Source organism: Gopherus flavomarginatus, chromosome 1, assembly GCF_025201925.1.
Source record: "Gopherus flavomarginatus isolate rGopFla2 chromosome 1, rGopFla2.mat.asm, whole genome shotgun sequence".
NCBI classification, from domain to species: domain Eukaryota; kingdom Metazoa; phylum Chordata; order Testudines; family Testudinidae; genus Gopherus; species Gopherus flavomarginatus.
The window spans coordinates 150,691,392-150,832,677 of record NC_066617.1 but is presented as its reverse complement, the minus strand read 5'-3'; the positions used below and the strand labels follow the sequence as shown (position 1 = coordinate 150,832,677).

Below are 141,286 nucleotides of genomic sequence, written 5' to 3'. Positions count from 1 at the left end.
ATACACTGGTTCTCTAGAACACTTGCCCCATATTCTAGGCAGGATTGACTCTATTTTTAGAAACCATAAAGGAGGAATTGACTCAGGGAGTCATTCCCAGTTTTGCCTTTGCACCCCTGGCCGATCTCAGTCAGGGGCACCCATGATAGCAGCAAACAGTACAGAAGAACAGATAATCATCATCTCATTGCCAATTTACACCAGCAGTAGACAGTACAGAATGACTGGTAATCATCTCTGCTATCATGCAAAAGCAAATGAATGCTGCTGTGTAGCGCTGGAGTATCGCCACTGGCCGCGGCATCCAGTACACATACAGTGACTGTAAAAAAAAAAAAGCTGGACGGGCTCCATGGTTGCCGTGCTATGGCGTCTGCCAGGGCAACCCAGGGAAAAAGGGCGCAAAATGATTGTCTGCCTTTGCTTTCCCGGAGGAAGGAAGGAATGACGACTTTTACCCAGAACCACCCGCAACAATGATTTTTGCCCCATCGGCCACTGGGCTCTCAACCCAGAATTCTAAGTGGCGGGGGAGACTGCAAGAACTGTGGGATAGCTACGGAGTAGCTACCCACAGTGCAACGCTCCGGATAGCGATGCTAGCCTCGGACCATAGACGCACACCGCCGAATTAATGTGCTTAGTGTGGCCATGTGCACTCGACTTTATACAATCTGTTTTATAAGACCGGTTTATGTAAAATCGGAATAATCCCGTAGTGTAGACGTACCCTGACAGAACAATCTTTCCTTTCATTTAGCACTATCTAATCATGGCTTAAGTCAGCTTATTTATACTGGTTCTGGGGTTTTCACACCCTGAAAGACGTACTTGTTAGAGGGTTTATCCCATCACCCTCTCATTCCCTGGTCCTTCTTGTGTGACCAGAGAGCAGCAATACACGAAGCTCCAAGGTGCGAACAATTCAATGTTTATTGGGGTAAACTTCCAGCAAGCAATGATTCCAATTTCCTTCCTCAGTATCCCCCTTCCCAGCTCTGATACCACAGAGCCTCGCCTGTGTCCCTGTTCCCCTTCCCTGTTCCTATCCTCCCCCTTAGAAAAACATAATTCCAATTCCCCTAACCCCATTCCCATTCTCCCCCTTACTTCCTGATTGATTGCACACTATATAGTAAAACTTGAGTTCTGATCAGCTATACCTTAACCAATCATGTTACTGAAATTTAACTAACCAATCCTAACATACTGTAATATGATTATCTAACCAGTTACACCCCACCACCTTCATTGGTTTAAATTCAACAAGTTAATTATACAGCAGACTGAAACAATCACAGAACCAGACAGAGATTATACAGACAAGCAATAGGACAGTGGGGACTACAGTGATAGAACAACAAAGAAACGAGGATTTCACACCCCAGCTGTTGATAATTGAGTTCTTGCCAGACAGGATGCTATCATGATAGAGGTTGTGGGTGCTGGTTGCTTAACTGTCTGGCCCTCAGGGCAGGATTTAGGGGTTCACCACTACTATCTCAGAATGCCAGCACCCATCTTTTGTTCATTTAAAACATGAGCAGGGAGATTACAACACCACAGACTCATGGAGTTCCAGGAAACGTGTAACTTTAGGTCCGGGTGAGTGTGTCTAAAAATCAGCTGTACTGTAGAAGGTCTCTAGAAGTTGAAAGAGATGTGCCATCTCGACCTCCCTAAAGAGTGTCATCAAATATTGCTGAAAACTAGGGTTGATAAGTCAGGTTCTTTGTAGTATCAGGATAGTGGACTGGTCTAAAGTGCTAGTTATAAGACTCTTTTTTCCAATCCCTTGGGTGTTCTGGTATCTGCATAGAGATGTAGTTTCACATCCCACTCCTGACATGACCATTTAATTCTATCCGGAGAAAATGTCCTCACTTCAATCTCCTTTGCAACAATAGAACACCATTCGCTTAGCTTTTCTATTCCAGGAGTTCTGAGAGAAGCTCCAAACCAGGGGGAAACAGTGCCTGTTCTCTCGACTGATCAATTTTTGTCTTTCTTCATTCCAAGCCATTTTCTCAAATACATCTGTATTTCCCACACTTTTATGAAACTTTAGGGTCATCATTTAATTGCCACACAACTGTACTTATGAAGTAAAGTGAAACACAACATCTTTTGGATATTCTTGCAGAAGAGTTTTGCTTTCTGACCTGGAATTGAACAGGGGCTACCTGAGGGGGACAATGCTGCTCCCTTTTCTTGGCTCATCCAAAAAACATAAGTTCGTGGTGACCTTTGTTTCTCTGTTCTTCAAACACCTGTCTGGAATGGCCTAGGGAGACTTGGTCCTAGCTCTCGGGGTACCTCCCTGCTATACCTTTCTATATGATTCTATTGTGTGGGTTTGTGATGTGTCACTGTTCCACGCTGAGCTGTTTTGCACAGTGTCACTTTGCACTCTGATGCATTGTTTCATGTTTTATGGTTTTTGACTGCCTTGTGTTGCGTTGGTTTGAGCTGAGCTCTTTTGCAGTGTGTCATTTAGCCTATGGGGTGTTCATTTGCATGGTGCTGAACTGTCAGGCTTTGCACTCCTACGTGTTGTCACTTTGTGCTGTGGAATGTCTGTTCACGCTGAATTGTTAGATGCTAGATTGGGGTGTTTCCACTTCTGTTGTTTTTTATATTATATTGCGATGGCATCGAATTATAGAGCTGCACGGCTGCAAGGGCCCTGGAGAGGTCATGAAATCCAGTCCTCCCTGCTGAGGCAGGGCCGAGCAGAGACGATGTGTCAGGGGCATGTGGGATCAAGTGCTCACAGCAGCTGGCCCAGGCAGGGAGCAGAAGGAGGGAACCAGAGCCAGAGCAGGTTGTTTATGGGACCAAGTAGAGTACCCTTGACAGAGGTTTGTTCAACCTGTTCTTAAAAACCTCTGAGGACAGAGACTCCACAGACACCCTTGGGAGCCTATTCCAGAGCTTAACTACGCTCAGAGTTAGAAAGCTGTTCCCAACATCTAACATGAATTTCTCTGGCTGCAGATTAAGCCCATTACTTCTTGTCTTACCGTCAGTGGACATGGAGACTAATTGATCATTGTCCTATTTATAAAGATCAAGCTTTTCTCTCTGCAGTCATCCGTTAAATGGTCATTATCCACTCTTCTTGCCTGGAGTAGAATGGAAGAGGAGAAATTCCTCTCTTAACAGAGGGTGAAAATGTCAGTTTGGTCTCTCTTCATGTTTTACTGAAGCTCAGAGAGAGAAGAAACATTACCCGCCGAAGATCATAGAAAGGTTGTTTCATTCTGGTCTGTGACTATTAGCAGAAGAGTGACACCTAAGGGCTGTCGCTACCACCCACCATGGGGCTTGAGTTTGTGATGGCAGGATTAAGAGGATCATGCTCTACCAACTGACCTAGCTAGATTTACAGTCAGTCAACTGCCCAGTTGAAGTGTAGAAGGAGACCTGAGCGTGTTTATTTGTGAGCTGAGGTTTGCTGTCTGACATTTGCCTTCTTTCCTTGTTCAGTATGTCTCCAGCGAGCAAACCGGAGCTGTTCCAAGGCTAGTTAAATGCTGCTTTCTAGACCAGAGAGCTGGGGTTGATTTAGCATGCTGTCACCATCAGCTGGTCAGAGTAACCAGGGAGGGAGGGTGCAATTTAGGATTTTCCCACCAAGGGGAGGTGCTGTTGGACTCATCTAGTGGAGGAGAGTCTGAAAAAGTTTCTCAGCTCCCAGAGAAGGGGCAGACAAGCTGGTTCCCCGCATCCCACTCACACATTTTCACAGGGAATCAGGCCCTCTTTGGGAAAAACTCAAAAGAAGCCTGGGCCCAGGAGTTTCAGAGAAGGGAATCACTGTCTGCTCTAAGAGATGGGTGACAGAAATGTGCAGGTCCTTAGATCCCTCCAGTGCCTGATAGAACCATTTGTGGCGAAGGTCTGGGGAAGCGGAGGAGGACAAGGAGAGGGAAAAAGGGCTTGTAGCTGTTATGCAATCACCATGCTCCCAGCAGAAGGGTCCCGGGGGTTCAGCACTGTGGTTGCTTGTTCAGGACACAGAACTCACAAGATGGCAAAGCTCAGAGCCCCATTACATGGAGTCAGAATGTGATCAGCTCACACCCAGGGGGAGCAACACCCCTCCCTTGGTCTCTATGCCAGAGCTCCTATCATCTCAGTGTCCTTCCCGCAAGAGTCGGCTGCTGAGAGAGTTGTGATGGGTTAAATTAAGGCAGAGGAGGATTGTTCCTCATGGGTTTTCTTTGTTTGGCTCTGTGATCCTACTGGAGGAAGCTAAAGCATCATTTGAGTTTGTTTTAGTGGCTTGGGTTGGGCTCAGGTTGTGACCCTGAGTACAGGGGTTCCTGCACTCTCTGTTCTTTGCCCCTCAGGGAGTGGACAATGGAGTAGTTTCAGAAATTAGATAGAAAGTAGCCTAAGAAAGTATAGCGTAAGTGAGAAGAAAAACTTTATCACCTTCCTAGTGGGTAGGATTTAGCACTTTTACTGTCATGGCCTGGGTTCGATTCCCTGTCAGGGAAACGTGACTTTTAAACCAAAAAAGCTTCAGTTATTCTTCACTTGCAAAGTAAACAAATCCTTGGTTTTTTCCTGATTCCCCCATCTTCCCAGTGTCTCCATGGCAGGGCAGGCACCAGCGCAGGAAGCAAGCGCCGGGGGCAGCCAACAGAAAGGGGAGGCATGTCTCACTCTTTGGCGGCAATATCAGTTCTCAGCCTGGGTCCTTAGGTCTTAATCCTCAGGATATTGTCCCATCATGGGGCCATTTCCCACCTCTCTTTTGTACAGAAGAACAATTTTCCTTGCACAGACTCAGGAACAGCAAGATCTTTCTCTGTCCCTTGTGAAAAGCAGGGGGCCAAATTCCATGGAAACAATGGACAAGCAGGGGGGCCTGGGCACATCCAGCCCTGGCAGTGAGATGTTCCCTCCTCTCTTTCTTTATGCTGCTGTTATTATTTCATGAAATGTCTGGGATGGGGGAAAAGCTGAGTTCACTCCACGTGAGGGGAACAGAACCGTGAAAATCTCAAGCCCCAACCCCTGCTACCAAGATTACTGAGGTGCTAGGAATCTGCATGGGAAAGGGACAGTATGAATTGTCAAGGTGGGGAATGAATAACAATCTACAACTAGATCCACATCATTAATCAGTGACACAGGCTAATCCTGCTACTGATAGAAGGGAAACTGGGAGTGATTCTTTGCTGTTCAGCCATGGAAAAGTGACCCAATTGCACCACATTGAATGTGCTGGGGAAAGCTGGACTTTACAGGTAGGTGGAAATAGTAGATCTTAGAAACAGCTGGAGCCCCCTTCTCATCTCTTCTGCCACCAGGGTCAGGGATTGAGCTGTTCACAAAGCCCCACCATCATCATGGCTTTCCAGTAGGAGGTGGCAGCACCACCCACCCAATGCAGAGGAGTGGGCTGAGTGTATCTCTGCACCCTGAGTCCAAGGCACAAACTCTCTCTTCCCCACACATAGAATCTGGCCCTGCTGAAAAGTGACCCCTATGAACAAGTAACCTCCAGGAGAGCAGGATTGGCCCTCAGAGAGGGGAATGTTCCCATTAAGTTTATAGGTCACTGGATGCATTGGGAACAGGAGGGCTCTGAGTGTAACTCATAGCACACACACCCCAGCTGGGGATGTAGCTCAGTGGTGGAGCACATGCTTTGCATGTATGAGGCCCTGGGTTGCATCTCCAGATTCAGTTTTTCATCCTGCTCTTTGCTTATGCCAGGAGGGGATGTGGCCCACCAGTCTCCCTGCAGGAGTTTCAATCCTGCTCAGTGAGGGGCAAGTGCCAATTGCATGGAAGGTCAAGGGGGTTCTGTTCTGAAGTCACCTCTCAGTACATGTAAGATTCCCACCCCCTGTGCTGCTTGGGTCAATGGAAGATGAGAAGGGCGAATCCTCCAGCACTGGAGGGAAAGGTCCCATCTGCACAGACTCAGAGGCAAGGACACAGAAGGGCAGTCAGTGCTCAGCAAGGAGAGAAGTCAGTGATTTACACCCACCAGGGGACACTGTCTTTTTGAGGCGAGTGCAGCTTGCTTGGAATGGTGCTGATGTTAGATAGAAAAAAGGCTGGAGTCAATGACAGATGAGACCACAGAAGGGGAAGGGGAATGGCAGCCCCACACAAGGTCCTGGGTGGTCAGATGCCCCAGTTATTGTACCCTGGCCTGACACAGAGAGAAAAAAGACACAGAAAGACCCAGCCCCCCTACAGTGATCCTATGGACAAGAACCTGGTTGGGAGTGGGGTGAAAGTTCCCTCTGGGCAAAGGGGAGCTGAAATCCCTCAGTGTCCTGGAATTTAAGCAATGGAAGCTTCAAACCCTGCATGGGTGTGGGCTGAGGTGCATCAGTAGAAGGTTGGGCTGGACAGGGGCGGCAGGATTGTATAAATTTTGGTCGTTCCCAGAATGGGACCAAGTCCTGCCCCACCCCACAGCTGTGTAAGGTTCTGGGAGTGAGTTTGGGTGTGAGAGGGAGAGGAATTGGGCTCTGGGAGAGAGTTTGGTGCAGGGTCTGAGCTTAGTCAGGGGGTTGTGCTGCAGGAGGGTGTGTGAGGGGCAGGGTCTTGGAGAGAGTTTGGGTGTGGCTGTGGGGTCTGGGTTGGGGCATTGGGTTGGGGGGTGCAGGAGAGGGTGAGGGGTGCAGCATTTACCTCAGGCATCTCCTGAAAGCAACCTGCACCCCCCCTCTGGCAGCAGCCCCTAAGCGGTAGGGCAGGGGGCATCTCTGAGCACGGCTGCCCGCAGACTCCACCCCTGCAGCTCCCATTGCCACAGTTGTCAGAGTTGGCTCTCGAGGTGGGGGCAGCACGTGGAGACCCCATTATTCCCACCCCAGGGGCTGCAGGGACATGCTAGCCACTTCCAGGAGTGGCGTGCCACATGGAGCGAGGGTGGGCAGGAAACCGCCTTAGCCCCCTTGTGCTGGTGGTTGTGGTGGCAGGGATCCTTGGGCCCTTTTAACTTGACCGGAGCAGCAGGCAAGACAAGGGGAGACACTCCCAAGGGCCTAACTTTGCTTTGCACAACGATAAATCTTGGAACAGGACAGAAATGAAATGGTGGCAGAACCTAAGGAATTAAAAGCCTCCGGATTCTTGTGTGTGCACTGACTCCAAACGGAAACTGTAATTTGACTTGCTTTGTGTGTGCAGCTGGTAAAATATCAAGGCAAAATCATTCCAGTGATTGTGACCCTGGGTTTGAGGAGGCTTTGGTCTTATTAAAATATAACTAGCATGTTACACTTGTGTTTTTAAAGGTGGCTTCCTCAAGCAATCCCAAGTTGTTCTTCCCACAGCTGGCTGATGGTGGGCAGCAGGGGATCCCCCCAATCTGGGGGAATCTCTCTGGGTCCCACTGTTAGTTCTCCATCCTTTCTCCCCCTAACCACACACACCCCTCCCCTCCCCATTATAGTGTTTTAGAGCAACCCCTCCCTCCCTTTATGGGATACAGACTCTGTGACAGAGACTAACTGGGGCTCCTCTCTGCACAGCCCCAATGGGGAAGGAAAGAGACGGGGCGGGGTGGGGCAGGGAGAGAAGATGTGCAGGAGTCAAATGGGGCTAAACCAGAATAGAGGAAATTTTCTTCCTGTTAAAATGAAGAGTTCTTTGAATCATAGAGACTGATAAGTGCCGGCTTTCCATCTTACTCTGAAAAGTACCTGCAGTGGTGCAACTGGTTGGTATAAAGGGGGATACTGCTGGGGTTATGAGTTCAAGCCTTGTGTGAAGCGTTGGTTTTTGTTACCCATGTAGCTTCCCCAATTTGCTTTGCCCAATGCACAGGAAAAGTGCCCTGCTAGGAAAAGGAGATTGAGTTCTAAAATGTGGCAGAGAGTGCACAGCTTGGAAACATCCACCCTGTGCTGCCGTTAGCTCCGATACATTATTCACTGGCAGGGAGAATTGATTTATTTGCTCCTGTGAAAGCCGCCAGGACAGGTCTGTGGGCACCAGATCTCCCTGGCTCCTTCCCTGCCCAGTCACTGCTGTAGGAGGATCCTATATGTATTGAGCCTAAACATTTCACTGGGCTTTCTTAGCACAGTAGATAACGTGTCAGTCTCATAATTTGAAGGTCTCTGAGCTCAAGCCTCAGAGAAGGCAATGGTTCTGTTTCCTGCTTTGGACTTTCTAAAGGAATTCAGAGAAAAGAAAGTAGAGGAGAGTGGTTTTTAGACACCCTCCCACCCTCTAACACACAGAGACTTTTCCAAGGCATTAACTTTTCCTTCTCTATGGACTTTGTATTCTCCATAGAGCAAAATAAAACAAAAACATGCAAGTCTAAGCCTAATACAGTATCAAACTCAATACAGATAAAATCTCACCCTCAGAGATCTTCTAATAAGCTTCTCTCGCAGACCAGACTTATTTCTTATCTGGGCCCAACCTTTTAACCAGGTATAGTCCTTGTTCCAGCTCAGGTGGTAGCTAGGGAATTTCTCATGACTGCAGCCACCTTTCTTCTGTTCCACCCCCTTATATAACTTTGGTACAAGGCAGGAATTTTTTGTTTCTCTCTTGGGGAAAAGCCCCAGGTTTAAGATAGATTCCTGTACCAGGTGACATGGTCCCATGTCTTGTGAGACCCCAAGCCTTCATTCTTCCTGGCCTGACTCACAGATGATGCAGGACAGAGCCATCTACAGTCAATTGTCCTGGTTAATGGGAGCCATCAAGAGTTCAAACCACTATTAATGGCCCACACTGTGCCTCATTACAACAGGACTTCAGAGTTATAGTTCATATTTTTAGTTTAAGATACAAGAATGATCAATTCATACAAATAGGATGAACACACACAATAGATAATAAACTTTGTAATGATACTGTATAACAGACCTTTTGCATGAAGCGTGTTCCAGTTACATTATATTCACACTCATTTGCATATTTTCATAAAATCATCAACATCACAGCAGAGAAAGGGTTTTACTGCAGCACCTGGAAGCAGCTGAGTTTCATGTACAGGCTGTGGTATGAGTTCCTCCAGGTTTCTCATAAGCACAGAGGGACGTTAGTGGGTGCTCTCGATACTGGAATGGCCCAGATACGATCAAGTGATGGGGATTGCATTTCTCTTTTTATTTCTGTATTTCCAATGACATTTCTGTTTGTGATTTCGTTTTGCTTCGTATAACTGTTTTCTCAGGGATTTGATATTTAACAGGCTAACTCTAACAGCTAATAACGCGAGACTTCCAAGCAGGGCCTGGGTGAGTGGAAAAGAACTGTAAGAGATGCTGTTTTTCGACCTTGTGTTAGAAAAAAATAGAATGCAGACTGTAGCAGAAATTGCTGAGAGAAGTAAGCTATCAGAAGGGAATATGTACAAACAAAATGCAGTTGTTGATCATTACTGTATGTCACAAAAGGTATAAATGCTTGCCTTAATTGTTTATCTAAGCAAGACGTACTTCGGGAGGGGAAACTCTGCCCGTGTGTACTCTCCTGACTAACTGCAGTTGCTCAAAATAAACTGCATAATATAACATTTAACATCCCTGTGGCAGGAAGAACATCTCAACAGCCCAACACTGTATCATTTAATTTCAAAAAGGGGAACTACGCAAAAATTAGGGGGTTAATTAAACAGAAATTAAAAGGTACAGTGACTAAAGTGAAATCCCTGCAAGCTGCATGGGCGCTTTTTAAAGACACCCATAATAGACGCCCAACTTAAATGTATACCGCAATTTAAGAAACACAGTAAAAGAACTAAAAAAGAGCCACCGTGGCTTAACAACTATGTAAAAGAAGCAGTGGGAGATAAAAAGACTTCCTTTAAAAAGTAGAAGTCAAATCCTAGTGAGGTAAATAGAAAGGAGCACAAACACTGCCAAATTAAGTGTAAAAATTTAATAAGAAAAGCCAAAGAGAAGTTTGAAGAACGGCTAGCCAAAAATTCAAGAGGTAATAATAAAATGTTTTTTAAGTACATCAGAAGCAGGAAGCCTGCTAAACAACCAGTGGGGCCCCTTGATGATTGAGATACAAAAGAAGCGCTTAAAGACGATAAAGTCATTGAGGAGAAACTAAATGGATTCTTTGCGTCAGTCTTCACGGCTGAGGATCTTAGGGAGATTCCCAAACCTGAGCTGGCTTTTGTAGGTGACAAATCTGAGGAACTGTCACAGATTGAAGTGTCACTAGAGGAGGTTTTGGAATTAATTGATAAACTTAACATTAACAAGTCACCGAGACCAAATGGCATTCACCCAAGAGTTCTGAAAGAACTGAAATGAGAAGTTGCGGAACTATTAACTATGGTTTGTAACCTGTCCTTTAAATCGGCTTCTGTATCCAATGACTGGAAGTTAGCTAATGTAATGCCAATATTTAAAAAGGGCTCTAGAGGTGATCCCAGCAATTATAGACCAGTAAGTCTAACGTCGGTACCGGGCAAATTAGTTGAAACAATAGTAAAGAATAAAATTGTCAGACACATAGAAAAACATAAACTGTTGAACAATAGTCAACATGTTTTCTGTAAAGGGAAATTGTGTCTTACTAATCTATTAGAGTTCTTTGAAGGGGTCAACAAACATGTGGACAAGGGGGGTCCAGTGGACATAGTATACTTAGATTTCCAGAAAGCCTTTGACAAGGTCCCTCACCAAAGGCTCTTATGTAAATTAAGTTGTCATGGGATAAAAGGGAAGGTCCTTTCATGGATTGAGAATTGGTTAAAAGACAAGGAAAAAGGGGTAGGAATTAATGGTAAATTCTCAGAATGGAGAGGGGTAACTAGTGGTGTTCCCCAAGGGTCAGTCCTACGACCAATCCTATTCACCTTATTCATAAATGATCTGGAGAAAGGGGTAAACAGTGAGGTTGCAAAGTTTGCAGATGATACTAAACTGCTCAAGATAGTTAAGACCAAAGGAGACTATGAAGAACTTCAAAAAGAGCTCAGAAAACGAAGTGATTGAGCAACAAAATGGCAAATGAAATTGAATGTGGATAAATGTCAAGTAATGCACATTGGAAAAAATAACCCCAGCTATACGCACAATATGATGGGGGCTAATTTAGCTACAATGAGTCAGGAAAAAGATCTTGGAGTCATCGTGGATAGTTCTCTGAAGATGTTCACACAGTATGCAGAGGCGGTCAAAAAAGCAAACAGGATGTTAGGAATCATTAAAAAGGGGATAGAGAATAAAGACTGAGAATATATTATTGCCCTTATATAAATCCATGGTACGCCCACATCTCGAATACTGTGTACAGATGTGGTCTCCTCACCTCAAAAAAGATATTCTAGCACTAGAAAAGGTTCAGAAAAGGGCAACTAAGATGATTAGGGGTTTGGAGAGGGTCCCATACGAGCAAAGATTAAAGAGGCTAGGACTCTTCAGCGTAGAAAAGAGGAGACTAAGGAGGGATATGATAGAGGTATATAAAATCATGAGTGATGTTGAGAAAGTGGATAAGGAAAAGTTATTTACTTATTCTCATAATACAAGAACTAGGGGTCACCAAATGAAATTAATAGGCAGCAGGTTTAAAACAAATAAAAGGAAGTTCTTCTTCATGCAGCGCACAGTCAACTTGTGGAACTCCTTACCTGACAAGGTTGTGAAGGCTAGGACTATAACAATGCTTAAAAGGGAACTGGATAAATTCATGGTGGCTAAGTCCATAAATTGCTATTAGCCAGGATGGGTAAAGAATGGTGTCCTTAGCCTCTGTCAGAGGGTGGAGATGGATGGCAGGAGAGAGATCACTTGATCATTGCCTGTTAGGTTCACTCCCTCTGGGGCACCTGGCATTGGCCACTGTCGGTAGACAGATACTGGGCTAGATGGACCTTTGGTCTGATATGGTACGGCCGTTCTTATGTTCTTATATTAAGCTTGTCGTGCACATCTTTCCCATATCAAGGGGAAGGCGAATTATATTAATGAGCTTACATTATAGAGATCCCTGTGCACTATAAGATGATACAATTCTGAATTTATACTTCAGCAGGTGTACAAGGTTGGGGAGCTGGGAAATTGGCTGTTGTCCTCTATCTGCCCTTGAGTGGCTTAGGTAAAGCACTCAGCTAGCTTAGTTGGGTGTATGGCGCCTCCTGCTGTCCTGTTGGGTGATAACAGGGTCTGGAGAGATTGACAATCACAGCAAAGCAGTGTGAGAAGGATCTGCCTGCCTTGAGGGTTAGTGGGCACAGCGGTTTCCAGAACCCCCCAGACTGCCCCCTAGGGGTGACAACCCATCACACCCTAGATTACACAAGTCTCAGCACGTTTCTCACATCTTGTTATTTCCTGCTTCCCACCATCTGTAGCAGCTACCATCTTCCTATGCCTTTACTGCTCCTCTCCATCCAAGCAGACCCCCCACCAGCTCCGTGATAATCTCTTACCTAAGCCAGCTCCACTGCAGCCATTTATTTCCCCCTGGGAGGATGGAATGATCTGGAGTAAACGTGGACTTTATTCTGTAGCCTGTCAGGGCGAGAAGGGCAATATGAGAGAATTCAGACAAGGTTTTCGTCCATTCCACAAGCCAACTCCCCCCAGGATTTTTCTCTGCTAATGGATATTCTAGGTTCTGCCACTCTGTGAAGCACAGAGTGACCTTATTCCAGTACAGCCCTAGCCCCCTGCCACCAGGGTGTAACCCTCTGACACATGGTGAAACCCTCCCAGTAGCAGAGTCTCTCTGTTACACTTATCAAGTTTGCTGACAATACCAAGCTGAGAGGGGTTGCAAGTGCTTTGGAGGATAGGATTAAAATTCAAAATGATCTGGACAAACTGGAGAAATGGTTTGAAGTAAATAGGATGAAATTCAATAAGGACAAATGCAAAGTATACCACTTAGGAAGGAACAATCAGTTGCACACATACAAACTGGGAAATGAGTGCCTAGGAAGGAGTGCTGCGGAAAGGGTTCTGGGGGTCATAGCGGATCACAAGCTAAGTATGAGTCAACAGCTGTTGCAAAAAAAGAAAACATCATTCTGGGATATATTAGCAGGAGTACAGTAAGCAAGACACAAGAAGTCATTCTTCTGCTCTACTTCACACTAATTAGGCCACAACTGGAGTACTGTGTCCAGTTGCAGGTGCCACATTTCGGGAAAGACGTAGACAAGTTGGAGAAAGTCCAGAGAAGAGCAAAAAAAGAAAAAAAAAAGATTAAAGATCTAGAGAACATGACCTATGAGGGAAGATTGAAAAAACTGTGTTTGTTTAGTCTGGAGAAGAGAAGCTTGAGAGGGGACATGATCACAGTTTTCAAGTACATAAAAGCTTGTTACAAAGATGTGGGAGAAAAATTGTTCTTCTTAACCTCTGAGGATAGGATGAGAAGCAATGGGCTTAAATTGCAGCAAGGGTGGTTTAGGACGGAGATTAGGAAAAAAAAAAACTTCCTAACTGTCAGAGTTGTTAAGTACTGGAATAAATTGCCTAGGGAAGCAACAAAGAGTCCTGTGGCACCTTATAGACTAACAGACATTTTGAAGCATGAGCTTTCGTGGGTGAATACCCACTTCGTCGGATGCCCACTTTGCCTACGGAGTCTCCATCACTGGGGATTTTTAAGAGCAGGCTGGACAAACACCAGTCAGGGATTGTCTAAGATAATACTAAGTCCTCCCTTGAGTGCAGGCGACTGAACTAGGTGACCTTTCAAGGTCCCTTCCAGTTCTATGATTCTATCAGTCAAAGGCCAGAGAAGAGCGGAATCAAAGGAGTCACTCCGGGGATTCTTCCTGTCATTGTCCCCAAGGCAGCTCTCTCAGGTTTACAAAGTTGTTGGAAGCTCCAGCCTTTATACAGTCTCTCCTAGGAGTGCCCCTTTCATGGGCTGGGCCTAGTTTTAGCTTTTGACAAGCATGACCCTGGGGGCTCTGAGACTGGGCCTTCTTGCCTCAGCACATCTTGTTTCTTTCTGTGTCTCCCCAGCGAGTCCAAATGAGTAGAGCCGCCCACTGCCTCAGACCAATGGCCCATCTAGCTCAGTGGCCAATGCCAGGTGCTTCAGAGGGAAAGAACACAACAGGTGACCATCAAGTGATCCATCCCCTGTTACCCATTCCCAGCTTCTGGCAAACAGAGGCTAGAGACACCATCCCTGCCTGTGACACTGGCAGATGAAGTGTTAGCTCTTGCAAAAGCCCCCATGTCTTAACTGAACATGGACAAATGCATAGCTGGAATCAGTCTGGCTCACCTGTGTTAGTATTGTTAAAAACAGGTATTAGGATTATAAGAATGTGTTTAGACTTCATTGAACACTTGTGAGTTGCTGCCTGGGATAATATCTGACTAGTTGTATCTTGAGCCTCTGTGACTCCGTAAATCACCAGAGGAGAGAGACTTTACCTATGTGAAGTGCTGATTGGCAACAGAATCCATTACATCCTGTCTGGCAGGAAAGGTCCATCAACACCAGATGGACTATTACGGGATGTTAAAGAAGACAAAAGATTGTTGTTGTGCTCTTGACTTCCCATAGCTGAGTTTACAGTTCAGAGCACATGGCAGGAAGGAGATAAAAAAAACCCATACAGAAATGTAGTGAGGCGATGTAGCTCCCTGCCTCCCCAGAGAGGGAAGAGCCCATCTGTAGGCCGAGTGAGCGAAGCTAGGGAGCGCTGAGTCTGCCCCTCAGTGGGTCAGGTGGCAACCCAGAACTATAAAGTCTGGCCCTCAGAGCTCAGTAGGAGCCCAGCCACCAGAGAGAACAGACGTCTCTAGTGGCGCCCATGACTGGGAAATCCCCACGGCCTAAGGTGGCCGCCCAGACTGGCCGGACTGGCCCTGCACCTGCTATCCAGAGGAGTTGCCGGACCAGCCCTGCGCCTGCTATCTGGAGGAGTTGCCAGAATGGCCCTGCACCCACTATCCGGAGGTGTTGCCAGGCCTGCCAATCAACCCCTGCCCTGAAGAACCCAGGCTCCTGGATCCCCCAGAGGCCAACACCAAAATCCAGGTAGGGCCCGAGGGGGAGTGTGGAAGTAGCCCAGGGACAGCCGATCCCAGTCCGGCTGCAGCATTACCAGAGCCTATGTCAGTGTGTTGTGGCCAGGATCCCCAGTGACTATGCAGCGGGCCTTCTGCTGCTGCTAGGGCCCTGGGCTGGGGCGCAGTGGAGTGGGAGGGCCTGCGTCCCCCCTGCCACCCAACTCTTGGGTGGCAGACTCCCCCTCTCCCTGGCCTGAGGAGGCTGGGACCTATTGTTACTGCTCAGACCCGCCTGAGGGTCTGAGCCCCTGACTCAGTGTTTGTTGCCCCTCCCTGAGCCAGGGCCTGGCTGACCAGGTTTCTGCCGGTTACAGCAAGGGCTACCGAGGGAGACCCCAAGGCTGGACTAATTCCCCGGGATCAACTGTGGGTAGTGAGCCAATGTGGCTCCCCGCCACCCCAGAGAGGGTAGAGCCCTGGCGAACCCTTGTACAAGAAGGAACTGATTATCTGTATGCTGCTTGGACTCTGGGGGGCAGAGTTTCTAAGCATAAGGAAGAGATCCCCAGCTGCTTAGCCTGGGTTAGTCGTAAGGAAGATATAGGGCAACTCCAGCAGAGCATGGTGGCTGTGGGCACGGGTAGCAGTTCTGGAGCTGGACCTCTGTCCCCTCCAGGTCCCATGGAAAATGGCTCTGGAAGCATCAAGTGGGTCCATCACTGCAGGGGAAGGTTGGGGTAGTGTCTGAGATCAGGGTGAGAATTGGAGGGGGGTCCATACTCAAGAATGGGGAATGGAATTCACCTCCCCACCCCTCTGCAGAGCCCAGCAACTAGGGATTTATCCAGTGAAGTGAATTTCACTCTGGATGACTTTGAGCCAGCCACTGAAAGATCCTTGTTCCACACTGGCCACAGGAGTTTACTAGTACTCCCTCCCCAGACTCCTGGGGACAGCCAGGGATAATTAGTGGGTTATGGGAATTAGAGGATGAAAATTTACTAAGAACAATGATATTTGTGTGTTTATTATTAAATCCCCAGACACCCACCAATCCCCATCCTCCTTCCAATGAGCTATAAATATCTAAGGGACTTAGCTATTGATCCTGCAGTCAGTTCCTGCCCTTTCCCACTTTCTAAAGCAGCACTTTTAAGAACAGGTCAGGGAAATATGCAAATACTTTGAATCAAATTCCAGAAGCTGCTGAGCACGGAGAAGTTAAAATGAAACTAAGGTTTCGTTTCTCCAAGGACCTAGCCCCTAGTGCATAATAACAGACACTCCCCAGAAATCTGAAATGGCCACTTCATAACTGATAAAATGTTATTAATCTGTTCACTTCTGGGAATTACCAATAAGAGAAACAACCCAGTGAAGGTGATATCCTGAGGAAAAGATCTCATGTGTCTTTAGATCATACCGATTTGTAATCTGGAACTTTATACACTAAAATGCCTAATTCATAGACCTACGGCAATTGCCTGGTGTCACTACAGGGCAGAATTAAGGTTAGGTGCCTTAGTTGTGAATTCCCATCCCCTAGCACATTGCAGTTGCTGTTAAGTGGGTTTGACAAAATTCATTTTGTCTATTTCTTTCTTTTAATTTCAATAGATAGCGATATTTGTTTTTAAATCCTTTTTTCAATGTTTACAATTTCAATGTTCAGAGCTGTGGGAAGTTATGGGGGTCATCAGACAATTATTTAATAACAGTAACTGTTGAGATTCCACAAGCCAAATCATATAACTCTTCAAAGAGAAATTGTCAATGTCACACGCAAAATATACAGCGTAAATATCCTTAAACCAAACTCGACTTTGATGGTGAGACCTCATCTGGAATACTGTGTGCAGTTCTAGTCTCCCATGTTTAAGAAGGATGAATTCAAACTGAAACAGGTTCAGAGACGGGCTACTAGGATGATCCGAGGAATGGAAAACCTGTCTTATGAAAGGAGACTCAAAGAGCTTGGCTTGTTTAGCCTAACCAAAAGAAGGTTGAGGGAGGATGATTGCTCTTTATAAATATATCAGAGGGATTAATATTAGGGAGGGAGAGGAATTATTTAAGCTTAGTACCAATGTGGACACAAGAACAAATGGGTATAAACTGGACACTAGGAAGTTTAGACTTGAAATTAGATGAAGGTTTCTAACCATTAGAAGAGTGAAGTTCTGGAACAGCCTTCCAAGGGAAGTAGTGGGGGCAAAAGACATATCTGGCTTTAAGACTAAGCTTGATAAGCTTATGGAAGGGATGGTATGATGGGATAGCCTAATTTTGGCAATTGATCTTTGACTATCAGCAGGTAAGTATGCTCAGTGGTCTGTGATGGGATGTTAGATGTGATGGGATCTGAGTTACTGCAGAGAGTTCTTTGCTGGGTGCTGGTAGGTGAGTCTTGCCCACATGCTCAGGGTTTAACTGATCGCCATATTTGGGGTCAGGAAGAAATTTTCCTCCAGGGCAGATTGGCAGAGGCCCTGGAGGTTTTTCGCCTTCCTCTGCAGCGCAGGGCACGGGTCACTTGCTGGAGGATTCTCTGTAGCTTGAGGTCTTCAAACCACTATCTGAAGACTTCAATAACTCAGACATAGGTTAGGGGTTGTTATAGAAGTGGATGGGTAAGATTCTGTGGCCTGGATTGTGCAGGAGGTCAGACTAGATGATCATAATGGTCCCTTCTGACCTTAAAGTCTATGAGATTTTCTCCAGAAGCATTTCTGTATATTACCTATATAAATATTTTTTCATCTGTGTGTGTGTACAGTGAAATCAACATTTACTGCAATTTATTCATAAAAATCCAATCCTTTCAAGCATAATTTTAAGTAATGAAGTACTTGAATTCTTTCACTTCCTAGACTAGAATGTGTCATTTCAGGATAATTACACTCTCCTTGTGATGTATTTTACTCTCAGTACTGTAACCCCCTCGTGATGTAGCTCCTGTCTGGGAGCTCTGCTGAAGCCAGTGGTATTATGATCAGGTGACACACTGACATGAGCAGGCACATATGGGGGAGAGTGGAGGATGAGGTAACATGGAGGCTACCAGAGTTGAACATGGCCCTAAGAGCAAATGCCCTCTCAGCCTCTCCTCTTTCCCACCTCCCAGAGTCAGTAATTCTGATAAATCTTTCCCTGAAATCTAAATAGCTCTAGTATGAGACAGTGATTAACGCAGGTACCTTAGGGGCTGCAGTGCCAACCCCCTGCCTGGATGAGGAGGGTGAAGAATTGCAGTAGAAATGGGTTAGGCTGGGAGAGGGCACAGCTGATGTGGGACTGGGAGTTGAGTTGACCAAGAGGCCGGAACTCATAGGGGGTTTGGGAGAAGAAGTCAACAGGACTGGGTAGAGGCATTGCAGTGTATTTTCTCCATTAACCATTCTGCCATGTATTTAATTTAGAAACTTTTCATTCACATCTAAACACCTTGGAGCTAAGCTGGGTTGATGCAGTTTCACTTACAGTGGTGCAGTTTTAATTGGGTGCTTAATCAGATGCTTATGCAACACAAAGCAGTCAATAATTGGTGTGCTTTCATTAATTAACTTGACTGTGCTGTGCATCGCTTTTAAAAAAAGATGGTGTGAGGGAGTGTCAAAATTTTAGGCATTAAGAAATGGTAAGTAGGTGTCAGTTCATTTCTCATGCGTTTATCTCCTAATTTTAATTTCAGTTTTGAATCAGTATTAATACCATGTTGTTTTAATAGCAGTAGGGTCCATTTGTATAATTGTTTGCAAGATTTCATTGGATATTGTGAACCAGCTGTCTTCTCCTTTTATTTTGAGATTCCTAAATACAATCCAGTAAACCACTCCTGAACAACTGCAAGCCCTGAAGGTGACATGTTCCTTAGAGAGCAAACACCTGACGAGCCCTTTTGCCCTAAAAAGTGCATTTGGCTCTTTGTCATTGCTTTATCCACCCCACCAGAAAATGCTATAGGTAACCAGGTCATTACAGCAGACCTTCACTAGGTATTGTTCTACCAGCTATGTGCCAACATTCAAATGGTTCTGTTTGTTTTAGCTTTCATTCAGCTTTGCAATTATTAGATCCCATTTAAAAACTGGAACTGAAATAACCGAAGCAAGTTAAGATGAGAGTGACATCGGGCATAGGCAGAGGTAAAACAATAAATGGAAAGAACTGACTATGCAAAAAGGAACATCGCAAACTATCGGAGTCCCAGACCCCCATCCAGCTGAACCCACCCCAACCAGGCATATCAAGCTGGGTCCCTGAAAAATCGCCCATCCTGTCTGGCAGCGAATGCTGCGTGTTCCAGGCAGAGCTATGGTGTGTGCGTCTGCTCTGCTGACATGCTGCTTTGGTACGGAATGAACCACGGCCACAGGGAGCAGAGACATGGACTCCTACGAAACACAATCCCAGATACACCTCCAAAGCCACATCCTCCTGCCTCCCCACTGTCTGCCATCCCTTCCCCCACCTCCACATGGCCATTCTCAGGCTATTGCTAAGTTTCTTCCAGCCTTCAGCACTATAAATAAATAAAACATGGTGTTACAAAAGGTAGCTTGTGCCAGAGAAACCTGATCTGGACGTCAGTAAAGTTTTTGATACAGTTCCACATGGGAAACTATTCGTTAAATTGGAGAAGACGGAGATTAATATGAGAACCAAAAGGTCAATAAAGAATTGGTTAAAGGGGAGTCTACAAAGGGGTCATACTGAACAGTGAGTTGTCAGGCTGGAGGGAGGTTACTGGTGGAGTTCTTCAGATCAGTCTTGGGACCAATCTTACTCAACACCTTCATTAGTGATCTTGGCACAAGAAGTGGGAGTGTGACACAAAGCCGGGAGGGATTGCCAATATGGAGGAGGACAGGAAAATCATACAAGAAAATCTGCACGTCCTTGAAAGCTGGAGTAATAGAAATGGGATGAAAATTAACAGTGCACAAATTCTAGTTGTTAGTCCCCAAGTGCATAATTTTGCAATAAGATGGGGATTTGTCAATTGGAAGTGACAGAGGAGGAGACTGGTTGATCACAGGATAATTACGAGCTGCCAATGTGATGCGGCCGTGAAATAGTTTAATGCGGTCCTAGGATACATCAGGCGAGGTATTTCCAGCAGACACATGAAAGGGTTAGTACTGTTATACAAGGCACTGATGAGACCTCATCTGAAATACACCTCTACCATCTGGTCTTAAAGTCTGAGAGTCTATAAACTGTGCCTTGTGCTGCACAGACACTGATGGAGATCAGGGCCCCATTGTGCAGCACATGGCAGAGAACCTGACTGAAATCAGCACCCCCATTCTGCTGGACACTGCACAGACAGAGAGGGACAGTCCTTGCCCCAAAGAGATCACAATCCAAGTAGACAATGGGTAGGAAGAAAACACAGAGGGGCTGTGACTTCCCCAAGGTCACCAAGCAGGTAAGGGACAGAGCCAGGAACAGACCCCGTTAATGCCAGAGCCACATCACCTGCAGCTTGGAAAGGTCCCCAGACCCCATTGTATTAGGCTGCAGGAAGAGGTGGTTTGTCCATGGATGCACAGGCTGTCTTGGCAGGGCAGCTCAGCTGCAGTCCCGGCACACAGCTGGGGTGTGTGTCCTGGGTCAGGAGAAGTCAGTGTCCAGTCCTGTGGGGCTGTGCTCCTGGCTCATACCTCCAGCACTCACTGCTGCCCCTCCCTTACCAGTTGCACTGTTCAGCCAGCCCCAGGCCTCTGTGAGGTCACTGCCCCCTCTCCTCTATCCCTTGCAAGCCTTCAAACAGGGACATAGTGCACTAGTGTAAATTCTGTCTGTACTAAGGGTTTGCACCAGTGCCTAAAACACCAGTGTGGCAGAGACCTTCAGTGCCCAAAACAGCAGTATGGTGGCACTAGAACTGGGATCTATTTCTAGCTCTGTCACAGACAGCCTGGGTGACCTGGGACACGTCAGTGTTTCTCCTCCTAACTTTAGTCTCTTTACCCAGCTGCCCACTCACTGGGGTCTCCTCTCTCTCCAGAGCTGCTCACCACTAAAACCAGTGTGGGTGTCACCAGAGCTAAGGCAGTTCAGCTCTGGAATAGTCTTACAAGGGGGGCTGTGGAGTCTCTTTCCCTGGAAGTTTTTAAGGACAGGTAGGACAAAGCTCTGTCAGGGATAATTGACATATACTTGGTCCAGCCTCAGCAGAGAAAGCTGGACTTGATGACATCTTGAAGTCCTATCTAGCCCTACAATTCTAGGATGCGATGCAATATATACATATAAAAACACAACATACAGAATAAAACCCACCACAACATAATGTCAGGCAATTCGGGGGTGGGGGGGGAAGCAACCTAAACTCTACGGCATAAAATGACAATACAAAGGAAAAGAAAACACCACAATGCAAACTAATACACCCTAGGATGAAATTACACAATGAAAAGGAGCTCAGCTCATACCAACACAACACAGGCACCAAACATGCTGAGGCAAAACAATGTACCATAAAACTGCAACACAACATGGTGCGATCACAGTTCCAAAAGGCACCATGCAAAACAGCTCAGTGTAGAACAGGACACAGCACAAAACAGAATTATTTTAGTGTAGGCCTGGAAGGGATCTTGAGAGGTCGTCTACTCCAGCTCTCTGTGCTGAGGCAGGACTAAGTATCCCTAGACATTCCCAGACTGGTGTATCTCTAACCTGGTCTTAAAAACCTCCAATGAAGGAAATTCCATAACCTCCCTTGGAAGCCAATGCAAGGCAAACACAGACCAAAACAATGCTGTACACACACATGCTGGGCTTGGGGTTAAGGGGAGAGGCAAGAATTCAAACAATCTGGGTTCAGTTCCCAGTTTTTCCCCAAATTCTCTGTCACTGTGGGCATGTCTACACTGCAGTCAGACACTGGCGGCTGGCCCGCACCTGCTGACTTAGGCTCACACGGCTCAGGCTGTGGGGCTGTTTAATTGTGGTGTCCATGTTCTGCCTGGGGCTGCAGCCCAAGGTCTGGCACCCTCCTACCTCGCAGGGTCCTACAGCCTGGCTCCAGTCCGAGCCCAGACATCTACACGGCAATTAACCAGCCCCTTTGCCTGAGCCCTGTGAGCCTGAGTCAGCTGGCATGGGCCAGCTGGGGGGGTTTAATGGCAGGGCAGAGATACCCTTGGTGTCTGTTCAGCACCTGTCACAATGGGGACCCTGATCTTGGTCAGTGTCTGTGCAGAACCCTGGCCAACAGGGGGTCTGAGCTTAGTTGGGGCTCTGCAACTGCCGGCATTACAGGATCCCTGATTTTGTTTAGAGCCCCTGCAGCAACTGGCAAAATGTGGAGCCAGGATCTCTGTCAGAGTCTGTGCAGTGCCCAGTACAGTGGCGGGGCGTGATCTGGGTCAGGATAAGTGCAATGCCAGACCCAACGGGGACACAGATTTTAGTCGAGGTCTCTGAAGTGCCCAGCACAATGGATGCAGCAGTTTGGGTCGCAGTCGTGCACTGCCTGGCACAAGGAGGGGCCCTGATCTCAGTTCAGGTCTCAGTTTTACCTGGCACAACAGTGGGGTCTGATCTCACCTGTGGTCTCTGCACCACGTGGCAGAACAGGGCCCAGATCTCAGTTGGGGTCTCTGCAGCGCCTGGCAGAACAGGGCCACACTCAGTATGATAAGAGCCCTGATCTTAGGCAGACACCTGGAGAGAGAAGTGGGAAGATTTTCGAGAATTTGATATCAGTATTTCAGAACTGAGGAGAAAATGAGGCACAAACTAAGTATTTGCCAATATAAGGGACAAGCATCAACATGTGGGGAGATTTTATGTCACCATTCAAGAGAAAAGATGGGAAATTTGAGGGGATTATACAGTGATATTGAATCAACAACTGAATGGGATGGATTCCTCTGCCTCACACTCACAGGGCCAGCAGGGAGCCCTGGGTGATGTGATTTCCACAGGGGAAAGGAATGGGGCTGGAGTCAGAAGGCCGCTGGTAGTGGGGTCTGCGAATGTGACTAGCAGGCGCGGGGGGAGGAGGGTGTCATGGCGTAAATCCCCAATCTGAACCTTAGAGTCCAAAAAATGGGGTACCAGCATTAACTCCTCTAAGCTTAATTACCAGCTTAGATCTAATAGGCTGCCACCAACCAGGACTTACAGTGCCTGGTACACTCTGGTCCCCCCAAAACCTTCCCTGGAGACCCCAAGACCCAGATCCCCTGGATCTTGACACAAGGAAGGTAAACCCTTTCCCCCACCGTTGCCTCTCCCAGGCTTCCCCTCCCTGGGTTACCCTGGAAGATCACTGTGATTCAAACTCCTTGAATTTTAAAGCACAGAGGAATTCCACCTCCACCCCTCCTCTTTCCCACCAATTCCCTGGTGAGTACCGACTCAATTTCCTTTGAGCCTTAACAAGGGGAAAATCAATCAGGTCTTTTAAAAAGAAAACTTTTAATAAAAGAAAGAAAGAGTAAAGATCATCTCTGTAAATTCAAGATGGTATATTACGGGGTCTTTCAGTTTATAGACACTAGAGAGAAGCCTCCCCCCAGCAAAAATACAATTTAAAATACTTCCAGCAAAATACACCTTTGCAAATACAGAAAACAATCAAAAGACTAAACTCGCCTTTTTCCTGGTACTTACTAAAATTAGAACAGAAGAGATTTTTTCAGAAAGATTGGAGGAATCTGCTTACATGTCTGGTCCCTCTCAGAACCCAGAGAGAACACGGACAAAGAACACACAAACAAAGACTTCCCTCCACCAAGATTTGAAAGTATCTTGTCTCCTGATTGGTCCTCTGGTCAGGTGTTCCAGGTTCACTGTTTGTTAACCCTTTACAGGTGAAAGAGACATTAACCCTTAACTATCTGTTTATGACAGGGGGGAAGGGGGGGGGCTGCTGGGTTGCGCAGGGTGCGGGGTAGCTGGACTGGGAAACCTGGGGCTGGGCCATCTCCCAAGGGGGACGTTTGCTCCTCCCTCCCCTTCCTGGGCCTTCCCGTGCCCTGTTGTCAGCAGAGAATGGCCTCCCCCAAGCCCAGCCCAGAGGTGTCCCTGTCTCAGGGCTCCCCCAGCCTCTGCCTATTAACCCTCTGTCCAGTTCAGAAATCAGTCAGGGGAACCATTTCCCACCTACACAAGTGTTGCAGGGGGGCAACAGTTGGGGTTCGTTTGCCCGGTGTGCGTATCCCTAATGACCACACCGGAGTGGAGAAGCAAGTCTCTTTATTTGAAATCAAATAAGGTGCAGGGAGATACAAAATCTCAAATCATGCACAGATTACTATCCTTTTTCCCTACCTTATATACTCTACTTGTTTACAGAGATGTTCACAGGTTCTACGATTGATCATTTACAATTTATTAACTACTGGATCCTTTAATTAACTACATCCTCTTCCCACAATACAGAACCCGCTTTGATTAATCACATCTTATACCATGAACAAAGGAACAAAAGAAAAAATAATAAATGAACACATGTACTCATGCTAGCTTCAAAGGAACATATTGATTAGCCCGGGGGGGGGGGGCAATCCGAGGGCAATCGTAGGCCTGAGAATGTAAACTTTTGACCCCACGCCATATTGCCAGTTACTTGGAGCCTTGCCCCCCCCCAACAATCCCCCCTTTGAGAATACTCAAAGGCCTTTCATTGAGTTTTCTCATATTCATTACTTAGAATAAGGTTAAAGGGCAAGCCACCCGATGCTGGCAGCGAGACCGCCCTAAGGGGGTACATTTCTGTTGGCTGACGAAGAGCAGAAAGACAACTTTTACAGCATGGCAATCCTATCTGAAGGCGATGCTGGTTTGTATAGGGCTTAGGATTTGAGATAGAGCCAAACTGAGACAGCTGTCCATCTGTCAACTAAACATTGAAAGTAGCAAGTTTAGTATAGTTGTGAATTTCTTGCAAGGGCATAGCCACCCCCACAAAACAAGTAGTAAATACAGACCCTAAAATGTAACCGCTCCCTACACAAAAGTGGGAGGAATTAGAGGCTGTGACAGCTAAAAGGGCCCACCAGTTATTTTCCGGGACACGAAAGGGTGAAGAGGCCAGCTGTCCAGAAACAATAAACACCCATACGAGTATTCAAAATATGGCCAAATTAGAATTATTTGCGTTTAAATAATAACTTGAGTCCCAAATTTTCCAATGTTCCGGTTTCGGTAGGCTGAACAGTCCACTGCTCAGGGTCCGGATTCTGCGGTGGAGGTACAGCTTTCAGTCGGGAGTAGTAAATCCAGCTCTTGTTTCCTCTACTTTAGCTGCCGTGTGGGAAACCAGTAAGACGAGATAGGGTCGTTTCCACTTTTCCAGGAGGTGTTCGTCCTTCCAGGTACGGAGGAGGATGAAGTCACCAGGCTGTAGGGAATGGACAGGTGCATCTAAAGGGAGTGGCTGAGAGTCCCTCATGTACCTGTGAAGGGAACATAAAACAGCAGACAGAGAACACGTATACTGAGACAAATATTCACACCCAACCTCCCATTCCCCTAGCAGGATCAGGGTACCATTCATAGGCCATGCCCTTCCAAACATAATCTCGAAGGGGCTAAGACCAATTCTACCCTTAGGAAGAGCCCAAATGCAGAGTAAAACCAAAGGTAGGGCATCAGGCCACTTTTATGATGCTTCCCGACATATTTTGGCTAGGTGCCTTTTGACTGTTTGATTAGTGCGTTCCACCACTACACTGGCCTGTGGCCTCCAAGGGGTGTGAAGTTTCCAGTTGAGCTGGAGGATATCCGAGACATTCTGGACAATCTTTGAGGTGAAGTGTGTTCCCTGGTCAGACTCCATCCATCGAGGCAGGCCAAATCTAGGAAAAATCTCTTTAACAAGTTTAAGAACCACAGTCTTAGCAGTGTTATTTCTGCAGGGAAAAGCTTCTGGCCACCCACTGAAACGATCCACCAGGACAAGGAGGTATCTATACCCCTGGGCTCGAGGAAGTTCGGTGAAGTCAATTTGCCACACTAGCCCGGGGCCCAGAGTGGGTTCTAGGGCAGCTGGTATAACTGTATTGCCTGGTTGAGGATTATTTTTCTGGCAAGTAAGGCACTCGGCAGATATCTGGGACGCTACGGGCCGAAGTCCTGAGGTGATGAAATACTTTTGTGTGAGCTGAGTCAAAGCTTCCCTGCCCGCATGAGAGGTCTGGTGTAGTTTTTGTAATACTGGTCGCATCATACACCTTGGTAACAGGACCTTTCCCTCTGTGGAACGGGGAACCATCCTTTTTCCTCCTGAAGCCCAAGAGATTCAGCCCACTCTAACTCTTCACTCATATACTGCGGTGTAGGGAGGTCCCCTAGCGATGGAATCAAGGCATGGAGATGGACACCCTCGGCTAGTCCCGGTTCTAAAGTGGCGGCCCGCCTGGCTTTTCTATCCGCCCTAGCGTTGCCTCGGTTAATATTGTGATCCTCCTTTTGATAAGCCTTGCAATGCATTACTGCTACCTCTAAGGGGAGCTGTACGGCTTCCAAAAGCGGAAGAATTTGTAACTCGTGCTTGACCGGGGAACCCTGAGCCCTCAGTAATCCCCTTTGTTTCCACAGATCTGCGTGGGCATGCAGCACACCAAAAGCATATTTAGAGTTCGTGAAGATATTAACTCTTTTCCCTTTTGACAAATCAAGCGCACGAGTTAAAGCCACTATTTCAGCTAGCTGGGCTGAGGTCCCGAGGGGGCAGGCTTTTTGCCTCCACAGTTTCATGGAGAGACACAACAGCATAGCCTGCCCTTCTTAGTCCATTTACAACAGTGCTACTGCCGTCCGTGTACCACTCAAAGTCTGCGTTAGGGAGAGGTTGATCCTTTAAATCCTGACGGCTGGAATACTGGGCATCTATAACCTCCAAGCAGTCATGTTCTTGGCCCTCTGTTTCTGGCAGCAGGGTGGCTGGGTTAAGGGAGGGGCAAGCCTGCAGGGTAACTTCGGGGTTCTCTAAGAGCTTAGCCTGATACCTGGCTACCCGAGCTTGGGTGAGCCAGAGACCCCCCCTTTGTGTCCAGTAAGGCTTGAATCATATGAGGAGTATGCACTTGCACAGCCCCCCCCACACCCCCAAGTCAGTTTTTCTGCTTTCTCTAACACCAGAGCTGTAGCTGCAACTGCCCGTAAGCATGCCGGCCACCTTATAGCAACCTGATCCAATTGTTTGGAGAAATAAGCCACTGGACATTTCCAAGAGCCCAATAACTGTGTAAGTAGTCCCAGGGCCACCCCTTTTCTTTCATGTACATACAATTGAAAGGGCTTAGAAAGATCGGGCAGACCCAGGGCTGGGGCTTCCATCGGTTTTCTTTTTATTAAGGTAAAGGCATTATTTGCCTCTGTTATCCAGTAAAATGGTTCCTGATCGGTCCCCTTAACACATTCGTACAGGGGCTTAGCTAGAGGTCCAAAATCTGGAATCCACATTCAGCAAAATCCTGCCATTCCCAGGAATGCTCTAAGCTGCTTGCGATTTCGGGGAGTAGAGACCTGACAGATGGCCTCAAGACTCTCCCTTGAGAGCTGGCATTCCCCTTATCTGATCTGGAAGCCTAGGTAACGTACTTCAGCGAGGGCAATTTGGGCTTTATTTCTTGACACACGGTACCCCCGCAGCCCGAGAAAGTTTAAAAGACTTACGGTTGCCTTGAGACATACTTCTAGTCCCACTGCTGCTATTAATAGATCATCAACGTACAGAAGGACTTTGTTCTCATTTTCCCATTCTTCCAAGTCCCGAGATAAAGCTTGGCCGAAGAGAGTGGGGGAGTTCTTAAATCCTTGTGCCAGCACCATCCAACACAGCTGCCTTTTATTCCTGTTTGCGTTTTCCCATTCGAAGGAGAAAATTTCCTGGGACTGGGAGTCCACCAGAATCGTGAAGAAGGCGTCCTTTAAATCAAGAACTGAGAAACATGAATACTGTCCCCCCACAGAGGCTAGCAGCGTAACCCATGCTTTAGCTAAAACCTGGTCCCGCTCCACCTCAGAGAGGAGAGTTTGTAAAAGTACTTGGCAGTCATCCCAGTCAGGTTTATGACTAACCAAACAGCCTTCAAAAACTGAGATAAATCGGGAGGGGTTGGTTGAGAATTCCCCTGCCTGCGCTTTAAAAGCTGCCAGATCCACAGGATTAAAAGGAATATGGGTGTACACCTGCATAGTGGTTGCTTCCTGAGTACCCGTAGCATTGCGAGTAATTTGGGTTTCAGTAATCAAAGGGTACAAACCTGTGGAGGGCTCAATTGGCTGGGCTGAGGGGACTTTGTCACCATACGGTGGGCGTGCTGTGGCCAAATATGACCCCGCTTCTGCTATTACAGTGGATAATGAGTTTGGAACATGTTCACAACTCTTTCCTGAGCCTGCTGGAACCAAATTACACTGCTTCAAAATATCTGTTCTGTTCCATAACGACGTAAATATCTGACCATACATATGCTCATTCCATTTACCAGTTCGCTGACAAAATAAGAAGTTGGAGGATCGTATTATAATTAATCGAACCCTCCGGTGGCCACCGTTCCTGGTCCTCCAGCTGGTATTGAGGCCAGTCTATTGCACAATATCTTTTTAGTTTACCTTTAGTTAGTGGATCCATTCCAAAGATTTTCCAGTTAACCAGAATGCATTCTAAAGGCGTGCATGCTACCTTATCCTTTGACTGTCCCTGTCCCATTCCTTACAGGGAGACCCTGGGCGTCCCCAGGTCCTAACAGGTGAAAGATTAAACCCTTTAAATTAAATCCTACCTTATCCCCAAGACCGGTTCCTCACCGTCGCTCAGGACCAAAGCTTCTCCACCTTCTGGGCCACCGTTGTGCCTCCCAGGGTTGACCGTACCAGACTTCGCCAAGGTCCCTGGTGAAAGCACAGGTGCGCGCTGGGCATCAGCGACTGTCTCAATCCATCGGCCACCAGAGAGGGTCCAGGCAAGGCTAATTTTCAGCCTCAGACCTCCTGGCTGGCTCGCCAAAGCTGTTGCGGGGGGGCAACAGTTGGGGTTCATTTGCCCAGTGTGCGTATCCCCAATGACCACACCAGAGTGGAGAAGCAAGTCTCTTTATTTGAAATCAGATAAGGTGTAGGGAGATACAAAATCTCAAATCATGCACAGATTACTATCCTTTTTCCCTACCTTATATACCCTACCTGTTTACAGAGATGTTCACAGGTGCTACAATCGATCATTTACAATTTATTAACTACCGGATCCTTTAATTAACTACATCCTCTTCCCACAATACAGAACCCCCTTTGATTAATCACATCTTATACCATAAACAAAGGAACAAAAGAAAAATAATGAATGAACACATGTACTCATGCTAGCTTCAAAGGAACATATTGATTAGCCCGGGGGGAGGGGTGGCAATCGTAGGCCTGAGAATGTAAACTTTTGACCCCACACCATATTGCCAGTTACTTGGAGCCTTGCCCCCCTCAACACAAGGACAAATCACTGCAGGTAAAAATGGGGGGGAAACACCCCAAACCTGAGATTTTGTTGGTGTCACTAAGCATAACCCTACGTTACTCGGGAGGGTGGAAGGCCACAAGAGTATGGAGCCTTCCTGGTTTTAGGCCTCAGCAGACAAGAGTCCCTCCATGTTTGAACTTTAATCGACCTAAAAGGCCAGGTGTAATAGCCGTTATCAGTTGCAACAGTTCTAACTGGTCTAAAGCAAGTAATTGCTACAAGGGGAGGAAGGAGAAGGAGGGAGGGGGAAGACAAAGAAGTGTGTGTGAGAAAAGAAAAGAATGTTGCAGCCGGACAGAAGAGGGAGGGGAAACGGGGGATTGCTAGTCAGTGAGAAAAGGTCTCATGGATATAAAGGAACAGACTGCTTGTTTTAGGTGTGCTTGATCAGAGTCAATCTCCCTGCACCGCTTTGAATCTCAAATAAACTTGGTTTGCTTCTCCACCCTGGTGTGTTTATTGGCGCGGCACACCAGGCGACGGACCCCCCCACTGTTGCTTGGCCTCAGGCAGTTATCTGCCGGCAACAGTTCTTGGCGCCCAACGTGGGGCATTGAGGCTAAAATTAGCCTTGCCTGGATCCCTTCTGGTGGTCGACGGATTGCGGCGACGACCGACGCCCAGCGCGCACCGGTGACTTCACGGGGGCCTCGGCGGAGACGCAGTTCGACTGACCCCAGAGGGCACAACGGTGCAACGCGCTCGAGTAGTGGAGAAGCAGTTTAGGGCGACGGTGAGGAACCGGTCCCTTGGATAAGGTAGGAACAGTCCAGTGGTCTGGATTTTTGCCTGTTATGACCTGGGGATGCCCAGTGTCACCCTAGGATATGGGGCAGGGACAGAGTACAGGCAGGGCACGGTGTACACCCTTAGAATGCATTCTAGCGAATTGGGAAGTGCTTGGATCAGGTCCACTAACTGAAAGCAAACTAAAAAGTTCTGTATAGTAGACTGGCCTCAATATCAATTAGAGGACCAGAAAGGTGGCCACCGGAAGGATCACTTAATTATAACATGATCCTCCAATTACTCCTGTTTTGTCAGTAAATGGGTAGCTTCTGAAGCTGTTTGTATGGAGAGCTCTTGTAAAAATACCCCACTGTAGCTCCAGTTCTTCCCTCTGTCTGGCAGAGTGCAAGGATCCAAAAAGCAGGTTAGGGATAGTGCAGGGACAAAGGAGGGACCTGTCTAGAAAGGGGAGACCCTATGTCCTAGTGCACTCTCTCCCCGTTGTAGCTAAAAAGCAAGATCAGATGCAGAATGGTACTGGGGGCCAGTGTGAGTGACTGTTACCGGAAGACGCCCAGAGTACCCTGTGAAGCAAAAGCTCGTGACCAGGACTACTCTAACGCAAGCCCGGTAACTAGTGGATCTTTAGGAGGTCCGACCCATGGTGGGCTGACTTGGCCTGGCATCGTCCGGTGAGGAAGCTGCCTGGGTCTAGGAGTGTGTGTACCCATCTTCCCTTCCCCTTTCCTTTCCATGTGGGCTACTGACAGTCTGATCATCTCACTGGATGCAATCACAGTAAGAGGCGCTGTCTCCCAGAGACTAGCCAACGCTCTTTGCTGAAGGGAGGTGTAGGAGGGTCGTGGCCATCCTCGTTAGCCTCTCCTATGTGAGTACCCTGTAGGGAAAAATCCTTAGTTTATGAGCCGCTAGCGCAGACAGGGCACCCTCCCTGTGTGTGTAAGTGGACAATGGGTGGGGGGGGGCAGTCTAAACATTCCACCTCACCCCCTAGGGTACCCCAGCATATTACATGTACGTACATTATGGTTCAACAACCTGCAGGTATTTAGAGAAATGAAATATTTACATGCATGAAAATCCATCTAAACAATGCCCACTAGAAGGTACTTCAATCTAGATAAGATCATACATCTAAGAGGAGCGTTTAATCACCAAAAAGCCCTGACATAGGGTGAGCAAATTTGTCTATTGAGGAAAGGAACGGGTTAATTTAAAAATCATCTTGGCCCAGGGATGGAAGGGGGGATTGCTCTGCGTTCAAGGTCCAGAATCAAAGCAGACTATGCTAAGTACAAAGAAAAACTGCTTTCGGCCCCAGCTGGCTGTGAAGGAAAAAAAATATAGACAGAGGCGAACCAAAGGCAATACAAGTTACAGAACTAAGATTACATTTGCAAAGCTTAACTGTCCAGTAAGATCCAACAGTGTGCCTTTGTGACCCCGGAGCCGGTGTGGCTTGGTGACACTGAAGAAGCCGCAGGCAGCTGACCTGGACTGGAATCTCTGAAAGAGATGCTGCAGAAGATTCCAGGGTGCAAGAGAACAGCCCTCCAAAGAGCGGAAGCATGTTAGAAATTCTGGACAAGCTGTATACAGGATAATCTCCAGTCCACCTCTCCCCCCTTCTCTGAACATTATACACAGAAGTGGCCAGTCTGGACGTACGTGTGTGGGTATGAAAGAGGCTTGGGGCATTAATGTTTTCCTGAGTGATGAGGGAGTGTTCCCAACACTCTCCGCTGTTGTTTTATTATTTTATTAATGGAGCTTTAAAATACAGTTATATGATGTGTTTTCTTTATCTTCCCCCAACGATCCTGTAGTGTCAGCCTGATCACATGACACGAGGGATAGATTGGTAACAGAAATTTGTCACAGTTTGGTGAGCAATTAAGAAGGGGGGAGCCCTGCAGAATTTACACCATCTATTTGTTTTACCCTTGTTATTTTGTGTTTGCTTTGCTTGGTACTGTTGGTGTTATATGTTGAGAACTGCATGAGTAAAAGTGAGTCCTAATAGGATAAGAAAACGCTATCTGGTTCTGGTTCTGTTCTGTTTAACCGGTTACTGTTGTTTTCCTGCTCTGTTCATTTGGGCGTTAGGAGTGTGGGCGGAACTGAATCTCTCGTTCGTAATTCCTCGGAGTGGAAGCCATGCGTGCGAGGAAGCTCTGAGGTCGAATTGAGATCCTTCTGTCCCGTCCCCTGTAGCGGTCAGTGTATAGAAGTGGGAAAGTCTGGCTTAGACTGTAATTCCCTCTGCTCTCTGTGTAATTCTCTTTTCTGTTTAAGTGTCAAACAGATGAATGAGTCTCTGAGTAAACCCTCTTAGAATAGTCCTTTAAATTATATGTTAAGTAAATGGCCTTTGCCCAATGGGCCATGTGTTTTTGTCCAGGTGACAAGCCTCAAGAGGGAGGACTCGGGCAGTCTTGTGAGTAAGAATGTTTAAGGGAAGAGACCAGGAGGGGTGGGGGCTAGATGAGAAGCCCATCCTCCTAGCTAAACTGGTAGTAGAACAAGTTGGTGCCCATGGAAGGGACGGTTCAGCAAGAAAAGCAGGATCGGGCCCAGGCAGGCAGGCAACAGAGAGAGAGAGAGAGAGATTGGAAAGCAGGTTGGAAAACTTTAAGGGTGTAGTGGAAGGAAGGAGTCAGTAAGTGTAAGCATGGAGATTTCAAATACCCAGGACTTACTTGGAATGGTGATTTAAGTTAATAAAAGTGGCTGTTGGGAGGCAAGCAAGTGATTTAAGGGAGAGTGAGAAGTTAACTCTGTAGTTGCTGAACGAAATAGCAGTTGAACTTTGTAAAAATGCTAAAGAAAAATAAGTTTTTGGTGTCTGTGAAATGTTTGTAAATAAATTCAGGCAAAGAAGTTATTGGATTGCAATCATTTGGTTTGGCTATGAACAATGTAGTTGAATTAGCTGAAGAATGTATACAGTGTTATGTAATTCAAAACCTGGGCTGCCTGTGAAACAAATACAAGAAACTATGGGGTAATTCCTCTGTTTTGCCTGAAGCCAACAAGAGTATTTGTATATTTCAAGCGATGATTGTCTGCCCAGAAGGGGTGGGTAGACCTCTCTTTTTTTTGTCTTTCAGATAATCAGAGAAAACTGATGCCAGCTAAACAGCATTCAACATACCATGCATTTACTGGCACAATAGGAATCATGTTTTGTGTTCTATGTTCTGTCCTGTGGTGTTTGTCTTGTGGCCGGAATTTTTGTGTTTAATATTTTTATAAAATAGTCTAGTTTAAAATCAAACAAAAAGGTTAAATTAAAATGCAGATATTTGTTTTGTTCAACTTGGAATACAAAGTGTTTAGATAAATCAGGAAAATGTGATATACTAAAGTCTAATGCATTTCCTCAAGAAAAAGAAATTTCATTGGCCAAACTGTTAATTGCAAAAATTGTTGTTAAAATTTGCATAGCAACAGTCTTTGAAAGCAAAGACATGAAAAGTTAACCCACTCCCCATATTGTACATGGGATCTTTCTGGCTACCTCAGATTTCTAGCCAGAGGGCTGGGGATGGTGCAAGGCTATTGGACTAGAGGTTGTATTAAGTTAACTCCTCAAAGTGGGTGTGCTTGTCCTGGCTTGTTGCTCCAAAGCTCTGTAATAAGGTTATTTTAGTAAAAGGGTGTGTGTGGCATATATTAAATAATAAGACTTATGTACTGTATTATGACAATGTTTATGTCTTCAATGTTGGGAAGAAGGTGTATAAGTAAAAAGTGGAAGTTTCCTTTGCAGGTTAAAAGAAGTCAAGAAGGGAAGAAGGACAAAGAACAGAATGAATTAACTGAAAAAAATAAAATAAAATAGCAAGCTCAGGCTATAGATAAGACACTGACTCCATTCAAGAACACTGCTCACAGTTAAGACTTGGCTAACAACCAGAAAAAGGAGGGCTTGAATTTGCCCACGCAGCTATAAGATTTGCAAAACATTGCCAGGCCTAATGAAATGTGTTAAGTTTCTTTTCTCACAGGTAAAGAAGCGCTACCCAAAGACCCTAGCAGCCCTGCCACTCTTTGGAACCAGGAGACGGGATTGATGTAAAGGTCCACCGATGAAAGTCTGCTCTGGCTCCACCCTGGAAAGGCCCTTAAGTCCCGGTGACTACCAACATCGCTGTAAAATGTCAAAGACTGACTGCATGGACCCAAGATTCTCACTGCAAAAAGTCCCCTCCACATTGGGAGAATTCTCCTACTGATGATTAGCCTATTTCACCTTCTAGCTCCACTGTGCCTTCTGGACAGTAGGGAAAAAGTACAAGGATGCTGCACCATGACTGTTTTGGGAAAGAAAAAGGAACACTCGCTCCAATGAAATTGCCAAAGTCCAGGAATTCCTGACTAGAAAGGACATTAAGAACTGACCCTGGTGAAGAAACAAAAAATTATACACTGGTGGGAGGACATTTTTGGGACCCATGTTTGGGAATGTGGTATTGATTGGGTTTTGGGGTTTATTCTACAGGCTGCGCCCTGTGTTTTGGATAAATCCTTCAGCATATATATCTCTCTCTAATTGGATTTTAAATAACAAGTACCCAAAGAGTTTGTTCTGCTACTAGAAATTTTACCCATATTGAAACCATTCCAGTGACTAATAATGTATGCTATTAATGGAAATTTTTTTTGACAGTACCTGAGAATAGTTAAATAACAGGTATATTATAGTACATAGCTCAGGATAACAGAACAGACTGCCAGTACTACACCAAGGAAAGATGGTATTGAATATCACTGAGGCTGGGAAGGCATTGCAGTGGGATCTAGTATGTTTAGGAATTCGCGATTTCCTAAATGACCAGCTGATGGCCATTCGGAGTGATCTTGAGTACCAGACTTGGCCAACTGCCCTTACAGACGCATCAGGAATACCATCTGATCTGTGATCATGGAGACATACTTGGACACTTCCTGGGTGGAAGTGTGGCTTCCCAGGGCTGGGTGTGCGCCCTTATAAGGGATGAATGCTGTACTTATGTCCCAGAAAGCGCACAGGATATTAACAAGCACATCCTGTCAGCCAAATAGGCTTTTGAACAGTGGAAGGCCCAGGAAAGGAAACCTACTCTTTCTGATTCCCTCTGGGGCTGGTTACTCAACCTGGGAGAACTGGGGGAAGGTATTGTTCACCTCCTGCTCACTGGTGTGGTGTTGTGTATCGTTACTCTTCTCTTGCTTGCTTGCTGTAAAGCACTCCAGCTCCTTAGAGCTTAATCACATGTTATCCTTTAAATGTGAGAACACTCAGCCAAAAGTTTGTTGAGTATTCTCAAAGTAGGGAGTTGTTGGTGTCACTAAGCATAACCCTACGTAACTCGGGAGGGGGAAGGCCACAAGAGTATGGAGCCTTCCTGGTTTTAGGCCTCAGCAGACAAGAGTCCCTCCATGTTTGAACTTTAATAGACCTAAAAGGCCAAGTGTAACAGCAGTTATCAGTTGCAACAGTTCTAACTGGTCTAAAGCAGAAATAATGAGGCCTGTGCACCTTTAGCAGAAGGACAAGATAACTTGCAGAAGGAAAACTTACTAATAAGCTGCCGCGGCCAAGGTTATTTAATGCACCTGCGCTTACGTAATTGCTACAGGGGGAGGAAGGAGAAGGATGGAGGGGGAAGACAAAGAAGTGTTTGTGAGAAAAGAAAAGAATGCTGCAGCCGGACAGAAGAGGGAGGGGAAACGGGGGATTGCTAGTCAGTGAGAAAAGGTCTCATGGATATAAAGGAACAGACTGCTTGTTTTAGGTGTGCTTGATCTGAGTCAATCTCCCTGCACCGCTTTGAGATCTCAAATAAACTTGGTTTGCTTCTCCACCCTGGTGTGTTTATTGGCGCGGCACACCAGGCGACGGACTCCCCCGCTGTTGCTTGGCCTCAGGCAGTTATCTGCCGGTGTAACGACAGAAACAGTGACCGCTCCAGATTCCAGACTTTGGCTGCACTGAGCATGCGCAGATGAATTGAGCATGCGCAGTAACCTTTGCTGTTGCCGCTGCCCTCTCTCTGCCCTCACTTCTGCTTACGATTTGCTGCCTCCTCTTTGGGGGGGTTTAAAAGCACCAAGGGGGGCAAATCGCAGCGGGGGGGCTGCCAGGATCTGAGCAGGGGGCAAAAATTTACTGGCCAGGGGGGATCAAACTGCTGTAGGTAGCGGCAGGAGAGGGGCTGAAGGGGGAAAATCGGGGGTGGGGGGTGGTAGCCGGGGTTAAGCCCGGGGAGGGAGATGCTGCCAGACCCTGTGCGGGGACAAACCCCCCGTTTAGGGAGGGGGAGAGGGGGGAACAGCGACCCCTGGGGATGAGCCATCCGCTGTGCTCGCAAATCTGGGGGTGTCAGGGGTTGTGAGGGGGGGCAGAGGCTGTTTTCGTTCTGCTCCCAGGACGCTGCATGTCAGCCCCGGAGCAGGGGGCGGGTTCCTGGGGCTGGGTCTAAAGGCACAGACCTCCCAATTCCTATATTGTCAAAGCTTAGCCACCGCAGCTCCTCTCTGTCTCACACAAGTGTTGCAGGAGGCTGAATGCAGTGAAATATTGTACAGACGCCCCCTCCCTCCCTCAAACTCTGCCTCTCACATTTTGACTTTGTAAAAGTGTCTTCTGTCAGTTTCTATGTCTTTATGAAATCACTGCAGCTTCTTTCTCTTACACAACGTGCTGAGTTGCTAACTCCCTCCCAGAGCCCACATGTCTCCACCCCCTGCTATACCCCAGGTCAGAGCCTGCACCCCTCACTCAAACACCCAGCCCAGTACAAGGGCACTGTTTACAACCCGGGAGCTGCCAGACAGGCACTGTCCAGCCCAGCCCTGTGCTGCCATCCTGCTTCTTCCCCTTCGGTGTGGGCCCATGCTGCACCATGCTACCCCCCTGCCCAGCACCCCTCTGGCTCCCTACACCCAGTGCCACACCACCCAGAGACCCCTCCACACCCCTGCCCAGCACCCCTCTGACTACCTACACCCAGTGCCACACCACCCAGAGACCCCTCCACACACTCCTGCCCAGCACCCCTCTGACTCCCTACGCCCAGTGCCACACCACCCAGAGACCCCTCCACACACTCCTGCCCAGCACCCCTCTGACTACCTACGCCCAGTGCCACATTACCCAGAGACCCCCACACACACACCCCTGCCCAGCACCCCTCTGACTACCTACGCCCAGTGCCACACCACCCAGAGACCCCCCTACACACACCCCTGACCAGCACCCCTCTGACTACCTACACCCAGTGCCATACCACCCAGAGACCCCCCCACACCCCTGCCCAGCACCCCTCTGACTCCCTACACCCAGTGCCACACCATCCAGAGACCCACACACACACTCCTGCCCAGCACCCCTCTGACTCCCTACGCCCAGTGCCACACCACCCAGAGACCCCTCCACACACTCCTGCCCAGCACCCCTCTGACTCCCTACGCTCAGTGCCACACCACCCAGAGACCCCCCCATACCCCTGCCCAGCACCGCTCTGACTACCTACACCCAGTGCCACACCACCCAGAGACCCCCACACACATACCCCTGCCCAGCACTCCTCTGACTCCCTACGCCCAGTGCCACACCACCCAGAGACCCCTCCACACACTCCTGCCCAGCACCCCTCTGACTCCCTACGCCCAGTGCCACACCATCCAGAGACCCACACACACACACCCCTGCCCAGCACCTCTCTGACTCCCTATACCCAGTGCCACACCACCCAGAGACCCCCCCCACACACCCCTGCCCAGCATCCCTCTGACTACCTACGCCCAGTGCCACACCACCCAGAGACCCCCCCACACACACCCCTGCCCAGCACCCCTCTGGCTCCCTACGCCCAGTGCCACACCATCCAGAGACCCCCACACACACACCCCTGCCCAGCACCCCTCTGGCTCCCTACGCCCAGTGCCACACCACCCAGAGACCCCCCCACACACTCCTGCCCAGCACCCCTCTGACTACCTATGCCCAGTGCCACACCACCCAGAGACCCCCACACACACACCCCTGCCCAGCATCCCTCTGACTCCCTACACCCAGTGCCACACCACCCAGAGACCCCCCCACACACACCCCTGCCCAGCATCCCTCTGACTCCCTACGCCCAGTGCCACACCACCTAGAGACCCCCCCACACACACCCCTGCCCAGCATCCCTCTGACTACCTATGCCCAGTGCCACACCATCCAGAGACCCCCACACACACACCCCTGCCCAGCACCCCTCTGGCTCCCTACGCCCAGTGCCACACCACCCAGAGACCCCCCCACACTCCTGCCCAGCACCTCTCAGACTACCTACGCCCAGTGCCACACCACCCAGAGACCCCCACACACACACCCCTGCCCAGCACCCCTCTGACTCCCTACGCCCAGTGCCACACCACCCAGAGACCCCCACACACACACCCCTGCCCAGCACCCCTCTGACTACCTACGCCCAGTGCCAAACCACCCAGAGACCCCCCCACACACACCCCTGCCCAGCACCCCTCTGACTACCTACGCCCAGTGCCACACCACCCAGAGACCCCCACAAACCCCTGTGCCCAGTGCGCTCCCAGACCACTTCCCCACCCACTCCGAACCCCCCAACAGATCCTCTTACTGCCCAGTCACCCCCTAGCTGAAGACCCCCCACAGCTCTTCCACAACTGAGCACCCCCACAGATCCCCTCACTGCCCCACTACCACAACTGCACAGTGCCCCGCACAGACACCCCTCACTTTCCAGTGCCCCAACACACACAGATCTCCCCACACCCCCACTGCCCAGCATCCCCCCAGACCCACTAGAGACCTACCCTCCCACATCCAGTGGTGAGTTGAAGCCGGTTCCCACAGCTCCAAGAACCGGTTGCTAAAATTAGACCTCCATGGAGAACCGGTTGTTAAAGGGCCAGGAGGTGGACAAAGAACTCCAGTCCGCAGGCTGGACCCAGGACCAGCGCTAGTGTTTTTAGCGCTCTAGGCGCACGGCCATTTGGCCTCCCCGCACGCTGATCCGTGGCTCCATTGGAGTTGCCGCAGGCGTGCCTGCGGGAGGTCCACTGGAGCCTCGGGAGCAGCGGACTGTCCGCAGGAAGGTCTGCTGCAGGTCCACCGGAGCCGCCTGCCACCCCACCCCCGGCAAAATGCCGCCCCCCAATAATCCTGGCACCCTAGACGATTACCTAGGCCACCTAAATGGAAGCGCCAGCCCTGGCTGGACCATCCTGTTGCTCCCAGGATTCCCAGCTGGGGAGGCTGAGGCTCCCCTGGCCCTTGCCCCGTTTCCCCCCACTGCAGCGTGTTCAGCCACCGACATCAGCTTGGCAGCTCAGCTGAGCTTGAGAGTGTTGTCCTGCTGCCACTTTTTGAGAGGCCTGGCAAGGTGGCGGTGGTGTGTGTGTCCTGCTGCAAGCTCCAGGGCTGGCCAGAGGAGAGGGGAGAGGGCAAGCGGGGCAACTGGCCCGAGCCCTGGAGGGGCCCCCAGCCCCACCAGTGTGTCTCCCCCAGCCCCAGCTCCCCACCCTTAAATCAGAACTTTTTATAGTGAACTGGTTGTTAAGATTTTGGCAGCTCATCACTGGCCACACCCTAACCCCCAGCCACAATAGCCAGCCCTGATGGGAGGTGACTGTGTCTGCCAGGCTGAGCTGGCAGTGCAGCCAGAGCTGGTCCTGGGGCAGGAAAACTCCGGCCCTTTGGGAGTGGTGCAATCAGCCTGGCTGGAGCACAGCCTACCCAGGCCAAGCTCCCTCAGGACCCAGTTCAGCCTCTCCCCACCCCCTACTGTCCCCTGTGACTGGCCGAGACTGGCCCAGCCTCTGCACCAGTCTCAGGTGGCTCTTCCCCCAGGGAGGCAGGTGGGGCCCCACAGGTCCCAGGCAGTGGAGACAACTCAGAGCTGGAGCATTGCTGGGGAGCAGGGCAGAACCCTGAGACATGACTCCCGAGATCCCACCCAGCCCACCCACACCCATTGGCCCCATGGCCACCAGCCTTGCCAAGCGCGTGCATGCGCGCGCACACACACACACACACACACACACACACTTCTCTCTCCCTGCTTTCCTATCACCAGTTATGTTACTACAGGATGAAATGTAGACATCCCATAAAATAGCTAGTTCCACACTGTTCTTCAGACCTCAGATCACTGAAATGCAGCTTGGCATTTGAGATACTGTATGACTGTGGTACAGTTTGTGACATCACAGAAACCTTCCTCTCTCCAAGTTTACACCCCACCACACCCTTTAGCAATAACGTAACCATTAAACAGGTTCTGAATCAGTCATCTTTCTTCCCAATTTAGTTTTAACAAAAATGCGGCAACGTAAGTAGCTATGGGAGATGACAGTGCAACTACTAGGTATCAATGGGGGAAAAGTGTGCGAGTAATGTCCTGGATATACTGGCATGGCTGGCTTTAGGCCAATTCAACCAATTCCCTTCTATCAGGCCCTGCCCCGGTTCGGTGTACCGGCAAGAGCGAGTGTGCTGTACTGGGGTGGCCCGGCTTCCCCAGGGGGCAATTTAAAGGGCTTGGGGCTCCCAGCAGGGGTTGGAGCCAGCCCTGCATCCCCTGCCCTATCTCCAGCCAACCACCCCCTGCCCTGTCTCCAGCCAATCCCTGCCACACACCCTTGCCTGAAGCCAGCCAGTCCTGCACTCCTCTGTCTCCAGCCCTGCCAACCCATGCCTCAGCCCCCTATGGCCCTGCCTGAAGCCAGCCAGCCCACCCCACCCCACCCCACACATACCTATCTCCAGCCATCCCCACACCCCTTGCCCTGTCTGCAGCCAGACCCTTCCTCCAGTCAGACCCTGCCCTGCCTCCAGCCAGCCCCATGTCCACTGCTGCCCTGCAGTTCCCAGGGTAGTAACCTTGCACACCTGCTTCAATGAGGGGGGCAGGGAGCAGCTGGGACCCACACCTGTGTACACCCTAGGGTAACCAGATAGCAAGTATGAGAAATCGGGATGGGGTGGAGGGTAATAGGATCCTATATAAGAACAAGATCGGAAAATTGGGACTGTCCCTATAAAATCAGGACATCTGGTCACCCTAGCACACCCCCAGGGAGTGGCGGGGACCCACACATGTGAAACAGAGCTCATTTCTAGTTCAGACCCATCTGTTTAAAAAAGAACTTTAGGTAGGGTTAACATAAATCTGTATTTTCCCAGATATGTCAGGCTTTTTGGGTCTTAAATCGCCATCCAGGAAAATACGGACGTATGGTAACCTTATTGGTACAAAAAATACATACTGTGGCACATCCCTTAAATCAGAACTTGTTATAGGGAACTGGTTGCTAAGAAATGAATGGCTTTTTTTTACACTTTTTTTTTTTTAGTCATCCCTGCCGGAGCCCCACCAAAAATGTTCAAATTGGGCCCTGCACTTCCTAAAGCCAGCACTGAACACCGCCCTAGTGTGGAGGTGAGAGCGCCTCCGGGATCCTGACATCCCAGCACTTTACACACCTTCCTGGAGCCTCACAACCTCTCTTTTACACAGTTCATTATTATACCTTGTCTTACAAACACCAAACACCATTACATGTGCACAAAGATAAATAATTCCCCTCCCCCCCGATATATACAGAGTTGTGCTTCTGCATATAGTATCTATCTGGGATGAATATTGAGCTCCCAGCTCTTCAGGAATCAGTAAAGAGTCAGCTTCCAAGCCGAATGTTGAATCCTATTGTAAACAATATGGGTGACGCATGAGGCATTCTGAAGCAAGAGATAACTGGGAAAGTTTAAATAAGATGCAGAAAAAAAGCTTTTCTTATGTTTTGTTTCTGTTGGATTTATTGTATTATGTACAGTAAGTGTTTAATATAAAAATTTGGTAGTAGGGTTTACAATGTTATAAGAAGAGATTATGCTATTACCATTATCCAGTCAATTTGAACAGTACTATTTTGAATTAGTGATAATTCACAGAGAGAGAAATAAGAAAGCTGAATTTAGAGAACAATTATTAACCAGATTCTTGGTTATTCACCAGCCACTTTGCTCCTGTCCACGGCACAAAGCACCATAAACCCAGTATAGTCTGGACAAGAGAATATTCACCTCAAATTGGCATCTACTACACTCCCTGCATGTGTACCCCATTCCCAGTCACCACTAATCAGGATATAGCTGAGTGAAAAGGTAGCATGGATGAAACATTTATCAGGCAATTGAAAACTAGTATAGAGTACAATAGTCGTGAGAACATCGCTTAATTCTGAGCACTGTGTCTGCAACGTGATGCAGGATGGGCCTGTTGCCATGGCACCATTGGCACCATTGTAAACTCAGTACTGACCTCAAGCCCCCTCCCATAGCAAAACGCCCTTGGACCTTTTCTGGATCCCATCAAAAAATATTAAAATCTGCTGCCCCAGTGCTACTTTCTTTCTACAGGAGACATGATGCAGTGAAATAATTTCACTACATTCCATCAAACTCTGCATCACACATTTTCAGTATTTAAAAGACTCTCTCATAACTATTTGTCTATGTGAAGTCTCACAACAGTTCACAAATTTTAGAATTGCCTTTTGCTGCATTTATCTTGCCTGTGAACTCAGCTCTTACAGTCCTATTTTCACACGTCATTGCTTGTGTGTAGAAACTGATTCACAAATATTCAGTAAGTTTATTATATGGTGTCATCTTAGAACCTTCCCAAGTGCAAAAATCTTCTGCAACAATGAAGGCTTGGGCTGATGACCAGTGGCTGCAGAACTTTTGGATGGTCCACATTTCTGCATCTTTGTGCAAAACTCACCAAAATAAAAGCTGCACTGACAGTGGAGAAGAAAAAAATAATTGTACTATGGGGATCTGCAACACCAGATTATTATTGGTCAATCACTGCTCTCTCTCCTAAACTAAGATGGAATGGATTTCTTTAATGTAAGTAGTCACAACATATGGTTAAATATTTTATGATCAATATCCTGTTAAGAACTCAGCAGTCACAGATAATACCTGTCTTCTTTGGTAACTAAGGCACAGTATCCTGTCTGTTCCCCCAAACCAAAAGTGATCAGACAAAAAACTTGCATGGAGCAGTCAATGGAGGTGGAAGACATACCTACAACCCTGGTGACAAGCTTGAGGCAACTCCCCTACCCTCATTCACACCCACTTTAGCAGTTAGACAAATTCTAGTGGTGAAACTCTGATTGATATCTGATTGATATCCAAAATACTGAAGCAGACAAATTTCATTGTCAGCCCCCTGAAGGAACATCACCCATAGTAAGAAGTGATCAGCTCCTATTATCTAGCCTAAAGAAATTCCTGCAGTCATCGGTTTGCCCATAAACAAATCTACTGTTCTCCCTTCAACCAATTCAACCTATTGCATATTTTCTCTACAAAACCATTTGCTCACTCTTAAGTAAGAATTCTTATGCATGCATAGACCCAAATTCTGCCTGAGTTAGAATCAGAGAATAGAATTATAGAATACCAGGGGTGGAAGGGACCTCAGGAGGTATCTAGTCCAACCCCCTGCTCACAGCAGGACCAATCCTCAACTAAATCATCCCAGCCAGGGCTTTGTCAAGCCTGATCTTAAAAACCTCTAAGGAAGGAGATTCCACCACTTCCTTAGGTAACCACATCTATTCCTGACAGATTCAAGACTGTGAGCTAAGATCATCAGTGAAGACTCAGGAGTTCAAGCTTCCTGGAGTGGGTGAGTTTCCTCATTTTCTCTCTCTGTTTCCTTTTCTAACTCAGGTATTAAACTGTAAAAATGTAACTTACTTTGTTTAGGCTCTCCTTGTGATGTAAAGATGGGGATAGGGACATGCTACATCTGGGACAAATAAAGGTGTCAGCTTGAAAGTGCTGTTTGACTCATTCCATTGGGCACACAATGAGTACATTGATCGAGTTACACAACCACCCCCCTCCAGAACAGTAGAATTATCAGGGGGAAAACCCAGACAAGTAACCCCAATAAATGAGCATACCCCAAGTAAAGGGCAAATCTGGTAAAAGTACAGAAATACTAAAGGTATTCCTGGCTAACTGCCTGAATAATAAAGAATCTTTACAATAACTGTATAATCATTTCTTAAATAGTTTGCATGCCTGTAATCATGGTGATTTCTTTATTGCTCCTAATTTCTATATTGTTTATCTGTGTGGTGTCTGTTTTTTTTTTATTTTCTTAGGCTGATATATAAGTAATTTTGCTGTGTGTAAAACAATTTAGATGATGTGATCTAATTTCTTAGATAATCAAGTAACATTATGTTAGGATTGATTAGTTTAATTACATTAAAACGATTGATTAAAGACATTGCTGAGAATGAGGTGATACTGATATGTGTATGTTATAGGGGTTTCTCTATTTCAGATTCTTCAGATTTCCAGACAACTATTTTCTCCAAAAAAGTTGCACGAAGCAAAAAATTACCTCAATACACATAATGGCAAGTAAGTAGAATTTTTCCATGTGTTCTCATGGAGGGGAGGGCTAGCTCAGTGTTTTGAGCATTGGCCTGCTAAAGCCAGGGTTGTGAGCCTAATCCTTAAGGGGACAATTTATGGATCATGGCAAAAAAAAAAAAGCAAGGCCAAAAAAAACTGTCAGGGACAGTACTTGGTCCTGATAGTGAAGGCAGGGGACTGGACTCAATGACCTAGTTCTGTGACATAAGTATATCCCCATATATTATTAAATATTACATATTTTTTCAAAACCCATTATCTTCAAGCAACTCTGCTTGTTTTTTTTATTGACATTTTTTTGCTGTTACATTTACTGTCCTGAGTCACTATGTCTATACATTGTTACAATCTTGTAGTGATCTCCTTATCTCTGATAACATTCACTCTTCATTGAGCAAATACAGCCAAAATTTGCAAGCCACAGATATTTCAGAATTATGCACATGCCTGCAATGTATTTATGTCTGTCATGTCACTGGCCTATGAATGATGTATTGTTGATTTAGGTTTACCCTGCTTATGGGTTTGCAATATACATCGCTTACCTTCTAACTCAACCTTGAGTCTTATATGCATTGATATGCCATGTTTGCACTTAAGTAACTGTTTTCTCTTGTAAACAATTCTCAGGGAAATCTTTTGAAGAAAAAATTGCAAATGTTTTGGCATACATAAGAAGTAGCACATATCCTGAAGGAATGAATAAAGCAGGCAGACTGAACCTGCGTTGATATGCTGTCAACTTTTCATTGGAAGGTAAGGAATATTTGTTTTAAGATAGTACTGACACATAACACAGGAAACTTCAGCCTGTAAATGATGGTCATGATGTCCCAACACTGGGATTATTTGGAGTGTTAACCTTACCTTCAATGGGACTGGAATTTGGATCTCTATTTTTATTAAAATTTTCCAGAAAATCTGTCTATGCCAGTGGTGCAACAAAAGGAGTGTGCTGTGCAGTTGTGTGAGAAATGAGTCTAAATTTTATTTAAAAAAAAACCTGATGACTTTGTTTCATTTCGTAATTATGTTATCCGGTCTGCTGCAAGCACCACCAACAATCACTAGATGTTCAATGAGCAAAACCTTCTAACTATACACCAGGGCCGCCCAGAGGATTCTGGGGCCTGTGGTCTCTGGTGGCAGGGGGGCCCTGCTTCAGTAGTAATTCAGCTGTGGGGCATCCCTCTGCCCTGGAGGAAGGACCCCCCCACTGGCGAAGACCAAGAGTGGAAGAAGCTCTGGGGGCCCGGGCCCCTCGAGAGTTTTCCAGGGCACAAGGAGCAAGTGAAGGACCCCGCTTCAGGGGCCCTGAAAAACTCTCGTAGGGGCCCGTGTGGGGCCCAGGGAAAATTGCCCCACTTGCCCCCCCCCCCTCTGGGCAGCCCTGCTATACACTGAAATTTCCCCCTTGTACTCAAGGCATTATGAACCAGACTGTATATAGATGTCATTGATAGCCATATGCCTTTTAATTAATTAATGGTTTTGCCAATAACCACTTATAGCGTAAATTAAACACTTTTCCCACACCCCAGCCCTGGCAGAAGCCACAAGGCAGCAGGGGAAGCCCCTATGCCTGACCCCATCTCCAGGAGACGTGCCTGGTGGGGCAGGAAACTCCACAGCACCCTGCTTTTAGTCCCCTAAAGAACCGCAGGATCCAAAACTCCACCACGGCCCTGGGACTGGAGGAGCTCTCACACCCTGGTACAGCCGTGACACAGGGACAGAGCTTCTCCAGTCCTGGTGCTGTGTGGGACAGCAGGGTGGGTGGGAAATGAGCCAAGGAGTTGTGGGCCCGGCAAAATGGTGGGGAGCCCAGGTGTAACATGGCTGCAATCCTGGGGAAGAGGACGAAAGGGATAAGGCCATAGGTGGTGTAGCCAGTGGACAGGGTGGGTAGGGGCCCAACAATTGCTCTGTCCCAAGGCCCAGATAAACTTCAATCATTCTCTGTGCTCCATCTTCTATGATCAACAGAGGGGAGATTGTTCCATTCAGCAAAAGGAAGAAAGGTTGTCGTTGTGCATACCATGAAAGAAGCCCTGCAACGCTTTAAAAGGTATCATGACAGTCCAGAGGGTGGACATCTAGGAATATTCAAAACCAGGAATGCGCTGACATCAAAATACTATTGGCCAGGGATGACAAAAGACATTGCCAATTGGGTATGTAAAGTAATGAAACAAAATGCTGATGAATGGTATTTACAATTGAACTAGAAGTTCAAAATGAATGAAAGAAATATAAAAGTATATTTGGTGTGCAAATGTGAACTCTGTTCCCTTGTGATACTATTTCCATAACGAAATGTTCATGTCATCATATTGTTCCATCAAAAACAGGTTGCACAGTGTCTGACTTGCCAGAAAGAGGGAAAGCAATCAAATCTGGATACCACCTTGAAAAGCATAAAGGTGAATTTTTGAATCAGACACGTTATTGTTTATCATTATCCATGGTTATTTCTGCAATACAATGAGGGTTTGATTTTGAAACAAGTCCAATGCATGTAAGTGGCACAGCATAGTGCAGCAATTACCTCTAATACGCCTTTGCACTGGCTGGGGATATTTCTTCTGCTTTACTCTGTTATTGTTTTCAAACAGTCATTCCTGTACTTCTTTTTGTTTGTTTATTCTTTCTTTCTTTCTCTTCTGCATTTAAAAGTGGGCTTTCATTTGGATTCTATGGCTGTTTTAACCATATTACATTGTGTACTCTGCTTCTGACATATGGGTTCATTGAGAACATTTAGTAATAAACATGTGAAGTATGACTGTAACTGGTACCCTTGTATGTAGGTCACTTGGATCTGGGAATTGGTGGGAATGGATTTAATAGGACCGTTACCAGTAACAAAGGATGGATACCAGTATATACTTACAGCCATAGATTATCTTTCAAGATGGGTGGAAGCCTTTCCACTTAGAAATAAGTCGTCATTTGAGGTGGTACAGATCATGTTCAGCATGATTCTTCGACGTGGATGCCCACAGCAGATAATAACAGATCGTGGTGCAGAATTCAATAATAAGGTAATGATTTCTTTTTTTCTGATTATTTGTACTATGTACTCAGACTCACTGTCAGGTCACCCATAGATCTCAAACAACCACCATCTTTTCTTTTTATATATATAAACTGCTGTTGGTCACCATCAGTGTTGCTATAAAATTATTTTTCTTCATATCTAACAAAGAAACGAACTACTTGTTTCCAAAACAAATATGAGAAGACAGTTATGCCTGTTGCTAATTACACGTAAAAGTAGTGGCCCATACCCAAAGGAACATTCCTCTACACAAGTCTATATGTACGTTTATGGTGTAACCTTTTTTCTTTCAGCTTAACTTGTATGTTTGTAATAAATTGGGAATAGAACGTAGCTTCACCAGTCTGTATCACCCACAAACCAATGGCTTGGCTGAAAACGCTAATAAATCCATAAAAAGGTAAGTGAATGGTGGGAATCGTACAGTAATAATGGCAAGTAGAATGTGCTATACTAGAAGATGCAACTCCCAAAAAAATCTTCAAAAGCAATGTGTTACATGGAAATCTTTTTCATTACGTATTACACCTTTTTGATTGTGTCTGATCTGTTTCAAACAAGACTGTACATGTGACTTTCTTTTCTTAAACAATCAAATCAATGTGCCTTTGTTACAGAGCACTGCGGAAGATGGTTGATAACAATGGGAGTAATTGGGATAAATTACTTGAACCCATTTTGTTTTCTTTGCAAACTAAAATACATGCAACAACAAAAATTTCACCGTTCCGACTAATGTTTTGTGATGACGCAGTGTTTCCAGAAGATGTCTTAGATAATTACACGGTAAGTGTATGTTATTCCCAGCACCTTTCATGTACATATGGCATTCTGTGTGCCTTCATTTTACAAATACAACCACTTCTCCATTTGTTTACAAAGATCCCAGATCTGAATATGTTGGGGGAAGATTTCTGCAAAGAGTACAGCATGAATATGAAATCGAGACATGACGCTGACATTGCGCTGGCCCTAAGTAACATTGCTAAAGCACAAGAAAAACAACAAAGACATTATGCTAAAAGAAAGACTTCTAAATATGGGGAAATATCATTTGAAGTTGGGGACTCTGTTCTGTTACTGAATGCTAGACAGAGAACAAGAAAAGGAGGAGTATTGGAATCTAAATATCGGGGACCATACAAAATTATGAGTGTTGAAGGTAAGAGAGTGAAATTACAAAACATCTCAGGGAAACAGTTAGGAACCATGTACAGTATTGCACACTTAAAACAAGTAAAAAAGCCAACAACATTAGCTGCTGAAAGCACATCAGAGGGAAAAACTGGAACTGAAATTGGAGTTGGTGACACTGAACCAGAAACACACACGGAAGAGATTAGAGAAGTGGATGGCACTGTATCTCTTGACAGCAAAGTGGAAAACATAGAGGTCACAGCAATAGAAAGAGAGGAATATATAGGGCAAGATGTGTCAAACAATGATACAAGTGATGCTGATGACAGTTTTGATGACATGCTTACAGAGGAAGTGGAAGACAAGCAATGGCTTCTGAAAGGTAATTGGATACCGCACCTTTCTTAAACACATTAACATACTTTATAACTTGAACTATATTAAAGGTTTTCATGTACAAAGTGGCGGCATTGACAGTATTAAAGCAGAGAAAAAGGAAACTGTATTACCATGCATGTAATACGTGTTAATATTTTTTTCCTAGTAAAATTGTTAATGACCAGCAAACACACAGAGAGACTGGAGGCCAAAGTGAGAAACATAAAATTGTATGGCTCTTCATTTCATTGCCTGAAACCGAGAAGCAGGATAAGTGATGAGGTACATTTAAGTACCAGTAAACATGTATTTGTTAATGTGATTGATTACTCAAATACCATCGTAATTGTGCTTTTCTTCCATCATATGTTGTAGGTTATTGATGCATTTTTGAGCTGTGTAGTTGAGAAAGCAGATGGAAAGGTAGGTTAGTTACTGTGATACATGACACAATACACTGATGCACTAAGTAAACAATCACAGGAATATGTGGCACAACATATTTAAGTCCAAATGCCCTTGAAATATCAACAGACACCTGAAATTTCAACATTTCTGTGTATATACTGCTGCCAAACATTTACTAAAATGTATTTGGAGGTGCATATCGGACATACAGTAGAGGGCCACATTAGTTCTGCTGTACAGTTCAGTGGGTCCATTAATTGTACACAAGTATGCGAACAGCTTAGTCACTTTTTAAAGGAAGTAAGACAGAGCACATTGATTACAAATCATTTTGTTTTTATAGGACTCTCTTACAGATATGTATCTGATTTCTAAGACTAAGGATCTGTTTCATGTCTGTCTATATTAAATTCATTATGTTCTTGACTTGCCACAATTATTAATGCAGTAATAGCTTTCTTGACTGTCAACAGGTACAAGCCATCTCATCAGTAGTTTCCACTGCCATTCTCTCAGGCAGAGCTACACAAATGAAAGTGAAGGTAAATGTTAACACACTTTCCCACATAAAATGAAAAAAGAACAATTTCAGTCACTGAGTTAAACACAGTGTGACAGCAAATACAATGATATGTTTGATGTGGGGGAATAGTCTAATAGTAATACATGTAATGAATTTGGGAAATACAATATAATGTATATCTCATGGTTTGCCTCACTGGAAACTATAATTACATTTCTAATTTCTTTTAAATAAAAACAGAGTGAATTACTTCAAAATGATATATTACTGCTTCCTTACCACACACCAGGTCATTGGGTTCTTGCGGTAAGATGTTTTGTATTGTGCTTCTGGATTATGGGCAATAAATGTGGCAATAAATAAGAGATTTGTAACACAACTATGGTAGTGGTGATATAATTTCCCATGCTGCGGGTTTTCTGGGAGTTCAGTGCATGCAAAGGAAAGTGGAATGTGATTGTTAAAAATAAATTGATACTGTCAATTTACATTGTTCATGTAACATGGAAGAATACATTCTGCAAAGAGTTGATTGATTTCACAATATGCTTATATGTTGTGTGTTACTGTTACATTACAAACAATAATATGTTAATTGCATACTGATTGTTGATGAATTAGTATAAATTTTTTGAAATAATCACATTACTAATACATTTTATGAATATATTTAAACTTACAGATAGCCTTGATGAAAAAAAATGAATTGTTAATAATTGACCCCTTGTGTGATGAGATCAGATATGAAAGAACATGCCTGAGGAATTGGAGGTGCTTTATTAGATACTTACTTTCACAGTGGACACTAACTGTTCCATTGAAATGTTTTTAAAGGGAATGTTACAATAATGGGAATAATGTCTTCCTATTAGCTACAAATGAACATTGAAACAGCATGTACTTGTACTGAATGTGCTTAATAATGGACTTTGAAAGAACTTGTGTGATGTGACTCTGGGAACCGACTTCACAGAATGGGGACACACACAAAACAGTAGCATGTTGCATGATTGAGAATGTGTTATTATCAACATGGGGCACAGCAACTCAGGTGACACACTGTGTAAGTGTGAGACAATAATATGAAAACAAGTGTGTCTATATGTGAGCAATAAGTCATTTCAATGACTAAGTAAAAAGCGAGAGAATGGATTTTTATCTATGTCCAGAAACCAGAGTGGGAAAAAAAGGAAAGCAAAGCTCATTTATGCAGTCTGCTAATGTACTCTCTAACAATTTCAGAAACTTCATCAAACGATTAACTAGTAAATCCTCATCTGATTGGAACAGTAAAATTGTGCAGCATCCCAGACAAAGTGATGGCCACAACTGTGGACCACTCATCTTAAAGGTATTGAATACCAAATTGGCATTATTATTGGTTATGTATATTTAATTATCCATGTTGAAAGTAAATGCCAGAGATTACCAGTGGGCACTGCACTGGTGTCCTTGCCAAGGTAGATGGGGGTGGACTTGTGACCACAAGAAGGGATGGATTCTCCAGTGGCAGGTGCGGTGCTGGGGGACCATATTCTACCATCCAGCCCTTCCTGACAGCTGCTGTTGCAGTGGCCAGGAGCACCAGACCCTTGTAAATCACTGTAACCCAGAGCCCTTTTTGGTCCCCCACAGTAGGCAGCCCTGCCAGGAGCATTTAACAGCATTGCCAGACCCTATTTTATGGCCGCAGATGTGGGGGTGATGGGATAAAGGGGGCAGTGCTGTTAAAGCATAAAGCACTGCCACATCGGACGTGTAACGTCAGCCATGTATGGTCTGGAACCAGTGGCCAATTCTTACCGGTACACTGGACCAGCCCACTGTCACCTATGGTAAGTATGAGGTTTATTCTAAATATCACAGTTTTTAGTTTGCAGAAATATATTTGCAGCACAAAGACATCAGTACGGTGGAAACAACACAGAAGGCTAATACTGCGTTTAGAAGACATATAGCAATTCTCCTAATGAAGGAGTCGGGTAATTACTTTCTACCATGTATTGTGGACTCATTAGGCACATGTGAGGATAACATGAAGAGTGGAATTTTGTCACATAACAGACAGTTATCTTAATACCCCTAAAGTGGGATATCTCGCAGGTTTGGTTCTGTACTGGTGACTATGAATCAATAATATATTTAAGTACACCAAAATTTTAATGGAGTGAATGATTGTTATTGATCGACCAGTTAAATGAAATTTGAATTTTTAGATACAGGTGTAGTAAAGTTAAAATCTGAAAAAAATATTCCAAAAAAAGGAAAACATATGTGTTCAAACCATTGACTGGATTACAATATTGACAATTAATAAATCAAGATTAGCATTTTCAGTGTTGGTCATAACGTATTCATCATTTCGTAATGCTATATTTATTTTTAAGAAAGCGTGGAGAACTACTGCATATACTGCAACCTTATCGACTGTGAAAAAGAAAGTGAGGATTGCACGATGGTAAAAAACATAGAATTACATGAGAAATATATGCCATAAACTGCGTAAGGATCATGATCCTTGTAAAAATTCCACAACATTAAACATTTTCTTCATGCCGATAGTTATATATTAGGTAATGTTCACATGTGGAAGGAATAGGATGAGTGAATGCAAAGTATGTATAACATAACTTCTGTGATTTCATTTCTTAATTGCTACTTATCAAAGGTCCAGTGTGATTCTTGCAAGAGGTGGGCACATATACCATGCGTTACAGAAGGAACCAATCAAGAAAACCTGACATATGAGAAGAAAGAGTACAACTGCAAGACATGTGCATAGTTCACTTAATTACCAAAAAAAAAAAAAAAAAAAGGCAAGAAAGAAAACCCATTGTTTAACTGCCTCTTGTTCAAAACAAAATGCAACCCAAAGAAATATATTTCTACGTATACATCAGATTAAAATACATGTTTTTGATGTTAAATATATTTTTCTCTGTATTTCTGTCCATATATATAATGCAAACTATAACATTGTAAAAGTAATTTTAAAAAATGAAAGTGGTGTCATCATAGGTGTGCTCCATACCCCCAAACCTTACCTCCCTTTTCACGTATTCAGACACAAAAAAGCAAAAGAGCGTGCCTCGATCACCCAATAGGTCAATTTGGCACATTAGCCAGGAAGAAGCAGATCCTGAGTGTTTTCGACCACAGACTCCATCCCTCCCGATTTGCAACCATCCCCGGACCAGTGACAGGTGCATAGGCAGCCATGTCATTGGAACTAAGCAAGGAGGAAGCCAGTGGAAACAATGAGAGGGGCCACTCTGGTTATCACCCTGGGATCAGGGGTGTGCCCTGTACCCCCAAACCTTACTTCCCTTTACACGTATTCAGACACAAAAAAGCGAAAGAGCGTGCCTCGGACATCCAATAGGTCAATTTGGTCCATTAGCCAGGAAGAACCAGATCCTGAGTGTTTTCGACCACAGACTCCATTCCTCCCGATTTGCAACCCCATGGACCAGTGGAGGAAGCAGATCATGAGTGTTTTCGACCACAAAAGCCATCCCTCCCGATTTGCAACCTCATGGACCAGGCGGCAGCAATTCCTGAGCAGGAGCACAGATAGTTTCCTTATGTGGCAGAAACTGAAGCTAGTTTGAAAACGGGAGGGTTGCTCAAAGTGACGTTACACCGGCAGCCCAGCTCCTCCCTAGACCAACGTCACTTCCGGTCCATGGAGAGTCAGGAACTACATCTCCCAGTCTGCATTGGGGGGGCGCTTCCGCCCTCTCCAGCCCAGGTAAAGGAGATCCAGGAGCCAACCTGACACGCCCCCCACAGCTCATCCTTCCCCCGGCCTCGCCCCCCTCCCAGCCGGTGCCTCTCAGATCCCCCCCCCCCCCGCCTTTTTCGGGAGAGCAGTTTAACACCGCGGCAGAGGTGGGCGGGCTTGTGACCCCTCCCACGTAATAACCTGCCCCCGAACAGCCCCCAGCCCTGACCCCCCGCACACCCACCTCCCAGCTCTTCCCGGGCAGGGAGTGAACCAGGCAGCCGGGCCTGGCCCCTCTCGGCAGGCGCGTGTCCGCCCCACGCGTGTCCCCGGGCCCTGCCCGCCCCGCGCTGCCCCCGGCCACCGCGCTGCTCCGCGGGCTGCAGGACTGGAGCAGCCTCCGCGCTGCGCTCCCGGCCCCGGCCATAGCCCCGCTGCCGCATACAGGGGCGGGGGCCGGGCGGGGGGCAGGAAGGGGCGGCTCCTCCCCGGGCCTGGCCCTTTCCCCCGGGCTCCTCGCAGGGGGGGTTGAGACACGCAGGGAAGCGGGGACCCGCCTCAGCCGGAGGCGGCAGGAGAGGGGCTGGGTCTCCCCAGGAGAAAAGCAGGGGCAGGGGCAGGGCCTGGGACTGGTGCTGGTGCTGCTGAACCATCAGACCAAGGAGCCCCCGTCTGTCCCAGTCGCTGCAGACGGTCCCGCCGAGCGCTGCAGCCCAGGGGTTTGCAGGGCACAGGGAGGGGCTGGGAGGAAGGAGGTAGGAGCCGGGAGAACAAAGAACCGGGAGCATCAGTCCCCAGTGAGCTGAGCAGCTGCTGCTTCCCCAGCGGGGTCTGTGCGGGGGGGGAGCCCGACATTAACCCCTGCGGGCCCGGCGGGGAGGGGCTTCTCCTGCTAGAAACCGCCCCGGACTCTGCTGAGGGCAACTCCTGAGCTGAGACTCCAGGTGACTGAAATCTTGGGGCTGGGCAGGTCCCTAACTCTGCACGGTGCCCCTCCCCCATCTCTGCGCCCCGGGTGTCTGGGAGCCCAGAGCTGCTGCATCACTAAGGCTAGAAGGATCCTTCCACCAGCGAGTCTGACCCGCTCCCACCGGCTCTCTGCTGTGCCCAGTAACATGTGTGGACAAAGCAGGTCTCCTGAGTGGTGCCTACTTCCCCGCATGTGCGAGGCAGGGCCAGCCACTGAGAGAGAGAGCCCTCAAGAATGGGATGGTGACCACATCTCCCAACCAGTGGGGCAAGGTGCTAGGAAAGAGGGCATCAGGAGAAATAAGGGTGGAAGCGCAGGTTCCCAGATCGCTGACCCCCCAGGCACACTCACTGCAGCATCCCTGCCCAGGGTCACTTTCCTGTGAACAAGGTGAAGAGCAGAGAGAGGAAGAACCAGCCCCTGACTCTCCCTGTTTCCCCTGCTGCAGGAGTGTGCTGCCCTGGGGGCAGTGTCGGGGGAATCCCCCCAAAGGGGCTCCTTTGGTTCTGTGTTTTTCCAGGGTTTGGTCCAGACTCTGTTGCTGGGAGGGTTTGAAAATGTCTTGGTGGTTTTAGTCCTAGGGTAGAGGGGGGTGGGGTGGAGGACAGGGGCAAGGTCTTTGCTGCGCTATGGGGACTGAGCATATTTCCCAGCATGGCAGAATCTACAATCTCTGTCTGCAGGGAAAGAGCCTGGGGGAAGTGTGATGTGGAGGTTTCAGAACAGGCTTTAGTTCATTTCACAACTGCCCTTCTCACCCTGCCAGGCTGCAGAACGACGCCCACTTCTCGCTCCAGCTCATCCCATCTTCTCATGGGACAGGGAAGAGAAATGGCCGCAGTGGAGCCAGCTCAGGTAGGGGTTATTGGGGGGTTGCTGGTGGGTTCCTGCTGGAGGGAGAGGGGCAGTAAATACTGAAGAGGTGGCAACATCTGGAGACTTAGGTCTGGAGGGGACAGGGAATACTCTGGGTGAAGAAAAGGAGGGGGACAGAAAATGACAAATCTGCTGGGACTTGTTTAACGTGGGCCTAGATCCTCAGAACAAACACTTGGATGTTTGGGGAGAAAATTTCCTAATTTTTAAACAGGAGATAGAGAAACCAACCCCTTGGGCAGGGTGGGGAAAACTGACCAGACTTCCGGTGCTGAACCCTCAACCTGCTAGTCAGAGGCTAGTGTGACATGGAAAGATGTGGGAAGATTTCCCACCCCCTCACATCCAGCTGCTGGCAGTGGAGAGGATGTTGGGTTCCCTACATGGGCTTGTATCAACCTCTGGCTAGTAGGGATGTGATGGATCTGCTGGCAGAGACAAGGGGCTCTCTCTTTGTTCTCTCACCTTGATGCCCCCTGGCTGCTCTCATCAGTATGGGGATGGGACTTTGCTGACTGTTTCTCTCTCAGAGCTTCCATTTGATTGGTTCCTCTCCCCCATTAATAGTGGGATTGTGAGTGGTGCAGCAGGTACTGAGTGTTGGACTCTTGCTCTTTTAGGGGCCGGTGACCTTCGAGGAGGTGGCTGTGTATTTCATCAGGGAAGAGGGGGCTCTGCTGGACCCCACTCAGAGAGCCCTCTACAGAGACATCATGCAGGAGAACTATGATAATGTGACCTCACTGGGTAAGGATTCCCGTCCCCTCAGTTCTTAGAAGAGGAAATGAAGAGTTAAGGTTCACACCACCCCTACAATGCCACCTCTGCTCTGCCCTGTTTCATCATCACTCCAACATGCCAGAGACACACACACTAGCTCTCTCCCCTCCCTTGTTACAGAGTGCTTTGGGAACAGAGCAGTACAGCAGAAAGTCTCACTTCTCCTCCTTGCTAAGATAATATTGGGGTTAGTCTCCATCGTAGCAAACAGAAGCTTCCTCCCCCTGGCCTGCTCTCCAGTACTGAACCTCCTACACACAGATCATCTGAGACTTGCACAGTGTTACCACCCCTTTGCCCTCAACCTGAGTTTTCCTTTTGAGTCACTGCCTTCAGTAACCCTTCACTAAGCCCCACAGATCACTTGAACATACGCCCCCAGAGTGCTGACAATCCCCATGGCAAGAACACACCCTTGGGCACCTTTGCTGACAAAGCCTGCAACACTCAGCACAAAAATGAGGCGGAATTGTCCCCTCAAGCTTCACATGCACCTCTCTGCGTAGCACAGGCACAGCTCTGCCCAGCTGCTCCAACCCATTCCTCCATCAGCCAGTTACAGCTACAGCTGGCGCAGTGCACACAGCTGGAGGGCATGTGGATAGATGCTGGGATTCCCATCTGTGAACACAACACAGACAATGGCACATTCTCTTAGTCTTTCCTTGAATCGATTATAGGTTCATAGCTTTGAAGACCAGATGTGACTATTAGGTCATCTACGCTAATGTCCTTTATACCACAGACCATAGAATTCATCCCGTTACTGCTGCATTGAGCTGAATACTTGAGTTCCTGTGGCAGTTTGTTAACCTTTGCACAGCCCACACAGAACCATCCTCAGGGGTTCTGGCCAGCTTCCGGGTTAAGGGTTGGGAGCAAAGTTAAGGTTGCATTGGAGGGGTGGCGTTTACATTAACTTCTCATTTCTTCTCATTTCCTGGTTTGCAGAGGTTTAAGTTTCGTCACCATCTATACCAGAGGTGGACAAACTCCGGCCCGTGGGCCACATCCGGCCTGCGGTACCCTCCTGCCCGGCCCCTGAGCTCCCTTGTTTTCTTTCCCTTGAGCAGGGTTTCCAGTTTCCAAACCCTCTGTGATCTCCCAGCTGGAAGGAGAGGAAGAGCCGTGGGTCCTGGATCTCCAGGGTTCAGAGGAAAGCGAGATCCTGAGAAGTCCCTGTACAGGTGAGGAACCGTCAAATCAACCCAGAAACTGTAAGTGCCTGAGAGAACCAGCTGGGATTCCCCACACAGATTCTGTGAGCTCAGGACAGTCCCCAGCAGATCTCACTCCTGGCTTCCTACAGATGATGATTGAAACCTTGGTTGGAGCTCCCTCCCTTCCTACTGAGGGTTTCAATGGGATGTGGACAGGGCCGGCCTTGGGGAAATGGCACTCTGGGCAAACTTGCATTTTGGTGCCCCTGGCTCCCATGGGCATGACACCTCCCCCATTCCCTCTGTCTCCCATGGGCTCCCCAGGCTCCCCACCCTCCCTTCCCCCCAGCCCCTGCACTGTGCCCTTTCACCCCAACCCCTGCCCCTCCCTCCTCTGCCCCTAATCCCTGCACTGTGCCCCCTTCACTTGTACCCCCTGCACCTCCCTCCTGCACCCTGAACCCCTGTGTGATGTATACCCCCTTCACCCCAACACCTGCCCCCCAACACCTGCCCCTTCCTGAGCCCCCAGCTCCTGCACTGTGCCCCCTTTGACCCTAACCCTTACATCCTCCTGCACCCAAGTGGGGAACCTGACCTGGATGCACAAAGCAGCTGGCATTGCTGCTCGCTCCCCCACTGGACTGCTGCTCCCCTGCCCCCTGCAGCCCTGGGGGGCTGGGAGAGGGGAGCAAGGAGCCACTTCAGGGCATCATGCACCCAGGTCACTTTCCCTGCAGGCTGCGTAAGGGGAGGGCAGGAGAGCAGCAGCTCCTGATGCCTCAGTACATCCCAGGTGGGGAAGTGACCTGGATGCAGGGAGCCCTGGGGGGTGGGTGGGTGTGTGTTGAGGGGAGGATGTGAAGGACTGTGTGTATGTGCCTGAGTGAGTGTGCTGTCTCTTTAAGAAAGCTCTCAGGGTCAGGAGCCTGAACTAGGCTTGTTCAGACACAAGCAGCTGCCAGCAGCTCCGGCCCCAGAGAGACAGCAGCACATGCAGATTCCCCCTATCCCGTCACCCCAGCTTAGTGGAGATTGGGTACCCGGGTGGGGGGCACCCTGCCATCAATCAACACCTTCCGCCCTGCAGAGCAGTCAGGAGGATGCTCCCAGTCGGGAGTGGACAGGGGCGACTACCAGGGGTGAACAGAAAGTGTGTGTGTGTGTGTGTGGTGGGGGGGGGGGGGAACAGGAACAGCAGCAGCTGCACACATGAAGCAGGGTGGAGGAGAGGCCCCTCTTCTCCAGAGCAGTCACCTGGCTCTGACGTCTGGTTGTTCAGTGGCCCCCTGCAGCTCTGGTCTCTCTTCCTCCCAAATGCTCCTGCTCTCCTGCCTGCCATGCCACTTCCATCAGCCTAGCAAGCCTCTCAGCGGCAGGTCAGGTAGGAATCCAAACCCTGTGCCTGGCACCTCTTTGGGTGGAGCACCCATACGGCCCACCTTAAAGGCCGGTCCTGGATATGAAGCAGAATTGATCCCCTCCACCATCCCCTATGGGAAAGAGTTTGGGGAAATTCAGTCCCCAATTTTTATTTTCTGTCTCTCCAGCACTTACTTGGGTTTGCTTTCTGCCTTTCCATCCCAATTCTGAGATTTCTCTTCTCTTCTAGCAGGTGACAGGGTGGCAAGGGAGAGCGAGGAGAGAATCCTCACCAGGAAGATGCTGAGCTAGCCGAAGCGCATGGGGAATTACTGCGAAGATCCAAAGGGAATGTGTCCAGCACCCGTGAGCAGGGAAAAACTGGTGAAAGTTACCCCAGACCAGAGAGAGAGCAGGGAAACCACTCAGAGGAGAAAGTGGATGAACCCATAAATTGTCATGGAACTCACAGGGACCTCAAGGAAACTACATCCCAGGAGAAAATCCTCAGGGGAAAGAGGGAGAATACATGCAGTGAGTGTGGGAAAAACTTCAGTTGCTGCTCAGCCCTTATTCAACATGAGATAATCCACACAAAAGAGAGACCCTCTGAATGCTGTGAGTGCGGGAAAAGCTTCAATCGTATGTCAGCCCTTATTAGACATCAGCGAATACACACAGGAGAGAGACCCTATGAATGCAGTGAGTGCGGGAAAAGCTTCACTCGCAGCTCAAACCTTACTAAGCATCTGACGATCCACACAGGAGAGCAACCCTGTGAATGTTGTGAGTGCGGGAAAAGCTTCACTCAGAGATCAACCCTTATCTCTCATCAGAGCATCCAAACAGGAGAGCGACCCTGTGAATACAGTGAGTGCGGGAAAAGCTTCACTCAGTGGAGAGGAGGCAGCAGCAGGGGCAGGCAGGTGACTGGCAGTTGTGGGGAGATTGTTAAATGAACATTGAAGAATTAGAGAGAAAATGGGGCAAAATCTGAAAAGGGAATTAGAGAAAGTGTCAATCATTGCTTCATCAGCACCAACCCTTCATGGAGCCGTCGCTGCTTTTACACCTAAGAGTAGACTTCCTGTCCCTGACTCCTGCCTCCGGGGCTATGGCAGGAGGTGGTGATCCAGTGAAGCTGACTTGAGGCTGATGCGAGGTGAGCAAAGCCAGATCAGCCTCCCGGCCAGACCCAATATGGGGTTGGAAGCAGGGACGGTGGGTGGGCCTGGGTTCCCCTACATCAGTGGTTCACAACCAGGGGTACACGTACACCGAGGGGTACACAGAGGTATTCCGGGGGGGTCCATCAGCTAGTCTAGATAGCTCCCTAGTTTTACAACAGACTACAGAAAAAGCACCAGCGACATCAGTCCAAACTAAATTTCCATATAGGCACTGACTTGTACTCATGGCTCTATACACCATGCACTGAAAGGTGCCTGCAGCGTTTACATTTCCTTGGATTTATTTTGTAATTCTCTGATATAAAGGAGACACTCACAAGCCAGCCTCAGTCACAGGGCGCTGGGACATGCTGGTGTTTCTAGATTAGAAACTCAGGAATGCACATGACCTGCTGCCTGACACCTGCCCCTGGACTCACCCCTTAGCCAGGAGACTGTGTGCCCCCGCCCCATATCCAGCAGCAGGGTGGGGGGGGTCTCCCTGGCTTCCAGGGCCGGTTGCTCCCTCTGGAGCCCCTGGCACTGGCCGGGAGGATGCAGGACATGGGGCGGGTGGAGCGGTCGGAGCCGGGGGTGGCGGGGCATTCCTAGGGGTGCTGCCCAGACCCCTGGAAGCAGTAGGGCCAGAGACCCCAGGGCTGAGGCTTCCTCCATTCCATGAGCAGCCCCTGCCCACAGTCCTTGGCACCCTGGGACACGAGAGTTCACGTTAGAAGTGGGAAGGCGCCAGGAGGCTCCAGGCAGGGCTGCTGCTCACGGGGGGACAGGTCTGAGAGGTGCCGGCTAGGGGAGGGATGCAGGGCCAGGGAGTCTCTGTGGGGGGAGGGGATGGGAGGTGAGGGGCAGGCTGACCCCAGGACCCTCTCTTACCTGGGCTGGAGAGGGTGGAAACGCCCCCCTGTCACAGGCTGGGCAATGTAGTTCCTCACTCTCCTGGGAGCAGAAATGATGTTGGGCGGGGGAGGAGGAGCCAGACCGTGAATGCATGCTGGGCGCTGCAGCTCTGCCTGGCTTGTATGGGGCTAGTGGATCCTCTCCTGTGGCCGGAGAAGAGTTTTATGTCACTGGAGTGCTTGTCTCTGACCGAACCACAGAGGCTGGTGGAGGGACAGATATGACCGTGCCCCACTGTGTCTCCTGGCTCTGCATTTCCCAGAGCACCTGGCATATGAACCCCCTATGCTTTAGGCTCAGGCAGCCCTGGGGCTGGAATCCAGGGGGGCAGGAGAACTAGGATGGGGCAGAGTGTGATAAGCTGCTGGGTGAGCGCCACGCTGCTGCTCCCTGGTGCTGCGGGGTCGGGCTGAGCAGAAGGGTCGGTGCTGGGGAGAGACCTTCATTAGCCCTCCTGGGCCCAGCTCCTGCTGGAGCTGCGCTGGGGCCGCCCCGGGCTCTGCTCGCCCCGCTGTGGAGCTGAAGCCTCCAGGTTTCAGAGTGAGCCCTGGGGCTGGGCAGTGACTCTGCCCCAGTGTCTGGGGGGGGGGGGGGAGGGGGACGACACCCAGCATCTCGCAGCCCCGGGATCTGCTCTCTGAGGGGCAGCGCCCATGGGGGGGCTCAGAGCTGCTGTCCCCGCCCGAACCCAGCGCCCCCTGGGCCTGGCCAGGCTCTGCCCTGGGGCCCCATGGGGGATCCCAGGGGGGAAGGGACTAGCCCCACTGGGGTCCCTGGGTGGGGGCTGCTGGGCGGTGGGGGAGTGAGACTGGGGTGAGGGGGGGAGACCTGGGAAAGGGGCGGGTGGAAAGTGTCTGTGCAGCCTGGACATGGCTGGGGGAGGAGGAAGAGCAGGTGACCCCCGAGAAGTGGGGAGAGAAAGGGGGGGGAGCTGAGATCCCCCCAGATTTACCACTGCCCCCACCCGTGGGGACCCCCCCCGTCCCCTTTCTCTCTAGACAGCAACAAGAAACATCCAGGGTGACTCCCCCCCTCCCTCAAATCCCTGAGAAGTTCCCTGTTCTCCTCCCCCGATTGTGCCCCATTTTCTCTCCACTTTGCCAATGTGCAGTTCAAATCTCAGGTTTGGGGTGTTTCCCCCGCATTTTTACCTGCAGTGATTTGTCCTTGTTTAGGAGGGAAATTGTTCCCCTGAGTGAAGGGAAGGGAGGAGCAAGCACCCCCGCAGGGAGGTGGCCCAGCCCCAACTTTCTCAATCCCAGCTACTTACCCTCCTCCACCCTGCCCAGCCCAGCAGCCCCTCCCCCGCAACATCACCTGCTTATCACATTCCCAGACACCACTGCCAGCCCCTCCCCACAGCCAGCGACCTTCTGACTCCAGCCCCACTCCTTTCCCCTGTGAAAGCCACATCACCCAGGGCTCCCTGCCCACCATGTGAATGTGGGGCAAGAAGAATCCATCCCATTCTGTTGTTGTTTGAATATCGCTGTATAATCCCCTTAAATTTCCCCTCTTTTCTCTTGAGCTGTTGAATGGTAACATAAAATCTCCCCAGATGTTGGTGCTTCTCTCTTATGTTGGCAAGTATTTAGTTTGTGCCCCATTTTCTCCTCAGTTCTGAAATACTGATGTCAAATTATTGAAAATCTTCCCACTTTTCTCCCCAGGTGTGTGACTGAGATCAGGGCTCTTATCATCCTGAGCGTGGCCCAGGCCTGGCCTTAGATCAGGTCCCCTAGTGTGCCGGGCACTGCACAGACCCTGATTGAGTTTGGAGCACTGATTGTGCCAGGAACTGCAGAGAGCATGGACTTTGTTGTGCTGGGTGCTACGGTGACCCTGACTGAGCTCCAGGCCCCAGTTATGACAGGCTCTGCATCAACACCAAGTGAAATCAGGCTCCCATTGTGCTAGGCACTGCAGAGACAGCAAACAAAATCAGGGATCTTGTTGTTCCTGGAGCTGCAGAGACCCCATGTGAGATCTGGGTCCTGTTGTGCTGGCCACTGTAGAGACCCCATCTGACATCAGGCCCCCCCATTGTGCCAGGTAAAACTGAGACCTGGACCGAGATCACGGCCCCCCTTGTGCCGGGCAGCGCATGACTGTGGCACAGATTACTGCCTCCATTGTGCTGGGCACTTGAGGTCTCGACTGAGATCTGTCCTCCCATTGGGCCTGGCACTGCACTGACCCAGATCACGTCCCACTACTGTACTAGGCACTGCACAGATCCTGAGAGATCCTGGCCCCACATTTTGCCAGATGTTGCAGGGACCCCAAACAAAATCAGGGATTCTGTAATGCCAGGAGTTGCAGAGCTGCTGACTGAGGTCAGGCCTCTGTTGTGCAGGGCTCTGCACAGACACCGACCAAGCACAGGATCATAAAATCATAGAATACCAGGGTTGGAAGGGACCTCAGGAGGTATCTAGTCCAACCACCTGCTCAAAGCAGGACCAATCCCCAACTAAATCATCCCAGCCAGGGCTTTATCAAGCCTGACTATAAAAACCTCTAAGACAGGGGATTCCACCACCTCCCTAGGTAACCGATTCCTGTGCTTTACCACCCTTCTAGTGAAAGTGTTTCCTAATATCCAACCTAAACCTCCCCCCACTGCAACTTCAGACCATTACTCCTTGTTCTGTCATCTGCTACCACTGAAAATAGTCTAGATCCATCCTCTTTGGAACCCCTTTCAGATGGTTGAAAGCAGCTATCAAATCCCCCCTCATTCTTCTCTGCTGCAGACTTAAACAATCCCAGTTCCCTCAGCCTCTCTTCATAAGTCATGTGCTCCAGCCCTCTAAGCATTTTTGTTGCCCTCTGCTGGACTCTTTCCAGTTTTTCCACATCCTTCTTGTAGTGTGAGGCCCAAAACTGGACACAGTACTTCAGATGAGGCCTTAATGTCAAATAGAGGGGGATGACCACATCCCTTGATCTGCTGGCAATGCCCTTACTTATAGAGCCCCAAATGCCATTAGCTTTCTTGACAACAAGGGCACGCTGTTGACCCCTATCCAGCTTCTCATCCACTGTAACCCTCAGGTCCTTTTCTGCAGAACTGCTTCCTAGCCATTTGGTCCCTAGTCTGTAACAGTGAATGGGATTCTTCCATCCTAAGTGCAGGACTCTGCACTTGTCCTTGTTGAACCTCATCAGATTTCTTTTGGCTCAGTCCTCTAATTTGTCTAGGTCCCTCTGTAACCCATCCCTACCCTCCAGCATATCTACCACTCCTCCCAGTTTAGTGTCCTCTGCAAACTTGCTGAGAGTGCAGTCCACACCATCCTCCAGACCATTAATGAAGATATTGAACAAAACCGGCCTCAGGACGGACTCTTGGGGCACCCCGCTTGATACTGGCTGCCAGTTAGACATGGAACTGTTGATCACTACCTGTTGAGCCCAATAATCTAGCCAGCTTTCTATCCACCTTTTAGTTCATTCATCCTGCCCATACTTCTTTAGCTTGCTGGTAAGAATAGTATGGTATCTGACTTTTTCAGAGGGGGTGCATCTGCCAAGGCAGTTCTTTGCTCCGGAGTGACCTCTGGACATTCATGATGGTTCCCTTTTTCAATATTTTGTGATAGTGTGGCAGCCAGGGCCATATGATGAGCTGCCAAATGAATAACTCAAGGCTGTGATTTGGTCCTGCCACGAGGGCAGGGGACTGGACTCGATGACCTCTCGAGGTCTCTTCCAGTCCTAGAATCTATGCATCAGGGAAACGCAGGGCTGGGGCTGTGAGGGCCTTCAGTTTTAGCAGGGTTAAAGCAGAGTCCTGCTCTTTTCCCCATTCCCATTTTGTCTTTTTCTTTGGCATTTCCACAATGGGCGAGTTATTTCAGCATATTTATAAATGGTTGGTCTAGGAAAATTGAATCCTCCTAGCAGTTCTCTTTAAGAGTGGGCGTCGGTACGGGCCAGCATTTCTACTAGTGCCCTGAGCTTCCTCTGATCTACCCATCTCCCATCTTGTCCAACGACTATGCCCAGGTATGTCACCTGAGGTAGCACCAACAGAACATTGTCTAAAGCTGCTTGGAACCCCATTTCCTGAACTAGTGCCAAAACGTCTTCCGTTAATGTTTGAGTTTGTGCCTCAGTTTCCCCCTTTTGTAAAACAGACCAAGTTTGTCATGTTCTCATTTCTTTTACCCCTTCTACAATATACATTGCACACATTCCGAAGAAAATGCACATTCCGAGGAAAATGCACGTTCATTCCACAGTTTAACTTCTATAACATTAGCCATATAGATTTTTACATAAGGCGTAACTGTTTCTTTTGTGCTCAGAGTTTTTATGTATTCTTATCAAAGTGACAGTTTGATTACACAGAACCACCTTAAGGCTCAGTGTGGGACTCTGTTTTTTCCTTTCCTTCAGTACAGCTCTTATCTGCTATTTTGTTACCAAAAAACAAATCCAGGCTCTTTTCCTATTCTTCTGGTTTTGACTGCCCTGCTGCAGCCATGACTTTGGTCTTTTAAAGAGATTTTAAACTTATAAAGCATTAAGATACCTGTTACTAGGCACCCACTCACCCGGTGGCACCTCGTGCTGGTCGTCTCAGGGAATTAGCTTCCAGCCTCCCTAGCGCCCTCTGTCAGCCAATGTCTCGCTTTGCTGCTGGCCCTTGTGTCTCTCCCAGACCCCAGGTGACCCTTTCACTGGGTGCTGCCCCCTGGCCATACCCCCACTGTTTCTCCAGGTGTCCCCACTCAGGGGAACCCCCATCCACTACCACCTCACCTCAGTCATAGGCTTCTGCCAATCCCCATCTCACCCCGTGCCCTGGGGCAGACTGCAGTGTCAGCCACTCATCGTAGGCAAGGTTGGGTCTCGACCTGCTGCCTCTACCTATTGCTGGGCTGCCCCTTTGCACCCCCAGGACTTGTCTTAGGCCCTCAGCTAGGCCGCAGCCTGGGGATTTTCCAGGCTGGAGCCCCCCCACCTCCTCTAGCCTTCCCACAACCCTGCGCCACTCCCAGCATCCAGGTCCTTCTCTCTGTACAAGCAGAGAGAGAGTGTTTGAGCATCTGGCTCACAGCCTCTTATAGGGATCAGCTGGTCCTGATTGGGCCGTTGCCCCAGCAGTTACCGCCTTCCCCAATCAGCCCAGGCTTTCCTCCTCAGCCCTCTCCCAGGGCTGGCTTTAACCCTTCCTGGACTGGAGCGGGTGACCATTCTGCTACAGTACCTTAAGGGTTAAATGCTAAATATCAAAGCCAAACAACACTAGTTACCTGTGTCTGGAAAAAAGTAGTTTTCGGTTTTGCAACTTTGAATGAAAGATTCAAATGGATTGTAGTGGTATAATTTAAAAACAACCCAATTCATCTTAAACCTGCAAAACAAGAGCTTTACAGAGCGGGAGTGTTGCTGTAGATCCTAAACACTCCACGTATTTACACAATATATTTAGACACACATTTGTTTTTCCTTAACATTCCTTACTCTGGTTTAATTTTTACACCGCTATACATAGATTACATTTGCATACATTTGGGGGCGGTTAAATTCCAATAGAAACCCCTTACGTTCTTTTAGCAAATCTGACTAACTTGGATCATGGTCAAATGATTTCAATCAGATTGTCTCTTTGCCTGGCTGCAAAGAAACCAAGAGTTCTCTTTCTATAACACATTTCATTTTTAACATTTTTACAACTTTCAGCTGTTTAATCCCTTCCAGCCTCTGCAGAGGGAACTTCTCAATCTCTTTTTTTTTAAATTGCTTGCTTATCTCTCCAAATGACACCTTCATCAACTCAGATTTCACCATTCCAAGTATTGTTCCAGGGATCTGAATTCCCCATGGCCTATACTTACTTTTTTTGCTTTTGCCATTCTACCCTCAGGGCTTCCAACCTGCTTTCCATTTTTTTTATTTGTTGCCTACCTGCTTGTCAGGGCCCGACCCTGCTTTCCTCGCTGAACCATCCCTTTTCACGGACACAAACTTTGTTCCACAACCAATTTAGCACGGAGGTTGGACTCCTCAACCAGCCTCAACCCTTCCTGATCCCTTTCCTTAATCATTTCTTTTAAAATTGTGAAACCATCACTATATCATTCACAAGAAATACTACACTGCCCAAACTCCTATATCTGTTTAAAAGGAGTAATCTCTTGAACAAAGTATCGTCTTTGGATTGCTTCCTTTTAAACATTTCTTACACAGGTGTTACCACTATTTGCCCACACGCCTATATCCTTCAGAGTTGGATCTCACATAGAAAATACTGCCTGAACATATTTTTTATGAATTTATTTTACTTTTATAACTTTTCCATGCCCATGCTGGGACTTACAAAACACAAAAGTCTCTACCCACTAAAAAGAACTCTGCCTGACAGAACAGGAGAGGGGAGTGCTAAGCCCCCTATACTTTGGGCTCGATCCTGCTATGATCAAGGGTATATTCACCTATGCAATTTTCCCCCGACAGATGGGTAGGAGTGAGGACTCTAACCCTCCCCCTTATGGCCTGACACTTCTACGAACAGGGGTCAGGGGTGGAAGGTTTGTAGAAACTTTGGTGGTGCTCAGAACCTGCTCCCCGCAACTCTGCCCCCACCTGCCTAAGACTCTGGAAGGGAGTTTGGGTTGGGAGAGGAGGTCTGGGGTGCAGGTTCTGGGATGGAGTTTCAGTGCTGGCTCTGGGCTGGGGGTGGGGGTGCAGGCTCTGGGAGGGAGTTTGGGTGCTGGAGAGGGTGTGTGGGGAAGAAGGTTGGTTTGCAGGCTCTGGGTTGGAGTTTAGCTGCTGGGTGCAGGCTCCAGGCTAGGGCACGGGTTGGGTGTGAAGGAGGAGGGTGAGGAGTGCCGGCTCTGGGACAGAGTTTGGGGGCTGCTCTGGGCTGGGATGGGGGTGTAGGCTCTGGGAGGGAGTTTAGAGACAGGAGGGAGTGCAGAGGAAGGGAGTGCAGGCTCTGGAATGGAATTTGGGTGTAGGCTGTGGGCTTGGACAAGGGGTGGGTGTAGGTGGGGGTGAGGGGTGCAGGCTCTGGGAGGAAGCTTGGGGATGGGAGGGGGCGGAGGGAGGGGGTGCAGGCTCTGGGAAAGGGTTTGGGAGCCAGAGGGGAGGAGCAGCGCTTACCTGGGGCTCCTAGGCAGGGCAGACTGGGAGTCTCCATGTGCTGCTACCCTCAGGCACTGCCCCTGCAGCTTTCCATTGGCTTCAAGGGTGCTTGGGTCAGGACACAGACCCACCTTGCCCAGGGGCTGCAGGGAGGGGCCTGCAGCCATGTGGAGGGAGCAGGGAGGAAGCCACTCAGCTCCGCTTTACTGCCAGTGGTGAGGGGGGGCAATGCAAAAGAAAACAACCATGGCATTCTTTTTCTTATTTTAAAATGCTAAACCTACAACAAATTGGTGACCCTCAAAGGTCTGTTACTACCTTTAAATCAATCCAGACACAGATTCTAACTGATGTATCTCTGCCCGTTGGCCCATTCTGTTACTCAAAAAGGGTGGCTGGATGGATGTGATCAGATCATACACCAGTACATTTAATACGTGCTACATAATTATTAATTATCCTTCATTCTAAATGATATAAAATAAAAACATAAAATCCTATTGCTACATTTGAGGGAAGAGTTTGGGGGAGTTCAGTTCCTGATTTTTATTTGACCTCTCTCCAGCACTTATTTTGGTTTGGCCTCCTGCTTTCCATCCCTGTTTGAGGTTTCTGTCTCTATCACAGCAGGTGATGCAATGGATTGTGAGAAAGAGGAGCAGAATTCTCAGCAGGAAAATGTTGAGCAAGTGGATAAATACAGAGTATTATTGCAAAGACCAAAAAGCAATGTAACCAGGAGTCACGATCAGGGACAATCCTGTGAGATTCAGCACAAATCAGAAAGAGAGCATGGAAACCATCCAGGGGAGAAAGTGGGTAACTTAATTTCATGTGAAGGAACTCAGAAGGACTTCAAGGAAACCACAACCCAGCAGGAAATCCTCATGGGAAAGAGAAAAAATACATGCACTGAGTGTGGGAAAAACTTGTGTGACTACTCAGCCCATGTAAAGCATCAGAGAATCCACACAGGGGAGAGGCCCTATGAATGCCGTGAGTGTGGAAAACGCTTCACTAAGAGCTCGTCCCTTTCTGAACATCAGAGAATCCACACAGGGGAGAAGCCTTATGGATGCCATGAGTGTGGGAAAAACTTCATTCACAGATCAGGCCTTTATCAACATCAGAAAATCCACAGCGGTGTGAGACCCTATGAATGCCGTGAGTGTGGGAAAAGCTTCACTTACACTTCAGGCCTTTTTCAACATCAGAGAATCCATACAGGAGAGAGGCCTTATGAATGCCGTGAGTGTGGGGAAAGCTTCACTACCAGCTCAGCCCTTTCTGAACATCAGAAAATCCACACTGGTGTGAGACCTTATGAATGCAGTGAGTGTGGGAAAATCTTCAATCTCAGCTCGACCCTTATTAGGCATCACAGAATCCACACGGGGGAGAGGCCCTATGAATGCAGTGAGTGTGGGAAAAACTTCTCTCATAGCTCAGCCTTTTCTGAACATCAGAATATCCACACTGGTGTGAGACCCTATGAATGCAGTGAGTGTGGGAAAAGCTTCAATCGCAGCTCGCACCTTATTACGCATCAGACAATCCACACAGGAGAGAGACCATATAAATGCAGTGAGTGTGGGAAAAGCTTCATTAGCGGTTCAGCCCTTTCTGAACATCAGAGAATTCACACGGGGGAAAGGCCCTATGAATGCCGTGAGTGTGGGAAAATCTTCACTTGGCACTCAACTCATGTTAGGCATCAGAGAATCTGCAAAGGAGATCAACACCTCTAGGGCTATCAATACTTTTTTTTCTTTAATACTTTTCCTGATTCCCACAGAGTAACTTTTAAAGCTGTTTGAACTGTTTGCAGCACTGTTATCTCTCAGCTTGTCTAGATGAATGGCCCATTTTTGCCTTTTGCCGTTCACCCTGTTTTGAAGTTGACCCATTTGTCCTTTCTATCAACTCCATTGTCCCATGAGTAATTCGAGTGTGCCCTTCCTATCAGGAACCAGGGAGCATCACATTTATTCCATTCCTCCTATTGCAAAGTTATTGTTAGTCACCAATGATACAATCTGTGTCATTGCCAGTTGTTCGCATGTTGCTCTGGGTTGTGCTGAAGAGCAGTTATATTGGGATCTTTTCAAATTATATTTAAATGAAGGGGAGCAGGGGCAGAAAAAAAAAAGTGTAATTTCAGCCTCTGTGCCACTGGAAGAATATGTGGTGACACAGAGATTCCCTCCTTCCCCATCACCGCAGAACTTTTACCTTTTGTCTGAGCCATGCAGAGTTTATCTTCATCACATTCTATCCATCTACTTCTCAAAGTGTCATGTGATGAAGCATTCTCCTTTGTCTGTGCTTGAAGATGATTTTTTGACTTCTTTAATCCTAAATCAGAGTTGCTATGACTGGAGATGAAAGTGTCAAAGTCCTGGAAGGGGAATTCAAATGGATCCCAAATAAAATGTTATTATTTGGAGTTTAAATCCCAGGTTCCATCTATTGTAAAGCCACTTCTGGCAAGAGGGCTGGTTTTCCCTCATTATGGGAATGCTAGGATACTAAAAATTTTGTAAATAACTTAACTGACTATTGAGACAGGGATGAGGGAAGCAGGTTTGAATGGATTAGAGGACAATGTGATGGGAGAATCTGTTGTCCCGATTCTGAATAATCAGATGTAACCTGCTCTAGAATTTAACTTGACACTTTCTTTGTAATGTATTCTCTCTCTGTGATGTGGGTTTCTCTCTTTCCTGAAGGCTGTTTGGTCACTCAGTTGCATATTCAGTTCGATAGGACGTAGCTCACATTTATTGGAGAACTTAAGACAAATGACCATTTGCTAAAGTAATCATTTCTCACTTCAGCTTTGATTTTTCCCCATCCCTCCATGATGACATGGAGAAAGTTCAAGTGGAGTTCTGTCAACAGATGAGAACTCTCCAATTTAGTGGACAGGCTAACAAAGAAACAGCAGTGATTTAAAATCTCCACTCAGAAATGGTGAACAACAGCAGAACCCCAACTAACTGTAGGAAGTGCATATGATCACAGTGTAGTTCAGTTGTTTAAGTCAATATTGTCACAGATGATCTGGGGAGAGAATTCCATGATAAGTGATTTTGAACTAGGCAAAATGCCCATGTATTTGGTTCCCACAGCATGTGTAACCCGGGTCCTACAGAAGCTCTCTCCTAGCTAATCCTATATTATGGGAAATGCAGCCCTTCATGACACAGATGTTGAGGAAATAGAAGTGGGTTTTTTGTTGAATTTATCCTTTGTGGATGCTAAAAATGTGTATAAAATGAAATTAGTTTTGTAAATCTAATAGCTGCAGAAATATAATTATTTTTTAATAGAAACTCCAGCTCTGGTAACTAACAGAGATTTTGATTCAGGCCTGTATCCCGTCCCTTGCCTGGACCTGTGCCACCAAATTAAAGAAAAGCTGGGCATGTTTCGGGAAGCCATTCCTCACTAACACTGCTGAGATTTGGAGTGTTTTTTTAAAGGATTCCACTTCAGGGATTAAGGCCAAGGATTTGGAAAGAACTGGGGCTGAAAGAGTCCACACTCAGTTCGTGGTTTCCACCCCAGTAAAGGAAGCTATGGTGACCAATGACCCAAGGAAAATTGTTTGTGCCACTCCACTTCCTAGTGCATTGTCACTGATGACAGTTCCAGCGGGTACCAGGATTAGATTGAGAACAATCATCCTTCACCATTTGAATCCAAAGAGAAAGAGCTTCATAGGACGTTCCTTCCCTGTGGATCCCAAACTGGCTGCCTGATTGGGTAACAAGGACTTTCAGGCTGTAAAAATGATGATAGTCAATGAGACAATGAATGTGTCAGGCTCCAATTTCAGACTTCTGGATATACTCATGTTGAGTCCTGATTCCATGGTTTTGTGGCTGATCCTCTGGCTATATAATAAAGCTGATCTTGGCACAGCTGCACCAATGTAGCTGTGCTGCTATAGCACGGCTATTACAGATGCTGTAAACCAGTGGGAGAGATCTCTGCAGTTGAGCGTGATTAGTCCAGGTTCCGCAAGCAGCGGCAGCTATTTAGGCAGGAGAAGCTTTCCTGCTGATGTAGCGCTATCTACACAGGAGGTTAGGGCTGTGTAACTACGTTGCTCAGCTGTGTGGATTTTTCACACAGCTGCACAATATACTTTTACTGATAAATGTCTTTAGTGTAGACCAGACAGTTTTACCTTGTGTTTTATGCAGTTACATCATTTCTCCTCTAGCTTCTCCTACTTTGAAAGATTAAAAAGTGTGAAAAGGTATTTTTTCCTGATGATGCAAATATTCCCGCACAGGAGACCCCTTCCACCAACACACATGGCAGAAGATCCTGAGATATATGAACTCACAGAAGTGGTTGGGACAAACCACAACTTGAGCCAAGGTTCAGTTGTTGGCAGTGGAAATTAAAAGAAAACTAACATATATGACAAGAAGTTGTGATCATTTAATATGTTCTTGTTACCTATTAAAATGAAATTATAGGTGAACTTATTGGTTAAAGAGTAAGAAACTAATTGTGTGATAATCTGAATTATTTTGGAAAACTGAAAGTTGTCTTGTTTTTTCTTTTGTTAGTCATGCAGGAAATGATGGCTAATCTTCAGAAGTGAATTTGATTTAATTTACCCCTTGTAGTGTAAGGAGTTCTGGTAGAAAACCTCACTCCAATGGTTGAGGTGGAAGAATGCATGAGAAAGAGTGTATAAGAGAATATTGGCCCAGTATCGATTTTAATTTTTTGTGTTTTCAGGTAGAACTTATTTTGCTTAGTTTCAAAATCAATCTCTATTAAAACAAAAGCTACTTGAAGAGATAAATTGTCTAGTTTTTACCCACTTAGACTGTAAGGGTCATTAACTTCCCCTCTTCTCTAATTTGCAAAGGAAAGGCCTGACATCTGTCATAGGATGTGTCCAGCAGGTAGACAGCTGCACTCATCAACCATCAGTATGAAGGAAAAGGCTGAAGACCATTGCCTTTCTGGTCAATAAGCCATCAAAAGGCTGGTCTATGCTGAAAAGCTGTGTTGGCAGAGCCACATCTCTCAGGGGTGTGAAAAGTCCTCTCCATTGAGAGAAGTAGTTAATGTGACCTGAGCCCTGGTGTAGACAGTGTTAGGTTGTCAGAAGAATATTTCCAGTGTTTGAAGGGTAGACACAGCCTTAGACAGATTGATCCCCTCTGGGAAGTGAGTCATGACATCAATTCCAATTTTGACCCATCTCCCTGTATGTGAGAAAGTTTCTAGTATGAAGGTCTGAGCCAGCTGTCTGATCACCTGGTTCCTCAACTGTAGCTACAGCTGTTAGTGCCCATCTATCCAAAGACTGAGAGAAATGGAGAGTTCCAACCATTGTCATTTTAGTATCTTATTGCTCCTCTCTATTTTTTGTGCTGGCCTTTCTGTTATTATCAAGGTGTGACTGGGATTCCCTGGAGCAGAGTTCCCAACCTTTTTCTTTCTAAGGCCCTCGCCCAACATGGTATAAAAACTCTACAGCCCACCTGTGCCACAACAACTGTTTTTCTGCATGTCCAGTAGATTAAAAGCCAGGACTGTCATTAGGGGGTAGCCAGCAGAGCAATTGTGCAGGGCCCCACAACACAGGGGCTCCCATGAAGTAAAGTTGCTTTGGCTTCAGTCCCAGGTGGTAGGGCTCAGATTTCAGGTTTCTGACCTGAACCCCAGTGAGTCTAACACCGGCCCTGCTTTCTAGTTTATTTTGGTGGACTCCCCCTGAAACCTGCTGGCTGCCTCCCAGGGGGCTCCAGACCCCTGGCTCTGAACCACGGCCTTGGAGCTCTGTTTAGAAGGGGGGAGCAAAGCTGCTGCCTTTCCTGATGGCTGAACTCAGGCCCTTAGAGTAGGATATTCCTACCCTGCCAGCTGCACCAGGAGAGCTCCCTGAGGAGCTGCCAGGTCTCAGGGATGGTCTGAGCCTGCAGGGCCCCCAGGGGGCAATGAAGCAGCTGAGTCAGTCTGGGCACCTTGATTTCCAGAGAACTGCCCTGACTCCCTGCTCAGCAGCAAAGAATAATTTCTCCCCCATTCCCCCAAAAAAGTGCAGAGCTGGGGGTTTCTCATTTCACTCGTGCTGGGATGGGTTGGGGTCCCAGGGACATTTCTAGCAGAGCATTTGGAACTGTACTGGGGGAACCAGCCTCTCATTACAGAACGTTCACGTTCAGACCACATCTTTATTTACTATTTTTTATAATATGATATAATCCTTCAATTGTAGTGTCACCACTGATAACATGGCATGTTCAGCCTGGTGGGATACCAAGGGTAAAACTAACCAGCTCTTCAAATCCAAGAGAGTGGAGATAAATCACCTCTCAAGAGTCAATGCAGCGTAATCAAGAGGCAGACAGTTGGCCAAATCACTTTTGAATGGACCCCAAAATCTTTTTATTTACTTATTATCATCATTACTGTTATTTATTATAATCATTATTTACATTGGAGTCTGGATCTTGACTGGACCTTGACCAACAATTTGGACCTTGACAAAAAATAATGGCTTACCCCTAAGAACAGGGTTGTGTTACATTCCTTACGTCCTTGCTCCATCTTGTGGCCATTTCCTTTCCCTCCTTTCAGTGAAAAGCTTTGGGATTTTTGTGTAGAAACTTTATTTCCTCATCAGAGACCCCGGAGCGGGGGCTGCCTGCATGTACCAAGCACCCACTAGATTAGAATGTGACTGACAAACACCCTTAAGACGAGGCAGCCGTCTGTCAAAAAAAATCATCTCCCTTCTTCACTTGAGTGACAGCCTGAATGGTTCCTTCTCCGGGCAGAGCCCCAAGGATTGGCATCATCAGCAACAAAGCCATGTGTACGTAGCAGCACCCAACCCAAAATGTGCTTTCGAAGGAGCTGTCTCCTTCCTTCTGGGGTAAAATTTTCCATTATGGTCATTGATTTTAATTTCCCTTCTCTGAGGGTAGAGATGGGGTTGGAGCTACCTCAGGTTGGGTTGTAGAGCCCATGTCCCCATCTATCAGTCACTCTGGGAACCTGTCTTTGCTCCTAGCTAACAGGCTGCTGCCAGCCTGTCCGGTCAGCTCCTTAGCTTGGGGTGGGGTGGGTGAGTCACTTGACAAGCATAAGTGGCACATAGGAGAGCTACTTTCACCAGATGCATTGGTGGTACAGTGGTGAGTATAGCTGCCTTCCAAGCTGTTAGTCTGGGTTCAATTCCCACCCAATACAGGAATGTGATGTTTTATTTGCTGGGAATTGGTTTAATTTCAGTCACACTGTATGAGTTTAGCAAAGGAATGAGAGAATCAATGTCTCAAATCCCAGCAGGTCATTAAACACACATTGGAGGAAGAAGGGGGCAGGACTATACAGTGAGCTGTTGGAGTCATTCTTCTATTACAATATTTTATTGATTTTTATTTTTTTTCCCTTTACTTCCCTCTCCCTTTTAGACTCAGAGGCTTTAAGGTCAGAAGGGACCAGTGCGATCATCTAGTCCGACCTGCTGCACCTTGCAGGCCAAAAAACCCCACCCATCCACTCCTGTAATAGACCCAGAGGAGGGGAATCTGGCTGCCCTGCTGCAGCAGGAGCTGGCAGCATCAAACTTCTGCCCCCACAGAAGACAGCAAGGGGTGGAGAAGAGCAGGCTGGGGACTCTCTGGACCATGGGCCCAGCGCCATGGCACCAATTGCGCCATGGTAAATCCAGTACTGGTGGGAGGGGAGGCAGCTCTGTGCACTGCCCATAGCCCAGGCAGCACATGGAGGCCCTCTGCTCCCCTCCCCCAATGGGTGTGCAGAGATGTGCCAGCAGCACTAAAGTAACTCCCTGCCCACTCTGCCTCCATCCATCCGTGCTGCTCCCAGAAGTGGCTGGCATGTCTCAGCATCCCCTGGGGGGGAGGGAGTGTCTCCACGCACTGCCCTTGCCCCGAGTACCAACTCTGCAGCTCCCATTGGCCAGGAACTGCAGCCAATGGGAGCTCTGGGGGCAGCGCCTGCAGGCAGCAGTGCACGGAGACCCCCTGGCCCCACTCACCTAGGAGCTGCTGCCGGAGGGTTGTATGTACCAGTCATTTTGGGAGCTGCAGTGCCAGGAGTAAGCGTCACCCCTCCTGCACCCCAACCCCCTCCCCCAGGACAGAGCCCGCACCCCACACCCAAATTTCCTCCCAGAGCTTTGCTTGTTTTCCTTTCACCCAGAACCACCCTTCTTCTCCTGGGCTGCAAGTAGCCATCCCTGGGAAGCCAAGAGGCAGACACAGGATTCTGCCTCCCAGCAGCCAACCGCACCTCCCAAGGCTTTGCAGAATGAATGGTGGTGCTCTACTAACCCCACTTAGCCGCACTGAGGCACTTAGCTTCTGCCTTGCCTTCCTCAGCTTGACTTTCCTCTTTTGCCCCATTCCTGCCTCACTCCCTCCTTTGGCAAGTCACACAGAGGAGGCCAGCAGGAAGAGCCGACCTCCACAGGCTAACCTCCAAGGGCAGAGGAGACCAAGGCGACTGGCCCAGATCCTTTAGCTTTCCACTGCTGATGCCAAGGCTTTTTCTCAGCTCATTTCACCACCCTCTGCCATGCAGGGGTTGGGGTTACTGCAGGACAGGCCAGTGGCAGCAGTAGGAGTGCCTTGCTGGACAGCCAGGGGAGCTGGGAAAAGTAAACTATCATGTTTCTGCCTGGTTTTGAACCAGGGGGCCTTTTGCATATTAGGCAAATGTGATAACTACTACACTGCAGAAACTCTGTCCCAGTGCTCTGCCCCTCCCTTCATAAGAACGTAAGAGCGGCCGTACTGGATCAGACCAAAGATCCATCCAGCCCCATATCCTATCTGCCAACAGTGGCCCATGCCAGGTGCCCCAGACCGAGTGAGCCTAACAGGTAATGATCAAGTGATCTCTCTCCTGACAGCCATCTCCACCCTCTGACAAACAGAGGCTAGGGACACCATTCCTTACCTATCCTGGCTAATAGCCATTAATAGACTTAACCTTCAAGAATTTATCTAGTTCTCTTTTAAACCTTGTTATAGTCCTAGCCTTCACAATTTCCTCAGGCAAGAAATTCAACAGGTTGACTGTGCACTGTGTGAAGAAGAACCTCCTTTTATTTGTTTTAAACCTGCTGCCCATTAATTTCATTTGGTGATCCCTAGTTCTTATATTATGGAAACAAGTAAATAACTTTTCCTTATTCACTTTCTCCATGCCACTCATGATTTTATATACCTTTATTATATCTCCCCTTAGTCTCCTCTTTTCCAAGATGAAAAGTCCTAGTCTCTAATCTCTCCTCATATGAGACCCATTCCAAACCCTAATCATTTTAGTTGTCCTTCTTTGAACCTTTTCTAATGCTAGTATATCTTTTTTGAAATGAGGAGACCACACCTGTACGCAGTATTCAAGATGTGGGTGTACCGTGAATTTATATAAGGGCCATAAGATATTCTCCATCTTATTCTCTATCCATTTTTTAATGATTCCAAACATCCTGTTTGCTTTTTTGACTGACGCTGCACATGGCATGGACATTTTCAGAGAACTATCCATGATGACTCCAAGATCTCTTTCCTGATTAGTTGTAGCTAAATTAGCCCCATCATATTTTATGTATAGCTGGGGTTATTTTTTTTCCAATGTGCATTACTTGACATTTATCCACATTCAATTTAATTTGCCATTTTGTTGCCCAATCACTTAGTTTTGTGACATCTCTTTGAAGTTCTTCACAGTCTGCATTGGTCTTAACTATCTTGAGCAGTTTAGTATCGTCTGTAAACTTTGCCACCTCACTGTTCACCCCTTTCTCCAGATCACTTATGAATAAGTTGAGTAGGATTGGTCCTAGGACTGACCCTTAGGGAACACCACTAGTTACCCCTCTCCATTCTGAACACTGATGGAAGAACCTGGGGAAAGTGTTGGCAGTCCTTGGATACATCAGCTAGTAGAGCAAAGGACTGGAGCTCGCACTCAGGAAGTCATCCTTACGACTCCAACTTGAAAGAGAGCTTCTTTTTCTTCCCCTTGCTGAGAAAGAGCAAGAAATGTCAGGTGGGTCAACTCAGTGTACAAGTCCACACTGTCTTTTCTTGCTTGAGAGCCTGAAATGAGGGATTCATGGTGTGTAAAGGCACTGCTGTGCTTCCAGAAAACAGGCCACTGCTGCACACAAAGGTACAAAACAGCTTGCTAAAGCCTGGGATTGAACTAAGGACCTCTAGATTTTCAGTCTAACGCTCTCCCAACTAAGCTACTTCAGCATGTAAATGGTATTTTTTTGGCCTGCTGCTTCTCTGTCCAGGAAATTTTTGTGAGCCCTGGCACACAAAAAGGGCATCATTGCAAGCGCCCACAAAGGCAAGATGAATTTTTGCCTGCCTTGCTCAGCTTGACTTGCTTCCTCACCCCATTCCTGTCTTAGATCCTGGGTTACCTGGTGGCTGAAGATGGTCCATTGTCTCAAGCGGTGCCAGAGCCTGACACAGTGCCCTGAGCAGCCTTTGCTCTGCACATGCCGGCCGTGCACATTTGCAAATACTTCAGAGCTCCTGTCAGTAAGTTCTGGGGACAGTTGCTCCCCTTCAGAGGAAGCTCCCTAAAATTGGCCTGTCTTACCCAGTGGTATATTGACCTCTGTTCAGACTGAGCCGAAGGTGGCGGGGGGGCTCACTGCTGTGGCTGCCGCTGCTGTGAGGGTGTCCACTGTTGCAGATGAAGCCATCCTGCAAGCACCTTCCACCTACTCACCCACTGAAAATCCTGTAGGATGTACGGTGGGAGTAGAAGAACACGGGGGGCTTCCTAATCTCCTCCCTCATCCACCACCATCAGCCATCCCATACCTGGTTCTGCACCCAGTGGGGTAAAAAAAAATACAACCATATCCAAAGAGTCAGTTGCGTTCTTTGTGGTTGCCCCACCATTCCCCTCAGGCCTGACCTGACCTCCAGCTCAGCCACCCACTGAAAATTGAAAAACAAAAAAGTAGAGCCGTAAAAGGCTTCAAAGCCCACCAGGACCAACCCCAACTCTGTCACCATCAGAAAAACCAAACTTCTAACTAGGTAGGGACATCCTATTGCCCCACAAGAAGTGGGAGGCCATTATGTTTGGTCTCAGCAGCACTCGTGGAGCAGAGGAAAATACATGTCTGGGGAAATTCCCCACAGCAAAAAGATAAGTCTTGAGCATCACAACTTAGTAAGTAATGACAAGATCCACTTACACCACTGGCTGAGCCATTCCTCACAGATCAGCAACTGCTTCTCCCAGTTTGCGTTCCCAACTGAATGCTAGAAGGCCCAGTTCATCCACCTGCCCACTCTTGCAGCCCTCCTCTTCCGCCCTGACTGATAGTGAGGAGTATTAAGCCTCCCTCCCTCAGGCCCTTCAGCATCCCTGGGGAACACCAACACCACTCAAATTACTTTGGGCCAGTAGGTCAACCAATAGGACTGCCTCCTAGGCCAGGCTGCAGCCCAGCTTCAGGACTCAGAGGAAATGGAGCTCGCATCCCTACCTACAGGGCTTCAGGCATGGCCAGGCTTCTGGATCAAATGTCTCCACTTGTGTTCAAGTCACAACAGCTAGCGGGCAAAGATAGGCATTCATGGCCTTTGAGAAAGCAAGATCGAGCCTTGGAAGACCCAGCAGGATTATGTGGCATCCCAAGGGAGTTTGAACTTCAATTATAAATCCCACTGAGACTTGAAGTTTGATTGCAAGATTCAAAGCCCTCAGTGGGGGGTGTGGGGGCCCTTACACCATGGGAGCAGCAGCAGAGCCTTTGACCTCTGCTGACTTCCAGCAGGGAGGACTCTGTGGGGACAATATTTTCTGGCAGGGAGGACCCAGTGGGAACATGTCTCTCTGGCCAGCCCTGCATTTGCTCAAAAAGTCAGCACACAGTGCTTTGCTGCAGGCCCAGAGGCCTTTCTTCCTCCAGACTGCGAGGCCAGTGGACAGGTGAGGAAGTAGCACCTTCAGTCCCAGGCAGTAAAGGGCCCTTCCTAGGAAAGACCAAGTGCTGAAAAGGAAAAACTGGAGTTAAAGAAAGTCCTACTGAAGTTCTCAGGACATAAGTGTTTATTTGCCTGGCCAGAGACTTGAACCCTGGATGCTTAGATTAAAAGTTTGAAACCTCTCCCAACTGAGCTAGCCATGTTCACAAGCAAATTAAGTGCAGTAATGAAACTACTCAAGAAAAAGTGTGTGCAAAACAATACAGAAAACCTGCTACTCTCTTCTTGGCCGTCCTAGCCCCAGCCTGATCCTCCATCCGGCACCCTGAGGCCTTATTCTTTTTTTAGTTAAATATTATATCCAGGAGAAAACACAGTTATACAAAGCAAAATGAAATCACAAACAAAAATGTCACTGGAAATACAAAAAATTAAAAATGAAAATGCAATCCCCATCACTTTATCGTATCTGGGCCATTCCTGTAACGAGAGCACCCACTAAGGGCCCTGTGTGCTTACGAGAAACCTGGAGGAACTCATACCACAGCCTGAACATGAAACTCAACTGCTCCCAGGTGCCGCAGTAAAACCCTTTCCCTGCTGTGACATTGCACTCCATGTATGTACTCATGCTTTGAGCAGAGCGTGCCACACCTGGGCTGACATTGCAATGGAGACGTACCCTTAGAGTCTATCTCTCCTGGGATAAAGATGGCAACATGGCTGGTCTGAGTCATCTGACTTGGGCTCCTGGATGTAAAGCTGAGCGGCTAAAAACTGTGGTGCAGATATTTGTGTTCATACTGAAGCCTGGGTTCAGAAACCTTTGCCCTTCATGGGGCCTCAGAGGTTGGGCTCAAGCCCATATGTCCACATAGTTATTTTATAGTCTTGCATCCCTAGCCCCATAAGCCTGAGTCAGCTGACCCAGGCTTTGGGACAGGTGCCCTGGGTGTGTTAATCACAGTGTAAACATAACATTAGGCTATGTCTCCAGTGCAATGAAACATCCATGGCTGGCTCGTGTCATATTAATCAGAATCATGCAGCTTGGTCTGGATAAAGTTGCAGTGAACATGTCTCAGCTCAGGCTCAGTACCCTCCTCTAGGAGCCCAGAAGGGTGGGAGGGAGTTTAGCGAGTGGAAATAATAAAACTACAGTGAAGTATTACCATGGACTCATGGCATTTCTCCATTGGTTTGTCTGCTTTGGGACAGGGACAATAACACATCCTGCTGCATTCGTTATTTCAAAGAGTGGTTTAGGATTTTCATTTTCAGACACTGGGCACAAAGTAGATCTCAACCCTCAGCATAAACTAGGTGACCTGCCCACAGATTCTGGCAGCCACAATGAAGCATTTGGTGTGAGAGCCCAGACCTGCCCCTGTCCCAGACAGAGGGAGTCATCCTTGAGGGGTTGAACCACTGACCTATCAGCTCTTGACACCCAAACTTTCAGTAACTCTATTGTTAGTGCCTGTGTGTGTAATTTAAACCATAGGAATAACCACACTGCGATAGACCATTGGGTCCATCTAGTTCTGAATCTTGTTTTCTGACAGTAGCCAATGCCAGGTGCCCCAAAAGCCACACCCTAAGGCACTACTGGGAGTTGAACCCAGGATCTCCTGTTTACTAAACAGGTGCTTTAACCAGCTAAGCCATAGTGCCCACTGCTACTGAAAGCATCTTGTCTGCCCACACCTGCCTGTCTGCCAACCCCCACAGGTGCCTGACAAGCTTTGCTTGTGTTTGGATTCTGTAAAGCAGAGGAGCAGGTGAAGTTTTGCTCCCAAGGTGTGTGTGTGATTCTTTGCACAGATCTATGCTGCTATCTTAGGTCGGTGTAATTACATTATTTAGGGGTGTAAAAAATTTACACCCCCTCCCAAGCAATACAGTTATATCAACCTAACCCCAGTGTAGATAGCCCTGTGTGAACAGGAGGGCTTCTCCCATCCACATAGCTTGGGGAGGGGCTTGGTTAGTGAAGACCCAGAGAACAGGTAGCCCATGACTCTTGCATTGTGGGGAGGCTGGGCATGAGCACTGGAAGCTCCCTAGGAGCTAGTCCACCTCTTGCTCGCTCCTCACCTCCCCTGAGGCCTCCTTGCCTGCTGCTTGTGCCTCAATACTCTCTGCCCCAAGGTCTGCCCACCACCCACACCTCTCTGCCCTTCCCGTGACACCCATCCTGCCTGCCGCCCACACCTCTCTGCCCCTCCCCTGAGACCTGTTCTGCCCACCACCCACACTTCTCTGCCCCTTCTGTGACACCCATCCTGCCTGCCACCCATGCCTCTCTGTCGCCTCCCCTGACCAGCCCACCGCTTGTACCTCTCTGCCCCTCCCCTGAGACCTGCTCTGCCCACCACCCACACCACTCTGCCCCTCCTGTGACACCCATCCTGCCTGCCACCCACACCTCTCTGCCCCTCCCCTGAGACTTGCTCTGCCCACTACTCGCACCTCTCTGCCCCTCCCCTGACCTGCATTGCCCACCACCCACACCTCTCTGCCCCTCCCCTGAGACCCACTGTGCCCACCTCTTTCTTCATGCTGCTCAGGGCTGGTGCAACCATTTAGGTGAAATAGACAGTTGCCTAGGGCGCCAAGATTTGAGGGCGCCAAAAAGCGGCGCCCCCCCAAAATTTTTTAAAGGGTTGCAGCCGCTGCTGCTGGAGAGGCAGTCTGAGCTGCCCGCGGCAGCAGCTACCTACAGCCGGCAGCCCAGGGCGCCCCCGGGGTCAGGGCGCAGCCGCGGCAGCCAGGCAGCCCAGCAACCCGGGGGGCCCTGGGGTCAGGGAGCCGCTGCGACAGCCCGGCAGCCCAGGGCGCCCCCAGGGTCAGGGCGGCAGCCCGGCAGCCCAGGGCGCCCCCGAGGTCAGGGAGCCACTGAGGCAGCCCGGCAGTCCATGGCGCCCCCTGGGGTCAGGGCGCCCCCGGGGTCAGCGCGCAGCCGCGGCAGCCTGGCAGCCCAGGGCGCCTCCGGGGTCAGGGCGCAGCCGCGGCAGCCAGGCAGCCCAGCAACCCGGGGGGCCCTGGGGTCAGGGAGCCGCTGCGGCAGCCCGGCATCCCAGGGCGCCCCCAGGGTCAGGGCGGCAGCCCAGCAGCCCAGGGCGCCCCCGAGGTCAGGGAGCCACTGAGGCAGCCCGGCAGTTCATGGCGCCCCCTGGGGTCAGGGCGCCGGCGCGGCAGCCCAGCAGCCAGGGGCACCCCCGGGTCAGCGTGCCACTGCGGCAGCCCAGAGGTTTGGGCTGACCGCGGCTGCGCTGACCCAGGGGAATCCCTGAGCTGCAAGCAGAGGCTCAGAATCCCTCTCCCTCCCAGAGCAGGGGCTCCAGCCTCTGCAATTTTTCTTGTTGCCCGGCGGGGGCGCCGGCGGCTGGGCAGAGCTGCACAGCTCTGCTTAGGGCACATGGCAGGGGCCCTGTGACAGCAGCGCAACACCAGGGCTTCGCTTCTGGAGGAAAGCCGTGGCTGCCCCCTGGCTCAGCCTGCACGTCAGCCCCAGTGAGGGGCACGGAGAAGAAAAGAGTCTCAGCAGTGGTCTGGTGGAGCAGAGGAAGAAAGAGGACACTAGCGCTCATGCACTGGGCAAGATAAGCAAGTGCCTCCCCACAGGTCGGCCTCAGGTGCCTGTGCTCCTGCCCCCTTGGTCCTTAGCTGGTCCCTGCTCCTGTTCCCCTTGTGCCTGGACTGCTGGAGAGAACAGCAGCCTGCAGAGCTGAGCTGCCCCAGTGCCCCCAGGCACCCCCCTGACCCCATCCCCCCCACAGCCCTGACCCCCCAGCTCCGAGCCTAGTCCTTCTGAGCTGGAAACCCCCTCGACCTCATCCCCCCACAGCCCTTACCCCTAGCTCTGAGCCCAGTCCCTCTGAGCTGGAAACCCCCTCGACCCCATCCCCCCCACAGCCCTGACCCCCAGCCCCGAGCCCAGTCCCTCTGAGCTGGAAACCCCCTGACCCCATCCCCCCAACAGCCCTGACCCCCAGCTCTGAGCCCAGCCCCTCTGAGCTGGACACCCCCCTGACCCTATCTCCCCACATCCCTGAGCCCAGCCCCTGTGAGCTGGGCAACCCTGAACCCAGAGCCCAGCTCCCCACCCAGCCGTGGGCAACAACAGCACCACCCCCAGGCAACGACAGCCCATTGGTACCAACTATCACAATCACCCAGCAACTGCCCATTATGTAATTGCAAACGTATACATACCATTACAGCTTTTAATGTTTTTAAATAATGTATTTAGTTTATTTTCAAATTATTACAAATTAATTTTTGAATGTATTTCACTAGTTATTTTTTACATTTCCTAATACATGTTACTATTGTATTGCAAATGTTTTATGGAAGGGACCTCCGATTTTGCTTTGCCCAAGGCCCCCTGAGTTCTCTGGGCGGCCCTGTCTGAGTTTTAAGCCCTGCTGCTGTGTTTTGCCTGCAACAGGCAGGCCTAAGCCTGTGAGTGACCCCCATAGCAGCTGCCTGAAGAAGTGCTTGGGGGAATCATGCAGAAGGAACGTGATATTTGTTTGAGTTCTCTCCTCATGGAGGCTGTGCTCCACTTGGTGCAGGACAGCAGTCTCAGCAGGACTCTAGGCCCAGCACCTTGCCTCAGTTTGTAGATTTGTAGTGCACCCATCACCGGGCTCAGTCTGGCACCGCTACCCCTCACCAGTGCCCAAGAAGCAGTCAAAAAAGTTGGATGGACTGGTTAGGTTAGTTGTCATGCTGTTGCTTGGCCACTGTAGAGACCACTGAATGCATAGTATTCCTCTATGATATTCTGTCCTGAGCAAAATTGGCATGTTATGAGGTAGTGCCTGTGAGGGACAGGTGTCTGTTTATGTATCCAGCCATCATGTCTTAGGTCTTCTGCGGGGGGAGCTTTTCCATCCTGTTTTCATTGGTGACATCTGTGATGCTCTGGTAGACATCTATGAAGACAATACTCTGACAGGATCATCTGGCAATACATCACGAGTTGATGCAAAGGCTCTTACAAAAGCCATTTCTAGTTTCAAGTTTCTTGTTTCTCTTGTTTTGTGGTATGACATATTGTTTGAGATCAACATAGCTAGCAAACAACTTCAGGCAAAAGAATTTGATATATGTGATGCCATTAATCAACTTGGAGAAACCAAGAAGTTTCTTGTGGGCCACAGAAGTGACGCAGCCTTTGAGAAAACATTGGTAGATGCAGGTGAACTTGCGGAGGAGTTGGATGTACCGGCACTTTTTGAACCAGATCCAATCCGTATTAGAAAGAAGAGGAAGCAGTTCACATATGAAGCAGATGACGAACCTATTTATGATCTGAAAGAAAAATTCAAAGTGAACTTTTACTTTGCAGTCATTGACACAGCAATACATTCGGTTGAAGAAAGATTCACATTGATGCAGCAAATTAGTTCAGTATTTGGCTTCATATATGATGTTTACAGTTTGCAAAATAAAACACCAAAGCAAATTATGGAACATTGCTTGAATCTGGAGAAAGCTTTGCAACATGGTGAATCCAAGGATATTGATGCCTTTGACTTGTGCAGTGAATTGCAAACTATTGCAAGATGAGTCCAAAGGAGTTCATCACTGCAAGTTGTATTGAACTTCATATGGGAAAATAAGCTGACAGATAGTGTCCCTAACACAGTTATTGCTCTTTGCATCCTCTTGACTCCCAGTTTCTGTGACCAGTGGTGAGCAAAGCTTCTCGAAGCTCAAGTTGATGAAAACATATATGTGAACATCAATGTTGCAACAAAGACTTGTTGGGCTATCTACCTTGTCAATAGAACATGACATTGCTCACAGCATTGACTTGGAGGAACTTGTTTCTAAATTTGCTAAACTTAAAGCGCGGAAACATAAATTCTAAATTATAACATGTTACTCTGTGACTGTGTATTGCGCATAATGTATGTGATTTGGGGGGGGCAGGGGGCGCAAGATGGAATTTTTGCCTAGGGCGCAAAATATTCTTGCACCGGCCCTGATGCTGCTGTTGTTATTCCATGAAACATCAAGGATGGAATAAAAAGCTGAGTTTACTCCAGGGTGAGGAAAGAAAGGAGCCACCAACCCCTGGTGAAGCTCAGTGCCCCAAAGAAAACCTGGCCCTGCTATCGCAATCACTGATGTGCTGGGGATATGACAGGAAAGGGACTGTCTGAATTAAGGAAGGCCCCAGGGGATGGGGGGAGTGGGGGAGGGGAGAGGAGGGCTGTGGGTGGGCAGGGTAGTGACTCTCCACAAGCGGCCCCATCTCTGCCCCCCTGCATCTGTGGCTTTCAGCGCTGCTGGCCCCATTGACAACCCCCTCTCCCCCTCCGGCTCTGGCTCGCCTCAGGAGCAGCCGATTCAGCTCCAGGAGAGCATGTGCCCCCTGGGAATGGAACGGGGGTCAAGTGTCCCAGCCAGAGGGGAAGGGGCAGCCCAGGAGTTCTCAGACTGGGGGTTACTGCCTCTTGTGGGGGGAGGGTGAGGTTATTATGTGGGGTTCACAAACCACCCAGCTCTGCAGGCAGCAGAAGTGAGGGTGACAATGGAGCAAAGTCTGCTGTGAAAAGTGATATTGACAAATGTCCTCACACCCCCAGTATTAAACAGTAACTATTTAAAAAACCCTTTTCTGCTTATAACAATAATTCAATCAAAGTGTATTTTAGGCTTAATTTAAAAGTGAGAAAAGTTAAACTTATTTTAAAGAATTGGGTTATAAATTAAGCATTTAAAATAACGTTAAATATGAAAAAAAATCTGTTTTGAATTAATTGGGGGGGTCACTCTCAGCACCTTGATTTGTGCAAGGGGTCACCAGTTCCAAAAGTTTGAGAACCACTGGGTTACACAGGGAAAGAGCAAAGAGTGACACTGAAACAGGCCTGCAGGGGAAATACCCGGGGAGAGGGGTTCCCAACTCATAAATCTGCCCCGCTCCATTTACTGCCCCATCCCTGGGCTGTATCTCCAGTGCCAAGGACATCACAGATCCCCCTCTCTGCCAAGGGTGCTTGCACAGCTAGTTCCTTCATGCCAAGCCTCTGCCTTACTGAATAATTGCATAAATTCACTGGTGCTTCTCCCCTTCCCTCTGTGACCCTTCTGCCAGTTGGAGTCAGCAGCAACATGGCCCAGGGTTCAATATCTTGGGGATCCTTTTCAACAACACAACACAGAACCTGCTCGAGCCCCCACCCAGTAACCTGGGACAATCCCACACCACCCCTGGGTGTCTCTAAAGGCAATACTTCGCCTTGCCAGGACTGAGCCTGAGGCTGTGTCTACACTACCAATACCAACAATGGGTTTCACTTGACAACGATTCACAGCAGTGCGGCCCGACACATGTTCATTTTCATCCTCTGAGTCAGGAACTCCACTAAAGCCTCTTCTTTTGTACTGGGGTAGGCAAAAATAACGTGACACTAAATTATTCTGATTGCTAAAAGCAGGTTTAGGGGGCTGTGTATTTTTGAAAAAAAAAAAATCAATACTGATTCTTCTAACTAGCAGCATGAGATAAAGAAAAGAACACGGACACATCTTGTCAGTAACGGCTAATGTCCTAAATGGGAAATCAGCAGCGGTTTGTAGCTGGGGAAGCGTACAGTCTGAATGTGTATGACCTGACCCCAGCCCCCACCCTCACATAGCAGTAGGGCTTGGCACTCTCTCTGTGCATTGGTGTGGTGACTGAGTGGTTAACCAAGCAGTGACAATCCAAGGAGGTTCCCTGAGTCAGTTTCACTCCTGAGGAGATTCTGCACCAAAAAAATTAAAATTCTGTGCACAATATTTAAAAATCTGCAAATTTTATTTGCCAATAAATAAATGTGGAGGCTCCAGCATCATAGAGGGGAGCAGAGGTTCCTGGATGCACAGAGATGGGATATCACCCTGCAGCCCCCTCTCTCCTCCAGGGAAACAGACTTGGTGGTGAGGCTGCACCTCTCTGCCGCCTACTCCAGGAGCCCCAGAAAGACTCCACAGAACTGCTCATGAGGGGTGCATGACCACTCTTGTGGCTTCTCTATCAGAAAGTCAGATCAGCTGGCCTTGGGGCTCCTGCCACTACAACTGGTAGCACAGTGGGGCTAAAGCGGACTCCTGCTCACCCTCGCTCTGCACGGTGCACCACTCCCAGAAGCATCTGGCATGTTCCTGCAGGTTGTGTCTCTCACATGCTGCCCCTGCCCCAAGTGCCAACTCTGCCATTGGAACTGCAGCAATGGGAGCTGCAGGGGTGGTGCCTGTGGACAGTGACCTCAGGAGATCACCTCCAGCCTCCTCCGGGTAGAAGTTGCTGCCAGATGTGGGTGCGGGTCACTTTCAGGAGCTGCCCAAGAGAAGTGCCGCACCTCAACACTCTGCCCCAGCCTAGATCCTGCACGCACCCAAACTCCCTCCCAGAGCCTGCCACTGCCCCCACTGCACCGCAATCCCCTGCCTCAGCCCAGAGCCCACACCAAAACTCCCTCCCGGGGTCTGCCCCCTGCCTCCCCTGTTCCCCAACCCTCTGCCCCAGCCCAGAGCCTGCACCTCACGCACCCAGATTCCCTCCCAGAGCATGCACCCCCTTCTGCACCAAAATTCCCTCCCAGAGTCTGCCACAACCTCCCCTGCCCATCCCAGAACCTGCACCTTATGTACCCAAACTCCCTCCGAGAGCCTTAGGCAAAGGTGGGGGGGGAGGGGAAGGGGCAGGACTTGGACCCATTCTGGGCATCACCAAAAGTTCTATAAACCTGGCAACCCTGATCTGGAGCCCTAGTCACTGTCCATCTCTCGCCTTCCAGGATGGGACTCTGTGGGACAGGGCTCTGCTGGGGCTTTATTCCTTCCTTAAGACCATGGAAGGGTGAACAGGGAGAGGATTTGTTCTTGTTTTCTCTGCAGAACACAGGCAGACAGCTGGATTATTTCCAGGGCTAGAATAAAACCCAAGCTAGCACAGGATTGACCTCTGGGTTATGGACTCAGCAGGCTGCTGCTGCACCACTCTGCTGTAGGGGGATGGGGTGGGGCTTCCTGCAGGATGTATTCCCAGTGCAGCTCCCAAGCTGTGCCCTGGCGAGCTGTGCGCAGGGGATTTAGACGCTTTAGAGGCAGGTGATTGACACGTGCTGGGTCCCATCTCCAGCCCTGACTTGACACGTGCTCGCTGCATTCTCAGCCGGGGGCTCCTTGGTCCCATGGTTCAGCAGCACCAGCCCCTGCCCCTGCTTTTCTCCTGGGGAGACCCAGCTCCTCTCCTGCCTCCTCCGGGCTGAGGCGGGTCCCTGCTTCCCTTCGTGTCCCAACCCCCCTGCGAGGAGCCCGGGGGGCAGGGCCAGGCCCGGGGAGGAGCCGCCCCTTCCTGCTCTCCCGGTCCGGCCCCAACCCCTGTGTGCAGCAGCGAGGCCATGGCCGGGATCGGGAGCGCAGCGCGGAGGCTGCTCCAGCCCTGCAGCCGGCGGGGCAGCGCGGTGGGGCCGGGGGGCAGCGCGGGGCGGCCAGGGCCCGGGCCCGGGGGGCGGGGACACGCGTGGGGCGGACACGCTCCTGCTGGGAGGGGCGGGCCCGGCTGCCTGGTTCGCCCCCTGCCCGGGGGCGGGGGGAGGTCCCATCGCTCCCCGCGGCCGGAGCGGGGCTGCGGGGAGCGAGTGTCCCGGGCGGGGCGAAGCAGCCCCTGCTGCGGGGCCGGGGCGGCGAAGCCCTGGAGCGGCTGGGCCGGGAGCTGCAGGAGGGGCCCAGAGCGCGGCTCGGCTGCAGAGCTCGGAGCCCAGGCCGGGCCCGGGAGCGGGGGGAGCCGGGGGAGGGGCGGGATCTGGGATGTCAGAGCGGGGCGGGGGGGGGGGAGGACTGTGGGGTTCTGGGAGTTTGTGGTGTGGTGGGGATCAGGGCTGGGGGGGACTGTGGGGCGGTTGGGAGCTGGGAGTTTGGGGGGTGGGGGGTCAGGGCTGGGGATTGGGGATGTTTGGGGGGGCTCCATGTTCAGATCTGGCCCTGCGGGAGCTTTGGGGGCTGGAGCTGGGAAAGTGGGAGAGTGTCTGAAGCTGGCTGCTTGGGATGTGGGTGAGGCCCTGGGGAGCTGGGGGTTGGGCTGCACCCCTGACACTGCAGCTTGGAGCCCTGCGTTTCCTCTGGAAAAGCTGTTCCCTGTTTCACCAGCTCTTCTCAGTCTGAGTCCCAGGGACCGCGGACGGACCCTGAAATCTGGCAGCTGGGAGGTTTGCAGCAGTTTCTAATCCTCCCTCCCCTGCTTCTTTCAGGAGGTACCACAAAAGCATCTGGCCCCTCTGGGGAAAGAGAGAGAAGCAACCGAGGAGGAGCGGCAAAGCAAAGAGCTGCTGGTAGGTGCCCAGAGCCCCCTGTCACTTAGGTTTGCCTGGCATAAAAATGACCTGGTGAATGCAGGGCCCACCCTGCCCGCCTCAGCCAGGGACCCTTCTGCACTGGAGCCCAGGGAGATGGCAAGGTCAGACACAGGGGTTACATAATGCCCTTAGGATGCAGGAGGCTGCTGGGCAGGAGAGGGTCAGTCTGTGTTAGCCCAGAGCCCCTGCCCACAGGGATCCTTTCTAGCTCCTGAGGGGGATGTGGAGGAAGGAGATGAAATGTGGGCTGCAGAGATGGAGGATTTAGCTCAGTGCAAGTTGATGAGGTTTCGGGGAGAAGTATCCCTCCTGCTGGTGATGTACAGTTCACCCCGGCCCTGATCCCAGCTCCCTTCCTGGATTAAATGAACTTCCCATCACTCACTGCAAGAGATCTTGTGTTCTAGTAAATAACTCTGCCACCTGCCCCCGGGTGCATTTATGATTTTCCCTAGTTACCGAGCAGATGAATTTCAGTGTTGATAAATGCAAACTAATGCACATCGGAAAAGATAATATCAAATGGACATAAAATGATGAGGTCTAAATTAGCTGTTACCACTCAAGAAAGAGATTTTGGAGTCACTGTGGATAGTTGTCTGGAAACATCCACTCACTGTGCAGCGGCAGTCAAAAAAGCAAACAATGTAGGGAATCATTAGGAAAGGGATAGACAATAAAACAGAAAATATCCTATTGTCTCTATATAAATCCATGGTACCTCCACACCTTGAATACTGTATACAGATCTGGTCACCTCATCTCAAAAAACAAACAAACAAACAAAAAACCCATTGGAATTGGAAAAGGCATAGAGAAGGCCAAAAAAAATGAAGAAGGGTGCAGAACAGCTTCCGTATGAGGAGAGATTAATAAGACTGAGGCTATGGCTACACGCCGCAGCTTTTAGCGACACGGCTCTGCTGCTACAGCTGTGCTGCTAACAGGCACACAGTGTCGCTACTGTTTGTCAGCAAGAGAGAAGTGCCAGTGTAGACAAAGCCTGAGACTGTTCAGCTTGGAAAAGAGACTACTAAAGCGGGGTAGGGGTAGGGGGTGTGGTAGAGGTCTATAAAATCATGACTTATGTGGCGAAAGTAAATAAGGAAGTGTTATTTACTCCTCATAACACAAGAACTAGGAGTCACCCAGTGAAATGAATAGGCAGCAGATTTAAAACAAACAAAAGGAAGTATTTCTTCACACAACAAACAGTCAGCTTGTGGACCCCCTTGCCAGAGGATGTTGTGAAGGCCAAGACATTAAAAGAGTTCAAAAAAGAACTAGTGGCTATAAGCCAGGATGGGCAGGGATGGTGTCCCTAGCTTCTGTTTGCCAGAAGCTGGGAATGGGCGGCAGGGGATGGATCACTTGATGATTCCCTGTTCTCTTCATTCCCTCTGGGGCACCTGGCATTGGCCACTGTCAGAAGACAGGGTACTGGGCTAGATGGACCTTTGGTCTGACCCAGTCTAGCCGTTCTTATGTTCTATGTTCCCCTGTTACTGAGCCGCCCTCTCCCTGTTGTAGAAACAGACGGCAGCCGAGAGGCAGAAGATCGTCTGGGAGTGGCAGGAGCTGCGAGGGTTTCTGGAGGAGCAGAAGCAGCGGCTGCTGTCCCGGCTGGAAGAGCTAGAGAGAGCCATTGTCCAGAGACGAGATGAGGGCATCTGCAGCCTGTCCTGGGAGATTTCCCTGCTCAGTGAGAGGGGAGGAGAGAAGGGGCAGCAGCCGCTGAGCCAACCCCTGCAGGTCAGGCTGTCATTGCAATGATCATGCACAGCGTTTCTATAGGTGCTTCTGAGCCCTGGACCCCAAAGCACTTTACAGAGTGGGATCAGGGGCATTATCCCTCTGGGACAAATGGGGAAAGTGAGGCAGAGGGAGGGGCAGAGCCCTGCCCAAGGTCACACAGTGAATCTGGCAGCGGTGCCAGGGATGGGCCCTGGGAGTCCTGGATGCTGCAGCCCCAAGACCTTCTCTCTTGGAAATGACTCTCTGCATTTGCACTTGGAGGGTGAAATCCCCTCCCCCACCATGCTGAGGTCCTGAGCCAGGCCCACAGCCTCTCTCAGTGCAGGTTAATGGGTTTAGTGGGGCCAGGGGCCTTCTGGGTGTCTCAGCATTGGGCAGAATTTGATTCTCAATGCAGAGAAATATCTTCTGCCTGTAAAGTGCCCAGGGAGAAGATTTCCACAGTGGCAGCCTGCCCGCAGGGATTGCTGGGCCTGCATAGGGGAAAGTCCCTGGTGGGGGGCAGCTGCTCTGGGAATGTAACCTGAAATTCCCCTACTGCCCGAGGCCTCAGTGGTGACCCCTGCAGAGCAGGAGGCCTCCCCACCCAGGGACACTCCCCCTGACGGCCTCCTCTTTCTCTCCATCTTTAGGATGCTGGGAGCACTGGAGGCAGGTAAGTCCTGAGCTCCATTTCGCTCCTCTCATGGGCCGTTAGGTTTGATAACTGCGCTGAATAGGAAGCTGCCCCCTGCCCTTGGAGCATGTGATTCTGACTCCCCTAGTGGCCGACTCAGGTAGGAGAAGAGCCGGTTACTCTCTGATCCCTAACGAGGTCACAGCAGGGCTGCTAGACACAGGGCCGATGGGACAGACCAGGCCTGTCTCCTGGACTGATGTGGCCACGTCATGTATTCCGAGGGTGCAGAATCTCAGCTTTCGTGTTTGTTAAAGTGAGTTGTTGGCCCTCAACACCTCCCCAATGTAAACGGAGACAGTGTTGCCTTGCTGGGGCTGCCAGCAGCCTGAAGCCGTAGCTCAGAGAGCGTGAACTCTCCTGTCCCCTGTTAATGTCACCGGGGTGTCAACTGAAATAGCAACACTTTGATGTCAACATTCAACATTTCCTGGCTGATCACTTGAGCAGGTGGAACAGGGAGAGGGCAGGAGTGAAGCCTTTGTGGGGTGGGAATAGCGTGTTGCTGTAGGGAGGGAAGAACAGAGGAGAGACACAAAGACAAGGAAGCAAGAGAGAAATGGAGAAAGGAGGGTGGGAAAGGCAGGGAAACAGAGGGAAGAACGAGCAGGGCCCTACAGGGTGTCCGGGAAGGGGCTGTTTTCCTCCTGAGTGACACTGAGTGTGACAGACAAAGACTTGGCAAAATACGAAGAACTAAAATTTTATTTCTGTTGCGAAGGGCAGATTCTCCCCTTGTTCCTTGTACGTGGGTGTCCCATGGAGAGCAGTGAGTGTTCTGCTGTGAATGGAGCACAGGGCACAGAGTCCTAACCTGATGCCCTGGCCCACTGACCTTAATGGACAGGGCAATCTGGCCCTCTCTGCCAAATGAGCTGGACACCCCAGGGTTACTGCTTCAGCTGAAGGGCTTGAGGGTTTTGGTGTTTAAGGGTCCATGTTCATTCTCTGCTGGAGCCCTGAGCTCTCTCTGTGACCACTGTCAGCATGTAGGACCTGCCCACTCTTTGGTCTGTGTCTCCTCCCTTTCCACATAATCCCAGTGCTGGTGCCCCTTGTTACTGCAGTAAACCAGCATAGGGGGTGGCTCTGCCCCCCACAGAACCAGAGCGTCCCTGAGAAAGCTCCTGAACAATGTCTCCGTTCCTTGCTCTAGTGTCTCCCCACTTCCCGTCTCTCTGGGGAGCACAGGGCTGAGGTGACTCAACATGACAACAACCATCTCAGGCTACAAAGCTCAGATCCAGGTTTCCTGGAGGTTGGGGGTTGCTGGGCTCAGGGTCTGGGGCTCAGGCCTATTTCTCACCCCTCCTTTCCCCAGCTGGGAGGACAGGATGTTTCAGAAGCCAGAGTCATCATTTGCGGAGCTGGAGAAGAGACTCAGCGATTTCTCTCTGAAAAGTGCCATGCTGCAGGAGGTGCTGCTGGGATTCAAAGGTGAGTTGGAGTCTGTGGGTGGCGTCTCCTCTGGTTAGAGTGACCCTCGCCCTGGGGAGGAGTCAGGGACTCTAGTGGTGTCACTGATCCTCGGCTCCATCTCACAGCCCAGCTCAGCGAGTCGCCCTTCCCCATGGAGCAGCTCTGTGGGGCTGGCTCTGTCTGCAGCGGCTGCGTTATCGGCCTCTGATGTCTGTCACTATCTCGTAGTTAACAGCAGTTCCATTAATAAGCAATGAGGATTTCTCCATGAATGCAAGGGCCTGAATTCTCACCTCTCCCATATTCTCCTTCCCCTAGAGATGCTGCGACGGGGGCTGGGGAGCAACACAGGTACGTGTCTGTCTCTGACTGGCCATGGGGAGATTTCAGACCAATAACCGTGTTAATGACAGGGAATCGCAGCCTCCAGCACCTGGAAGCTATGTAACAATGGGAAGTGATGTTACTTTGTTCTTGCACCACTATATTTTCAACTGATTGTCTCTCAGATATTTTAGCTCATCAATGTCACGTAAGCATTTAGAGTGTTTTGCAGGTTTTTTAGTACTCATTAATTTTTTTTTGCTTTGTTTTCTTTAATTATTGCATTTTATAATGACTACATTCATTTTAAGAATTTTATTTTGCGGTTTTAATTGCAGTAATATTAATAGTGTTTTTAATTAAGTTTGCATAATCTGATTTTAAAACATTTTTGTAAAGACCACTAAGGTCTTTGACAACTTTTCCTGTGTTTGGGTGGCTGCTTGATACTTTTTAAAAAAAAAAATACAAAGGCTGAGCTTTTTTTTTAAACATATTTGTTTGTAAGTTTGTTAGTATAGTTAGTGTTTTGGCTTTTTAAAAAAATATAGAGACTTTTTTTGTTGTAACTTTTTAAATTGGTAATGTATTCACATTTTTAACTTATAATTATTTTAGTACACTATTTACTTCTTGTGACACAGGTTGTAGCTGATTTTTACACTTTAAATAAATAAAACAGCTGTTATCATCTAATTTGGTTAAAACAGCAGTTCAATATATATATATATATATTTTTGCATAACCTGCACTTCTTAAGAATGCAACATTTGTTTGGTTCTTTTAATTAACTTTTTGTTCTAAACTTCTTTTTTATGCTTTCATTATACCTTAAATACATTTATAGTTCTTGGAATGATTTTATTCATTTAAGATAGAATCTTAATTTTTTTTTTCTCCCAATACATTCCTAGCCATCCCGATGATGATTAATTTCTGGGAAACATCCTCAGCAGAATTATTTGAAGGTGTAGCATTGGAGAGTAAAGGCACAGAGGCAGTGGCTTGTGGGAAACAGGGTAAGTTTCATTACTAATCCTGCTCTTAAAAAGAGGGCTCTTTTTAGAAAACTAGTTTAACGTACAAGCACTGAGAGACTTTAAAGAAAGTCACTAATCTTGGGAGCAGTGGGTCTTTTTGGAGCATATTTTAACTGACAAGCCCTTACAGCCTTTCTGAGAAACTATGGTCAAAATGAAGTGCAAATTAATGATCATGCATCATGAGGGGAAAGAGGAGGGAACACAAGTTAAAATATAATGAAAACAAAGCCTTTCAGAAAGGAAATGTAGCAGTGTTGCCATGTCAGGAGTGAGGTGGGAGATGATTTTCTCCCCCCGCCCCCCAATCTCTTTTTAAAAGTCCTAAAAGGAATTAAAGTGGGTGGCATAGTTAATTTTTTATTATTTTGTTTACTAATTTAATCCATGTCCCTAAGGCCAAGTTTGGCCTGGGTAACTTTGTTTCCACGTTTTCTTGTTCACCAAACATAGAGCTTAATGCTGGCCCTGAACGACATCATTAGCCCCTCTTGTTTGGACTAATTGAATTTTCTGTCGTTGGTCGTCTTTCACCTGTGCATGGCCTTCATGGCTGAAAAGAATTTAACCTACTTTTCATCAACTTGTTGCTAGAGGGTATTGTAAGATCTTATGAAATTTTGTCTCATTTTTACAGTGAAGTAAGGCAGAGAGTTCAAAATGTGGGTGTTATTGGAATTAACAGTTCCCAGGATTGGTCCATATATGCCATTGCTCTTGGCTCATTCATGCTTTGTCCGCGTACCATGTAGCACTCTCTTCCCATGCGTAGTCAATGCCGATACAAAAGAATGATCTAGGCTGGTGTTTCTCAGCTGGTGGTTTGTGACCCACGGGGGCTCAGGAAAGGCAGTCAGAAGGCTGTGAGATGTTGAGTGTTTCATTATGAACTAAAGCAAAGAAAATCTCACTTCCCCACTCCTGCACTCCCCTGTTCATTGTGGACAAGTGTTCTCTGCCAGCCTCTTGAAATATACAAGTTATAAATAGACTCAGCACGGATGCATGTTGTATTCTTACTTTTTAAATAAATGTACAGCGGTCAGAAAAAAATTGACTGCCAATAAGTGGTACTTGTTTACTTATTTGAGCTGTGAAATTAGGCAGTTTGCAGCTGTGCGCAGTAACCCTTTCATTGCCTGTATCCTAGCCAGTGAGACTGAAACCCCTGCAGTGGTTAGTAGAGATGGGGACGAGGCAGAAAATTTGGATCCAAACCGGCATTCATTGCTGTCAGCGATCGCAGGAGAGTAAAGGAACCCAGGGATCGTTGGTCACTAAGTCTTCCAGGCAGAGAGAGGAGAGAGGGGGAAACAGAAGTCAGAAAATGAAGGAGAAATAAGTGAGGGTGGGGAGCGGAGGTCACAAGCTCCCAAACCTGCCCACATCCAGTCATAGAGTCATAAAGTGTAAGGCCAGAAGGGACCCACTGGATCATCTGGTCTGACCTCCTGTCTAGCACTGGCTGCCAACACCTCCCAGCACCCGTCCACTAAACCCAACAGCTGGAGTGAGACCAAAGTCTTGCAGCCCCCAGGAGACTAGACTCTTACATGCCCCAGGCAGAGAAAAGGAGGGACTGAGGTGCACCAATGCCCCAGACCCCTGCAGTGGCAGGTAAATGGTTCAGTGAGATATTTCTGGGTAATCCTAGTGAGTTCCCCACACCCCACGCTGCAGAGGAAGATGAAACTCCCTCCACAGGTCACTGACGACCTGACCTGGGAGGGAAATTCTTTCCCCATCTCACCTATAGTGTCAGTTAGACCCTGAGTATGGGAGCAAGAACCAGCCAGCCAAGCCCCTTAGAGAGAGAGAAAGAGACTGAATGATCAGTGCCACTTCACAACCCTGATCCAGCCTACCCAATATCCTGTCGTCTTCTCTAGCCATTCCTGAAGTTTCAGAGGAAGGAGATTAAATAAACCCTCTCAAAATACATTGTGGGAGGGTGGGGGTGGGAGAGGAATCCCTTCCTGACCCCTACCAGTAGTGGCTGAAACCCTGAAGCATGAGGGTGAGGAACATAACACATAAAATGGAAGGGAGCCTCACTTAATGTTCCACTGTTTGTCTCTGTCTTCCATCTTAATATCACCAGCAAACTTCATTTTATTTCCCGTGCCAGCAGGGCAGACTTTGTCCTATTCCTGCCTCCGCCTGGTCCCCACCATTGGGGGAGTTGCCCTCAGGGTTTTAAAACTAGCACAGTGGGTTTAGTGCTGGTGGGAAGGGCTGGGTCTGGGCTGTGATAAAGTGGTAGAATATTTTCCCAGCATGTGAGTCAGAAACATCTTGTCCAGGGAAAAGGCCAGGGAAAATCATGATGTGACAGGAACTAACTACTGAAATCTTCCCTGTCACCTTTCTCACCCTGACAGGCGGCACAGTAACACCCACCTTTGGCTCCAGATTGTCCCAGCCTCCCACGGGACAGGGAAGGGAACTGGCTGTAGTGGAGCTAGTCCAGGTAGGGATTATTGCGGGGTTGCTAGTGGGTTCCTGCTGGGGGGAAAGGGGCAGGAAATACTGAGGGCCTGAGATCTTTTGGGGAGCTCAGTGTGGAGGTGGGATGGGGGCAGGAAATACCCAGGGTGGAGAAAGGGAGGGGGACAAGGCATGTGACAAACTTGCTGGGAATCGTTTAACCCAAGTCCTGGATTCTGGGAACAGACTCATGAGGTTTAGGGGAGGAAATTACCCTATTTGTGGAATAGGGTTGTGTTGGGGGTGGGGGAACACTGGACAGGGCTGGGGAAATGTATCAGATTCCCAGTGCAAGAACATGAACCTACTGGCCAGAGGCTGCTAGGAGATTTGAAGGAGGGGGTGGGAGGTTACCCACCAGTGGGGCGTAGAGTAGATAATCCCTCCCCTTCTTTCCAGCTGCCGGCAATGGGAAGCCTGTTGGGATTCCTACTGGGGAGCCAACCCTGGAGCCTGCTGGGGGACCCATCCCCCGCATCAGCCTCTGGCTTGTAGGTGTGTGACGAATGAGAAGACCCTTCCCCCCGTCTGCTGGGAGGGGAGGGGATCTCTATCTCCCCTCCTGTTTTGCCTCCTGGCTGCTCTGAACAGGGTGGGGGTGGGACTCTGCTGACTGTGAGCCTGCCAAAGCTTCCATTTAATTGGCTCCTCTCCCACATGAATAGTGGGATTGTGAGTGGGGCAGCAGGTTGTGAGTGTTGGGCTCTTGCTCTTTCAGGGGCCGGTGCCCTTCGAGGAGGTGGCTGTGTATTTCACCAGGGAAGAGTGGGCTCTGCTGGACCCCCGTCAAAGAGCCCTCTACAGAGACGTCATGCAGGAGAACTATGAGATTGTGACCTCGCTGGGTAAGGATTCCTGTCCCTTCGGTTCTTAGAAGGGGAAATGAAGAGTTAAGGTTCACACCTTCCCCACAATGCCACCTCTGCTCTGCCCTGTCTCAGCAACAGCCCATTGAGAGCATTGAAATGGGGCAGACTAGGTCCCTCAGGGTTCACATGCAACTCCCTTGATATCACAGTCACAGCTCTGCCAAGCTACTCCAACTACTCCCTCCACCATCCAGTTACAGCTGCAGCTGACCCAGTGCAGGGAATATGGGAGGGGAGAAGATGATGGGGGAGCTAGTGCTTGTGGGGTGCCACAAGGTAGGGAAGGCTGAGTGTAGTGGGAGGAAAGGGATAGGTATGTGGAAGTCTAGAGGGAATCAGGGAGGGATGGGTGCCATGGAAGGAACAGGAGGTGAGGAATCAGAGACCGAATCTCCTGGGAACAGGGAGTGTGGTGGTTTAGGGGAGTGGGAGCCTGGGAATGGAGAAAAGGGGTGGAGGTCCCAGCAGTGGTGCTGTTGGAGGGGGAGGATTAGGTAGGAGATCAGGGATCCTTGGAAGTGGTAAAGATTGAGGATAGTGGGAAGGTGGTGGGGAGTGGTTGCTCCAAGGAGCAGGAAGGATCTGGTGGCAATGGGAAGGGAAGGTTTCAGAGAGGCAGATATTTGGGGCCCTCCACTGAGAATGCTTTTGCCATAGTCTCTAATGACCTCTCCCTAAGCAAAGCTCAGAACCAGTGCTCCACTCTTATTCTTCTTTACCCGTCAGCCACCTTTAATACCACTGACTGTGGTCATCGTCTTGACATCTTGTCTGCTTCCTGGTTCTCCTCCTACTTCTGTAACTGCTTCTTCAGTGTGTGTCCTTAGGAAGATCGTCCTCACCTCCACTCCACTTTTCTGTGGGGGTTCTACGGGGCTCAGTCCTTGGTCACTTCCTCTGCACTTTATCTCTAGGAAATCTCACCCCCAAACACAAATTCAGCTACTGTCCATATGCTGATGAATCACAGATCTACCGCTCTACTCCAGACCTGTCTCCTTCTGTCCAAACTGAAATCTCTGCCTCCCTCTGATGACTCCTCATGGATGGCTAGCCATCAGCTCAAGCTCAACAGCTGAAATGTTGATCACAGAGCTCTTAATCCCCCAAACCAGCCCCCCACCTCCTTTCTTGCTGTTCAGCCCAGAACTAGCTGATGAAATCTCTGGCAATATTTGCAAACTCAGATGACAGAAGAGGTCCCAGAAGACTGGAGAAGGGTTAACCATAGTGCCCATCTTTACAAAGGAGAAAAAGGAGCAGCTGGAGCCTAGTCAGCCTGACCTCAGTACCAGGGAAGCTACTAGAGCAATGTATAAAACATTCAATTTGCAAACACCCAGAGGATGAAGGGGTAATCGATAGCAGCAAGCGTGGATTTACTAAGAACATAGCATGACAAACCAGCCTGATATCCTTCTTTGATAGGGTAACTGGTTTGGTGGCTAAAATAGACCTGGACTTCAAAAAGGCTTTTGACACAGTCCCATGAGTAAGCTGGAGAAATGCAGGCTCAACAGAACTCCCATTAAGTGGATATATAATTGGTTACACAACCGCAAGCAAAGAATAACTATTATTGGAATGATGTCAGATTGGAGGGATTTCTCAAATTGGGTTTCACAGGGATCTGTTTTGTGTCTGTTGCTATTTAACATCTTCATTAACGACCTGGAGGTAAGAATAGAGAACATACTGATCAAATTTGCAGATGACACAAAGCTTGGGGGGGTTGTCAACACTTTGGAGGCTAGAGCAAAACTTCAAAGGGATCGTAATAAATTGGCAAACTGGGCTATAGACACCAATGAAATTGAACAAAGACAAATGTAAGGTGCTACAGTTGGGGAAGAAAAGCCCAACGCACAAATACTGACTGGGGGATAACTGGCATGGCAGCAGCACCGTTGAGAAGGATCTGGGAGTTGTGATGGATCACAACCTCAACACAAGGTCAACAGTGTGATGATGCTGCAAAAAGAAGCAAATGCATTAACAGAAGCATAGCATGCAAATCACAGGTGGTGATAGTACTGCTCCACTGGGCACTGGTTAGGCCTCAGAGCTACTCCTGGGTCCAGTTTTGGTCACCAGTGACTAGACAGGATGTAGAGAAACTGGAAAGAATCCAGAGGCAAGTGACAAAGATGATCAAAGGGTGGAACACAAACCAGTGAGGAAAGGCTGATGGAACTCGATGTGTTTACTTTGGAAAAAAGAGTTAATGGAGGGGGATATGACAGTAGTTTTCAAATACTCAAAAGGCTGTGTGAGCATGTGTGGCCGTCCCTCCTGGTCTGTCTCAGGGCAGAGCTGCAAAGTCTCCAAGCCCAGGCCCTCAGGCAGGGTGGAGCAGCAAACAATTAGGGGCTTTGCCCAGGGCAAGCACCATACAGTCTAGCGTCCTAGCTTGGTGAACAGTCGACCACCACAGGCCTCCTGGCCGAAGGTGGGATGGCAGGAGGTAGGGGGACCCTGGCCCACCTGACTCCGCTGGGTCCCAGTCCCAGGCCCTAACAGTGGCAGTGTAATCCACCACTGGATCAAGGGGGATCCGCCCACAACACCCTTACTTAGTGTCAGGCCAACACTCAGCCAGACGATGGTCTAGTTTTCCTGGGCTACTTCCTACTATCCCCAGGGTTCGGTACCTCTGGCCTCCATTTCCCCAGGGTCGGTGTCTGTGGCAGCCCCATCAGCTCGTTGGCATCTCGGCTGGCTGGTGACCCTGGGAGCTCTGGCCAGTCCTCTGGTTGCTGCCCCAGCAGGTCCTCGGTGTCCCGCTCCGGCAGTGGGTGATAATTGTCTGTCTCCCTTGACAGCTCCAGCCCTACTGAGCTGCAGGTCCCCCTCCTTTTGTCCTTCTGCTTCCTGTCCCGCCCCTCAGCTTCCGGAGGGGTGGGGATGGCTTTCCTGGCTCTGTAGCCCAACGGGCAGGTTGTGGTACCTGTGGTCTTCCCCACTTCAGGCTGCCATACAAAGGATGGGGAACAGTTCTTCTCTCTTGTCACAGAGGGCAGGAGAAGAGGCAGTGGATTCAAACTACAGCACAGCAGATTTAGATTAAATCTCAGGAAAAACTTCCTAACTGGAAGAACCGTAGGATAATGGAACAGACGCCTAGGGATTTGGTGGAAGGTTATTCACTGGAGTTTTCAAAAGGGAGGGGGTTAGACTAGATGACCTTTGTGGTCCTTTTAACTCTATGGTTCTAAGGGGAACCAAGGTTCACCCTTGGAAAAAGCTGAAGTGAGCATGTTGCCGATTAAGGGTATGTCTGCACTGCGTCTGGAAGCTGCGTCTCAGCCAGAGTCCATGCTGACTCACTACAAATAATGGTGTAGGCGCTGTTGGTTGGGTTGTAGCTTGGGCTTTAAAGACAAGGGTTGAGGAGGGTGGGTGGGCTGAATGGTCTGAACGCCAGGCGGAGCCCTAACCTCAAAACAATGTCTCCACAGCCATTTTTAATACACTAGCGTGATACTCATCCTGAAAGGTGGCTGACTCCCTGATGCACCTTAGCAATGCCCTAAAGAGGGTGGTCCCAAGGGAGACTGTATGAAGGTTGGGTCATCTAACTCCCTGTAAATCCATGACCCAGCCCCTTCCCTTGGCACCCTGTCACCGAGCCTTAGTGTGTCACAACTGAGGATGCAAAATTCAGGACGAACTGCTGAGAAATAGGGCAAACAACCCAAAACTGGTGGATATTCTTTTATAAGTTTCAGAGTAGCAGCTGTGTTAGTCTGTATGCGCAAAAAGAACAGGAGTACTTGTGGCACCTAAGAGACTAACAAATTTATTTGAGCATAAGCATGCATCCGATAAAGTGTGCTGTAGCCTACGAAAGCTTATGCTCAAATAAATTTGTTCGTCTCTTAGGTGCCACAAGTACTCCTGTTCTTTTATAAGATAGATCAAACCAGCCACAAAAGTAAACTCCTGTTTCACTACACTGGCTAACAAGAAAACATAAAGGCAGTTTTCTTAAGCATTCCAGTTCTTATATCACCACCAGAAACACTGGATTCAGAGATGAGTAGTTCTTTACAACCAGTGTCATTAAATAATAGTTTCTTCTGATCCCAAAGGGCCAGCCACTCCCTGGTGAATATACAACTTAAATCTCACCCAAAAATCATGCCAGTTCCAATCTTTTACTATCTAATATCTAAAGGTGTATTCATAAAAAGAAAGAAAAGGGAGAGTTAAAATTGGCTAAGGGACTCAATTACATCCATAATGGCAAAGTTCTTGGTTCAGGCTTGTAGCAGTGATGGAATAAACTGCTGATTTATGTCAAGTCTCTGGAGTACATCTACAGCTTGGATGGGTCATTCAGTCCTTTGCTCAGAGCTTCAGTCTGTAGCAAAGTTCCTCTGGAGGTAAGAAGCAGGATTGAAGACAAAATGGAGGTGTTTCCAGAGCATTTTATAGCTTTTGCCGTGTGAAGGGCATCTCATGGTTCTTACTGTGGAAAATTAGAGCAACAGGATGGAGTTCGGAGTCACATGGGCAAGTCACATGTTCATGCCCCATTTCCCTCAGTCATTGCAGGAAGCCATTACCTAGATTCCAGACAGCGCATTTCCATGACAGTCCAGTCAGTGTAGATGGGCTTCTCCTATGATCAACTGTCAACCAAGTGTGTCTTGATGAACCACTTAATTTGAACAGTCCCTCCAAGATGTGGTAGCTAGCTACCTTGTGGTTACCCTGTTATGCTTATAAGAAGCACACAGGATCTTTTTCAGGGGAAAAGGCAATACACTGCATTTATTGAAGATACAACAATTAGCATATGCATTCAGTCACACACCACATACACATACTGTCCTGCCAGTCGATGTTATAGTTACCAGTCCAGAGTCCAGATCAACCTAGTGGCCAGCTACGTTGATCATGGGTAGGAGGAGCTGGATTCTGTTGGTCATGACACGATGTTCTGGGGAAGTCTTGGCAGGATGAACCCAAAGTTTCATGGCAATGCACCCTGATCATATAGAGATTTTCCTTCTTTGGGACCAATGAGTTTTGCACTGTCATGTTGTAATCAATTGTTGTTTGACTAGTGCTTGTTTTCTTAAATTGTCCTTCTCATCCTTTATCTTGTTCTTTCTTCTAGTTCCTCAGGGAGTTGTCCCATGTTGGTTTTGATTACAGCTATCTTGTCCCCACTGATAGGTGCCTGTCTCATCTTTAGAATCATCAGTCTGCCCTCCTCTGGCGTTTCAATAGGGACATGTTGCAGCCTCCTGGCGCCCTTGTGTCTTTCTTCAGTTCCTCCCTCATACATCTGGTTCAGCGATGGCCTTCACACTTACCTCTTAACACACACATTCCTCATTCACACACAAAACAGAATTAATATACACACAACATTTTGAATAGGAACATCAAATTGCAATTCAAAAGAAAACCACCATGGCATTCTTTTACTTATTTTAAAATGCTAAACCTGCAACAAATTGGTGACCCTCAAAGGTCTGTTACTGCCTTGAAATCAGTCCAGACACAGATTCTGGCTGATGTATCTCTGCCCGTTGGCCCATACTGTTACTCAAAAAGGGTGGCTGGCAGGATCATATATTGGTGTATGATCAGATCATACACCAATACACGTAATGCATGCTACATAATTATTCTTTATCCTTCATTCCAAATTATATAAAATACCAACCTAAAATCCCACCACTACATTTGGGGGAAGAGTTTGAGGGAGTTCAGTTCCTGATTTTTATTTGACCTCTCTCCAGTACTTGTTTTGGTTTGGCCTTCCCCTTTCCATGCCTGTCTGAGGTTTCTGTCTCTTGTCACAGCAGGTGACACAATGGTATGTGAGAAAGAGGAGCAGAATTCTCAACAGGAAAATGTTGAGCAAGTGGATAAACACAGAGAATTATCACAAAGATCGGAAAGGAATGTGTCCAGGAGTCATGAGCAGGGAAACCCCTGTGAGATTCAGCACAGACCAGAAAGAGAGTGCGGAAACCAGCCAGGAGAGAAAGTGGGTAAATATATTTCCTGTTGGGGAACTCAGAAGGACATCAAGGGAACCACAACACAGCAGGAAATCCTCATGGGAAAGAGAAAAAATACATGCACTGATGGGAAAAACGTATGTGACTCCTCAGCCCATATAAAGCATCAGAGAATCCACACAGGTGAGAAACCCTATGAATGCAGTGAGTGTGGGAAAACCTTCAAGCGCAGCTCGCATCTTATTACCCATGAGAGAATCCACACAGGGGAGAGGCCCTACAAATGCAGCGAGTGCGGGAAAACCTTCAATTACAGCTCAAACCTTATTAATCATCAGAGAATCCATACTGGGGAGAGGCCCTATGAATGCAGTGAGTGTGGGAAAAACTTTACTCAAAGATCAGGCCTTTCTGAACATCAGAGACTCCACACAGGGGAGAAGTCCTATGAATGCAGTGAGTGTGGGAAAAACTTTACTCAAAGATCAGGCCTTTCTCAACATCAGAGAATCCACACAGGGGAGAAGCCCTATGAATGCCTTGAGTGTGGAAAATGCTTCATTAACAGCTCAGATCTTTCTAGGCATCAGAAAATCCATACAGGTGAGAGGCCCTATAAATGCAATGAGTGTGGAAAATGCTTCACTAACAGCTCAGCCCTTTCTGAACATCAGAGAATCCACACAAGGGAGAGGCCCTATGAATGCTGTGAATGTGGGAAAACCTTCAATCGCAGCTCAAACCTTATTACTCATCAGAGAATTCATACAGGGGAGAGGCCCTATAAATGCAATGAGTGTGGCAAATGCTTCACTAGCAGCTCAGCCCTTTCTAAACATCAGAAAATCCACACAAGGAAGAGGCCTTATGAATGCGGTGAATGTGGCAATACCTTCTCTTGGCACTCAGCCCATGTTAGCAATCAGAGAATCTGCAAGGGAGATAAACACCATAAAAACCTCTAAGGCTATCAATACTTTTTTTCTTTAATATTTTTTCCTGATTCACACGGAGTCCCTGGGCAATGGTCTGGAACTGCTCCCCACAAAGCCAGTCAGGACTTTGGGGAGCCTCCACTCCCTTGGAGCAGACTATTTTCAGGGCTAGAAGCTCACACATCTTCAGCTCCTGGATCTCTCTTTAGAGCATTCGGCATCCTCTCCCCCTCCGTGCACTTCCCACAGTGAGACCGCCCCAGCGGGGTCCTGGGGAAGCCACAGGGTCCTGCACCCCCACTTTGCAGACAGACGTGACTCAGCCAGCCAGTAAAACAGAGGTTTATTTGATGACAGGAACACAGTCTAAAACAGAGCTTGAAGGTACAGCGAACGGGACCCCTCAGCTGGGTACATTCTGGGGGTCAGTGAGCCAGACCCCCACATCTGCACTTCAGTCCTTGTCCCCAGCCTGCTCCAGACTGAAAACCCCCTCCAGCCCCTCCTCTTCTGCTCAGCTCCTTTCCCGGGCTAGGAGGTCACCTGACCTCTTTGTCTCCAACACCTTCAATTGGCACCTTTGCAGAGAAGGGGCCCAGGCCATCAGTTGCTAGGAGACAGAGTGTCAGGCATTTAGGTGCACTGGCCCTTTGCTCTGCTAGATACTTAAGAACTGCATAGGGGACACTGAGGCACCAACACAGTATTCAGAGGAAACAAGAACATTCCTAGTTCGTCACACCCACGTAGTAACTTTTAAAGCTCCTTCAACTGTTTGCAGCACCGTTATCCCTCAGCTTGTCTAGAGGAGTGGCCCATTTTTTTCCTTTTGATGTTCGCCCTGATTTGAGGTTTACCCATTGATCCTTTCTATCAGCACAATTGTCCCATGAGTAATTTGAATCCCAGGAAATGGAGCATCACATTTATACCATTCCTCCTATTGCAAAGTTATTGTTAGAGCACAGTGACACAGATTGTATCATTGCCAGTTGTCCTCATGTTGCTCTGGGTTTTGCTGAAGAGCAGTTATATTGGGCACTTTTCAGATTATAGTTAAATAAAGAGGAACGGGACAGGAAAAAAAGTGTTATTTCAGTCTCTGTGACACTGGAAGGATACGAGGTGACTCAGCAATTCCCTCCTTCTCCATCACTGCAGAACTGTTACGTTTTGTCTGTGCCATACAGAGTTTATTTTCATTCTATCTGTGAAAGCATGTAAAGAATCCAAGCGCTGGAGGACAGGGTTTGGGTCCAGAGTGACCTAGACAAATTGGAGGATTGGGCCAAAAGAAATCTGAGGAGGTTCAACAAGGAGAAGTGCAGAGTCTTGTACATAGGATAGAAGAATCCCATGCACTGCCACAGACTGGGGACTGACTGAGTGAGGTGGGGTTGATAGCAGCCTTCAACTACCTGAAAGAGCAGCATTGTGGGCTTTTTCCTTGCCACTTTTGCTGGGCTGGGCAGGCAGCCTGGAGGCCTTTCTAGAAGAGCATTGGGAACTGAGTTAGGAAAACCAATGTGAAAACCAGAACCTCAGGTTTAGACTCATTTATTTATAATATTAAATCTTGGATTCTAGTGTCACAATCAATACAGTTACTTCAGCCTGATAGTTTCCCAAAGGGAAAAATTAACTTCTCTCCAAAGGGAGTGGAGGGAAAGCACTTTTCAGAATCAGAGAGACAAGGCGGGTGAGAGTAAGAGTTTGTAGAGGACCAACCTCTGTTGGTGAAAGAGACAAGCTTTGGAGCTAACCCTGCACACTTCTTCAGTTCTGTGTAGCCTGAAAGGTCGTCTCATCCACAAACAGCAGTTAGAATGTAAGAACGGCCACACTGAGTAAGACCAGTTTATCTAGCCCACTGTCCAGTCTTCCGAAAGTGACCTATGCCAGGTGCCCCAAAGGACCCCTGGGACCAATATGGATACAACAACACTGCAAACAAGGTTCAAAGGCAATGCATGATTGAAGTGGAGCTTCAGTTCCCCTCTCCTAGGGGTGGGGCTAGGGCCAGTTCCCAATGAGATCTGTTTTCACCTTTGCCCCCTTTCAGTCACTCTGGGATCCTAACTCTGCTCCCAGCTGTCAGGCAGCTTCCAGCCCATCCACCCTACCCACTAAATCCATGGTCATGTGTCACCCCCTTTGCCAGCACACGTAGCCTGCAGGAAAGCTACTCCTGCCAGATGTGTTGGTGGTATAGTGGTGTGCATAGGTGCCTTCTAAGCATTTGATCTGGGTTTGATTCCAAGCCAATGCCATGATGGATTTTCTCTTCTGTTGTTTCCTCATCTGGAAGTGGTTTAATTTCAGTCACATTGTGTTACAATCACATTATCCATAGAATGAGACATTAAATGTGCCAAAGTTCAGCAGGTCATATGGGATGGAGGCACACAAGGGGCTCGAATGCGTCATCTGAGAAAGACAGAACTCTTGGAAACCTGCATCTCCCATCCCCTGGTCTTCTGTGTTATGATTCCAGCTGCGTGAGCTCTTTGTATGATGTTCCTGCATGATGAGGAAATAAAGTTTTGAGTCAGTTTTTGCTCCTGCAGATTCCTTTGCTGTTACAATTATAATGACGTGAACAAAAGGGAGGCAAGATAAAAATAAACTCCAAATTGCAATATAGTTAGGGAAAGAGAAGATCACAGTTAAGCCAAACGCTTCAAAATAAAAATACTAAAAATTACCCCCTCCCCCACTAAAGGGGGTGGGGTACAGCTCTGACTGAGAGGACCCACAGGAGAAATTTCAGCCTGAAGACAAATTTGTGTGAAATGTTGAGAAGTGAAGAGCCCCCTTCCCCTCCCCGCAAATCCCCAGAACTCGTGTCACCCCCATGGCACCAGCACAGGGAACCCAGTGAAATGGGGTTACAGAATACAAGGCAGGAGAGAGGTGACAGGGAGTCTCTCCTTTTCCTTCTCTCTTCGCTTTCTTTTCTACTCTTCTCATCCAGGAACTGCAGTCACAGCAGGGAGGGGTTTGTCTCATTGGAAGGGATCTGTGTCTGTCACGGAGGTTGTGGCAGGTTGTGGCAGTGATGGATTCTGTGACTTCCTGCAACCTCTGTGATTTCTATAGTGGCCATTGTGGCTGACTCCAGGGCTGCCCAACCTGCTGGCTCTGAGGACTGCCCAAGCAGCGGCCAATGCAGCTGGCCCTGGGGACCACTTGACCAGTTGTTCCGAGGGCAGTGGGAGCAGCTGCAGCTTGGCCCCCAGCAGCACTCCTGGGGTGGCCAGAGCAGCAGAATGCCCCCTGGGCCCCCGCCCAGCAGCAGCTGGAATGGCAGTGGGCCCTCAGGGCTTCTCCTCTGGTAGTTGGTGCTCATTATCCATCAAATAAATCAAACACTTCCACCTGCGAGTGGATTTAGCCCAGGACTCTCAGAGTCAGCAGCTCTTACACCCTACACTGAGCTGTCTGGTCAGGTGTCCTAGCACCAGAAGCCTCCTGTCTAGATCCTAAAATAGTGTTTTTGCAGTGGGGGGTGGGGAGGCTGAAATTTTGGACTGGACATTGTAGCTCCACTGTTATTTTATTGAATTGCTTCAAAACAGCAAGTCAAGAAAGTCTCATAAGTTCCAGGCTCTCTGCTGTGGAAACAGCTGCCCCTGCTCTCCAGGAGTCTGTGCGTTCCACCCAGCAAAGTACAAACCTGCTCTGAACTGAAGGGGGGTCAAACAGTGATGGTAGCACAAATACTTCAGACTATTAACCCAGGTCCCTTCCTTTCTTTAACCCAGGACGTGCCAGTCACCTGTTAGCCATAGTGTTATCTTCACCTTCAAATACCTCTCAGGACATTGAACAGAGGGAGTGAAACCTCCTCCCCCAAATGGCTCCCTGCTGAGGTGTTGTACCGTACCTGCCCCTGGAGACTGTCTGGTTTTATACCCTTAGAGCTTTTTTCTCTTCAGACCCCTTATCCCAATCTCTGGGCCACCTCTGCATTTCAGAGTTTAGAATTTACTCTCATCACCCTCGCATGACACTTTCCATGTGACTTAGACAAAGTAAGTGGGGGAAGCTCCATGGCTAATGAAAACTGATGTTCTGGGTGAGGCCTGAACTCATAACCCCAGCACTGCACCTCCCTCATTAGCTAGTTTTACCCCTGTAGGTGCTTCATAGACAAGCTTGGAAGGTAGGTAGTTACCTGTGTCTGCGATTAACCGCTTTGGTGGCTAATTGAAAGCCTGATGGTTCAAACCCAGGTGAAGATGGAGGTGAGTTTTTTTAGTGATGAGAATCCAGTATATTTTAACAGGCAGGAAAACACCTCAATTCTGGTCTAGCCTCATTGGGCAAACATAAGTGCTACTTCTGCCAGATGCATTGGTGGTATAGTGGTGCGCATAGCTGTTTTCCAAGCAGTTGAACTGGGTTTAATTCCCAGCCAATGCAGGAATGTGATGTTTTCTCTGCTGGGAATTGGTTTAATGTCAGTCACTTTGTATCAGTTTAGCAAAGGAATGAGAGAATCTATGTCCTGCAGGTCATTAAACACACAGTGGAAGAAGAAGGGGGCAGGACTATACAATGAGCAGGTGGAGTCATCCTAGTATTACAATGTTTGGTTTGGTTTTTTTTCCTTTACTTCCCTCTCCCTTTTAGACTCAGAGCCTTAAAGGTCAGAAGGGACCAGTGTGATCATCTAGTCTGACCTGCTGCACCTTGCAGGCCAAAAGACCCCACTCCTCTACTCCTGTAATAGACCCGGGAAGGGAGGCAGCTCTGTGCACTGCCCCTACCCCAGGCAACGCATGGAGGCCCTCTGCTCCCCTCCCCCAATGGGTGTGCAGAGATGTGCCAGCAGCACTAAGGTGGCTCCCTGCCCACTCTGCCTCTATCACTCTGTGCCACTCCCAGAAGTGGCTGGCATGTCGCAGCATCCCCGAGTGTCTCCATGCACTGCCCCTCCCTGAGTACCAACTCCGCAGCTCCCATTGGCCAGGAACTGCAGCCAATGGGAGCTTGGGGGTCAGCACCTGCAGGCAGCAGCACATGGAGACCCCCTGGCCCCGCCCACCTAGGAGCTACTGCTGGAGGGTTGTGTGTACTGGTCACTTTGGGAGCTGCAGTGCACGGGGTAAGCGCCACCCCTCCTGCACCCCCTCCCCCAGCGCAGAGCTCGCACCCCGCACCCAAATTTCCTCCCAGATCTTTGCTTGTCTTCCTTTCACCCAGAACCATCCTTCTTCTCCTGGGCTGCAAGTAGCCATCCCTGGGAAGCCAAGAGGCAGGCACAGGATTCTACCTCCCAGCAGCCAACCGCACCTCCCCAGGCTTTGCAGAACGAATGGTAGTGCTCCACTAACCCTACTTAGCCACACTGAGGCGCTTAGCTTCTGCCCTGTGTTCCTCAGCTCGACTTTCCTCTTTTTCCCCATTCCTGCCTCACTTCCTCCTTTGGCAAGTCACCAGAGGAGACCAGCAGGAAGAGTCGGCTGCCATAGGCCAACCTCCCAGGGCAGAGGAGATCAAGTTGCAAGGCTTCAAAAGGTGACTGGCCCAGATCCTCTAGCTTTCCCCTGCTGATGCCAAGGTTTTTTTCTCAGCTCATTTCACCACCCTTTATACTGCAGGGGTTGAGTTTATCGCAGGTGATACCCAACATTGGGCCGGCTACTAAGAGTAGGGAGGACTAATGACCCACCAGAGTTTGGCAGAAAGCAACACGTTTATTATACTGACAGTTAAGCTCAAAAGAAGGTGGGGGGGGGAGGCTGTCACAGTCACATACTCACACTCCCAGGACCAGCACAGCACTGAAAATGTCAGGATTCTGCAAGGTAAGTGTCCCACAGTGCAGCTATGGATGGAGTGATGAAGGTAAGTCTTCCTGAGACAGAATGAAATACAATGCAGAGAACCACTGGCCAGGCGGTCCGGGCAAAGGGCATTCACTGGAGGTACAAGCTTGTGAGTGCTCTCCTGAGCACATGGCCCCTTCCTCTTTTAAGGACCTGCACCTAATGACCTGCGACTAGAGATGACTTGGCTGCATCTGGTTGGTCACACTCCACCTTGGGCAGTGTCCATGCTCTGGGTGTGTGAGTGCTGCCTGATAGGAGTCCCAGACACCTTGTCTACCTGGGAGCTCTTCTGCTCTTCAACCAGCCCATTCATCCCACAAGCATTCCAGGAGGGAGCGAGAGGGGGAAAGTCACTTCACAGGCATTCAGAGAGGGAGAGGAGACAAAAGTGGGAGCAGGGGAAGTAGAACTGACCTAGTGAGCATAGAAATCACTGTTGCTCCTACAACAGCAGGGACAGGCCACTAGGAGCTGGGAAAATTAAGCTGTTATGTTTCTGCCTGGTTTTGAACCAGAGACCTTTTGCATGTTAGGCAAATGTGATAAGCACTACACTGCAGAAACTCTGTCACAGTGCTTTGCCCCTCCCTTCATAAGAATAGCCATACTGGATCAGACCAAAGGTCCATCCAACCCCGCATCCTATCTGCCAACAGTGACCAATGCCAGGTGCCCCAGAGGGACTGAACAGGTAATGATCAAGTGATCTCTCTCCTGCCATCCATCGCCACCCTGTGACAACAGATTCTTGGGACACCATTCCTTACCCATCCTGGGAATAGCCATTCATAGACTTAACCTCCATTAATTTATCTGCAAAAAGAAAGAGCAGTACTTGTGCCACCTTAGAGACTAACAAATTTATTTGAGCATAAGTTTTGGTGGGCTAAAACCCACTTCATCGGATGCATGCAGTGGAAAATACAGCAGGAAGATATATATATACACACACAGAGAACATGAAAAAATGTGTGTTGCCGTACACACTATAATAAGAGTGAGCAGTTAAGGTGAGCTATTATCAGCAGGAGAAAAAAACCTTTTGTAGTGATGATCGGGATGGTCCATTTCCAACAGTTGACAAGAAGTTGTGAGTAACAGTAGGGGGACAAATAAACATGGAGAAATAGTTTTACTTTGTGTAATAACCCATCCACTCCCAGTCTTTATTCAAGCCTAATTTAATGGTGTCCAGTTGGCAAATTAATTCCACTTCAGCAGTCTCTCATGGGAGTCTGTGTATGAAGGTTTTTTGTTGTAATATTGTGACTTTTAGGTCTGTAAATGCGAGACCAGGAGACTGAAGTGTTCTCCAACTGGTTTTTGAATGTTATAATTTTGACATGTGATTTGTGTCCATTTATTATTTTACGTGGATACTGTCTGGTTTGGCCAATGTACATGGCAGAGGGACATTGCTGGCACATAATAGCATATATCACCTTGGTAGATGTGCAGGTGAACGAGCCTCTGATAGTGTGGCTGATATGATTGGGTCCTATGATAGTGTCCCCTGAATAGATATGTGGACAGAGTTGGCAATGGGCTTAGTTGCAAGGATAGGTTCCTGGGTTAATGTTTTTGTTGTGTGGTTGCTGGTAAGTATTTGCTTCAGGTTGTGGGGGCTGTCTGTAAACAAGGACTGGCCTGTCTCCCAAGATCTGTGACAGTGAGGGATACGCGTCCTTCACGATAGGTTGTAGATCCTTGATGGTACCCTGGAGAGGTTTTAGTTGGAGGCTGAAGGTGATGGCTAGTGGTGTTCTGTTACTTTCTTTGTTGGGCCTGTTCTGTAGTAGGTGACTCCTGGGTATTCTTCTGGCTCTGTCAATCTGTTTCTTCACTTCAGCAAGTGGGTACTGTAGTTGTAAGAACACTTGATAGAGATCTTGTAGGTGTTTCTCTCTGAGGGTTTGAAGCATAAATGTTTGTATCTTAGAGCTTGGCTGTAGACAATGGATTGTGTGGTGTGGTCTGGGTGAAAACTGGAGCCACGTAGGTTAGTATAGCAGTCAGTAGGTTTCCGGTATAGCATGGTGTTTATGTGACCATCGCTTATTAGCACTGTAATGTCCAGAAAGTGGATCTCTTGTGTGGACTGGTCCAGGCTGCGGTTGATGGTGGTATGGAAATTGTTTAAATCATGGTGGAATTCCTCAAGGGTTTTCTTTTCCATGGGTCCAGATGATGTAGATGTCATCAGTGTAGCGCAAGAAGAGTAGGGGCATTAGGGGTCGGGAGCTGAGGAAGCATTGTTTTAAGTCAGCCATAAAAAAGTTGGCATACTGCGGGCCATGCAAGTACCCATATCAGTGCTGCTGACTTGAAGGTATACATTGTCCCCAAATGTGAAATAGTTATGGTTGAGGACAAAGTCACAAAGTTCAGCCACCAGGTTTGCCGTGACATTATCGGAGATACTGTTCCTGATGGCTTGTAGTCTATCTTTGTGTGGAATGTTGGTGTAGAGGGCGTCTACCTCCATAGTGGCCAAGATGGTGTTTTCTGAAAGATCAACAATGGATTGTAGTTTCCTCAGGAAGTCCGTGGTGTCTCAAAGGTAGCTAGGAGTGCTGGTACTGTAAGGCCTGAGGAGGAAGTCTACACAGCCAGACAATCCCACTGTCAGGGTGCCATTGCCTGAAATTATGGAGCATCCAGGATTTCCAGGTGTATGGATCTTGGGTAGCAGATAGAATACCCATGCTGATTTTTGGCCTGCTGCTTCTCTGTCTGAGATGTTTTTGTCAGCCCTGGCACTCAAAAAGGACATCATTGTGAGGGCACATGAAGGCAAGATGAATTTTTGCCAGCCTTGCTCAGTTTGACTTGCTTCTTCACCCCATTCCTACCTTAGATGCTGGGTCACCTGGTGGCTGAAGATGGTCCACTGTCTCAAGTGATGCCAGAGCCTGACACAGTGCCCCTGGGCAGCTTTTGCTCTGCACATGCCGGCCGTGCACATTTGCAAATACTTTAAAGCTCCTGTCAGTAAATTCTGGGGACAGTTGCTCCCCTTCAGAGGAAGCTCCCTAAAATTGGCCTGTCTCATCCAGTGGTACATTGACCTCTATTCAGACTGAACCAAAGGGCGAGGGGGCCTCGCTGCTGTGGCCTCTGCTGCTGCGAGGACGGCCACTGTTGCAGATGAAGCCATCCTGCAAGCACCTTCCACCTAGCCACTCACTGAAAATCCTGTAGGATGTAAGGTGGGAACAGAAGAACACTGGAAGGGGGGCTCCCTCTTCCCCCACCATCAGCCATCCCATACCCAGTGCTTCACCCAGTGGGTTAAAAAGAAAATACAGCCATATCGGAAGAGTCAGTTGCGTTCTTTGTGGTTGCCCCACCATTCCCCTCGGGCCTGACCTGACCTCCAGTTCAGCCACCCACTGAAAATTGAAAAACAAAAAAGTACAGCCGTAAAAGTCTTCAAAGCCCACCAGGCTCAACCCCCTTCTAATACGGCAGAAAAGCCACCTGTCTCCTGACTAGGTAGGGACATCCTACTTCCCCACAAGAGGCGGAAGGCCATCTTGTTCAGTCTCAGCAGCACTCATGGAGCACGGGGAAACACATGGCTGAGGAAATTCCCTGTAGCCAAAAGATAGGTCTTGAGCATCACAACTTTGTAGGCTAATGACAAGGTCCACTTATGCAAGATAGAGCCTTGGAAGACCCAGCAGGGTTAGGTAGCAGAGGAATTGTCCTCAGATCCCAACGAGACTTCAACTCAGATTGCAGGATTCAAAGTCCTGAGTGCTGCCCTTACACTATGGGACCAATAGGAAAAAACCCAGACCTCTGCTGAGTTCTGGTGCGGATGACCCTATGGGAGCAGCCTTGCATTTGCTCACCAAGTTGGCATGCAGCAGTTTGCTTCAGCTCCCAGAGGCCTTTCTTAATTCAGACTGAGAGGCCAGTGGGCATGTGAGGAAGTTGCCCCTTCAGTCCCAGGCAGTACATAGCCCTTCCTAGGGGAGGCCAAGTCCTGGGGGAAAAAAAGTGATGTTAAACAACACCCTGTAAAGATATGTTTTTTGAGGGAATACCCCAGGAGTAAACATTCTCTTTTCACCTGACTACAGACTTGAACCCTGGTCTCTCAGATTAAAAGTTTGATAGTCTACCAACTGAGCTAGCCAAGCTCATGCAAAGAGGGGCAATTTTGGTACAGAAAAGAAACTAGTCAAGAAGAAGAGGAAAGAAAATTCAGAAAATTTGCTACTCTTGCTCCCTTAGCAGCCCTAGTCCCATCTTGCTCCTCCATCTGGTGGCCAGAGAAATTCTTTTTTTAGTTAAATATCAGATCCAGGAGAAATCACAGTTATGCAAAGCAAAATAAAATTGATCTGTCTCATGCAGTGGTACATGAGTCTAAAATTGACCTGTCTCATGCAGTCTGTTCAGACTCAGCCTAAGGGAGGGCCTCGCTCCTGGATCAAAAGTCCCCTCTTCTGTGAGTCACAACAGCGAGCGGGCAAAAGACAGACTACCATGTCATTTGAGAGAGCAAGTTGAAGCTTTGGAAATCCCAACATGGTTAGCTGGCAACTAAAGGATTCTAAGATTCCACTGAGACTTGATTTCAGGATTTAAAGGCCTGAGTGCTGGCCCTTACACCATTGGACCAGCTGATTACTGTAGACTTTCAGCAGGGAGGATTCTGGGGGACAATTTTTTCTGGCAGGGAGGACCCAGTGGGAACATGTCTCTCTGGCCAGCCCTGCATTTGCTCAAAAAGTCAGCACACAGTGCTTTGCTGCAGGCCCAGAAGCCTTTCTTCCTCCAGATTGTGAGGACAGTGGACCAATGAGGAAGTAGCACCTTCGGACCCAGGCAGTAAATAGATTCATAGATTCTAGGGTCAGAAGGGACCAATGTGATCATCAAGTCCGACCCCCTGCACAAAGCAGGCCACAGAACCCTACCCATCCACTTCTATAACAAACCCCTGACTATGCCTGAGTTATTGAAGTCTTCAGACTGCAGAAAATCCACCAGCAAGTGACCCATGCCCCATACTGCAGGGGAAGGCAAAAAACCTCCAGGGCCTCTGCCAATCTGCCCTGGAGGAAAATTCCCTCCCGACCCCAAATATGGCGATCAGCTAAACCCTGAGCATGTGGGCAAGACTCACCAGCCAGCACTCAGGAAAGAATTCTCTGCAGTAACTCAGATCCCATCCCATCCAACATCCCATCACCAACCACTGGGCATACTTATCTGGCGATAATCAAAGATCAATTGCCAAAATTAGGCTCTCCCATCATACCATCCCTTCCATAAACTTATCAAGCTTAATCTTAAAACCAGATATGTCTTTTGCCCCTACTCCTCCCCTTGGAAGGCTGTTCCAGAACTTCACTCCTCTAATGGTTAGAAACCTTCGTCTAATTTCAAGTCTAAACTTCCTAGTGTCCTGTTTATACCCATTCGTTCTTGTGTCTATATTGGTACTAAGCTTAAATAATTCCTCTCCCTCCCTAATATTAATTCCTCTGATATATTTATAAAGAGCAAGCATAACCCCCTCAGCCTTCTTTTGGCTAGACTAAACAAGCCAAGCTCTTTGAGTCTCCTTTCATATGACAGGTTTTCCATTCCTCGGATCATCCTAGTAGCCCGTCTCTGAACCTGTTCCAGTTTGAATTCATCCTTCTTAAACATGGCAGACCAGAACTGCACACAGTATTCCAGGTGGGGTCTCACCAGCGCCTTATATAACGGTACTAACACCTCCTTATCTTTGCTGGAAATACCTCGCCTAATGCATCCTAAAACCACATTAGCTTTTTTAACGGCCATATCACATTGGCGGCTCATAGTCATCCTGTGATCTACCAATACCCCAAGGTCCTTCTCCTCCTCTGTTGCTTCCAACTGATGCGTCCCCAATCTATATCTAAAGTTCTTATTATTAATCCCTAAGTGCATGACCTTGCACTTTTCACTATTAAATTTCATCCTATTACTATTACTCCAGTTTACAAGGTTGTCCAGATCTTTCTGTATGATATCCCGGTCCTTCTCCGTGTTAGCAATACCCCCCAGCTTCATGTCATCCGCGAACTTTATTAGCACATTCTCGCTTTTTGTGCCAAGGTCGGTAATAAAAAGGTTAAATAAGATTGGTCCCAGAACCGATCCTTGAGGAACTCCACTAGTAACCTCCTTCCAGCCTGACAGTTCACCCTTCAGTATGATACATTGTAGTCTCCCCTTTAACCAGTTCCTTATTCACCTTTCAATTCTCATATTGATCCCCATCTTTTCCAATTTGACTAATAATTCTGCATGTGGAACCGTGTCAAATGCCTTACTGAAATCTAGGTAAATTAGGTCTACCGCATTTCCTGTGTCTAAATAGTCTGTCACTTTCTCAAAGAAGGAGATCAGGTTGGTTTGGCACGATCTACCTTTAGTAAAACCATGTTGTAATTTGTCCCAATTACCATTGACCTCAATGTTCTTAACTACTTTCTCCTTCAAAATTTTTTCCAAGACTTTACATACTACAGATGTCAGGCCTATAGTTACTCAGATCACTCTTTCTCCCTTTCTTAAAGATAGGAACTACGTTAGCAATTCTCCAGTCCTAGGAAAGACCAAGTCCTGAAAAGGCAAATTCTTCTGAAGATCTTGTGGGTTATTACAGGGAAAACTGTCTTTCTGACCAACTAGTGACTTGAACCCTAGACCCTCAGATTAAAAACCTGATGCTCTACCAACTGAACTAGTCATGCTCACATCAAAGGAGGAGAAATTGCTTTTGTAGTTGGCTAGCCAGTCACAGAATTCTCACTACATTCATCTGATGAAGCGGGGATTCACCCACGAAAGCTTATGCTCCTGTACATCTGTTAGTCTATACGGTGCCACAGGACACTGTCGCTTTTTACAAATCCTGACTAACACAGCTACCCCCCTGATACTCAAAAAGACAGTGTCCCCTGGGGGTCGTAAATCACTGACCTCTCTCCTCTCTGAGCACTGACTGCCCTCTGTTTCCTTGCCTCTCAGTCTGAGCAGGTGGCATCTTTCCCTTCAGTGCTGGAGGATTCGCCCTTCTCATCTACTCTTGTCCCAAGCAGCACAGCGGGTCAGAATCTTAAATGTGCCAAGTTGACTTAGGAGCAGAAGACCCCCCACCCCGAGACCTTCCATGCAATTGGCACTTGCTCCTCACTGAGCACGACTGAAACTGGGGCCTGGTCTACACTACGCGTTTAAACCAATTTTAGCAGCGTTAAACCAATATAACACTGCACCCGTCCACACAACGAGACCCTTTATATCGATATAAAGGGCTCTTTAAATCAGTTTCTGTACTCCTCCCCGACGAGAGGAGAAGCACTGAAATCAGTATTACCATATTGGATTAGGGTTAGTGTGGCCGCAAATCGACGGTATTGGCCTCCGAGTGGTATCTCACAGTGCACCATTGTGACTGCTCTGCACAGCAATCCGAACTCGGATGCACTGGCCATAAACTGGAAAAGCCCCGCGAACTTTTGAATTTCATTTCCTGTTTGCCCAGCGTGGAGCTCTGATCAGCATGGGTGGTGATGCAGTCCCAAATCCAAAAAGAGCTCCAGCATGGGCCGTACGCGAGATAGTGGATCTGATCGCTGTATGGGGAGACAAATCTGTTCTATTCTTCTGTTCTCCATTACAGAAGATGAAATGCCAAAGCGTTTGAAAAAAAAATCTACAGGCTACACAGTGCTGCGTGACAAGTGTAACGGGAAGCCAGAAACTCAAATAGATGCCCATGGAGGGAGGAAGGGAGCGGGTACTGAGGACTCCAACTATCCCACAGTCCCCGCAGTCTCCAAAAAGCATTTGCATTCTTGGCTGAGCTCCCAATGCCTGTAGGATCAAATACATTGTCCGGGGTGTTTCAGGGTATATCTCATCAATTTACCCTCCCTTCCCCCCGTGAAAGAAAAGGGAAAAAAATTGTTTCTTGACTTTTTTCAATGTCACTCTATTTCTACTGCATGCTGCTGGTAGACGCGGTGCTGCGGCAATGAATAGCAGCATCCTCTTTCCTTCTCTCCCCAGTGGCAGATGGTACAATATGACTGCTATCCATTGTCATCATCAGTCTGTGAGTACTCCTGGCTGGCCTCAGGTGAGGTTGGCCGGGGGCGCCTGGGTAAAAATAGGAATGACTCCCGGTCATTCTTGGTAGATGGTACAGAATGGCTGGTAACTGTCCTCATCATAGCAACTAGGGGCTGAGTTCCATCAGCGCCCCCCCTTTCATGTCTAAAGAAAAGATTCTGTACTTCCTGGACTATCACAGCAGCGGGATGCTGGGCTCCTCTCCCCCCCACCATTTAATGTCTGCCTGGATTATCATAGCAGCTGGAGGCTGCCACCCCCTCATTTTATCTCACTAAAAAGTCAGTGTTTCTTATTCCTGCATTCTTTATTACTTTATCACACAAATGAAGGACACTGCCACAGTAGCCGAGAAAGGTTGAAGGAGAAGGTAATCAACAGGTGGGGTTGTTGCAGGGGCACCCCCCGTGAATGGCATGCAGCTCATGATTTCTATGGGATTTGACACAGAGCAGCTGTGCTCTCTGGTTCTCTGATACACTGGTTCTCTAGTACACTTGCCCCATATTCTAGGCAGGACTGACTCTGTTTTTAGATAAACCATAAAGGAGGGATTGACTCGGGGAGTCATTCCCATTTTTGTCTTTGCACCCCCGGCCAACCTCAGCTAAGGCCAGCCAGGAGCACCCATGACAGCAGCAGACGGTACAGAACAACTAATAACCATCATCTCATCGCCAATTTACAATAGCACAGCAGATGGTACAGAACGACTGGTAACTATCTCTGCTACCTTGTAATAGCAAATGAATGCTGCTGTGTAGCACTGCAATACCGCCTCTGTCAGCAGCATCCAGTACACATATGGTGACAGTGACAAAAGCCAAAACGGGCTCCATGGTTGCCATGCTATGGCATCTGCCAGGGCAATCCAGGGAAAAAGGGCGTGAAATGATTGCCTGCCGTTGCTTTCACGGAGGAAGGAATGAGTGACGACATTTACCCAGAATCACCTGTGACACTGTTTTTGCCCCATCAGGCATTGGGATCTCAACCCAGAATTCCAATGGGCGGGGAAGACTGCGGGAACTATGGGATAGCTATGGGATAACTACCCACAGTGCAACGCTCTGGAAATCGACGCTAGCCTCGGTACATGGATGCACACTGCCGAATTAATGTGTTTAGTGTGGCAGCGTGCACTCGACTTTATACAATCTGTTTTACAAAACCGGTTTATGTAAAATCGGAATAATCCCATAGTGTAGACGTACCCTGGTGCAGGGAGATTGCTGGGCCACATCCCCTCTGGGCATGAGTAAAGCAAGGTGAAAAAATGAACCTGGAGATTGAACGCAGGGCCTCATACGTGCAAAGCATATGCTCTATCACTGAGCTACATCCCCATCTGGACTGTGTTTGCTATGGGTTACACTCAGAGCCATCCTGTTTCCTCTGCATCCAGTGACCTATAAGCTTCACGAGAAGCCCATTCCCCTCTCTGAGGGCAAGTCCTGCTCTCCTGGAGGTTACTTGTTCATAGGGGTCACTTTGCAACAGGGCCAGATTCTATGTGTGGAGCAGAGAAACTTTGTGCCCTGGTCTCAGGGTGCAGAGATACACTCAGCCCTCTCACCTGCATTGGGTGGGGGGTGCTGCAATCCCCTGCTGCAAGATCATGGTGGGGGACGCTGTGAGCAGCTCAACACCTCACCCTGGTGATAGAAGTGAGGTGGGGAGTTCTAGGTGTTTCCACCTGCCTGTGAAGTCCAGATTTCCCCAGCACATTCACTGCAGTGCAATTGAGTCACTGTTTCCATGGCTAAACAGCAAAGAATCACTCCCAGTTTCCCTTCTATCTGCAGCAGGATTAGCCTGTGTTGGTGGTTAATGAGGTGGATCTTGTTGTAGATTGTTATTCATTCCCCACCTTGACAATTCATACAGTCCCTTTCCTACTCAAATCCCCAGCACCTTGATGATCCTGGTAGCAGGGGTTGGGTCCTGAGATTTTCAAGGTCCTTTTTACCCTCTATCTGGAGTGAACTCAGCTTTTTCCCCACCCCAGACAATCCATGAAATAACAACAGCAGCATAAAGAAAGAGGGGAGGGAACATCTCACTGCCAGGGCTGGATGTGCCCAGGACCCCCAACTCATCCATTGTTTCCATGGGGAAACAATGTTTCTCTGTCCCTGCTTTGCACAAGGGACAGAGAAAGATCTTGCTGTTCCTGTGTCTGTGCAAGGAAAATTGTGCTTCTGTATGAAAGAGAGGTGGGAAATGGCCCCATGATGGGACAATATCCTCAGGATTAAGACCTAAGGACTCAGGCTGAGAACTGATAGAACTCCACTCATCTGGGATTTAACAAATTGTCTTCCATGGAGCAGGGCCAGATCCACTGTTTTTGCCACCCCAAGCAGAAAAAAAAAGCTGCAATCAGCAGCAAGTCCTTGCTTTTGGCAGCAATTCCTTCTCTGCAAGAGGGATGAATGACCGCTGAAGCCTCCCCTTTCTATTGGCCACCCCAGACACCTGCTTGCTGTGCTGGTGCCTGGAGCCGGCCCTGCCATAGAGACACTGGGAAGATGGAGGAATCAGGAAAAACCGTAGATTTGTTCACATTGCAAGTGAAGAGCTTAAAGCCACATGTCCCTAGCTGGGAATTGAACCCAGGCCATGTTAGTGAAAGTGCTAAATCCTAACTACTAGACCAACAGGGAGCTGACAACACTGCTTTTCTTCTCACTTATGCTGCACTTTCTTAGGCTACTTTCTATCCAATTTCTGAAAATGTTCCATTGTCCACCCCCTGAGGAGCTAGGAGCAGAGAGTGCAGGAACCCCTGTGCTCAGGGGCACAACCTGAGCCCAACCCAAGCCACTGAAACAAACTCGAATGATGCTTCAGCTTCCTCCAGCAGGATCACAGAGCAACACAAAGAAAACCCATGAGGAACAATCCTCCTCTGCCTTCATTTACCCCATTGCAACCCTCTCAGCAGCCCACTCTTGCAGGAAGGACACTGAGCTGATAGGAGCTCTAGCATAAAGACCAAGGGAGAGGTGTTGCTCCCCCTCAATGTGGGCTGATCACAGTCTGATTCTGTGTAACGGGGCTCTGTGCTTTGACATCTTGTGAGTTCTGAGTGCTGAGCCCCCTGGACCCTTCTGCTGGGAGCATGGTGATTACACAATAGCTGCAAGCCCTTTTCCCATCTCCTTGTCAACCCCAGACTTTCCCCACAAATGGTTCTATCAGATGCTGGAGGGATCTAAGGACCTGCAGGTTTCCCTCACCCATTTCTTAAGGCAAAAAGTGATTCCCTTCTCTGATACTCCTGGGTCTGGGCTTCTTTTGAGTTGTCATGTTCCATTCTATATGATTTTATAAAAATATGCTAGTGAGTGTGAATATAATGTAACTGTAATATGCTTCATTCAAAAGGTCTCTTGTAAGGTATCATTACAAAGCTTATAATCTACTGAGTGTGGTCATCCTATTTGTACAAATGTATCACTTTTCTATCTGTATCTGAGTGGAAGAGAACAAATGGGTCAGCCATCATGAGAAAATGACTAGCTACCACCTGAGCTGGAACAAAGGCTGTACCAGGGGAAAGGAGTGTGAGGAGGGCTCCAGGGAGGCACAGCAAAACCCAGCCCAGTGGCTCCCTCCAGCCCGGCCCCTGCTGAGAGCCCCAGGCCCAGCCCGGTCCCAGCCTGGCCACGGCTGTTTTGACCATATATGGCCTGTGATGTTATGGGTGTAATATAATATCTTTTTGGAAGGCAACAGGGCCAGAAAGAGTTAATTAACTCACAGACTGACTTAACCCTTTAAAGATTGGTTAGGAAAAGATGTAAAAATCCACTGACTTTCCTTTTGAAAGAGCCAATGTGGATAGCTTTGAAAAGGTCTCAGATGGAGTAAGAGCTGTTAAGAAAGTTGAGCAGCTCTATAACTGAGTAGCTGTGTTTGGCCAGCTGGTTGGGAAGACAATGGTGTTGGAACAGGAATGTCTCCATTCTGATTCTTTAAGTGAGCAGTCTGTGCTTCCCTTTTGATGCAAATTACTTGCTGGCAGGGAGAAGAAAGACTTGCTAATAGCGGTTAGCAAAGAGAGCCCACCCCATCAGCCAGTGAATTCTGTTAAGCAAGAAAAATCAGGGTTTGATCCTTCAGAACAAGGAGGAAAGATAGAACTTAATTTTGCAAAGAGAAGACACAGGTTAACCCTAAAAGGCCCAAACCCCAATGGTATTGAGCCAAAGGTGTGTCATGATGACAAAAATGATTGTAGGTGGACACTTGCAATGAATTTGTTGTTATTACTAAGGGTAATTTTTGTAACTGATGTGTTGCTATCACCAAGAACTGTAAAAATGTTCCATCTAGGGTGACCCGATGTCCCAATTTTATAGGGACAGTCCCAATATTTGGGGCTTTTTCTTATATAGATTCCTAGTAGCCCCCACCACTGTCCCGATTTTTCACAGTTGTTATCTGGTCACCCTAGTTCTATCCCTCCCTTTCAGAGGTCCCTGTGATCTAACCTGTCACAGCTTCTGCGCCTTCTATTTGTTTCTATCACGCTAGGCGTCTGGCTTTCAAATCTTGCCTACAGGAGGCAGCCAGCCTGTTCTTGTTGGGATTTCTGGAACTTGTGAGTTGAACTGGCAACTCCAGCCTTTATAGCTGGCTGGCTGGCTGGCATGTCACACAATCTCTTTATTACTCGCCTGAGATGGGTCACCTGTTACTTGTGGCTCTGAGTGTCCATATAAGGAAAAATCCCACAAGGTTTGACCATCTATGGACATCAGGTACCAGTGATGTGAAAGTGCCATCACCACAGCAGTGACCATAAAGCCAGGTGTGATGTTATGGGCGTAATATAGTATCTTATTCAGCCAATCACTCAGACAAACAAGTTGTTTATATTTGCAGGCGATAATGCTGCCCGCTTCTTGTTTACACTCCTCTGCATGAGAGGTCACAATTGTTTCCTTGGCAATGGAGTGTGATGTCACAGACCATGTACATCATCATGTAACAACTGACTGCACCCATCACTTTTAAACCACTTTGTTTGCACCCATGCCCTTAATCCTGTCCCAAAATTACCTTTTCATGTCACTGAGCTCTCTTGTTGCTGCAGGGTACAGTAGGTGTGAGGCAGGGCGGGTTGGGAGAAGAAATATTCTTTATCTGAAGAAGTGATCTGTGTGAGGAAAACATTTGAAAACTTCTTTACTGGGCAATGTGAGTTCTTCACTCTACTTGATGGCATTTCTCTGTTTATAACATGAACTTGTGAACACCACATCCAATCAATTCCAAAATTCCAGGAATATTCTACGCATCAGTGAGCAGAAGCATATTGGTTTTGGTAAAAATTGGAACTGGAAACAGACCAGTAGTGCTTAAGTTAGGTTTGGCGCCTAACTCCTATTGAAATCGGTGTGTTACGCACCTAATCTCCTGACGGGATTTTCAAAAGCACCTTTAAGCCTCTCTTTGCATCTTAAGCACCTAAATACTTTTGAAAATCTGGTCCTTCATCTCTGTCTCAGTTCCCCATCTATAAATGGGACCCTGAATTTTCATTGGAACATCTAAACACTACTGTAAAACAAAAAATGATCAGCCCCATAATATAAAGGCCCACCAATGATCTATTTTTCAGGGCAAGTCACAGGCCCAGCTACATCAGAAAAAAGTCTGAGAAACCCCATACCAAACAAATATAGATTAACTTGCCCATAGGAGAAGTTTCTTCCTGACCCCCATCAGTTAGTGGCAGGCTTATATCCTGAAGCATGAGGATTTATATCCCTTTTAAATTTTGTATACCAGCGAAGTTTGGATGATATTGTCCATATAAATGTCTAATCCTTTTCTGAATCAGCAGCATCTGACCAAAGAAACTCAACTCCAATATCCTGAGGGGAGACAGAGAGAGACACAATTGGGCAGAGACGGAGGGCTCCGCCCTCCCCACAGTAACAGGTCCTGATTTTATTTGCCCCCATGTTAATCCAGCCCAAAGCCTGCACCCATCCCCGGGGAAAGTGAGTGAGGGCGTTGGGGGAAGGACAATGGGAGCAGGACGGCGTGAGTGGGGCGGGGCCGCGGGGAAGGGCTCCTCACCCCGCCCCGCCCCCCGCGCCTCGCCCCACCCCGCCCCGGGGACCCCCCAGCAGCGCCAGGGCCGGATCCGCTGGTGCCGCCCGCGGGGACTGAGCCGCGCAGCCCCTCCCCGGGGACGCGAGCGGGATTCGAATCTCAACGGGCGCAGCGAAGCCTCGGGGCGAGGGAACCAAGGCCTCATTCCATGCGCCGAGTCTCTGTCCTGCGCTCTCTCCGCCAATCAGGGAGCGGGGAGGGGCGCGGCGACGTGACGGGCTAAAGCACTTCCTCCAATACAGGCCGTGTGTGAGAGAGAGAACTACGCTTTCCAGTGTGCACCGGGAGGGGGCGAGTGGGCATATGGCCACTTCCACTTCCGTTTCCCAGTGTATGGGAGTGCCCGTTGCCTGAGCAACTGGCTCCTCGCTTCCGCTCTGAGAGGAGCCAGGAACTACAACTCCCAGCCTGCCCCGGGGCGCCTCCGTCCTCTCGAGCCCAGGTAAGGGCGGGTCCCTGGGTCAACCTGACACCTCCCCGCCCCCACAACTCCTCATCCCCGCCCCGCCCCCCGGAGAGCCCAGGCCCCGGCCTCCTCCGGCTCCTGACGCGAACTCGCGTGTCCCGGGGTCTCGGCCCTGCCCCCCACAGCGCCGCGCCCCCATTGCCCCCTGCTCTGCCTACTTCTCCTCTGGCCTCGTCTCTCCCCACTGGGGGGGAGGGGCTGTTGGATGGAGCCGTATGGAAATACGGGGGGGCCAGGACTCCAGGGTTTTCCCCCAGCTCTGGGAGGCGAGTGGGGGAGGGGTTGGGGTGCCTGCTGCCCTCCCGGTGACCAGCAGAGCCCCCCGCAGCTTGGCGCCCCAAGCATGCGCTTGGTGTGCTGGTGCCTGGAGCCGCCCCTGGTTCCAGCACCTCTGCCGAGGGAGCTCCCGCATCCTGACACACACACACAGCCCTTGCACCCGCCCACCCCAGGTCTCCTCAGCTCAGAGGTGAGCCCACCGGCTGCAAGGGGAATCAGAACCCCCCGAAATTACCCTGGGACCAGCATGATCTGCCTCCGCCCTGTCCTGCTCCGCATATATTCGGAGTGAGTCAGTTTCCCTGTCCCAACATGTGTCCTGCCATGTGTCTCTCCTCTTCCCCAGTTCCCTCCAAACCACCCCATTTCCCCTGCACCCCGGGCTGGGTCTCTGCCAACCCCGCTTCTCCCCTCCTGCCCCCAATATCTCCCTGCCTCTACAGGTCTATAGGGCTGAATCCCTCCCTCCCCCCTTCTCCCCTCATTTCCTGCCTCTGGGGGTCTATGGAGATGGGTTTCTCCTCTGCCATCTCCCCTCTTCCCTCCTGCCCCCCCCATATCCCACTGCCTCTAGGGGTCTATGAGGCTGGGTGTCTCCTCCCTCCATCCCCTCCCCTGCCCACAATATCCCTCTGGGGTTCTGTGGGGCTGGGTCTCTCTCCCTGCCCGTGTTCCCCCCTGCACAAGATGTCCTGGGAGTGACTCAGATTCCCTGGACCAACATTTCACAACCCTCACTCCTACCGCACATGTCTCTTCTCTCCCCCAGCTCCCTCCACTCACCCCTTTTCCCCTGCACTCCAGGCTGGGTCTCTATCAACCCCCTCTCTTCCTGACCCCAATATCACCCTGCCCCTACGGGTCTATGGGGCTGGGTGTCTCCCTCCCCCCTTCTCCCCACATCCCGTCATCCCTTCCCCCAATATCTCCCTGCCCCAGGCTGTCTATGGAGCTGGGTCTCTCCCTGAAGCCTCGCCCCCAGCGCAGGGCTCACAGACAATCCCGGCCCGGCTGCTGTGTGCTGGGGCTTTGACGTGCTCACTCCCCGCAGGCAACTCATTCCCTTGAGACCAAAACAACAGAAGGTGTCATGTGTCCATGGGCAGGACTATGCAGATGAGCAGTGCGGGTGTGTAGTTCGGAGAGCAGCAAGATGAACCAAAAGAGTCCGGCGGAGAGAATTCTCTGCATGTGGACAGAATCCGGTGTGGGGAGTTCGTGCTGTGAGTGCCTGCACCGGAGTCACTTCGGGGCAGTGATTGCCACTGAGCTACATATTGACCAAAGTCATGTGAATGGGGTGTGGTGCCTGGCTGGGAGCAGCTCATGGTGATAAAGATAAAGTTCATGGTTTCTTTGCAACCATGAGTGGGTGTCTTGTGGGTGCAACTAGACCCTGCCTTCTCTGGGGGGGGGTTGTCTATTTTCTTCCTGGGGGTGGGTTCCATGATGTGTCAGCCCAGGGATTTGAATCATGATTCTGAAGTGGGAGAGTAATTTCCCCCGCTCACACTCACTCTCCACTACGCGGCTGGGCTGGGATCTGTAGGGAGGGAAGCACAGGAAAAAACAGTCTCCCCTATGGAACCCAGGAGTCCTGGCTCCTAGTCCCCCTGCTCTAGACCCCCTCCACTCTCAGAGCCAAGGATAGAACCCAGGGGTCCTGGTGACCAGCCCCCTCCCTGCTTTAACCACTCGACCCCACTCCCCTCCCAGGGTGGTGTAGGGATCACTGGGTCAATGTCCCGACTCTGCTATGGGCCTTGACTGATTTTCCCAAAGTGCTTCCTTCTGAATCAGGCACATCTGCCCCCCCTGCCCGGTCACTGTCCACCCCCGTGTGGGGGCACCAGCGCTGTGCCGGGTCATGATGGAAAATTGTCCAAGCTGGCCCAGGAGAGACGTGTATGTCCCTGCTGTCCCCTGCTGGTGCGACTGAGCCCCACTTGCTTGCTGTGTGTGTATGGGGGGGCTTTGCAGGATTTTGTATCCTGCAGCAAGTGACACACACACATTGACGCACAAAGGGACTCACACAATCCCAAGAACACTCACACACAACACACACAGAGGGTCATGTTAGCCCAACCCCCAAACAGAGAAACAATCACACTCCCAGTCACACTCACAATCACACACACCAGACTATTCACAATCGTGCTCAGAGACACAACTACTCACAGTTCACTCCCACTCCTCCCAACACAAGGACCTCCTGCCCCACACAGTGTGTGCCGAGGCCTGTGGAACTCACTGCCACTGGACAGCTACCAATGAGAATGGACCTTTCCAGGAGACCAATAGACATGGCCGTGGCGACAGAGGGGGCTGGTTCCCAGGGTCTGACCTGGGCTGAGACTGGTTCTCACCTAGAGGGCTCTATCCAGCAGGGGGCAGCGTGACCCACACACAAACCCACCAGAAATGCCTTTCTTAGCGGATCTCCCAGGCCATCCCCCACCTTGCCCCGGGTTGGGTAACAAAGGAACAGTACAGGACTCTGAGCCGTGTTGCAACTCGGCCCAGCCCCTTGCTCCCACATGCTGGCGAGTTGGGTAACTGCCGAGGGATTGCACAAGAGAGAGTCGGAGCCAGGGAGAGAACCCAGGAGTCCTGGCTCTCCTCCCGACACACACTCTAACCACTGGACCCCACTCCCCTCCCAGGGCTGGGGAAAGAACCCAGGAATTCTGACCAACAACCCCCCTCCCCGCTCTGACCACTAGACCCCATACTCCACTTTTAGATTTTAGTCCCGCTGCCTCTTCTGTACACACACCCCACCTGTCCATCTCTTTGCTGCAGGTTTCTGGGGTGTCACCCCTGCTCTGCACTCCCCCAGTGCAGCCCAAGGCTTTTCCACCCCCCAACCACACATCCTCTCCCCCCTTGTGCTGGATTGTCTGCTTGGCCTCCTGCCACCTCTTGGGGTGTGCTGTGTGGCGTGACTGGGGATTGTGCAATGGCCTAGCACCAGGCAACGCAGAACGGACACCACACGCCCTGCCCCACCTTATGTGAGCTGCTCTCCAGGTGCATCGGAGCCCAGCACCCCATACCTGGGCCATCCTGCCCCACAGAGGCTGAGCTGCAGCCCCCGCCACACTCCGCAGAGGGGAAAAGGATCAGGCTAGCCAACCCTTGTAAGATGGGGAAATCACCACTGGGGTTGACGGTATGGGGGCTGAGACATACAGAGAAACGGTTGTTGCGTTGGCAGAGGGCAGCAGAGCATGCACACACACACATACACACACAAACACACAATTGCAAACATACACAAACACATGCATGAATGCAGCCACACACACACACACACACACACACACACACACACACACACACACACACACACACACACACACACACACACAATTGCTAATATACACAAAACCCAGCACAAATCCAGCCAACATCAACACAGCTGCTAACAGATGCAAACACATGCACAATTCCAGCCACATGAACACACACACTTGCACAGCCACAAACACAACCCCCACAGCTGTAATAATACCCCCCCACACACAACCCTTACAGAAAACCACACATACACAAATACATGGAGAAATCAATCCCCCACCCCACACACACACACACCCCATCCCCATTCTGTGCACACACCTTGAGTCACTGTGACACTGAATATTTCAATTGGATGGGAAGCCTAGCACCATGGCTATTCCCTGCCTCCCAGGGCTCGCAGGGGGTGGATTGGGAGCGCTATCCAGTGCCAGCCAAGTGGGGGTCGGAGGTGGGGATGGGGCCGTGGTTTCTGCACCACCCGGTTCCTGGCACAGACTCCTTCAAGGATTTGCATTTCTTGGTAGTTTTTAACTCCATCACTGCTTCCTGCCCAGCCTCCTCCTGCTGTGCAAGATGGTTCGGGGGGATGGGAAGAACCCAGGAGTCCTGGCTCCTAGCCCCACCTGTGCTAACGTACAAGACTCCACTCTTAACCCCAGGGCTGGGACTGGAACCTAGGAGTCCTGACACCCATCTTCCTTTCCTCTAACTACTAGACCCCACTTCTGCCCTTCTGGGGAGCCAGGACTCCTGGGTTCTGTCCCCAGCTCTGGGAGCAGAGTGGGGTCTAGTGGTTAGGGCAGAGGAGACAGGACTCCTGGGCTCTACTCTCAGTGCTGCTGTGTGACACTGGGCCTTTGTTTCTCCTCCCACTTTTTGAATATGGAGCCTGTAAACTCTCTGGGGCATGGTCTGTCTCTCGCTGTGTCTGGGCAGCACCTGGCCCAACAGGGCCCTGATCTCAGCTGGGGCAGGGACTGTCTCTATGTCTGTGCAGCCCCCGGCACAACGGGGGCTTTGATTCTGCCTCGGTCTCTGTAGGTGCTGCTGTTGTACTGATAAATAGACGTGATATTAAAAGGTGTGGCAGTGTGTGAGTGCACCACCATTGCAGTGCAAGGGCTAATATTATCTCCCGTGTACCCTTCCCTCCCCTCCCAATTCTCCACCCTGAGCCCCCTTTCCCAATGCACCACGTCACCTCGTCCAGGGAGGTCTAGGCGGGAAGCTTTGTGTGCGAGCAGCAACAGATGGCACCATCAAGGTAGGTTCTGAAGATGGTCCTCCAGGTATGGGCATCTCAGCTCCAACTGGCACTGGACTCACACTGGGCTGCGTTCACTTCCTCTCCCTGGTGTATGCCCCCCCCCACAAACGTCCCCACCCCCTGCTCGTTCCTTCTGGTACAGAAAATATCCTCTTCCTTCACCCCAGAGAGAGACACTCACGGTGCTGCTCAGCACATGCCTTCTCCCCCACCTTCCCCCCCATTCCCAGGAGCATGCAGGAAGGGGGTCATGATTGGGGAGAGCCCATGTCCTGAGGGGCAAGTATGGGGGGGCTTGCCCCCTCCTCAGAGCATGAGGGTGCCAATAGGCACCTATGGATGGTCCCTCCAAGCAGCACCAGGATGGAAATGGTGGCCTGTTCCCCCAACATGGAGAATCTGGGGTGCAACCTTGCTTAACGGATCAGTCTGTCCTTTCTCTGACTCTCCTGTTCCAGCTTCAACTAGCACTTGTGGTTCATTTGTTCTTTTTCATTCCTTTCCTTCTCTAGCTTGTATGTTCTTGCTTTCTTTTTTCCCCTCTACCTTTCATGCTCTTGCTTTCTTTCCTTCTTTTTCTAATATTTTTTCTCTCCCTTTATTTCTTTCTCTGCCTTTCACATTCTTTTAGCTTGCTGTCTCACAAGTTATTTTTTTCACTCGCTCTTTTTCCTCGCTCCTTCCAAGCCAAGCGGGTTGTCCTTGCACACACATTTTGACAGGTTTTCCTTCTGATCAGCAAGTGGATCAAGCACATCTTCAGTGGGTGTTTGCCATGCCAGGCATCAGGCTGGCCGGGTGTCTTTGTGGCCGTCTGCTGGCCATGCATAGGCATGGTCCTCCCCTCCTCTGGCCTTGTCCTCAGTTGCTCTGTAGCTTTTAAGCCTTCCTTTGGAGCTGTCAGCACCAGCTGCCTCTGCTTTAGGGGCCCACAGGAGGAGAGATGTGCTGGGCTCCCGCCTGGGACTCTGCCTCCCTCCTGCCTATCAAGCCTGGCCCTGGCCCCGCTTTCTTCAAGCACCATGTGGGCAAGAGGAAAAGCACACCAGCAAACACAAGGGCCAAACTTGTGAGCAACAGATGAAGCAGTGAGAATCCCAACCACCAGGTCAAACCACAGGACTGCAGGCATCAGCAACCAGGGTAGCAAGTTTTAGAGCTTCAACCCATTCTGGCCATCCCAACCAGAGACCTGTCCCCAGTGGGCAAGTCACCCAGCAGGAGCAGAAAGATTCAGTTTTGCACAGCTGGAGACAGGGAAGTTGAGCACTTTGAGCTCCAGGCTTTTATCACAAGGTCCCACTGAGATTTGAATTCAGATTGCAGGAGTCAAAGTCCTGAGTGCTGCCCATTACACCATAGGACCAGATTTATGTAAGGGGAAGGCACTGGGAACAAGGGGCCTGTCACCTAGAGCATGTGGCCACTGCCAGAGCAAGTGTCCAGGCTGTGGTGTCCCTGCAGCACAGCCAGGGCCTGGGAAGGAGGCCTGGGACATGTGAGGAAGAGACTGTGACCTGCCCTGGCACTCCAGAGACGCTGGTTGTGATCTCCCTGCACCACAGAACAGGGTAACGTGTTTTTCTTTCCCATCTTATGTTTTACATTGATTGCTGGGTAATAAATAGTGTTTCTTTGAAGCACATGCAGTGAAGAGTGGGTCAGGGAAGTGCCAAGAGTGGAGAGAGTACACCAGAATGGGGACACTGTAGCCCCTGTTCAAGTGATCATGACAAGATTGGGGGTCAAACCCCCCAGGAATCCTGGACCCAGCCTTGTTGGGGCTATGAGGTCTCGGCCACACACAAGAGTAGAAAGAGAGTCCTTGAGGTCAGGCAGCCTCTGGGCAAGGGGGTGGGGACTCAGATCCTTCTGCTGGCCAGTTCCACCAGGGTTGTGTATCAGTCAGGGAAGTTCCCCACAATAGCCAGACCAGACTCTGCTTTACACTTGCCCTCTGTACTCACTACTTCTCTCTCCCCAACTCACCTCTGCTGCTCTCCCTCTGGGTTTTCTCAGTACCTGGCCCCACAGCACTTCCTGGCAGCCAGAGACTGTGATTTCTACACCTGCTCCTGTGGATGTGGCCTCTTTCCTGATTGCTAAGGAAAGGAACCTTTCCAGGAAATGGCCATGGCTTCTGGGAATCTGCATGTGGCTGTGAGCAGAGTTTGGGTCCTGGCACACAAGGCAACTTAAAGAGAGCCAAGCACCCAGAGAGGGGCTTGAACCCTGGACCCTCAGATTAAGAGCTTGATGTTCTACCAACTGAGCTACCTGGGCTTGTTAAGGGCACCTTCACCTTTCACCACAAGAGCGAGCAGGCAGGCAAATGAGAGGCAAAAAACGTCCCAGGAACCCCTCCTCTTTTTCTGCACAGCCACTGCCTATCAGCAGGATTCCTCCTCCTCCTCAGTAAGACTAAATCTAAGCACCTAGACAGGAAGTCCGTCTGCTGCACCCCAATTCCCCATGCCTGAGTCTCCCTACCAAAGTCCTGCACCTGGCTCCAGAGAATTAAGTCTCACATCTTGTTGGGAACTCTACTTCTTGTGCCCAGAGAGTCTCACCCCCCTCAGTAGATAACCCAAGAAACACAGTGTCCACCTTTACCAAAGAAGTGCATGAAGTAGTATTGCTACTGTGACTACATGGCCTAATGGATAAGGTATTTGACTTTGGATCAAGTGATAGAGGGCTCACGTCACTTTATGGTTGTATTGCTGGAGTTTTATCTTCGTACTGAAAGTCCTGCTCCCTTCAGGTCTGGAACCTCTTCTTGGCCGCTCAGGCCAATGCTCTGCCTTCAGCTAGAGCCTGGGAAGGAGTTGGAGGTTGAGAGTCACAAAGGCTGGGGCATGAGCCCCACATGCTTCCAGTCTAGCCTTTGCCATTCCTGACTTGCCAAAGAAAATGGACGGCTGCCCGGGATAGCATGTGGAGCAGTTTCCCTCTGTCCCTGTGCTTGAGGGTGGTTGCTACATAGTGCCTTTGGGGCCTGGGTGTTTCTCTGCTTCTCACCAGCTGGAGAAAAGCCTCTTGGGGTAAAATCTCCTGCCTCACTGCAAAAGTCAGCACCATGAGTGGGAACAGTAAGAGTCCCCACCAGGGGGGCTGGTCCTGCTTTCCTACCTTCTTCTGATATTGGCCACAGAGCATCAGCTGCCGCCCTGAATGCTGGTCTGTGAGTGGCCTTCAGTGGGTGTTTTGCATGGCAGGGAGCAGGCTGGTCGGGGGTCTTCTTGCCTGTCTGCTGGCCACACCTAGGCATGATCCTGACCTCGTCTAGCCCTGCCCTCAGTTGTTCTGTGGCTTATAAGCCTTCCCTTGGAGCTGTCAGCACCAGCTGCCTCTGCTCTAGGTGCCCAGAGGAGAAGAGTTGTGCTGGGCTCCAGCCTGGGACTCTACCTCCCTCCTGCCTATCAAGCCTGGCCCTGGCACACCTTTCTTCAAGTGCCATGTGGGCAAGAGGAAAATTGTGGCCACAAGCACCAAACTTGTGGGCATTAGGTGAAGCAGTGAGAATCCCAACCACCAGACAGCCATAGCCACTTCTAGACCACAACCAAAGACCTGGCTCCAGAGGAGAGGAGCCACCCAACAGGAGGAAAATGACTCACTCTTACATAGTTGGAGACAGAAAAGTGCTTTGAGCACCAGGTCTTTACCATCAGCTAATACAAGGTCCCACTGAGGTTTGAACTCAGATTGCAGAGTCCTGAGTGCTGCCCATTACACCTTGGGACCAGCTTGTGTTAGTTTCTCTGAACATTGGTGACCCTCACAGGGCTGGCTCACATAAGGGACTGTTGGCCCTTTACTAAAACTTAGTGGGGTTTTTGGATGGCTAGTTCCCAATCCCAATAGAAGAGGGAAAGGTCAAGGGGAAATCAGGACGCTGAGACGGAGAAGTCCCCTGGGGCAATGGTCACCAACTGGTAGGGAACAAGTGAGAATTTGTTAATGGAGAAAAATTCCTGGTGAAAATTGGCAATGCTGTGGAGAATTTGAAAAGTTCCAGTGAATTTATACATGAAGATACAGAGAGACAAACAAACAGAGAGAAAAAGAAAATCACACACTGCACAGGCCCACACAGACATAAACAAAAAACAAACCCACACAGCATACAGAGCCATATACAGATAAGGGAAAACCACACAAAACATAGAAAGAACAAATCCACACCAAAAAATACAGCAAAAGCCTACAACAAGAAAGCACAAAAACCACATACCAAAAAAATACTTAGCAAAAAACAATATTCATGCAAAAATCATCCACATACACACAAAACTATGCAAGGCATCCACCAAAATCACACAGGACCCACATGCACATCAGTACAACAGACAAAAAATACACCAACACACAGAAAGCCGGGCAGGGTTTAAGTCTCACAGCGAAGAGGGTGAGCACAAAGGTGGTTTGGGGAGCAAAGATTGAGGGGCAGTCGGGGGCAGTGTTCTGGGCTCTGCTTGACTCCTCCTGACACAGGTGGCTGGTGGAGAGCAGAGCCTGGTAGATCTGTGGAATCTGCCCTGCTCTCTGTAAAGCAAGAGGACCTTGGTGTCTTCTGAGCTGGAACTGTATTTTCTACAGGGCAAAATGATTGGCAGAAGCCATTTGCTTAAAGAAAACTAACGCTCCAGATGAAGTTTGAACTCATAGCCTCAGCATCGTTCCACTCAGCACTGCTCTATAAAGATAGCAGTAAAGAGTTCCATGACACCTTACAGACTAACAAACATGTTAGAGCAGAAGCTTTTGTGGGTGAATACCCACTTTATCAGACACATGACTATAAATATTGTGCACTAACCCATTATGCCACATTGAAGGACTTGTCATCTTCTTTCCTGGATGGATTAGGGGAGTGTGTGTGTGTGTGTGTGTGTGTGTGTGTGTGTGTGTGTGTGTGTGTTAAGGGGGGTGCATTGGCTAAAACAAATCCATATTAAAGGCTGCAGGATGGCAGCACCTAAGGTTGGGAGCCTCCTTCCATTAGATAGAGCTGGTTCCCCCCTTCTGCTGCTGAGGGGAAGGTTGGTGCTTTGAGCTCACCCGGTGCTGGAACGTCTCATGGGTGAGATTAACGAGACTCTTAAGAAGGGAAGGGAAGTATTTTCTATTCTTGCTTCACTCCATTGGTCTCTTGTGGCCCTTTTGGCTCTCTGCTCCCCTGTTGGGGAGATGCAGAGACAAGCCCCCATCTGGGTGAGTCACCGAGAGGCTGTATCCAATGGAGTGGGGGAGGGGGAGGGGTGGAATGGGGCTCAAGGGGAGAAGGTTGTGTGTGACAGTGTGTGGAGGAAGGGAGGGTGTGTTCCTTAGGATATAAATGATGGAAAACACAGGGGCAGTGACAGTGAAGCCCCACGTCTGAGTGTTATGACCCTGTGTGGTGCTGCCGTTCACCTTCCCCTCCTATGGTCTCATCTTTCATTGAATCCAGCATTTTTTCACCTGTCATCACCACAGAGTGTCCCTCTTACAGACGACGAGGACTGGAACTGATTTCAGCTGCTGGACAGCTCTGCTAGGTTTTTATATATTTGCATAGGAAAATACGGAGTGTTAAAATTCATTTCAAGCCCCACCCATTCAGCAAACTCCTGAACATACTGGAGTTGGGTCTGGAAATCAATTTTCATTTGGAAAAGTTTTTCAAAGGAATCATTTGGATTGGAACTGGGAACCCATTACCTTGCAGAGAAATATTCAACCACTGATCTATACTCTGAATAAAGAGCATTATGTATAGCCCACATTAGGAACAGTTTTTAACCTGGGGATTGGTCCTGCTTTGAGCTGGGGGTTGGACTAGATGACCTCAGGAGGTCCCTTCCAACCTTAATTTTGTATAATAAAGCAGGGAGATAGCTCAGTGGTTTGAACATTGGCCTGCTGAACCCAGAATTGAGGGGGCACTTAGGGATCTGGGGCAAAAATCAGTACTTGGTCCTGCTAGTGAAGGCAGGGGCTGAAATCAACAACCTTTTGGGGTCCCTTCCAGTTCTCTGAGATAGGGATATCACCATATTATATCTCTATACAAACACCACAGCTTACAAACTCCCCACACCCGCTCTGTGTCACCAGAGCACAACAACTCTCCTTGGAGCACATAGCTCCCCAGCTCCATACCCATCAGTCTCTCCAGCTTTGCTCCAATCCCTTAAAGCAGGGTCTTAACCTCAATTTACCTCAGGGCCAATGCCAATCCTCCAATCCTCCGAGTGGAACAATAATGTCACTCATACCCTCCCAGAACCCGCCCCCCCCAAATCCACCCCCCAACCTTCCTAAGGCTCTGGGAGGCAGTTGGGGGTGGGGGGGGGTGTGCAGAGGGAGGGGGTGCAGGCTCTGGGAGGGAGTTTGGGAGTGGGAGGGGGTGTGGGGAAGGGAAGGGGGTGCATGCTCTGTGAGGCAGTTTGGGGACTGGAGAGGTGTGGGGAGGGGGCGCAGGTTCTGGGAGGGAGTTTGGGGCTCAGAAGATGTGGGGAGGGTGTTCAGGCTCTGGGAGGCAGATTGGGGGCAGGAGAGGGTATATGAAGAGGGGGTGCAGGCTCTGGGAGGCAGATTGGGGGCAGGAGGGGGTATGTGAGGAGGGGGTGCAGGCTCCGGGACACAGTTTGGGGCTCAGGAGGTGTGGGGAGCGGGTGCAGGCTCTGTGAGGCTGTTTGGGGCTCAGGAGGTGTGGGGAGGGGGTGCAGGCTCTGGGAGGCAGTTTGGGGCTCAGGAGGTGTGGGGAGGGGGTTCAGGCTCTGGGAGGCAGTTTGGGGGTGGAAGGCAGTGTGTGGGAAAGGGGTGGGGATGTAGGCTCTGAGAGGGAGTCAGGGGTGTGGTGCTTACCTGGGGCTCCAAGGTGGGGTGGGCCAGAGGGCCTCCATGCACTGCTGCCCCCAGGCATCACCTCCAGAGTGTCGCATTGGCCGCAGGAATTTAGGGCGGGGGCAGCACGTTGAGGCAGAGCCCAACCCCACTCCTGGGCCACGAAGGAGCCGGCAGTCACTGGAATGAGCAGGCAGATGCCGCTCAGCTCTGCTGCTCTGCCAGGGCCCCTGTGGGGGAGCGCCTGGGGACGGCAGGTGGGGCCAAGGAAGAGACCCGATCCCCAAACTGCTGGAGCCGCCCGGGCCACATGGGGAGGCTCATGAGCCGCAGACGGCTTGCGGGCTGGGAATTTGAGACCCCTGATATAATTGCTTCAGCCGTGTATTATTTTCTCTGGAGTCTAGACCTTGACCAAGAAATTTGGATCTTGATAAACTAATCGACTACCCCTGGTTAAGGCAATGGCCTTGACACCCACTGGGGTGTCCCTACACAGGTACAAGTACTAACAACATGGCTGCCATTTAGCAATAGTTTTTAATCAGGCCAATACATTGATACAACCCCCTGTTAAATCATTTCTCAGCCTGAATCCTTCACCTACATTCCTTAGTGCATTTGGACACCATGTGAATGTTTCATTTCCCTCCTCAATTTCACACAGAGACACAATTTCCTTTGCACAAATCCATGAACAGCGAAATCTTCCTGTCTCTTGTCTGAACCAGGGCATTCGATTCCAGTGAACCCTTCTCTCCTGCAATGGCAATGGGCAGACAGAGAAGTCGTGGCACCTGCATCCCTGCCAGGGAGATATTGGCTCGGCTTTTTCTTTATGCTGCTGTTGTTAGTCCATGAAACATCAAAGGTGGAATGCAAGGCTGAGTTCATGCATCAACCCCCTGAAATATTTCAGTGCCCCAGAGAAATCCTGCCCCCAACTATTGAAACGATGTGCTGGAGATTTGACTAGGAAATGGACTGTCTGAATTGTCAGAGTGGGGAATGAACAACAATCTATAGCAATGTCGTTCACACAAACACACTCTCATCCTGCTCCAACTGGAAGGGAAATGAGCAGGAATTCTTGCTCTTCAGCCAAGGACACACTTAACACTGATGCGCAGCTGTGAGTGTGCTGGGGAAGCTGGTCTGAGTAAACAATTTGAAGTGCCCATTCAGTGAGAACTGAATAATCATGTAGTGAAACAAATCTTTATCAAGTAGTTATGGCTGAGTGGTTAAGGTGATGGACTAGAAATCTTATTGGGTTCAAACAGTGCAGATTCAAATCCTGCTACCTACAAAAACAGTGGGTGGTTGTTGTTACTGAAGTCTTAGTACCTGAGCATCCACAGTGTGAAGTGGAGCCAGATCTAGTTTCACTCTATCTACACTTAAAATGCTGCTGTGGCACTGCTATAGCACTTTGGAGTAGACAGTGACTGGATGGATTTTCCCATCCCTGTAATAGCTGCGTTGATAGAACAATTCTTCCTTTTCTTTAGCACTATCTAACCAGGGCCTAGGTCACCTTAACTATATGGGGTGCGGGGTGGGGGGTCCACATCCTTAGAGACTTGGCTTTGCCAGTTAAGTGCCCAGCTTACACCAGCCCTTAGATCCCTCTTGGTATTTCAACGCAGGCTCTGACCTGTGAGAGGAAAACATCAGCTCACAAACACAGAGACTGAATTCCCCACATTTAATCTCGCTGCACTTTCCAGAAAGTCACAAAATTCAATTCATTCTTGCTAGGACAGAGAAAAAATAAGTGACACTAAGTTTTTGGCTTGGTTACATAAAATTAAGTGTTTAATTAATATAGTAAAAATCTGTACTGATTCCTCTAAATAACACCACAATGTGAAATAAGAACAGAGACAAATCTAGTCAGTGATGACCAATTTCACAAATGATCTTCCCATTCTTAATTTCCATGCCGCCCCCCCATTGGAGATCTGGGCACCTCCAGTGTCACTGCTCTGCGTTCACCTTCCCCTAGAATTGTTTTCGGCCATTCTCAAATATGGAAAATTGTGCAGTTCAGGATGTGAATAGTGACCCCCATCTCCTTTCTGTACCTGCTCTACATTGCTCCACAGCAGTTTCTCCCCCTGCAGAGTCACCCCAGCACTGCAGGGCAGCTGCCCAGGGTTCATCAGGGGCCTCTGGCAAGGACAGTGGGTGCAGCTAACAGCCCCGTGTGCCTGGCAGTGAGGCAGCTGTAAAAAATCAACACCCCCCAACATAAGTACAGAGACTGAATTCCCCAACTTTAACATCATGACACCCTGGAGAAAGCCACACGTGCCAGTTGTATTTTCACAGGGAAATGCAAAAATCAAGTGACACCGATTTTTAAGTTGAGTAAATAAAGTTGAGGAGATAGTTATTAACCTCACAAAAATATACTAAAGATCCCTCAATGTAACACCTGAAGGTGAAATATGAACAGAGACAAACCTTGTCAGCAAAGGCTTATTTCCCAAACAATCCTCAAAATGTTACTAATTCCCATCCCTCCTCCTTAGAAGCTCTGTGCAGTGTAACTGTTCTGCAGGCAGCTTCCCATTAAATGCTGTTGTGGGACATTCCCAGACCTGGAAATGTACCAACGACAGAATTTGAAGAGCAAACCTGGCTCCCCGCACAGGCCGGATTTGAGTGTTTTGTCCCTGTCACTTAGTCTTTGTCAATAGTAGAGATGTCACGGGCAGACTCCAGGCTCTGCTTGAGGGATCCTGGCACAGGGGCTGGGGTAGGGGAGAAAGGATTGTAGATTCTGACCTGCACTCTGGAGAGGAGATAATAATTGAAGGTGGCATTTTTGACTCCTCCCCTCCTCAGTGTCTCTTGGGCTGGAATTCTACATTTGACAGGGCCAAATGAGGGAGTGATGCCACTTAGTTAATGAAAACCAGTGCTCTAGATGAGGCTTGAACTCACAATTTCAGCATAGCTTCTCTCAGCACTGCTGTACA

At 48.8% G+C, this 141,286-nt stretch overlaps 3 protein-coding genes, 3 long non-coding RNA genes, 4 other non-coding genes and 2 pseudogenes across 20 annotated transcripts; 7 read left to right on the top strand and 5 right to left on the bottom strand.

Annotated features, from left to right (window-relative positions):
* Window positions 1-24,865: 24,865 nt before the first annotated feature.
* On the bottom strand, window positions 24,866-29,076 carry LOC127046785 (uncharacterized; annotated as a pseudogene).
* Window positions 29,077-36,908: 7,832 nt separating this feature from the next.
* LOC127047222 (uncharacterized) lies at window positions 36,909-38,742 on the bottom strand. Of its 8 annotated transcripts, none has more exons than XR_007773344.1 (6): window positions 38,501-38,742; window positions 38,369-38,436; window positions 37,963-38,300; window positions 37,471-37,629; window positions 37,166-37,274; window positions 36,909-37,101 (listed from the first exon to the last, which is right to left on the bottom strand). It is a non-coding gene; the product is annotated as an uncharacterized LOC127047222 (long non-coding RNA). The 8 variants fall into 8 exon arrangements; XR_007773350.1 differs by having other exon boundaries at window positions 36,909-37,274; window positions 37,963-38,098; window positions 38,165-38,300; XR_007773348.1 differs by having other exon boundaries at window positions 36,909-37,274; window positions 37,963-38,030; window positions 38,165-38,300.
* A 3,956-nt stretch (window positions 38,743-42,698) lies between these two features.
* On the top strand, window positions 42,699-45,338 carry LOC127047237 (uncharacterized). 2 transcript variants are annotated; one of them, XR_007773355.1, is made up of 4 exons: window positions 42,699-43,108; window positions 43,838-43,898; window positions 44,568-44,647; window positions 45,293-45,338. It is a non-coding gene; the product is annotated as an uncharacterized LOC127047237 (long non-coding RNA). The 2 variants fall into 2 exon arrangements; XR_007773356.1 differs by having other exon boundaries at window positions 43,838-43,942.
* LOC127047245 (uncharacterized) lies at window positions 45,329-47,645 on the top strand. 2 transcript variants are annotated; one of them, XR_007773359.1, is made up of 4 exons: window positions 45,329-45,418; window positions 46,649-46,836; window positions 47,014-47,085; window positions 47,473-47,645. It is a non-coding gene; the product is annotated as an uncharacterized LOC127047245 (long non-coding RNA). The 2 variants fall into 2 exon arrangements; XR_007773358.1 differs by lacking the exon at window positions 47,473-47,645 and having other exon boundaries at window positions 47,014-47,453.
* Window positions 47,646-48,082: 437 nt separating this feature from the next.
* LOC127046776 (uncharacterized) lies at window positions 48,083-52,129 on the top strand. The gene is made up of 9 exons (XM_050944293.1): window positions 48,083-48,123; window positions 48,341-48,509; window positions 48,606-49,242; window positions 49,405-49,520; window positions 49,614-49,661; window positions 50,120-50,188; window positions 50,410-50,475; window positions 51,412-51,520; window positions 52,043-52,129. Exons 2-8 carry the CDS (start codon window positions 48,354-48,356, stop codon window positions 51,433-51,435), a joined length of 1,116 nt encoding a protein of 371 aa, XP_050800250.1. The 5' UTR covers window positions 48,083-48,123; window positions 48,341-48,353; the 3' UTR covers window positions 51,436-51,520; window positions 52,043-52,129.
* A 2,667-nt stretch (window positions 52,130-54,796) lies between these two features.
* On the top strand, window positions 54,797-59,353 carry LOC127043092 (zinc finger protein 251-like). The gene is made up of 5 exons (XM_050936819.1): window positions 54,797-54,837; window positions 55,630-55,718; window positions 56,360-56,486; window positions 57,593-57,706; window positions 59,292-59,353. Exons 2-5 carry the CDS (start codon window positions 55,677-55,679, stop codon window positions 59,351-59,353), a joined length of 345 nt encoding a protein of 114 aa, XP_050792776.1. The 5' UTR covers window positions 54,797-54,837; window positions 55,630-55,676.
* Window positions 59,354-69,048: 9,695 nt separating this feature from the next.
* LOC127043088 (putative zinc finger protein 286B) lies at window positions 69,049-70,125 on the top strand (annotated as a pseudogene).
* Window positions 70,126-75,381: 5,256 nt separating this feature from the next.
* On the top strand, window positions 75,382-75,453 carry TRNAG-UCC (transfer RNA glycine (anticodon UCC)). The gene has a single exon. It is a non-coding gene; the product is annotated as a tRNA-Gly (tRNA).
* A 2,971-nt stretch (window positions 75,454-78,424) lies between these two features.
* TRNAF-GAA (transfer RNA phenylalanine (anticodon GAA)) lies at window positions 78,425-78,497 on the bottom strand. The gene has a single exon. It is a non-coding gene; the product is annotated as a tRNA-Phe (tRNA).
* Window positions 78,498-81,798: 3,301 nt separating this feature from the next.
* TRNAT-AGU (transfer RNA threonine (anticodon AGU)) lies at window positions 81,799-81,872 on the bottom strand. Its single transcript has one exon. It is a non-coding gene; the product is annotated as a tRNA-Thr (tRNA).
* A 7,719-nt stretch (window positions 81,873-89,591) lies between these two features.
* On the top strand, window positions 89,592-108,605 carry LOC127046523 (zinc finger protein 3-like). 2 transcript variants are annotated; one of them, XM_050943688.1, is made up of 10 exons: window positions 89,592-89,671; window positions 90,458-90,538; window positions 92,093-92,314; window positions 92,950-92,972; window positions 94,315-94,430; window positions 94,731-94,763; window positions 95,651-95,755; window positions 98,158-98,246; window positions 98,982-99,108; window positions 104,955-108,605. In XM_050943688.1, exons 1-10 carry the CDS (start codon window positions 89,609-89,611, stop codon window positions 106,076-106,078), a joined length of 1,983 nt encoding a protein of 660 aa, XP_050799645.1. In that variant the 5' UTR covers window positions 89,592-89,608; the 3' UTR covers window positions 106,079-108,605. The 2 variants fall into 2 exon arrangements, with proteins under 2 accessions (XP_050799645.1, XP_050799638.1); XM_050943681.1 differs by having other exon boundaries at window positions 104,952-108,605.
* A 25,070-nt stretch (window positions 108,606-133,675) lies between these two features.
* On the bottom strand, window positions 133,676-133,748 carry TRNAK-CUU (transfer RNA lysine (anticodon CUU)). The gene has a single exon. It is a non-coding gene; the product is annotated as a tRNA-Lys (tRNA).
* Between the last annotated feature and the right edge of the window lie 7,538 nt (window positions 133,749-141,286).

Coding starts and splice junctions, on each gene's coding strand:
- LOC127046776 (XM_050944293.1), top strand. CDS start 48,354: ATGGTTGATAACAATGGGAGTAATTGGGATAAATTACTTGAACCCATT. Junction 49,243..49,404: donor CAAGCAATGGCTTCTGAAAG/GTAATTGGATAC, acceptor TTTTTTTCCTAG/TAAAATTGTTAATGACCAGC. Junction 50,189..50,409: donor CTACACAAATGAAAGTGAAG/GTAAATGTTAAC, acceptor AAATAAAAACAG/AGTGAATTACTTCAAAATGA.
- LOC127043092 (XM_050936819.1), top strand. CDS start 55,677: ATGGGACAGGGAAGAGAAATGGCCGCAGTGGAGCCAGCTCAG. Junction 55,719..56,359: donor CCGCAGTGGAGCCAGCTCAG/GTAGGGGTTATT, acceptor TTGCTCTTTTAG/GGGCCGGTGACCTTCGAGGA. Junction 56,487..57,592: donor TGATAATGTGACCTCACTGG/GTAAGGATTCCC, acceptor TCCCTTGAGCAG/GGTTTCCAGTTTCCAAACCC.
- LOC127046523 (XM_050943681.1), top strand. CDS start 89,609: ATGGCCGGGATCGGGAGCGCAGCGCGGAGGCTGCTCCAGCCCTGCAGC. Junction 92,315..92,949: donor CGCTGAGCCAACCCCTGCAG/GTCAGGCTGTCA, acceptor CTCCATCTTTAG/GATGCTGGGAGCACTGGAGG. Junction 99,109..104,951: donor TGAGATTGTGACCTCGCTGG/GTAAGGATTCCT, acceptor CTCTTGTCACAG/CAGGTGACACAATGGTATGT.